The sequence below is a fragment of the Heteronotia binoei genome, chromosome 11 (genome assembly GCF_032191835.1).
Source record: "Heteronotia binoei isolate CCM8104 ecotype False Entrance Well chromosome 11, APGP_CSIRO_Hbin_v1, whole genome shotgun sequence".
In the NCBI taxonomy this organism is placed as follows: Eukaryota; Metazoa; Chordata; class Lepidosauria; order Squamata; family Gekkonidae; genus Heteronotia; species Heteronotia binoei.
In genome coordinates, this window is record NC_083233.1 from 74,537,673 (window position 1) to 74,679,738 (window position 142,066).

The following is a 142,066-nucleotide window of genomic DNA, read 5'->3' on the forward strand; positions in this document are numbered from 1 at the left end:
CACCTGAACAGCCTACTCAGGACTGCTACAGCACAGACATTGTCTCCAGATTTTGATGCAATAATTCAGAGCAAGAAGTGTCAGTTATCAGAGACTGTTAAAAAAACCCCAAAATATCGCAAGAGTGCTAATTGTTTAAGCATGTTTTAAGGGGTCTTAAAAAAAAAAAAACTTTGTGTTTATCTGTGTCCTTTATAAAGTTTATATCTCCGCTACCTGACATTACATTTTTCAACACACATTGCCTGGCCCGACATGGTCTCATTTATGTCTGATCCAGCCCTCATAACAAATGAGTTTGACACGGATGGCAGAGAAACAAGTCAACTCCCGATTGTGCCGGATCCAACCTATGATCCACCAGATTCTGCCCAGCGTTCTGCCACTGATCCTTCAGGAGCCGGGAGCAGTATTTTGGAATCCAAAGTCATAAGCCTAGGCATACGAAGCAAAACATCCAACACAGGATTTCTAGGTTAAGCTCAAACCTTACCACATACCTTCTGCCATCCGTAGCATTCGAGCTATGGCTTGCACAGCCTCAATTTGTATTTGGGTCATGGAAGGCTGGCCCTAGTCTATCCGGCATCCTAGGCAAGGCTAATTTCTGGCACACACACACACCCTGCACTGATAACATCAATGAGCCACATGGTGGACACCCAATTTGGCAACCCCAGATGGCCAGCGCCCCAGGCAATTGCCTAGTGGGAGGGCCGGCCTTGGGGTCATGCAAGGAAGGGAGAGGGTGCTTAACCCCTTCAGCTTCCTTTGGGTTTCACAACTGGGGGTCAGGAAGCAAATTTTCTCCAGGCCAGTTGGGCCAGGGATCCTGGAACTGTTGCTGTTTTTTGCCGTCTTTTGGGCATGCAACAGGGGTCACTGGGAACAGGTATTTGTGAATGCCTTGCATTGTGCAGGGGGTTGGACTAGATGACCCCGAATATCCCTTCCAATTCTATTATTCAAAACCGACCCTCTCGCTCTGGGATTAGTATCTTAGAGTGAGAAAAGCGTGTTTCCCTTCCTTTCTACCTTCGGGACCACCTTTCCCCATATGTGCCCCAGAGAGCACTACATTCAGAGTCCCAAAATCTTCTTCAGATTCCTGGACTGAAAGAAGTTCGATTGTCCACCGCTAGAGCCAGCGCGTTTTCGACAATAGCCCCCGCTCTGTGGAATGCCCTCTCCGAAAACATCAGGGCCCCGCGGGACCTGCCACAGTTCTGCCGGGCCTACAAGACCGAACTATTTAAGCTTGCCTTCAGCGGTTAAGGGGAGGTAGCAAATGCCCCACAGCACTGACAATCCCACTGGACAAATAGAGATATTCGGAAACATCGACGTGCATCTTGGATTTTATGGTTGAAATGTGTGGATTCATTTTATTGTCTATTGTTTTTAATATTCGATGTGGTTTTTAACTGTTGTTAGCTGCCCTGAGTCCGTTAGGGGAGGGCGGGATATAAATTTGATAGAATGAAATAAATAAATGTTCATAAAGAATGTGTGGTTTTTTCCCCCCCATTTAAGATACTAAAAACAAAGCAGGAAGATTTGTTTTGAATAGCAAAGCCCCTTGGTGGTTGGCTGAACGCCCTGAGTCTTCCCTGGATAGCCCCCAGGTAAACCGAGGTTCCTTGAGTTGCAATTTGCATTTTATGGATGTAATGAGATGCACCGTCTCCAACTCATCTGGCTGAGGGCCAAACAAAAAGGCTGGTTTTTAACGAGATTGCATTGGGATATTTGGTTTATAATAACAGTAGAGTTTTGTCCAGTCATAGAAGCGCGATACTGAGGGCAGGGAATAAATCTCCCAAGAAGGATATGGCAAGAAAAAAAGGGCAAACTTACATTTATTCAAGTAGATCCAGTTCACATTCAGGTTGCGACTGAAAGGAGAGAAAGAAGCCTAATCTAAAAACTGCTTTCCCCATCACAAATGGCCAGCTTACCTGGTATCAGGTGTGTGGGAGTATGAGGGCATTCTTTCTACAGGAGACACCTGCAGAGATGTGTGTCTCCGTGAAAGTTCATGTGAAGAGACTTAGAGGACAAAGTGAGACAGAGGAGGGGGTTAGAGCAAGGGTGTCAAACTCATTTGTTAAGAGGGCCAAATCTGACATAAATGAGACCTTGTGGGGCCAGGCCACATGTGTCACAAAATGTAATGCCAGGTGGCAGAGATATAAATTTTGTAAACTTTGCTTTCTTTGCATATCTCCTGTGCGATCCAGGGAACTGGGCAAAGGAAGCTCAGGCTCTTTCCTTCCTTCCCCAGGAGAAGAAGACAATGATGACATTGGATTTATATCCTGCCCTCCGCTCTGAATCTCAGAGTGGCTCACAGAATCCTTTGTCTTCCTCTCCCACAGCAGACACCGTGTGAGGTGAGTGGGGCTGAAAGGGCTCTCACAGCAGCTGCCCTTTCAAGGACAACCTCTGCCAGAGCTATGGCTGACCCAAGGCCATACCAGCAGGTGCAAGCGGAGGAGGGGGCAATCAAACCCAGTTCTCCCAGGTAAGAGTCCGCACACTTCACCACTACACCAAACTGGAGGGGGAGGATCCTCACCCAATAGAAGTAAGAGAGGCTTGGCTCAGTAGCTCTGCTGTGCGATTGAGCAAGCCTGGCAAAGCAAGCTGTGATGCAGAAGGAAGCAAGAGAGAGGAAGAAGGAAGCTGATGACAGCCAGTTGCTCGGGAGCCTGATAGGAGCCCTATCTCATGTCCCCCAGATCTCACGTTTGACACCCCTGGGTTAGAGGGCAGCTCCCAGGTTAAGACAAAGAGGGGCATCCCATTCAAGGAGATAACACCTTAGAATGATGTAATGCCCCCCAATGTCCAGGCAGATGATCCTGAGTTGCTCTGCCCCAGGGGGCACAAACTGTTTTTCTGCACAGAAACAGCACTTGGGGGGGGGGGCTTTCTCTGTCTGGGGCATTGTACCCCACTGAGGTCCCTGTCTTCCCCGGGCTCCACCCCCAAAATCTCCAGGGGTTTCACAATCTGGATCTTGTAAACCTACCCCCCATCCCTCAATGGTGGTCACAGGGGATCTGGCAACCCTAGAGAGGACTGTGGCATCACATCACTGTACGGTTGCCAAGTCCAATTCAAGAAATATCTAAAGATATTGGGGGTGGAGTCAAGAGACATTGGGGGTGGAGCCAGGAGACTTTGGGGCTGGAACCAGGAGACACTGGGGGTGGAACCAGGAGACACTGGGAGTGGAGCCAGGAGCAAGGGTGTGACAAGCATCATTGAACTCCAAAGGGAGTTCCGGCCATCACATTTAAAGGGACAGCACACCTTTTCAATGCCTTCCTTCCACTGGAAATAATGAAGGATAGGGGCACCTTTTTTGGGGGCTCATAGAATTGGACCCCCTGATCCAATCCTTTTGAAACTTGGAGAGTCTTTTGAGAGGAAGCATCGTATACTATGCTGCAAATTTGGTGCCCCTTGGGGGCCCAGATACCCGTGGATCAATTCTTCATTATACCCTATGGCAGGGGTGGCCAAACTGTGGCTCGGGAGCCACATGTGGCTCTTTCATACATATTATGTGGCTCTCAAAGCCCCCACCACCCTGTCAGCCATCTTGGAGAAAGCATTTGTCTCTTTAAATCTAAGCCAAGCCAGCTTGGAGAATACATTCAAAGTTAAAGTTGCTTTCTTCTCACCTCTCTCTCCCCCTAATTTCCCCCATCTATTTGCTTCCTTTCCACCTTTCTTTCGATTTTCCCTCCCTCCCTCCTTGCCTTGTGGCTCTCAAACATCTGACATTTGTTCTGTGTGACTCTCATGTTAAGCAAGTTTTGGAATTGGTTCCCACAGGGAATAATGGAGTGCCCTGCAGACATTTCCTCCTTCTCCCCCCCCCCCCGACACTCTGATGACCCTGAAGTGAGGGAGGGCCTCCAAACTGGGGGACCCCTTCCCCCACCTGGGGATTGGCACCCCCACACCACTGACTGAGGTCCCTCCACCCCCAAATCTCCAGGAATTTCCCAATCTGGAGTTGGCAACCCTATGTAACATCCTCAACAAAACCAGGTAAGGTAGAGCAGGAATCCAGAGGGGCCTCTCTGTTTCCCCCCTACACTCCCCAGCCTTCTCTATTGCCACAGTTATTCTTAAAAGGGCCGAATCCTCCAGTCATATCGGAAACTGCTGCCTTAAGGGTTTATAAATAATACTTCCCTGGAAATTCAATCAGGCTCCAGCCCTGGAAAGCCACGCTCTCACGACGAAGCCTTTTAATATTTTGATGGCATGGGAATCGACTGGTCTCCCCCTGAATCTAATTACAGGTTTCGCCAGGCAGAGCTGAGAATGCGGCAGCCATCAATACAGATTTGAAACTGTACGTGGCAATCAATACATTTCATCATCTAGCAGACTGCGGGATTTGATTTGTCTTCCCCCCCCCACTCCCCTCGATTTTAAATCAATCTGTCGTTTTGAAGTTGCGAAAGGTAGAAGCAGAGAGGCAGGTTCCCCCCTCCCCCACCCCCCCACCCCCCACCTCGGTGTCTTGTGAATAAGCACCGGTTTAGGCCACCGTTCACTTAGGTTTGAACATATAAGAACATATGAAGCTGCCTTCTACTGAATCCGACCCTTTTTAGTTGGAGATGCCAGGGATTGAACCTGGGACCTTCTGCTTACCCTGCAGATGCTCTACCACTGAGCCACCGTCCCTCCCCTTAGGCCTATGAACATATGACGCTGCCTTCTACTGAATCAGACCCTCATTCCATCAAAGTCAGTCTTGTCTACTCAGACTGGCAGCGGCTCTCCAGGGTCTCAAGCTGAGGTTTTTCATACCTGCTTGCCTGGACCCTTTTTAGTTGGAGATGCCGGGGATTGAACCTGGGACCTTCTGGCTTACCAAGCAGATGCTCTACCACTGAGCCACCATCCCTCCCCTTAGGCCTATGAACATATATGAACATATGACGCTGCCTTCTACTGAATCAGACCCTCGGTCCATCAAAGTCAGTCTTGTCTACTCAGACTGGCAGCAGCTCTCCAGGGTCTGAAGCTGAGGTTTTTCACACCTACATGCCTGGACCCTTTTTAGTTGGAGATGCCGGGGATTGAAATTGGGACCTTCTGGCTTACCCAGCAGATGCTCTACCACTGAGCCACCGTCCCTCCCCAGACTGGTTGGGAAATTCCTGGAGATTTGGAGACAGACGCTAGGGAAGGTAGAATCCAAGAAGGGACCTCGGTGGGGTAGAACGCCCAACTGCCCACCTTCCAAAGCTGCCGTTTTCTTGAAGGGGACTGAAATCTGCAGTCTGGAGATCAGCTGTAATTCCAGACCTCCAGGCCCCACCTGGAGGTTGGAAACCCCAGGCTCAACTTCAGAAGAACCTTGGCTGGAAAAGAGGTAATGTGGATTCTCCAAAGGGCTTTGTTTATTAAGCATTTTGTCACACAGCAGGAGCCTAGGAGGGCCCACTACCGGCTGCCACCACTCTGGTCAGAGTCTGCATGGGAGGACTCAGAGCACCCAACCACCCCTGTATCTTCCTTATTAGTAAATACCTCTTAACTGTGACCAAGGAGACGTGAAGACCCAGGCAGTACAACATGTCCGGGCTTCCGTTTATTTGCACCCACCTTTACTGGATAAACAACAACAGTTTATTTACAGTGCTTAAATAAGAAATGGGGGTAAAAACAGTGACATATATATCCAATAAAGGTGGGTGCAAATAGAAGCCCTGACAAGTTTAGCTGTACAGTCCCTCTCTAATAACAGAACTCACCCCCTTGGGCAAGGGATCTCTCCTGTTGCCTTCTCTCCTGCAGCCTTTCCCGGAGAGAACCCACCCTGTCTGTGCTTAGCCCTTTTATGCTCTCCTCCCAGGTCCCACCTCTCTCTGAGGTAGTTTTCCCTCCAAAACCTTGCCACCTAATCAGAAGGGCAGAAAGGATCCTGGAAAATGTAGAAGATCAACAAGAAGAAGAATATGATGATATTGGATTTATATCCCACCCTCCACTCCGAATTTCAGAGTCTCAGAGCGGCTCACAATCTCCTTTACCTTCCTCCCCCACAACAGACACCCTGTGAGGTGGGTGGGGCTGGAGAGGGCTCTCACAGCAGCTGCCCTTTCAAGGACAACCTCTGCCAGAGCTGTGGCGGACCCAAGGCCATGCTAGCAGGTGCAAGTGGAGGAGTGGGGAATCAAACCCGGTTCTCCCAGATAAGAGTCTGCACACTTAACCACTACACCAAACCGGCTCTCCGGAAGATATTGGATTTATATCCCACCCTTTACTCCGAAGAGTCTCAGAGCGGCTCACAATCTCCTTTATCTTCCTCCCCCACAACAGACACCCTGTGAGGTGGGTGGGGCTGGAGACGACTCTCACAGCAGCTGCCCTTTCAAGGACAACCTCTGCCAGACCTATGGCTGACCCAAGGCCATTCCAGCAGGTGCAAGTGGAGGAGTGGGGAATCAAACCCGGTTCTCCCAGATAGGAGTCCGCACACTTAACCACTACACCAAGCTGCCTTGAGTTCCACAAACTAACCCCCCTTCGCCTGGGCAGTCACAGCAGCTGTGCTCCCCCCACCCTTTTCTTATGTGTCCATCTATCAGAGAAACCTCTGGATTCTCCCCCATCTTTGCTCTGCAGGGTGTGTTAGGGAAGGGAAGAAGGGGAAAAAGCAAAAAGACCAGCAGCAATGCTACGACCTGTTCAAAGTGGCGGTGAGCAAAGGGGACAAACTGGGTGTCCTCCAATGGAGGGGCCATACAGCTGGAAGGGAGGAGGAGTTTGAAAGGATGGGCCCGGCCTCTCCAAGGTCTCCCTGTAGCTACGGGCCTGTTGGGAGGTTTGGTTCTTATAGCAGATTTTTGCCCAGCCACAGATGCGTGCTACTGAGTGCAGGAAATAAATCTCCCAAGAAGTTGTTGTTCGTTCGCGCGGTCGAGTCCGACTCTTTGCGACCCCCTGGACCAAGTCACGCCAGGCCCTCCTGTCTTCCACCATCCTCCGAAGTCTGCTCATATTCGTGTTTGTTACATCAGTGACGCTGTCCGGCCATCTCATCTTTTGCCTTCCTCTTCTTCTTTTGCCTTCTGTCTTTCCCAGCATCAGGGTCTTCTCCAGGGAGTGCTCCCTTCTTATTGGGTGGCCAAAGGATTTGAGCTTCAGCTTCAGCATCTGACCTTCCAGTGAACAGTCTGGGTTGACTTCCCTTAGTACTGGTGGATTGGATTTCCTTGCAGTATATTGCAAAGAAAAAAAAGGTACACTTTCATTTATTCAAGTAGATCCTGTTCACATTCTGGTTGCAGTCAAGAGAAGGGAGATCCTTTGTAATTCCAGGAGATCTCCAGGCCCTACCTGGAGGCTGGCAACCCTAACTGTTCTCTTGATATATCAGTAATCAAGGCCGCCTCACTAGTATACAACTTTTCAACCAAGTTATTACTTTAGGCATGTTGTAAATTTTCAGCCTTCAGCCTCCCAATGTTTCTTTTTGGCAGGAACACAGTTCTGGCTGTCTTGGCATCAGGAGGTGTGGCCTAACATGCAAATGAGTTCCTGCCAGCCTTTTTTCTACAAAAAGCCCTGTGTGAAACAATGGTGATGTCAGGGTGTGGCCTAACATGCAAATGAGTTCTGGCTGGGCTTTTTTCTGTAGAAGAATAATGATCAAATTAGGTCAGAAGAATAATGATCAAATTAGGTCACCTGCCGTCTTCTCAAACAGACCTTTCCCCAGGCCTCATTAAGTCATGGGCGGGCTAGTGGCCCAGATATTCACTTGCAAAATAAAAGCCTCTCTCTCTGCGTGCTTGCCTTTAACAGGAGCTGGGCATGCACAGAGATGTGCTATTGAGTTTCTCCCCTCTACACACACACCCCCCTCCACAAGTCTCGCAACCCAGTTCTCACCAGTGGAGTTAAATAATGCCTTTCACCGACACATTTCTAGAAGACAGCGGACAGCAATCTAACACGTTGATGCCTCTCCAAGCTACTTTCCAAGAACCCCAGCGCTAGGTAATTATTTCCCCCCAAGTTCCCAGATGTATTCAAAGTTTGATGTATTCACACACACACACACACACATCTCATCCCTCTTTATGCCCCAACAGGGCAGGAAAATGGTTCCCACACAAAGGCAAAAGCTCTGAAGCGAACGAAGCATGAAATAGATTTGGAGCTCTCCCCGACTCAGGTCACTTCAAAACCTGGTGCGTCTGCGGTGGAAAAAATTAACCTTGTGCGATGAGTTCACTTTGCACTTGCTCGGCCTCCCATTAATCCCTGAACCGTCAAGTATGGAGGATACACAACGAGAAAGGAGGCAGATGCAAATTCCTGGCGGCGCGTCGTTTTGCGGAGGGCCAGATGGCAGCGCGCTCGGCCTCGTTGGTGATCCGGATTGAGAGAAGGTTGGGATGGCCCAGAGGCCGCGCAGATCTGTTTGCATCAGACTGAGAGGTGAAACATAAAGATTTGCTGTTGTGACCTGGTATTGTGGAATTAGGGCTGGACTGAGCCTCAGTTGTCTGCCCATGCTAACCCACCAGGGCTTTTCTTTTGTAGCAGGAACTCCTTTGCATATTAGGCCACACACCCCTGATGTAGCCAATCCTTCTGGAGCTTACAGAAGGCCCTGTAAGAAGAAGAGCCCTGTTAAGCTGTTGGAGGATTGGCTATACCAGAGGGGTGTGGCCTAATATGGAAATGAATCTCTGCTACAAAAAAAAGCCTGACAGTTTCTATATTATTTAGACTCTAGAATTGAACGTTTGGTTCTGTTTCCCAGGAGACTTTAGAACACTTTGAGTGATGTGACCTTCCTGGTACCCAAAACGCTGTCTTTTAGCCTGACATGACTGTTGCATTTTGGAATGTTTATATAATATCAACATTCTAAACAGGTAGAGCAGGGGTGTCAAACATGCAGTTCAGGGGCCGAATCAGGCCCCCGGAGGGCTCCTATCAGGCCCCCGAGCAACTGGCTGTCATCTGTTTCCTTCTCCCTCTCTCTTGCTTCCTTCTGCGCAACAGCTCGCTTTGCAAGCTTTGCTCAATCGCACAGGAGCTACAGAACAATGTTTTCTCCCTTAACTGAGGCTTCCTTGGGGAAGGAAGGAAAGAGCCAGAGCTTCCTTTGCCCAGTTCCCTGGATCCCATGGGAGAAATACAGAAGAAAGCACCTTTAAGACCAATGAGTGCTAACGTTTTAAGCACGTTTTAAGCTTTTTAAATTTGTGTTCTTTATAAAATTTATATCTCTGCTACCTAATCTTAAATAGATACACACATGGTCTGGTCTGACATGGCTCGACCCAACCAGACATGGCCCAGCCCAACAAGGTCTCTTTTATGTCAGATCCGGCCCTCATGAGTTCAACACCCCTGAGGTAGAGTATCAAAACCTAGCTTTCTGGACTATCTGAGTCACTCTCTCTCTTCCTGGATTTCCTTGGCCTTTTTGATCCAGAGGGATAGGGAGAAAGGGTTGAGCTCTGTTGTGTATGTCACCAGGGCTTTTTTTAAAAAGAAAAAGCCCAGCAGGAACTCATTTGTGTACAAGGCCACACACCCCTGACATCACCATTTTGTCACACAGGGCTTTTTGGTAGGAAAAACCCAGCAGGGGTTCATTTGCATATTAAGCCACACCCCCTGACACCAAGCCAGCCTGTGTTCCTGCTCAGAAAAAGCCCCGGACGTCACTATATGTCACTCACTAGAGTAGATTGGCAGTCACATTGGCTCCTGTAGATGTAGTCCAGCTCTCTAACCACTACACCATACTGGGTCTTAAGAACATCAGAAGAGCACTGCTGGATCAGAGCATTGGTCCATCTAGACCAGCATCCTGTGTCACACATCAGCCAACCGATTTCTCTGGAAGGCAACAACAGGGCAGAGAGACCAAGGCTTTCATAAGAACATCAGAAGAGCCCTGCTGGATCAGACCAGCTGGATCCAGTCAAGCATCCTATCTCGCATAGTGGCCAGCCAGTTCCTCTGGAGAGCCAACAACAGGGTAGAGAGGTTAAGGCCTTCCCCTGATATTGCCTCCTGACTCTGGTATTCAGAGGATGAGAAGAGCCCTACTGGATCAGACCAGTGAAGGTCCATCCAGTTCAGCATCCCATCTCACACAGTGGCCAGCCAGTTCCTCTGGAGAGCCAACAGCAGGGTAAAGAGGCCAAGGCCTTCCCCTAATCTTGCCTCCTGACCCGTATTCAAAGGATAAGAAGAGCCCTGCTGGATCAGACCAGTGAGGGTCCATCCAGTCCAGGATCTCATCTCACGCAATGGCCAACCAGTTCCCCTGATAAAAACAGAAGAGTCATAGAATTATAGAATCATAGAGTTGGAAGGGACCTCCAAGGTCATCTAGTCCAACTCCCTGCACCATGCAGGAAACTCACAAACCCCTCCCCCTAAATTCACAGGATCCTCATTGCTGTCAGATGGCCATCTAGCCTCTGTTTAAAAACTTCCAAGGAAGGAGAGCCCACCACCTCCCGAGGAAGCCTGTTCCACTGAGGTCCTACTGGATCACAGAAGTGGTCCATCTAGTCCTACATCCTGTCTCACACAGTGGCCTCAACCAGTTCCTCTGGAGGGCCAACAACAGGGCAGAGAGGCTGAGGCCTTCCCCTCAGAAGAGCCCTCCTGGGTCAGACCAGTGAGGGTCCATCTAGTCCTACATCCTGTCTCACACAGTGGCCAACCAGTTCCACCGGAGGCCAACAACAGGGCATAGAGGCCAAGGCCTTCCCCTGATGTCGCCTTCTGTCCTGGCTTTGGGATTCAGAGGCTTAGTGTCTCTGAACATGGAGGTTCCCCTCAGTCACCGTGGCTACTTGCCACTGATAGACCTCTCCTCCGTGAATCGATATAATCCCCTTTTTAAAGCTATTTCCATGGCCATCACCACATCTTCTGGCAGCAAACCCCGCTTTTTAATCGCTCTCTGTCTAAAGAAGCCCTTCACCCCGTCTGTCCTGAATCCACTGCCTTCTTACCTTCTCTACCTCTACGAAGTGTATCTGACGGCTGGTAAGGTGGGGCAAAAAAAATACCCTTTGAGCATCAGAACCAATGAGGAGAAACGGCATGAGCAGCTGTTGCTTACAGAATTCATATTTCGGGGAGTGCTCAAGTGTGCATCGGCCAAAGAACGTTTAATCGGCGGCTCACCCTCGGGTTAGATGACTGATTTCTGGAGCCTCTTTTGCATTGCAGACTTCTTCCCATTTGCACACAGATCATGTCGAGCAAGATGCTCCGACGGCTGTTGATTATCTCATGATTAGAATCTAAACGAGGCCTCCAAATCCCAAGAAGGCAAAAATCAGTGCGCTCTCTAAAGCCCAGCGGCTGCCATATTGTTCCAATGCACAATTCCAGCACCGGTCGGATTTGCGTATTATTCAGTTTTTTCTTCTAAAAAAAAAAATAAAAAGCAATAAACGCATTTTCATAGTGTTCTAATTTTTGGATTTTAAACAATAGAGATGTCCCTCGTGGGGGGGGGGAGAAATGGCTCCTTTTCCACAGATTAAATCCCGTCCTCTTAAAAGAGAGATAAAGCACTGAAGTCCCTTCCCCAGAGATGTTGAAACTGTTATTAGAATGGCCAGAGTTTCTTTTATTTTTAAGCAATGAAAAGGAGCAAGCAAGTTGGCAAGGCATCTTTGCTGCAGGTAGCAACAGCTGCTCAGTCCGCCCCAACGGATGCTGTAAACCACCAAGAGCCACCCCGTTGACACAACAAAATTTATCGTGCTATTTTGTTTTTTAAGAAGAGCTGCATATTTGTTGTGACTCCATGATTCTCTGGGAGTGTGGGAGAAGGGCCCACAGAAAAGATACTGGAAATCCATGGGTATCTGGGGCTTGGGGTGGGGGGTTGGTGTTTTGAGGTAGAGGCGCCAAATTTGCAGCATAGCGTCTGATGCCTCTCCACAAAACACTCCCCCCAAGTTTCAAACAGATTGGAAAAGGGGTTCCAATTCTACGAGCCCCCCCAAAAGGTGCCCCTATCCATTATTTCCAAATGGAGGGAAAGCATTTAAACGTTGTGCGGTCCCTTTCAGTTAGGGTTGCCAATCCCCAGGTGGGCGCAGGGGATCCCCCGGTTTGGAGACCCTCCCCCCGGTTCAGGGTCATCAGAAAGCGGGGGGAGGGGAGGGAAATGTCTGCTGGGAACTCTATTATTCCCTATGGAGATTTATTTCCATAGAAAATCATGGAGAATTGATCCGTGGGTATCTGGGGCTCTGGGGAGGCTGTTTTTTGGGGTAGATGCACCAAATTTTCAGTAAAGCATCTAGTGCCTCTCCCCAAAATACCCCCCAAGTTTCAAAAAGATTGGACCAGGGGGTCCAATTCTATGATCCCCAAAAGAAGGTGCCCCTATCCTTCATTATTTCCTATGGAAGGAAGGAATTGAAAAGGTGTGCCGCCCCTTTAAATGTGATGGCCTGTACTCCCTTGGAGTTCATTTATGCTTGTCACACCTTTGCTCCTGGCTCCACCCCTAATGTCTCCTGGTTCTACCCCCAAAGTCTCCTGGCTCCACCCCCAAAGTCCCCAGATATTTCTTGAATTGGACTTGGCAACCCGACTTTCAGTGTGATGGCCAGAACCTACTTTGGAGTTCAGTCATTCTTGTCACACCCTTGCTGCTGACTTCACCCCCAAACTCTCCAGATTTTTTCTTGTGTCGGACTTGGCAACCCTGTCATGATTTGAGGCCTAGTGTGGCCTAGGGGGCAGGGAGAAGCCTGCCTAAGAGTAGATAAAGGGGCCTGCGTCTCCCAGGTTCCCTGCTGTCCCTCTGATTGGGTGAAGAAGTTTTGGAGGGAAAACTAGCCCAGAGAGAAGAAGATATTGGATTTATATCCCGCACTCCACTCCGAAGAGTCTCAGAGCGGCTCACAATCTCCTATATCTTCTCCCCCCACAACAGACACCCTGTGAGGTAGATGAACATATTGGATTTATATCCCGCCCTCCTCTCTGAAGAGTCTCAGAGCGGCTCACAATCTCCTTTCCCTTCCTCCCCCACAACAGACACCCTGTGAGGTAGATGAAGATATTGGATTTATATCCCGCACTCCACTCCGAAGAGTCTCAGAGCGGCTCACAATCTCCTTTACCTTCCTCCCCCACAACAGACACCCTGTGAGGTAGATGAAGATATTGGATTTATATCCTGCCCTCCACTCCGAAGAGTCTCAGAGAGGCTCACAATCTCCTTTCCCTTCCTCCCCCCCCCCACAACAGACACCCTGTGAGGTAGATGAAGATATTGGATTTATATCCCGCCCTCCACTCCGAAGAGTCTCAGAGCGGCTCACAATCTCCTTTACCTTCCTCCCCCACAACAGACACCCTGTGAGGTAGATGAAGATATTGGATTTATATCCTGCCCTCCACTCCGAAGAGTCTCAGAGAGGCTCACAATCTCCTTTCCCTTCCTCCCCCCCCCACAACAGACACCCTGTGAGGTAGATGAAGATATTGGATTTATATCCCGCCCTCCACTCCGAAGAGTCTCAGAGCGGCTCACAATCTCCTTTACCTTCCTCCCCCACAACAGACACCCTGTGAGGTAGATGAAGATATTGGATTTATATCCTGCCCTCCACTCCGAAGAGTCTCAGAGAGGCTCACAATCTCCTTTCCCTTCCCCCCCCCCACAACAGACACCCTGTGAGGTAGATGAAGATATTGGATTTATATCCCGCCCTCCACTCCGAAGAGTCTCAGAGCGGCTCACAATCTCCTTTACCTTCCTCCCCCACAACAGACACCCTGTGAGGTGGGTGGGGCTGGAGAGGACTCTCACAGCAGCTGCCCTTTCAAGGACAACCTTTGCCAGAGCTCTGGCTGACCCAAGGCCACTCCAGGAGGTGCAAGTGGAGGAGTGGGGAATCAAACCCGGTTCTCCCATATAAGAGTCCACACACTTAACCGCTACACCAAACTGGCTCTCAGGAGACAAACACCCTGTGAGGTGGGTGGGGCTGGAGAGGGCTCTCACAGTAGCTGCCCTTTCAAGGACAACCTCTGCCAGAGCTCTGGCTGACCCAAGGCCACTCCAGGAGGTGCAAGTGGAGGAGTGGGGAATCAAACCCGGTTCTCCCGGATAAGAATCCACACACTTAACCACTACACCATACTGGCTCTCCAGAGTGGAGAGGGGTGGGATCTGGGAAGAAAGCATGAAAGGCCAAGGCACAGGCAGGGTGGGTTCTCTCTAGAAAAGGCAGCAGGAGAGATCCCTTACCCAAGAGGGTGAGTTTTTGGTTTTAGGGAAGGGAACGTTTAGCAAGTTGCGTTAGGGCTTTTCGTTTTGTTTTGCACCAGCCTTTGCTGTTTATAAATGTCACTGTTGCAGTAAAAGTTTTTATTACCCACTTTTTGTAAATAAACTGTAGTTATTGTTACACTGCCTGAGTCCTCACGCCTTTTTGGTCAAGATTCAAAGGTTTTGCTAAAAAGGAAGATACAGGGATGGTCAAGTGCTCTGGGCCCCCCCAGGCACGCCCTTCTCAGAGTGGTCGCAACCAGCTCAAGGCCCTTCTTGATTAGGGTTGTCAGGTCCAATGCAAGTAGGGTTGCCAATCCCCAGGTGGGGGCAGGGGATCCCCCGGTTTGGAGGCCCTCCCCCCGCTTCAGGGTCATCAGAAAGCGGGGGGAGGGGAGGGAAATGTCTGCTGGGAACTCTATTATTCCCTATGGAGATTTATTCCCATAGAAAATCATGGAGAATTGATCTGCAGGTATCCAGGGCTTGGCGGGGGGGGGCTGGTTTTTGGGGTAGAGGCACCAAATTTTCAGTATAGCATCTAGTGCCTGTCCCCAAAATACCCCCCAAGTTTCAAAAAGATTGGACCAGGGGATCCAATTCTATGAGCCCCAAAAGAAGGTGCCCCTATCCTTCATTATTTCCTATGGAAGGAAGGCATTGAAAAGGTGTGCCGTCCCTTTAAATGTAATGGCCAGAACTCCCTTTGGAGTTCAATTATGCTTGTCACAGCCTTGATCTTGGCTCCACCCCCCAGATATTTCTTGAATTGGACTTGGCAACCCTAAATGCAAGAAATATCTGGAGACTTTGGGGATGGAGCTGGAAGATGTCGGGGGGGGGGTGCAGCCAGGAGCAAGGCTGCGACAAGCACAATAGAATTCCAAAGGGAGTTCTGGCCATCGCATTTAAAGGGACCGCACATCTTTTCAATGCCTTCCCTCCATTAGAAATAACGAAGGATAGGGGCACCTTCTTTTGGGGCTCATAGAATTGGACCCCCTGGTCCAATCTTTTGAAACTTGGAGGGTGTTTTGAGAAGAGGTATCAGATCAGGTGGCAGATTTGGTGCCTCTACCTCAAAAAACACCCTCCCGAGCCTCAGATACCCACGGATCAATTCTCCATTAAACTTCATGGAAATCGTTCTCCATAGGGAATAATGGAGTGCCCAGCAGACATTTCCCTCCCCCGCTTTCTGATGACCCTGAAGTGGGGGGGAGGGCTTCCAAACTAAGGGATCCCCTGCCCCCACCTGGGGATTTGCAATCCTTCCTGGTCCCCTCCCGGTGTGACAATTGCAAATAAAGAATGTTCGTGTTCCAGGTTAATAAGCCAACTTCATGCCGTGGCTTGAGATCTTGGCACAACAGACCCCAGCCATGATTAGCGGAGTCAGCTGTGCTTGACGGATCGCGACTAGTGCATTTCAGTAAATTCAGCCATGGTTTCCACTTGATGAGAGAAATTAAGCTTACAGCAATGACTTCCCCGGTTGCCTTTCTCCAATATCCTGGAGACATCAGTAGAATGCTCTGAACGTGAACTTTCCTGGATGTCTTTGGAGGCCTTTTTCTGAAGTCAAAGCCCTAACCTGGATAGCCCAGGCTAGCCCTACCTTGTCAGATCTCAGAAGCTAAGCAGGGTCGACCCTGGCTAGTATTTGGATGGGAGACCTCCAAGGAATATCGGGGGGGGGGGGGTGACACAGAGGCAGGCAATGGCAAACCACCTCTGAAACATCTCTTGTCTTCAAAACCAAGTCTAGCTTGTCACCTAGTGATGCATAATACTAAAAGAGCTTGAAGTTCTGGCTGCTAGACATTCTTAGGATCTCCTGGCTATACTACACAGACTGCCATATGATCATTATTGCTATGGACTCAAACAGGGCTTTTTTGTAGCAAGGACTTCTTTGCATATTAGGCCACACCTCTCTGATGTAGCCAGTCCTCCTGGAGCTTACAGGGCTCCTAGTACAGGGCCTACTGTAAGCTCCAGAAAGATTGGCTATGGGAGAAACGCCATCTTAGTTAATGGTGGTGCTTGGTTGGGAGGGAACGTGAAACTGCTAAGGCAGGCTTTGTGGCCTAGCCTTCCCTTCACTCCCTCCCCCCTTCCGGAGTTAAACCATCAACTCTAGGGGGAAAGCCTCCTAGAGGGCCAGGAAGTTCTTTTGTTTTATTGGAGTGAGGCAGGAAAAGGTCAGTTCTCGGCTGGCCCTCAAGGAGAGAGGTTGTCAGTCTGTGGGCTCCTGACTGTGGGAGAGGCCTTCTTGAGAGGGAGAGGACTCCAGGCAGTCAGACCGAGTAAGTCATCCACAAGGCAGGGCAAGTTTAGACCAGGGACGGGAGGATGCGTTTAAATCCACCGTTTATTTGTCATTCTGGTTGCTGTTCAGGTGCTGTGCTAAATTTTTACATGCAACTGCTTTTGTTTTTTTTCTTTTCTTTTTCTCTTCTAATTAAATATTTTTACTGTTTTGAATGCTGGCAGTCAAACTTTGTACCACATAGATCCCCAAGCGCTTTAGACCATGCTTTATGAAGGGGGCCCCGGGGAAAGGGGGAAGGCCTGTGGTTGGATAAGGTGCCAATCCTCCAGGGGTTCCCCGAAAAAGTGCTGTGGTCTCTGTGATACCCAAGTACAGGGTGGCAGAGGACCTTGAGGCCTGGCCTCAGAGCTGGAGAGGGGGATTGGGAGTCCTGTTCCTCTCAATCCAAAACCCTAGACTGAGCAGGTGGTGGCAGCGAGCCCAAGTGGCCGGAGGAGAAATAGCTCCCTCCAAAAAGGGGAACGGGGTCTGGTAGGCAAACCAGGGCCGTTCCGTCACAGGCTGCATTGGGGTATGTGGCCTAATATGCAAAGGAGTTGCTGCTACAAAAAAGCCCTTGACTCAAATATACAATATTTGTGGAGTACAGGTGTATCAATGGCTATAGGGAACTTCCATGTTCAGAGGCAATCAGTCTCGGAATCCTAGAGCCAGGAGGCAACATCAGGGGAAGGCTTCGGCCTCTATGCCCTGTTGTTGGTCCTCCCGAGGAACTGGTTGGCCACTTTGTGAGACAGGATGCTGGACTAGGTTGACCACTGCTCTCATCCAGCAGGGCTCTTCTCCACTTCTTATGAAGGCCTTGGCCTCCGTATCCAGTTGTTGGCCCTCCAGAGGAACTGGTTGGCCACTGTGTTGGACAGGATGCTGGACTAGATGGACCACTGCTCTGATCCAACAGGGCTGTTATTATGTTAATACTTCTGACCTGTTGGATCAGAGATGCACAACCAGACTCCCAGTCAGAAGTGGACTCAGGGAAACACACCTTTAAAACTGCTCATTTGTTTAGTGCTGAAAGGGAGCTCTCCAGGGGAACAGGACCTTCCAGTTTCCCTCCCAGACCCTTTTGGTGTAGTAGGGTCTGAGAACTCTTTTCTGGGAGAACCGGGTTTGATTCCCCACTCCTTCACATGCAGCTGCTGGAATGGCCTTGGGTCAGTCATTGCTCTCATAGTTGTTGTCCTTGAAAGGACAGCTTCTGGGAGAGCCCTCTCAGCCCCACCACCTCACAGAGTGTCTGTTGTGGGGAAAAGAGATAAAGGAGATTGTAAGCCGCTCTGAGACTCTGATTCAGAGAGAAGGGTGAGGTATACATTTGCAGTCGTCGTCTTTGCCAGCAGAAACAGCAATGGACCAGATTTTTGCCAGTCCTTGACCGATGAATGGTCTGATTCAGTATAAGGCAACGTCATGCCTCAGAGTGACTCCGGAAAAAGTTTTTCCACCATGCTTCTGTGACGACTAGACACAGGAAACCTATCTGTCCTCTGTGGGTGGATGCGTTCAAAAGCGGCTTCCAAACTATACAGGGAAACAGGAGCAAAAGATTAAATCCCATCTGCTGCCAATACCGAGACTCATTGGTTATAAGCCAGTGCACAAAAAAGAAACCCATTTTGGCTCTTTGCATTCTTCCCTGCTTTATCGGCGCCTCTCTGAACCATCTGCCATTGATTAATGAACTAGTCCAGATTTACTTATTAATAATGATGGGAACTGCTTGTAAACTCCAGAATATTTTTCATTAAAGAACGGGAAATGAACTTTTCATGAATACATGGATGAGAGTTAAAATAGCATTTACAGGTGGGAAGCCGAAGAGGGATCTGGAACCACCAGTCTCTAAAGCAACTTTTAATTAGAGACAACCGGCTTCTAGAGGGCTCCCAACCCCCAGGTAGCACCTGGAGATCTCCTGCTATTACATTTGATCTCCAGGACCCATACAGCCTTAGCACTGGAACCTGATGTTTTTTTCACTTCATAATTGGCAAGACCAACAGTTACGCTCCAGTACATCAGAATTAATTCATATTTTAATAGCCACAGCAAGGCTAGTCATAGCCTCACACTGGGTATATAAACACACACCCACATTACAAGCCTGGTGTCAAAGGCTGTGGGAAACGTTCGTATTATGCAAAATCAGGGTTTGGTACCCCTTGCTTACTTTTCTTTCTGAAAACGACATCATTCCACAGAATCGGTATTATAGAAAGCTAATTTATTTTTGATAGTCCTGTTGCTTATGTATATTATGCAACCGACTGTTAAGCATCTGTTAGTTTTACATAACACTCAATGAAGGCCAGACGTTGAAGGATTGTATTAGATTAGATACAGCAATGTATCTCTGTTTCCATTGGTTTTCTGTTTGATTTTCAAACGTAATACTGTTGGAATAAAAAGTTATTAAAAATTTAAAAAAAACCCCAAACATTTGATTTCCAGGAGACCAGAATCAGTTCCCCGGGAGAAAAATGGTTGCTCTGGAGAGTGGCGATAGCATTCTACCCCACCAAAGACCTTCCCCAGGCTGCACTCCCAAAATCTTCCGATATTTCTAAACCCAGAGCCGGTGACCCTACTTATGTCTTGGGGAAAGAATCTCTTCAAACTTGGATTTTACGTATCTGTTTTTCAAGCCACTCTTCTTCCACATGCAGACCTCCATCCCCAGTGCCTGAGCGTTTCTACTACCCACAAAGCACTATGTTGGGCTCCCAAACCTTTTGGAGCCTGTGGACAAATGAAATGGTCGCTCAATAAAAATGCTGAGCAGTCGGGTTAGAATGGATCAAAGGAAGTCCTTCTTCACCCAAAGGGTGATGAACACACAGAATTCACTGCCACAGGAGGTGGTGGCAGCTATAAGCATAGCCAGCTTCAAGAGGTGATTGGATAAGCATATGGAGCAGAGGACCATCAGCGGCTATTAGCCACAGGGTATAGATGGAACTTTCTGTCTGGGGCAAGTGATGCTCTGTATTCTTGGTGCTTAGAAGGGGCAAGAGTGGGAGGGCTTCTAGGGTTCTGGCCCTACTGATGGACCTCCTGATGGCACCTGGTTTTTTTTGGCCACTGTGTGACACAGAGTGTTGGACTGGATGGGCCATTGGCCTGATCCAACATGGCTTCTCTTATGTTCTTATGGCCCCTTTGGAATTCTGACATAGTGATGATTGGTGCGGCCCCAAAATCAGTTTTCCACAAAACAGCTGCCGTGGGAGGCGGAGCCAGCCACAAAACGGCTGCAGGAGGTTGCGCTCACCAAGTGTTTTTAGAAAGGGGGCAAGACAAGGCGGGGCTTTTGCCCTACAAGCTTCTGATTGGCTCTGCAGATTTTTTTTAAAAGCTCATTGCTTTGCAGCAGCTGCCATCCTAGCCCTGGGATCTTCACTGTGTGCTCGAAGGTGAGCTGTGGCAGCCACTCTTGTGCCCAGCTCCACCTCCTGTGGCAGCCACTTCGTGTCCATGTGCTGTATATGCTCTGCCGGAATTCCAAAGGTATCCCTAGGTTCAACAAGATTGGGGACTCATGCCTTAAAAGGACAAGCAGGGTTCTGGTTTTGTCCCACAGCAAATGCACAAACCGACCAATGAACACGGGAAGGGCTGCAAGAAAGGCAGGATATGCTACCGGTGGGGTCAACAGGTCGTTTGGAGAGCCAGTTTGGCGTAGTGGTTAAGTGTGCAGACTCCTATCTGGGAGAACCGGATTTGATTCCCCACTCCTCCTCCACTTGCAGCTGCTGGAATTGCCTCGGGTCAGCCATAGGTAACACAGGAGTTGTCCATGAAAGGGCAGCTTCTGTCAGAGCTCTCTCAGCTCCACCCACCTCACAGGGTGTCTGTTGTGGGGGGGGAAGGTAAAGGGGATTGTGAGCCGCTCTGAGATTCAGAGTATAGGGTGGGATATAAATCCAGTATTTCCCAACATCTTCTTCATATCATGGAAAGTACCGTCCCATTCACATTCTGAGACTCTTCGGAGTGGAGGGCGGGATATAAGTCCAATATCTTCATCTACCTCTCAGGGTGTCTATTGTGAGGGGGGGGAAGGTAAAGGAGATTGTGAGTTGCTCTGAGACTCTTCGGAGTGGAGGGCGGGATATAAGTCCAATATCCATCTACCTCACAGGGTGTCTGTTGTGGGGGAGGAAGGGAAAGGAGATTGTGAGCCGCTCTGAGACTCTTCGGAGTGCAGGGCGGGATATAAATCCAGTATCTTCATCTACCTCTCAGGGTGTCTGTTGTGGGAGAGGAAGGGAAAGGAGATTGTGAGCTGCTCTGAGACTCTTCGGAGTGGAGGGCAGGATATAAATCCAATATCTTCATCTACCTCACAGGGTGTCTGTTGGGGGGGGGAGGGAAAGGAGATTGTGAGCCGCTCTGAGACTCTTCAGAGTGGAGGGCGGGTATAAATCCAATATCTTCATCTACCTCACAGGGTGTCTATTGTGAGGGGGGGGAAGGTAAAGGAGATTGTGAGTTGCTCTGAGACTCTTCGGAGTGGAGGGCGGGATATAAGTCCAATATCCATCTACCTCACAGGGTGTCTGTTGTGGGGGAGGAAGGGAAAGGAGATTGTGAGCCGCTCTGAGACTCTTCGGAGTGGAGGGCGGGATATAAATCCAATATCTTCATCTACCTCACAGGGTGTCTGTTGTGGGGGAGGAAGGGAAAGGAGATTGTGAGCCGCTCTGAGACTCTTCGGAATGGAGGGCGGGATATAAATCCAATCTCTTCATCTACCTCACAGGGTGTCTATTGTGGGGGAGGAAGGGAAAGGAGATTGTGAGTTGCTCTGAGACTCTTCGGAGTGGAGGGCGGGATATAAGTCCAATATCCATCTACCTCACAGGGTGTCTGTTGTGGGGGAAGGAGATAAAGGAGATTGTGAGCCGCTCTGAGACTCTTCAGAGTGGAGTGCAGGATATAAATCCAATATCTTCATCTACCTCACAGGGTGTCTATTGTGAGGGGGGGAAGGTAAAGGAGATTGTGAGTTGCTCTGAGACTCTTCGGAGTGGAGGGCGGGATATAAGTCCAATATCCATCTACCTCACAGGGTGTCTGTTGTGGGGGAGGAAGGGAAAGGAGATTGTGAGCCGCTCTGAGACTCTTCGGAGTGGAGGGCGGGATATAAATCCAATATCTTCATCTACCTCACAGGGTGTCTGTTGTGGGGGAGGAAGGGAAAGGAGATTGTGAGCCGCTCTGAGACTCTTCGGAATGGAGGGCGGGATATAAATCCAATCTCTTCATCTACCTCACAGGGTGTCTATTGTGGGGGAGGAAGGGAAAGGAGATTGTGAGTTGCTCTGAGACTCTTCGGAGTGGAGGGCGGGATATAAGTCCAATATCCATCTACCTCACAGGGTGTCTGTTGTGGGGGAAGGAGATAAAGGAGATTGTGAGCCGCTCTGAGACTCTTCAGAGTGGAGTGCAGGATATAAATCCAATATCTTCATCTACCTCAAAGGGTGTCTGTTGTGGGGGAAGGAGATAAAGGAGATTGTGAGCCGCTCTGAGACTCTTCGGAGTGGAGGGCGGGATATAAATCCAGTATCATCATCTTCACTTGGAAGCAGACGCACTGGCTCAGGGCTGGCTGTGGACTATATGGCACCTTAGGCAAGTAACTTCCAGCACACACACAGACACCCCGCACTGATAACCAATTTTCAAAAACAGATGAATTGTGGGGAAAATCTGCATCCAATCATCTGCATCCAATCCAGCGACTCCTGAAGGCTGGCGCCCTGGGCCATTGCCTGTTATGCCTAGAGGCAGGCCGGCCCTGCCCTGGCTCCAACATCTTTGCAGGACAGCCTGGCTGACAGCTTTCCAGGACGGAGGCTGGTACTTTCCGGGCAATAACGTTCCCTCCTGTGCCCCCTCCTCCCTTGATGACAAGCTACATTAGGAAATCCCAGTACATTCTGACCCCAAGGGGTGGAATTCTAGCCGGAGCTCCTTTGCATAGTAGACCACACACCCCTGATGTAGCCAATCCTCCAAGAGCTTACAAGGCTCTCTTTTGTAAGCTTCTGGAGGATTGGCTACATCTCCGAGCAGGAGGGGGGGTGGCCTAATATGCAAAGGAGCTCCTGCTAAAATTCCACCCCTCCTGACAGCCCTCGGGAAGGAAGTCGCCACCCAAATACAGGGAGAGGGAAGGCAGCCAGTAGAACCCCCTCCCCTGCCAAAGGCACAAAGGGGTGATGAATCCAACGAGCGGCTTCGTTTTTCTAGGGCCAGTCTGGCTTCTGTGACTGCCCCAACCCGCAAAGTCGGGATTACCAGGCCCCTTTTGCAAATCCGTGCTCGATGCAAGGCATTCAGTCCATTCCAAACAGCCACTCGTTCTGCAGTTTTATTGTTGAAATCTCTTAAAACAGCATTGAAGCTCACTCGACAGCATGATTACCTTTGAAGTTCCAAAATACAGAATCTACCTGCAACGTATTCAGAGCAGTCCGGGAATTGCCCCGTTTGCCACGTATTTTCCCTTACGGCACCTGCAACCCCTTTTGCGAAAACAGACTGCAGCTGCTGCCGCTGACCAGTTTTTCACAGTTGTAACAGCGGGTTTTGTTTCATTTGGTTTAAAAAAAAAAAAAAAGATCCCTTTGCAAACCAAAAAAAGATCCAAGCACCAAGAAACCACTGTAGGTCATTTTTCAGGGTCTGCACCGTTTCTTTTTAAATAAGTTACATATATTGGTCACAAACGTCCAGCTCCGTGGGGCTCTGGTGTAGAGGGATAAACTAGCAGCCCACAGGGTTCAATCCCCCCCCCCCCAAAAAAGGGGCTTTTCCCTGTTGGCCCCAGCCTAGCTCTTAACTCCCATGCATTCTGCCCTCCATTATTCCCACCTGATTTCTCCCTGTGCCAGCCAGGATCCCAGGCTCTTAAGCAGGCTCCCAAAAATATACACAACAGCAGCAGGAAGAGAAGTTGAAATTTTCTGTTCATACGTCTCGGTTGCCAATTCCTGTGTGGAAGCCAAAGCGCAAGCCAACAGGATTACGTAGCTGAGACATTCCAGGTGTACTCTGCCAAAGCCTCTGGAGAAGACGGAGTTAATGAGGCCCAGGGCTTTTTTTTTTTGTAGCAGGAACTCCTTTGCATATTAGGCCACACACCCCTGATGTAGCCAATCCTCCTGGAGCTTACAGTAGGCCCTGTACGAAGAGCCCTGTAAGTTCATGGAGGATTGGCTACATCGGGGGGGTGTGGCCGAATATGCAAAGGAGGTCCTGCTACAAAAAAAGCCCCAATGAGGCCTTTGCTTACTGCAAGCCAATGGACGCAGCCCACTGTTAAATGAAAACAAGCATCCATTACAGGTGTTCAAGCAGAGAGTCCTGCAATAGCAGAAGCTGACTTTTCACGTTCCGGGGCTTTGCACTGTCTTTGTATACACGCGAAGGCTTCCCTCGCGTTTCTGAAGTGCTGATATTCTAAGCGAGGTTTTTAAGTGGTCCGCATGGAGCGTGCTTCAATACCAAAATCTTTGCGGGGGGGGGTGGAGAGTGGGGAGAACAGAGCCAGTGCAAGGGAAGTTAACTGCACTGAGGCCCTGTCAACAACGGTCAGCTTCGAGAGTCGCTACTCTCTCAAAAATTGTCTCGGTGGCTACAATGAAGCTGACGGTCCCCCGTCAAGGGCCAAACTCTTCACGTTGGAGCAGCAAACTGTTCTTCAGGATAGCTGCAAAAGACCGTTCTAAAAGGTTTAATTTAAAACTTTATTATTAAAAAAAAAGGTCAGGACTATCTAAAAGTGTCTGTCAAAAAAAAAATACGAGTAAACACTGCAGAAGAATAGAGACCACCTTCTCCTCCCCCCCGCCCCATCCCCGGTCCAGTTTCTTTCCCTGGGACTCAATCCCTACAAGCTGCCAACAGATGGTGTGCTAAGTGCGCTGAAAAGCATTCTGGGAGACAGTCTACAATGTGCCTTCAGGACAGGGGTCTCCGGCAGCCCTCCTGGGACTCACCCTGTTCCATGAGAACCAAGAACGCTTTCTTACGCGAGCAGTGCTACGCGTGGCTATGCTCCATAGCACAAGTGCCGTAGTGATGCTCTGGAGGGGAAAGGTGTGCGGCATCAGCTCCCCTTCGAACCAAGACAGGAGAGGCTTCCCCAGAAGCCTGATGGTTTGCCAGAACATGCCTCAAAAAACACTTTCCTCAAATTGGAATGTGACTACCTGTGAGCTGAACCTGGTTAGTTGCTCTTTAAAAAACCCCAAAAAGTACGTGTGTGGGGGGGGAGAGAAAAGGTCTTAAGCATCTTATAAAAGGCCCCACACTTGATCTCCGAGCTGAGGCAAACGAACTTTTCCAGTCTGGCTGAAGAGCACTGAAAATAATGGAAAAATCTGCAACTTCCGCCCCAAGCCACGTTCTGCCGCGTCCAAGAGATGGCATTTCTCCTCCCAATGAGGAAATGCCGTTGCTTAAATAAGAGGCTCCCCTTCAGACACAGGTATTCGCATACATATATACATCGTACAAAAACCCCCACGCACGCGCACGCACACAAACACAGGGAGGCGGGAAGGCCAGTGGCTTCAGAAGCCGCGGAGCTCAGGGATGTCCCGGTAGAGGTCCAGCGTCTCCGGGTTGGAGAAGGTGCCCCGCTGATCCACTTCCTTCCCAGCGATGATCTGTTTGACAGCCACTTCGACTTTCTTCCCATTTATCGTGTACTGTGGGGTGAAATAACAAAAGTCATGGTGACGGGCAAGCAGACACCGGGGTCATGCCCTGTATGGCTGCAAGGTGTACGACATTCACCGTGAAATCCTTCCTTTTCCTGTAATCTTGCCTACCACTCTTAGTCCAAAAAATGCCACAATTGAAGGATCTTCTGAATGACAGGAACCCTAGGGCTATTATACTCAAATTAGCTAAATCTGGCTGGCTTGCCACCAGAACTAGAAAGTCACTCGCAGCTCTGAAGGGTAATAGCTAGGCATTTTATTTATTTAACATTTTATTTTATCAAATTTATATCCCGCCCTCCCCTGGCAGGCTCAGGGCGGCTAACAGCAGCAAATTAACCATATAAAACATTAAAAACAGATTACACAATAAAATTAACCAATACAGTTTACACTCATTTAAGACCAAGATGTGTGTTTCTAATTGCTCTGCATGATCTTGCTTCACTTATGGTGGTTCAGTGGGATTATCGGTGCCGTGGGGTAATAGCTACCTCCCTTCAGTCTATAAAGGCAAGTTTAAATAACTCAGTTTTACAGACCCTGCGGAACTTTCTCTGTCTCTTAGTTGGTAGAGAGCCAGTTTGGTGTAGTGGTTAAGTGTGCGGACTCTTATCTGGGAGAACTGGGTTTGATTCCCCACTCCTCCACTTGCAGCTGCTGGAATGGCCTTGGGTCAGCCATAGCTCTCTTATCTGGGAGAACCGGGTTTGATTCCCCACTCCTCTACTTGCACCTCCTGGAATGGCCTTGGGTCAGCCATAGCTCTCTTATCTGGGAGAACCGGGTGTGATCCCCCACTCCTCCACTTGCACCTGCTGGAATGGCCTTGGGTCAACCATAGCTCTGGCAGAGGATGTCCTTGAAAGGGCAGCTTCTGGCAGAGCTCTCTCAGTCCCACCCACCTCACAGGGTGTATGTTGTGGGGGAGGAAGATAAAGGAGACTGTAAGCCGCTCTGAGTCTCTGATTCAAAGAGAAGGGCAGGGTATAAATCTGCAATTCTTCTTCTTTCTCTCTTAGCTTGTAGTTTTTAAAATGTTTAATCCCATTATAAACTGTATGTATGTTTTATAATTGATTGTAGCACTTTTACCTCTGTTCTCTCAGCACAATTTAGATGGGTTACTGTAACCGGAATTGGTTTTATCTGTACTGTTTTTGCTCGCTTCTGCTGTGGATAAACTTCGTCGTCACCGGGGCCAGCGGCTGCCACCCAGCATCCAGTGACAGGAGCCGGTGTGGGGAAGTGTCGACAAGCGTCTGGGTTTCAAATCCCCACTTGTCCCATGGAAGCTCGCCAGGGGACCTGGGGCCAGTCACACTCTCCCTCAGCCTAATCCACCCTTGCAAGGTTGTCGTGAGGAGAAAATGGAGAATACCATAAGCAGCTTTGAGTCCCCAGGAGGGAGAAAGGTGGGGTAAGAATGAAGTAAATAACATAACCTAGGAGAGGAGAAAAGCATGCATCTGCTGAGCTGTACATTGGTCTAGACCAGGGGTGGCCAAACTGTGGCTCTTTCACACCTATTGTGTGGCTTTTGAAGTTCCCACCGCCCTGTCGGCTGGCTGGGAGAAGGCATTTCTCCAAGAGCCAGTTTGGTGTAGTGGTTAAGTGTGCGGACTCTTCTTTGGGAGAACCAGGTTTGATTCCCCACTCCTCCACTTGTACCTGCTGGAATGGCCTTGGGTCAGCCATAGCTCTGGCAGAGGTTGTCCTTGAAAGGGCAGCTGCTGTGAGAGCCCTCTCAGCCCCACCCACCTCACAGGGTGTCTGTTGTGGGGGAGGAAGGTAAAGAAGATTGTGAGCCGCTCTGAGACTCTGATTCTAAGAGAAGGGAGAGGTATAAATCTGCAGTCTTCTTCTTCCAGCCAGTTTGGTGAAGTGGAGAGAGGCAGTTTGGTGTAGTGGTTAAGTGCACGGACTCTTATCTGGGAGAACCAGGTTTGATTCCCCACTCCTCCATATGCAGCTGCTGGAATGGCCTTGGGTCAGCCATAGCTCTGGCAGAGGTTGTCCTTGAAAGGGCAGCTGCTGGGAGAGTCCTCTCAGCCCCATCCACCTCACGGGGTGTCTGTTGTTGGGGAGGAAGATAAAGGAGATTGTGAGTTGCTCTGAGACTCTGAAATTCGGAGTGGAGGGTGGGATATAAATCCAGTATCATCATCATCTCTCTCTTTAAATCACTTCCTTCAAGCCAGCCAGCAGCTTGGAGAATGCATTTAAAGTTGCTTTCTTTCCACCTTCCTCATCTTCCTTCCTACCTTCCTTCCTTCTCGCAAACATCTGATGTTCTTGTCTTGCAGCTCCCAAACGTCTGACATTTATTCTTTGTGACTCTTTTCTCAACCAAGGTTGGCCAACCCTGACCTAGACAGCCGCACAAAGATGAGCTGCACAGCAACAAGAACAGTAATAAAAAAAAAATGCTCAAAAGCAGTTTTTTCCACGCGATCCACGTCAGAAAACTATGTCTCAGTTGAAATTATAACAGCGTGCCTGCCTGGAACAAAATATAATCAGACCTGTTCCTTGAGAAAGCATTTGGGAAAGGTGTTTGGAATAAGCTAGCATTTTGCATGAAAGAAAGAAGGAAGATCTAGAAGTCGAAGAAAGCAAAAAAAAAATTTGCAAACTAAAACTGAACACATTGAACATTTAATGAGTTGTTACTGACAGCGTGACTTGGAAATACCACACTCCTTCCTTACATCCTTTGAAGAAGACAACTTGTATGCTATCTGTATGGCACAGTCTTTTTGAACATACAGAATTGTAGTGTGCATTAATTTGTCTGTACATATGAACATATGAAGCTGCCTTATACTGAATCAGACCCTCGGTCCATCCAAGTCAGTATTGTCTTCTCAGACTGGCAGCGGCTCTCCAGGGTCTCAAGCTGAGGTTTTTCACACCTATATGCCTGGACCCTTTTTTGGAGATGCCAGGGATTGAACCTGGGACCTTCTGCTTCCCAAGCAGATGCTCTGCCACTGAGCCACCATCCCTCCCCTGTAATCATATAATAGTTTGGATTTTGTGTACAGTGTTGCTACATGGGTTTTTGTGGGTTATTACTGAGTTGTACAATGGTAACAGATGAAAATGCCATTTCAGCTATGTTTCACAGCAGCTGGTGTTCACGGAGGCAGTTTGGCATAGTTGTTAAGTGTGCCGACTCTTATATGAGAGAACCGGGTTTGATTCCCCACTCCTCCACTTGCACCTGCTGGAATGGCCTTGGGTCAGCCATAGCTCTCATAGTTGTCCTTGAAAGGGCAGCTGCTGTGAGAGCCCTCTCAGCCCCACCCACCTCACAGGGTGTCTGTTGTGGGGGAGAAGATGTAGGAGACTGAAAGTCGCTCTGAGTCTCTGATTCAGAGAGAAGGGCAGGATATAAACCTGCAGTCTTCTTCACTGCTCCTGTGGCCGGAAGGTCCACGGAGTACCTCCAGCTAACAGTGAACAGGCCTACCTGCCTCAAGTCTCCCCCTCCTGAAAGCAACTTGAGCCATCCACAAAATGGCTGCCGCTCCTCACCTTCAGTCATGTCATGGAGAGCCTTGTGTCAGTGGGCACCATGTAGCTCATCGACACTACGCTGCAGGACCCCTGATGGATGGGATTGGCTGTTGCCAGAGGAGGCGGCAGACACAGCCAGATATCCCTCAGGCCAGGAACCACCACTCTCAGGGGGAGGGACGGTGGCTCAGTGGTAGAGCATCTGCTTGGTAAGCAGAAGGTCCCAGGTTCAATCCCCAGAATCTCCAACTAAAAAGGGTCCAGGCAAGTACGTGTGAAAAACCTCAGCTTGAGACCCTGGAGAGCCACTGCCAGTTAGGGGAGGGACGGTGGCTCAGTGTTAGAGCATCTGCTTGGTAAGCAAAAGGTCCCAGGTTCAATCCCCAGCATCTCCAACTAAAAAGGGTCCAGGCAAAATAGGCGTGAAAAACCTCAGCTTGAGACCCTGGAGAGCCACTGCCAGTCTGAGTAGACAGTACTGACTTCGATGGACCGAGCATCTGATTCAGTAGAAGGCAGCTTCGTATGTTCATATGTTCACCAGTAAGTTCTGATCTACTGAGCGCTTTGCTCTTCTGGGGGGTATACCAGGAGGGATTTGACAAGATCCAGGGCTAAAAGGACAGGTTTCAAAACCTGAAGGCTCGGAGCCTCAACTCTCAGGAAGTCTTGGTTGGGTTTTGCATGTCCTTGCCCCTGGCAGGGGCACCTGCCTCAGCCAACAAAAGAAGCGAGCACCTCGCTTAACAGAAGGGATCCATAAGTGATTATTTCAGTTTGCAGCTGGATCTTTGCGACTGGCTTCCATCCTCACCTTGATAGCCCGATGTTGGAAGCGAAGCAGAGGCGGTGGGACACTTATAGAAGCAGGAACCGAATTCTAATCCCAGCCGGTCACTCCCTTCCTTCCATCCTGGGGCTGATGGGCATGGAGAGAGCATGGGAGGCAACCATGGAGGTCGCTTCCAACTCTATGATTCTATCAGACCCTCGGCCACGCGATGCTGCAGGGGATGTTTTTCTCCAGGCGCTCTCTGTGAGCAGAACGTACGGAGGCTCTGAGGTTGTTCACGACAGCTGGTTAACTTCAGGAATCCTCGTTTGGATCATTAATTAGTTCACACGCTCGGAGGGGAATTTAGAACTGAATTCTAATCACGCTGGCATACCAGCTGAAGCATTCTGAGCCGTATGCTTGCCTTTGGGGGGGGGGGGGTGTGCCTGTTTGCCCCCTTGAACTAAACCTTTGTCAAGGAACAGAAGAAGAAACAGAATATTTCAGTTCCTCTAAAAAGCCCGTTCCAGGCACACAGTTATGCTGAGTCTGCAGGTAGAACCAGCAAGATCTGAGATCAACAGGAGATGTCGGGTATAAGGGAATTGAGCTAGATGACCCTGGGGGTCCTTTCCAACTCTATGATTCTAAGCCCTGGGACAGACACGCCTCCAGATAGAACGTGGAAGTTATGAAGTCTCTTACACAAAATTTCAAAAGCAGGATTTTTTTTTCTCCATGAGCGATTTGATTTCGCCCCAATTAAAATCCAAGCAGGTCCATAAGCGGCTAGGATCTCTCCCAAAGGCCTTCCACAGATTTTTCCTAGAGCTTTTAAACAAGTCTCCCTTCTCACAGACATCTTGCAGAAGAACTTTTCCCTCTGGTTTCCAAGAACAGAGCGCTTGGATGAAGATGGCTTTCTTGGCGTACCGAACCACCAAAATTAATCATCCCGTTTATATTTAATTGAAAACACCCAAGAATACTTGATATACCAACAGAGCAAATGTATATTTATAAACCAGAGAGAGAGAGAGAGAGAGATTTTGTTAGGGAACGGGTTTTTTAAAAAAACCGAGAAAGCCTTATTCAAGAAGAAAGGCAGACACATGCAAGTTGCTAAGCAACCCAGCCAAACTATTTATAAAACTCCAATCCACTTTTTTTCAAAAATGGAGAGGCTAAAATTTCCAAGCGCGTGGGGGCTTTGAAGAGAGATGACAAGTGCTCCCTAATTACTATTCCAAGGTGACAATGGGGAGAAAAAGACAGAGAAAGGAAAAAAGAAATAAGAAAGCGTCGCCTTGATACATACCGGAATGCCTTCTGTTTCCAAAATAAGGCTGGGGACGTGCCTGGCGGAGAGGGCCACGCGGATCGCGTCCTTGATCCGCCGCACGAGCTCCAGGCTGAACGCCTGGTTGGTGGCCATCTTGAGGAAGAGGATGACCCGCTCTTCCCCGTCCTTGCTGTACTGAGGGACGCAGAGGCTGTCTGAGACCTCTTCGAAAGCTTCCACTGGGGAAACAAAAACATCCGCTTAGATTTACCGGTCCTCAGGGGTCGTTTTGTAGAAAAATAGGTGGCGGAGCACATTAGCGTAACTCATTCGCATATGCCACTCCCCCCCCACCAGCCAAAAGCAACCTGACGCAAGAAAGGAGAGCCCCGGGCGAGTGAGGTCTGCTTGGGCTGGCTAGAGATCCAGTGAGCCCAAGCAGGCCTCACTCGTCTGGGGCTCTCCTGGGCCACCCCCCCAACAGTCAAAAGGCCAGCAAGCCACCCAAAATCACCTAAGTGGAGAAAGGATGGCGTGGGCTTCTCAAGGGGTTAATGCGGGCTGCTGGGGGCACAGCAGAGCCCCTGGTGGCTGGCTGCCCGCTCTCCTAATCCAGGGATTGTTATGCAGCTGCACCTACTATTCAGTGGACAAGGTAGGTGGGGAGGAAGAGGGGGAGCCATCAGAAAGGTTCAGGAGCGGCACTCCTCTGAGCTCCTGCTGAATCTGAGGCCTGCCATTCCTTCAAAGCATACATTGACAGGGACTGGGGTAATGCCCTCCAATACAGTTAAAAGTCCCTCCTTGCCAACGGTGACGGATGGGGGACGGGGTTGCCAGATCAAGGAACTTCTGGGGGCGGAGCCTGGGGAGGACAGAGACCTCAGCCAGATGCAATCCCGGAGAGTCCCCCATCCAAAGCATCCCATTTCCTCCAGGGGGGACTGATCTTTGTAGTCCGGAGATGAGCTGTAATTCTGGGGTGTCCCCAGGTCTCACTGGGAGGCTGACATCTTTGCCTCTTGGTCCAAACCAGGGGTGACTGGGTCTCAGGGCCTGTGGGCCTAACCCAACCATGAAAACAGGGTTGTCAACCTCCAGGTGACAGCTGGAGATCTCCTGGGATTACAACCAGTGTTCCCTCTAAGCTAGCTCCGTTTTTTAGCCTACAGCTCGCGCATTATGGTCTTAGGAAGGATGACCCCAGAGCACAATAATTTTATGCGGTAGGCATAGCTCAAAACTTTAATACCAGTAGCTCACAAGACTCTGCAGCTTAGAGGGAACACTGATTACAACTGATCTCCAGACTACAGAGATCAGTTCTCCTGAAGAAAATGGCTGCTTTGGAGGGTGGATTCTGTGGCATTCTACCATCCTGAGGCCCCTCCCCTCCCCCAAGTCCCACCCTCCCCAGGCTCCACCCCCAAAACCTTACGGTAATTCTCAACCAGGGGTTGGAAACCCTTCTCAGGAATGACCATCCACCCCCACCCCCGCCACAAAGGGCCTACTGCATTTTAGTCAGCACATCAGAATTTGACTTGTAAGGAGCATAAAAATGTCTCCATGAAAGGGCAGCTGCTGTGGGAGCCCTCTCCGGCCCCACCCACCTCACAGGATGTCTATTGTGGGGGGGGGGAGATAAAGGAGATTGTGACTGCTCTGAGATTCAGAGTATAGGGCAGGATATAAATCCAATATCATCATCATCTTCTAATATATTGTAACAAGAAACAGTACAACGAACAATGAAGAGAAACAGTAATCAATATTACGATTTTCAGACAAAACTCATAGGTTATTGCAATCACTGTAGAACAGGGGTCCTCAAACTTTTTAAATAGGGGGCCAGTTCACTGTCCCTCAGACTGTTGGAGGGCCGGACTGCCGTTACTGTACAAGGCCGTGGGCTGTCAGTTCTCCGTCTTCTGCATCTCTCTTCCTTCCCCACACCACACACCCCAGCCTGGGAACTCACCTCACCTCGGTATCACCTCACACTCTGTCTCCGCCGCCTCAGCCCAGTGCCGGAAGTGCGCATTGCTAACGCGAGTTTAGGTCGAACGTCACTTCCGGTCTGATTTTGCCATAACCCGGCGGGCCGCATAAACGTCCTCAGCGGGCCGCATCTGGCCCACGGGCCATAGTTTGGGGACCCCTGCTGTAGAATATCCCTCATTGACGACGGCTACATCTTTGAAACAGGTGTAGCAGGAGGCGACGATCTGTCCAGGGAATTCCGAGGAGTGCTTTATTCTACGCATGTGAATTGAACGTTTGCATCAAGTGGAAGATACCTGCCTGGTGTCCCTTTCGGGAACAAGAAACCGACACTATCTACGTGGGCTTTATTAGGGTCTTGTTTCTCTTTATTGTTTATTGTACTGTCTCTTGTTACAATATATTATATCGTCACTACGGGTTGTGTCTATGTATGGGGGCGGGAGAAAAGCAGGGTCAGAGCTTCAAATAAAAACGTAAGCGCCTGTGAAGGCAAAGTGTTCGTGGAAGGCACCCACGGACAAGATCTTGCTCACTTCTCCCTTTCCCGGCAGCTCTGGAAAAAAACTGGTGAGTGGGATTGTGGGCGTTTGGGGGACAAAATGCAAATGGATCTGCAGCGGGGAGGGTCAGTCTTCGCTCAGACCCACCTGGAAATGGTGGGGACAGGAATGCAGTGGTGGGAGGGGTTTGTCCAGGTTTGATTCCCCACTCCTCCACTTGCACCTGCTGGCATGGCCTTGGGTCCGCCATAGCTCTGGCAGAGGTTGTCCTTGAAAGGGCAGCTGCTGTGAGAGCCCTCTCCAGCCCCACCCACCTCACAGGGTGTCTGTTGTGGGGGGAGAAGATCAAGGAGATTGTAAGCCGCTCTGAGTCTCTGATTCAGAGAGAAGGGCGGGGTATAAATCTGCAATTCTTCTTCTTGTCCAACTTTCTCAACGCGGCCCCTCCAACGCTCTTGGAATTTTTCAAATGAATCTCAACCTAGCTTGTCTTTCTGGAAGATTTTGCTGAAAGGTCCTTTCCTAGGTTGTTGTTGTTTTTTGTGGGGGGGAGGGAGGGCGGGGACTGCGATGTGTAACTTAAGGAAAAGGAAAGGTCCGCTCTGCAAGCACCAGTCCTTCCCAACTCTGGGGTGACGTTGCTTTCATGTTTTCACGGCAGACTTTTTACGGGGTGGTTTGCCACTGCCTTCCTCAGTCATCTACACTTGACCCCCAGCAAGCTGGGTCCTCATTTTACCAACCTCGGAAGGATGGAAGGCAGAGTCAACCTGGAGCTGGCTACCTGAACCCAGCTTCCACCGGGGATCGAACTCGGGTCGTGAGCAGAGCTTAGGACTGCAGCGCCGCAGCTTTAACGCTCTGCACCAAGGGATGGCTTTATTGTTAAGCTCTGATTTACGAACATGCAGGCGTGCGAATGGCAGAAGCGGTGGGCTAGACATCCAGCAAATTTAAACCAACCCTATCCGGGCTCTCCGCAGTATTGCCAGACATGCAGAAATCTGGATTCTAAAAGAAACTGACACCAATTCTGTATTTTTTTTACCCTCCGTTTGCCCTACACCCCTGAGGGAGGGGAACAGGCTGTAAACAATAAGACCATTTCAAGAAATTTTTGAAGAACAGGAGGGTGAAAAGCCAGGACCATTAGAGTTGAACCGCTGTCCACGCAGGGGCCGGAACTGCGGCTGAGACAGTGGCCAATTCACTGGGCCGCCGCTTTTATGCCACTGTCGCGCCACACCCCCTCAGTTGCTGCAGCTTCTCCGCTGCCTGAATGGGCTTTGCTGACAATGTCTTTATGCGTGTGCAAGAGTTATGGCAGCAGAGAGCTTGGGGGGAGGTGGGGGGAAGGAATCCATGAACAATGTTCCCCTCAAGACAACCAGACCCCTGTGCGCGTCTCTCTCAGGAAAGAGCAGAGCCCCAAAAGCCAGGGGGGGATCGTTCACACCAGATGGTTCAACACAATCCTCACAGTGTAACTGTGTTGCTGATGGATTTTTTTCCCTGTCATTTCAAGCAGACCCATTTTAGTAACCCGGTGGAATTACTTACCTGTTGATAACAACATTAGGAAGAACTTCCTGACTGTTAAAGGGAGGTTCCTCAGTGGAACAGGCTTCCTCGGGAGGCGGTGGGCTCTCCTTCCTTAGAGGTTTTTAAACAGAGGCTAGAGGGCCATCTGACAGCAATATGGATCCTGTGAATTCAGGGGGAGGTCTTTGTGAAGTTCCTGCATTGTGCAGGGGGTTGGACTGGATGGCCCTGGGGGTCCCTTCCAACTCTATGTTTCTATGATTCAGTGCAGGCCTCATTACACAAATGCTGCGTTGGTGGAAGACTCCTGCCACACCGCATCGTGTAAGGATTTTGTTCCGTGGCCTCTTCTTTTTTAAAAAGTTACTCTCCCTCCACCCCACAAAAATCCAGAAGCGAAACAACGCGGTTGCCCTCAAGAGGCTCAACCACGCTTTGCTAGCAATGTTCCCTCTAAACTGCAGAAGAAGAAGAAGATATTGGATTATATCCCACCCTCCACTCCAAAGAGTCTCAGAGCGGCTCACAATCTCCTTTACCGTCCTCCCCCACAACAGACACCCTGTGAGGTAGATAAAGATATTGGATTTATATCCCACCCTCCACTCCGAAGAGTCTCAGAGCGGCTCACAATCTCCTTTCCCTTCCTCCCCCACAGCAGACACCCTGTGAGGTAGATGAAGATATTGGATTTATATCCCGCCCTCCACTCCGAAGAGTCTCAGAGCGGCTCACAATCTCCTTTACCTTCCTCCCCCACAGCAGACACCCTGTGAGGTAGATGAAGATATTGGATTTATATTCCACCCTCCACCCTGAATCTCAGAGTCTCAGAGCGGCTCACAATCTCCTTTACCGTCCTCCCCCACAACAGACACCCTGTGAGGTGGGTGGGGCTGAGAGGGCTCTCACAGCAGCTGCCCTTTCAAGGACAACTTCTGCCAGAGCTATGGCTGACCCAAGGCCATTCCAGCAGGTGCAAGTGGAGGAATGGGGAATCAAACCCGGTTCTCCCAGATAAGAGTCCGCACACTTAACCATTACACCAAACTGCAGAGTCTTATGAGCAAAAATTCTACTTAGTGAGCTACCGGTTTTAAAGTTTTGAGCTACCGGCCTTCAAGTTGTGAACTCTGGGGGTCCTCCTTCCTGAGCGAAGACAAAAATGTGTGAGCGGGAGGCTAAAAATCTCCGAACTAGCTCACACTAACTCAGCTTAGAGGGAACACTGCTAACCCTATGCAAGTGGGTTTGTGATCAACGGGTAAATAATTCCACCGGGTTACTAAAATGGGTCTGCCTGAAACGACAGGGGGAAAAAAATCCATCAGCAACCAGCCGCTAACACGGAATACAAAGGCAGTTTGCAAAGGGTCGTTATGTGCACGTGGGGGGAGGACCGGTGCCCCACACCTCTGGCAAGTTAAGGAAGCCCAGAGCAGACAGGCCTTGCTCGAGGGCCCCACACTGCGTTGGCACATCTACTCGCAGGAAGAACGAGCCACTGTGCTAGAAACTCTTACTCAAAATATCAAATTAGAAACAAGTTCATAAATATAAATAACAACAACAATTCATATATGTATGTCAGTTGCAATAATCAGCACAGCGCCAAAGAAAAGTACGCTATATGGCTCCAAAATTCTCCTTATGAAGCCATTATTTTGGAGAAAGAACTCTTAAGAGACAGGTGAGTCGAAGTGAATTTTTGAGAGAGAAAAAGGATATCAGCTTTTGGAAGAAGCTACTATACAGCGAAACGTGAGACCTTCAGCTAGCGATCGCATAAAGGACTACTATACCCTTCAAAGCCGACCTTGATTACATGGACTTCTATTACTCCACTGAAGAATGGACTTATGCCTTACAATTGAATGAATAAGGAGAATTTTGGGGCCATATATTGTACTTTTCTGTGCTGTGCTGATTATTAGAAGAAGATAGAAGATATTGGATTTATATCCCACCCACCACTCCGAGTCTCGGAGCGAATCACAGTCTCCTTTATCTTCCTCCCCCACAAAAGACACCCTGTGAAGTCGGTGGGGCTGAGAGAGAAGAAGAAGATGATATTGGATTTATATCCCGCCCTCCACTCCGAAGAGTCTCAGAGCGGCTCACAATCTCCTTTACCTTCCTCCCCCACAACAGACACCCTGTGAGGTGGGTGGGGCTGGAGAGGGCTCTCACAGCAGCTGCCCTTTCAAGGACAACCTCTGCCAGAGCTATGGCTGACCCAAGGCCATGCTAGCAGGTGCAAGTGGAGGAGTGGGGAATCAAACCCAGTTCTCCCAGATAAGAGTCCACACACTTAACCACTACACCAAACTTGCTCTCCCAGAAGCTGCCCTTTCAAGGACAACCCCTGCGAGAGCTATGGCTGACCCAAGGCCATTCCAGCAGCTGCAAGTGGAGGAGCGGGGAATCAAACCCGGTTCTCCCAGATAAGAGTCCGCACACTTCACCACTACACCAGACTGGCTCTCAGGAGATAGACACCCTGTGAGGTGGGTGGGGCTGAGAGGGCTCTCCCAGAAGCTGCCCTTTCAAGGACAACCTCTGCCAGAGCTCTGGCTGACCCAAGGCCATTCCAGCAGCTGCAAGTGGAGGAGTGGGGAATCAAACCCAGTTCTCCCAGATAAGAGTCTGTGCACTCACTACACCGAACTGGCTCTCACTACACCCAAACCTATATACATGTATGCATTGTTATTGTCATTTATACCTATGAACTTGTTTACGATTTGATATTTTTGAGCAAGAGTTTCATTTTCTAGCACGGCGGCTTGTTCTTCCTGTCTCTTTACTGTGCTACCACTCTGGTTTCATCACCTCCTCGCAGGGCTACTCGGCAGATGAAAACTGGGGAAACCTCGCCTACCCAAGCCTCAAACTCCTTGGAGACTCTCCCCTTCTACATAAAGTTAAGCAGGAACAAGAAGAAGAGCTCAAGAGCACGACGCTTCCATACCTATGTTATAGATCTCCGAACTCCCAAACCTCACCCCGCTCGGATTCAACGTGCCGTCGCTGGAAACAACCCGAAGAGCAGAGATAAAAAATCATTAAAATATAATCAAGGCTTGATGAAAAAGCAGCGGGCTGATGCCATCTATCTCGGCTCTCGATCAGCCACCTTGAGGTAAAATATGCAAGGAAGCAAAGCAATTCCTGGGACAGGGCCCGAGTTAAAAGACGTCGTTCGCATTCCTTCAAGACGCCGTTCTGTTAGAAAACATTATACATATTTAAACAAGAGAGGAGGAAGCACAGCATGTCATATGCTGCAGTCGTAAGTAGGCTGGCTTGGTACAGTTTGCCACCTGGATTGCAGGAAAAGAAATCCCATGGAAAGACCAAGGGTTGGAGCCTGAGGATCTCTTCCTCTAATGCAAGGGTGTCAAACACACAGCTCAGGGGCCGAATCGGGCCCCCGGAGGGCTTCTATCAGGCCCCCCAAGCAACTGGCTCTTGTCTGCTTCCTTCTCCCTCTCTCTGCTTCCTTCTGCGTAACAGCATGCAGAAGGCCCCAGGTTCGATACCCGGCACCTCTGGTTAAAAGGTTCAAATTGTAGGCGATGTGAAGGTCCTCTGTTTGAGACCCTGGGAAGCCACCACCAGTCGGAGCAGGTGATACTGACCTAGATGGACCAACGGTCTGGTTCACGTTCAGGGGTTCAAGCCCCAGAACCCAGCATGAGAAACCAAGGAATGTCTTTTTGTGATGGTTTGCTACTCTTGAAGACCCAAGCACTACACGCGCAAGCTCCACGCCCAATCTCAGAACTACGTTTCAGGGCAGGGGTGGCCAAAGTGTGGCTTGGGAGCCACATGTGGTTCTTTCACAGATATTGTTGGCTCTTGAAGTACCCCCCCCCTAATGCCCTGGTGGCCAGCTTGGAGAAGACAGGCCCTCGGAGGGCTCCAATCAGGCTCCTGAGAATCTGGCTGTCATCTGCTTCCTTCTCCCTCTCCCTTGCTTCCTTCTGCATCACAGCTTACTTTGCAAGGCTTGCTCAATAGCACAGGAGCTACAGAGCAAAGTCTCTATTTTCTCCATTGGCTGAGGCTGCTCCCTTGAGGAGGAAGGGGGGAGGGAGAGCTTGCTTTGCCAGGCTCTCTCAATCGCACAGCAGAGCTACTGAGCCAAGCCTCTCTTCCTTCTATTGGCTGAGGCTCCCAACAAGGTCTCATTTATGTTAGATCTGGCCCTCATAACAAATGAGTTTGACATCCCTGTTCCTTGCATATGGGCTGTGCCAAAGCGAGAGCTTACCTGCGCCCAAGCATGACGATGCCGCCCGTCTTGGGGTTGATTTTGCAGTAGTCTCCGTGGGACCAAACGCCTGTTCCCGGCCCCCAAAAAAAGAAGAGAGGTGCAAGAGGTCAGCAGCAGTGTTCCCTCTCAGCTGAGTTTGTATGAGCTAGCTCACAATCTTTTAGCCTCCAGCTCATACGTTTTTTGTCTCGGCTCAGGAAAAATGGCCCCAGCGCAAACTAATTTATGCAGTCGGCTCACCATTTGAATGCCAATAAGCTCACGAAATAGAATTTTTGCTCACAAGGCTCTGAAGCTTAGAGGGAACACTGGTCATCAGCCAGGTCATTCCCCAACAGGCCAAACCCGGCTCACATGCACTCTCAAAGAGTTGCGAATTCTCCCTCTACTAAAAGCACCCGAAGCAAATTTCACAAAACGTATGAAACACGGCGCGTTTCAGCAACGATGCAGGAATTGGCAGTGCAGTGAAATCCCAGAGGGGTAGCTGTGTTCCAGCAGCCACATATATAAAAACAGAAGCTTGGCACCTTAAAGACTGACAGAGTTATGGTGCCATTAGCCTCCACAGACTGAAGCATCTTTGGCCTGATGAAGCAGGGTCCAGCACTGACATTTTATGCTACAATAAAGCTTCTGGCCTTTACTGTGCCGGGAGCCTCCCTCGGGTTACAGCCGTCAAACGATCAAAGGGCCTCCTTGTATCATCTGTATCTGAACCCTTTCGGTTCAAGTCACATCACCCGAGCCTTAAAACCCGTGGCTGTGACTATACAAAAGGGACGAGACATTTGTTGGCTCATATTAATACAGCAGCTAGAATTCCGCTTGCACAGAAATGGAAACTTCAAGAAGTGCCTACGAAATCAGATCTGACTGAAAAGATAATGGAAGCTGCAGAGATGGGCTATTTATCCCAATTGCTAGTGAGGAAACTAGACGAAACAACAAAGAAATATTGGGAAAAGTTATGTGTGTGGTTACATACTTAAAAATGTATGGGGTGAATTTTGATCTCTGCATCCTAGAGATGCTGGGGATTGAACCTGGAACCCTCTGCTTACCAAGCAGATGCTCCACCACTGAGCCACCATCCCTCCCCTTTAGTGGCTCTCCAGGGTCTCCAGCTGAGGTTTTGCACACCTATTTGCCTGGACCCTTTTTAGATGGAGATGCCGGGGATTGAACCTGGGACCTTTTGCTTACCAAGCAGATGCTCTACCACTGAGCCACCGTCCCTCCCCTTTAGTGGCTCTCCAGGGTCTTCAGCTGAGGTTTTTCACACCTATTTGCCTGGACCCTTTTTAGATGGAGATGCCGGGGATTGAACCTGGGACCTTTTGCTTACCAAGCAGATGCTCCACCACTGAGCCACCATCCCTCCCCTTCAGTGGCTCTCCAGCTGAGGTTTTCACACCTATTTGCCTGGACCCTATTTAGATGGAGATGCCAGGGATTGAACCTGGGACCTTCTGCTTACTAAACAGATGTTCCACCACTGAGCCACCGTCCCTCCCGTCTCTTCTTCTCTGCTCTTTGCATGCAGAAGGTCCTAAGTTCAGCCCCCAGCACTGACAGGGAAAGAGACCCAGGTGGCAGGTAGGTGATGCAGCTGATACCTAGGAGAGCAGCTGCCGTCCAGAGGAGATGATGCTAACGGTGAGAGGTAGGACCAAGCAGGATCACATTTACGTGGGGAAGAAACACCTTCCAGCAAAAAAAAAAGGCAGCTTGGATGGAGTCCAAGTTGGCTCCTGACGTAGTGCTTCAGAGCTAAGAAGGAACACCAAAAGGAGAGCCCGTTGGGTTTAGTGACTAAGTGCGTGGACTCTTATCTGGGAGAATGGGGTGTGATCCCCCACTCCTCCATTCGCAGCTGCTGGAATGGCCTTGGGTCAGCCATAGCTCTTGTAGGAGTTGTCCTTAAAAGGGCAGCTCTCTCAGCCCCACCCACTTCACAGCTTGTCTGTTGGGGGGGGGAGAGGTAAAGGAGACTGTGACCGCTCTAAGATTATGGCCCATCCTTGTTAGTATAGTGGTAAGTATCCCTGCCTGTCACACGGGAGACCGGGGTACGATTCCCCGACGGGGAGGCGGCAATCTTTTAGGGGAGGGACAGTGGCTCAGTGTTAGAGCATCTGCTTGGTAAGGAGAAGGTCCCAGGTTCAATCTCCGGCATCTCCAACTAAAAAGGGTCCAGGCAAATAACTGTGAAAGACCTCAGCTTGAGACCCTGGAGAGCCGCTGCCAGTCTGAGTAGACAGTACTGACTTTGATGGACCGAGGGTCTGATTCAGTAGAAGGCAGCTTCATATATTCATAGGCCTAAGGGGAGGGACGGTGGCTCAGTGGTGGAGCATCTGCTTGGTAAGGAGAAGGTCCCAGGTTCAATCCCCGGCATCTCCAACTAAAAAGGCAAATAAGTGTAAAAGACCTCAGCTTGAGACCCTGGAGAGCCGCTGCCAGTCTGAGTAGACAAACTGACTTTGATGGACCGAGGGTCTGATTCAGCAGAAGGCGGCTTCATATGTTCATATAGAAATCCAATCTCTTCCAATTTCGTCTTCAAAAAGCAAGGAGGCTGCTCCGGCCTCCGACAGCTTCGCTTCTGAGCAGCAGACAACCGTCAGCCTCTCGTCAGGCAAGCAGGTATTGCCAGACGGTCACGTCATCAGGCTCGTAACTTCACAAGCCGGCGTCAGCTCAGAGTGGGGCATGTTCGGATCAGTCTGGCTGCCCGGATCGGCACAAGTTGAGCAAAGGGCGCCCCCCCAGCAAAGCCCCTCCCGAACCAAAGGCCGGCTCTTCCCCCATCCCCACGTTACCTGGGAATCTTGAAAAATATGCCTTCCTGTACTTGATGCCGTTTTCATCGTTCCAGAAATGCGTCGGCTGGCAGGGCATGGGCTTGGTGCACACCAGCTCCCCGCTTTCCCCCCAGACTGGCGTCCCTGGTTGAAGATAAACAAAGAATAATTTAGTTGAGGCTATTTATAGTCTGCCTTTTGCGCTGAGAACCGAAGCCGATTGTGCAGTGCGAGGCAATGGAATGCCGCAGGACGGCAAGTAACCCATGTACTTGGACTAGGATTATAGAAATCTGCGGGGCTTTTTTTGTAGAAGGAACTCCTTTGCATATTAGGCCACACCTCCCTGATGTAGCCAGTCCTCCAGGAGCTTACAGAGCCCTGCAAGCTCTTGGAGAATTGGCTACATCAGGGAGGTGTTGGCCTAATATGCAAAGGAGTTCCTGCTACAAAAAAAAAGCCCTGGAAAGCTGAATGGTGAGGCATGTCAGGGAACGGAAGGGCCATGCTGACGGCCCCTGAGCTACTTGGCGAAAGAATGGGATAAAGATGGATACACACAAGTAAACACCTTTCCATCCTTCCCCTTCTGAAGCTAAAAGCAGCCCAACTTAAGGACCATTTCAATAACCAGTGCAGTGTTTTGGGAAACACTTATCCAGCACCATGGCCCCAATCCTAATCACCCTTCTCCATGCCTGCTTTAAGGCCAAACTAAAGACTTAAACAGATATTACAAAGATCTTGCTCTCAGTCAGTTCACACAGCACAAACAGCAGTTTGCCTCAGGTATGTGCAGAGAAAGGAGAGTGTGTGTGTGTGTGTGTGTGTGCGCGCGCGCGCCCCGGCAGGGGTTAATCCTTCCATCTCTCCAGGGTTTTGCTGTTTGACACCAACTCCCCTGCTTACAATATTAGCATTTTAAAGGGAAAGAATACAGGTCCTTATTTCTTTAAAAGGCTCACAGAGCAAGGGAACCAGTTTCAAATCAAAGCTGTGAAAGGTTAAACACCCTCTTTCCCTTCCGCACACAACCTCGAGGCAAATCGAGGCTGGAAGAACCCGCAATTTGCATTTGATGGAGGGAGCAAGGTGCAGCGTATTTCCCTTTCAGCCCTGAGAGAGTCAAATCACAAATTCACCCAACTCTCTAATGTTCAGCTTGACATCAATACAATTGCTCCTGCAAAAAAATCTCATTAGATTCCATGGAGACGGGCTGAATCTCGTTGCCGATATTATCAAAGATACCCTGGATTCTACAAAGATGAGGTCAGAGAGCTCTCCCATCCCGCCCTCCCCACTTTCATCCTACTTCTGTTTCACTTAAAGAATGCTACAAAAGCTTATTTAATGTTACTTATGTGCTCCTGGACTCATCTGTGCTCCTGGTTGAACACACAGCAACAGAAGATGCCCAACCCAAGCTGGCATGGTCACAGAAGTGGGGGGGGGGGGGTGTTTAGGCCAGGGGAAGTCAATATGCGTCGTGATCCTGGGCCTAGTGAGGCCCATAGGCTTCAGAGAAGCCTGCCTAGGAGTCACTACAGAAAGCCTACATCTCCCAGGATCCCGTCTGTCCCTCTGATTAGATGGCAAGGTTTTGGAGGGAAACTGGCCCAGAGAGGGGTGGGACCTGGGAGGAAAGCATAAAAAGGGCCAAGAACAGACAGGGTGGGTTTTCTCTGGGAAAGGCTGCAGGAGAGAAGGTAACAGGAGAGATCCCTTACCCAAGGGGGTGAGAGTTCTGGTATTAGAGGAAGCTACTGTCTAGCTAAATGAGTCAAGGCTTCTGTTTTATTTGCACCAACCTCTACTGTATATATATTCCACTGTTTTTACCTACTTGTCATTTGAGCACTGTAAATAAACTGTTGTTATCCTGCCTAGGTTCTCACGTCTCCTTGGTCACAGTTAAGAGGTATTTACTAATAAGGAAGGCGGGGTGGTTGGGTGCTCCGGGCCCGCCCATGCAGACCCAGACTAGAGTAGTGGCAGGCTCTCCTAGGGCCCCTGCTGTGTGACAATACGAAAGCAAGGAAAGCAAATTACAGATCTGTCAGAATTAGCAGCGGAATTTCAGAAGGTTCACTGCAGGAGTGGCAAAGGAAGGGGCCTGGTTTTAAAAGACAAAAGGAACCCGAGTTCATTCCGCGGCTGAGAGGTTTTCTGTCTGCCCCAGGGGTGGAATTCTAGCAGGCGCTGCTTTGCATATTAGGCCACACACCCCTGATGCAGCCAATCCTCCTGGAGCTTACAAAAAAAGAGCCTCGTAAGCTCTTGGAGGATTGGTTACATCAGGGAGTGTGGCCTAATACGCAAAGGAGCTCCTGCTAGAATTCCACCCCTGGCTCCCATCACGGTCTCAGGCAAGAGCTCCTGGCCAAGCGTAGGGGGATGGAATCTTTTACCTTCGTCGTCCCAGGTCTCGACAGCCATCCCGAGATTCCGCGCCTGGATTTCGCCTTTGTGAACGGGAATGGTGACGTTCTGGCCCATGAAGCAGGAAACTATATCGGTACCCCCTGCAACAAAAGAGCTGGTTTCAAATTCCACAGCGGCTTGCCAGCGGTTCAGTATCGCTCAGGACCACAGCGAGAGACATCCAGCCATCTAGAATGAAACAGCTGCAATCGCAGACTCCCATTCCCTGCTCCAAATTTTTGATCTGAGGTCTGTGGATGCCAGAAACAGCACCTCAGAGTTACTTCCTTCCACCCAGGGCAGAGCTCCCTGCCCTGCAAGAGCTTCTGAGGCCCAGTCTGTGGTGACGCTTCGTTTGGAGTGTTGAGTGCAGTTCTGGTCACTGTCACCTCAAAAGGGATACTGCAGAAATAGGGTAAGTGTGGAACATGACAACCGTGATCATGAAGGAATTGAAGCAGCTTTTCTATGAGGAACAGATAAAGAGTTGGGAACTTTTCTGTCTAGGAAGAAGACGACTAAAGGGAAATGCAAAGGGGCACTTCTAGGTCAGCCGGCCCCAGCCCTTTCCAGCCGGCAGGTGCTGTTGGAATTCTGACACAAAATGGCTGCCGCAGGAGGTAGAGCTGGCCACAAAATGGCTGCCACAGATTACCTTCTGTCAGACAGAGACTACCCTCGTACTGCGGTGGCAATTTTTTTAAAAAAAAAAATCTGCAAAGCCAATCAAATCTCCAGAGCCCAATCAGAAGCCTTGCTGGGCACCACATTGCTCTAGGCTTACAAAATGTATTGAGGAGGGGGGAAGCAGATAAGAAGAAGAAGAATTGCAGATTTATACCCCGCCCTTCTCTCTGAATCAGAGACTCAGAGCGGCCTACAATCTCCTATATCTTCTCCCCCTCCACAGCAGGCACCCTGTGAACTGGGTGGGGCTGAGAGGGCTCTCCCAGCAGCAGCCCTTTCAAGGACAACTCCTGCAAGAGCTATGGCTGACTCAAGGCCATTCCAGCAGCTGCAAGTGGAGGAGTGGGGAATCAAACCCAGTTCTCCCAGATAAGAGAGCTATGGCTGACCCAAGGCCATTCCAGCAGCTGCAAGTGGAGGAGTGGGGAATCAAACCCGGTTCTCCCAGATAAGAGTCCGCACACTTAACCACTACACCAAACTGGCTCTCTTCCTCCTCTTCCATAATGTTAGAAATACAGGGGCACCCAAAGGTACTGAAAAGGAGTTGGCATAGGGGCAGGAAAAGATTTACTTCTTGGGAATTCACTGCCTGAAGACGTGGTGCTGGCTGTGAGAACAGTCAGCTTTAAAATGGGGCTAGACAGATTCATGGAGGGTAGAGTCCACCAACGGTCAATAGCCCTGGTGACTAAAGGAAGCCTCCATATTCAGGGGCAGTAAACCTCTGAATCCCAGTACCAGGAGGGGTTTTTCTGTAGAAAAAGCCCAGCAGGAACTCATTTGCATATTAGGCCACACCGCCTGACGCCACCATTGTTTTTCACTGGGCTTTTTTGCAGGAAAAAAAGCCCAGAAGGAACTCATTTGCAAATTAGACCACACCTTCTGGCACCTAGCCGGCTGGAACTGTATTCCTGTGCGTTCCGGTTCCCCCCACCCCCCCTACCCCCCAAAAAAGCCCTGCCAGGAGGCAACATAAAGAAGGAGGCCTTGACTTCCATGACCCTTCCAAGGTAATTGCTTGACCACCATGTGAAAACGAGATGGTAGAGTAGGTGGACCCCTTATCTGGTCCTGCAAGGCTCTACTGCTGTTCTCATGACGGATTAAGGTCACTACCTTCACAGGGAAGGCTTAAAGGGAAGATCCACCTGCAGCAGGGGTCTCTAAACCCCGGGCTGTGGACAGGTATTGGTCCGTGGCTTGTTAGCAACTGGGCCCTGAGTTGTGTAATGACTTCATTATATATTGCAATGTAATAAGAAGATGACGACAATGGTGGATTTATATCCTGCCCTCCGCTCCAAATCATTTCCCAAGGCCCTTTTTCTTGTCCGTACCCTTGTTGATATGGAAAATTTAAAAATTATTTTTAAAAAGCTCGCACCCAAAAAACCTCACTGGTCTCTGGAGCGCTAACTGGACTCCAAACCACAGAAAAACCCTCATTTTTGCAGGAAAATGACTGGATTAGATCCCTCAGTTCTGTTCCACAAACAGAAGAAGTTGTCTGCAGATTTATACCCCGCCCTTCTCTCTGAATCAGAGACTCAGAGCGGCTTACAATCTCCTTTATCTTCCTCCCCCACAACAGACACCCTGTGAGGTGGGGGTGGGGCTGAGAGAGCTCTCCCAGAAGCTGCCCTTTCAAGGACAACTCTTACGAGAGCTACGGCTGACCCAAGGCCATGTCCAGCAGCTGCCAATGAAGGAATGGGGAAGCAAACTCTGGGGGGGCTCACTCTGATGCTGGCTCCCCTGGGGAAACAGAGGGAGCCCAAACCCCTTATTTCTCCCAGATAAGAGTCTGCGCACTTCACCACTACACAGAACCAACAGAACTAAAGGGCACAATTGTATCATCCTGAAACCATCGCTCCGCCCCCGCTCCCACAAAACCAGTCCCTGGTGCCAGAAAGGTTGGGGACCGCTGACATGCATGAACCACTTGCCCTCGGAGGCAGGGAACGGGACAGCTTTTCCCTCACCAGCCCCAGCACAAACACCCTCGCAGCTGAGATTAAAGACATTTCTGCTGCTTAACATGCATTAACAGGGAAGGCGGCCCCCAAACTGTGCCAACTGCGGTGTTAACCTCGCACACATCTCCCGCACGCCTGCCGTCTTGTCCGATTAAAGCGAAAGGATGCAGATCTCCCGGAACACGCTTTGCAGGTAGAAGACACCCAGGTTCCGTCCTTACATCTCCAATTTTAAAAGAAGCAGTCAGAGGATTTCAGACGGCAGGGCTGAGGAAGATGGGTATGAGGCTAGATGGGCCAATGATCCAACTCAACGTTGAGACAGTCGTGGTGGCCATAGAGGTGCGGCCCTGCTGTTGCCTAGTGACCGCAGCATCCGTATCCCTCTGCCGGTACCCTCTAGAACAGAGGTCCCCAACCACCAAGCCAGGGACCGGTTCACAGCCTGATAGCAACTGGGCTGCACTGCTCCTTTCACCCTCCCGGGACCTTGGCGGACTAAAGAGGCAGCACAGCCTCACTCCGAAGCTGCCTCCCCTTGCAGGGCAGCCAGCATCAGAGTGAGCCCACACCACCTCTTTCATCTATCCGTTCCAGGGCTGGCAGAAGGGGTAGCATTGGCAACGACCTTCCCCTGCCCCTCATTTAAAGACCCCTGCCTGATCGGTGGGGGTCTTTAAATGGGAGGGGGAGGCAGATCGGCTGCTTCTGCCCCTCGCCACCTAGTGGGGAGCTGGCAGAAGCAGCACCTGGCTCCCCCCCCCCCCGTTTACAGATCCTCATGGGAGGGGGCAGGGACAGGGGCATGGGTGGGGGAGTGGCAAAAACTCCTGCACTGCCCCCCACCCCCCCAGAAAAATTGTTTCCCAGGAAACCAGTCCTTGGTACCAAAAAGGTTGGGAACCACTGCTGTAAAACGCCCAAGCTGAGCTGCGGCCTTCGCAAAATCACCTACCCGAAATGGATCCCAGCAGGACACTGCTCTTTATGCACCTGTAGACATACTCGTAACTCTGCGGCTTGAGAGGCGAGCCGGTCGACAGGATGGTGTGGAGCGTCTGGAGGTTATGAGTTTCACCTTGTGGGGAAAAGGGGGGGGGTGGACATCAAGCGTGAAGCAACGTTTACAATGCTACTATATTTCTGTTTTTCGTTTGGCACTTTAAAAACCTAGAGGCTTTGAGCACAGTCTGCTCTTTGCTTCCTGTTAACCTCAAACACCTGAGCAGGTAGAGATCTCTCCCGCCAGAAAGCAGCTTTCTTTTATTTACCTGATTCCTTTATTTAAAATGCTGTAATGCTGCGTTTCCACCCCACCAGGGTCCACGAGGTGGTGAACAAAAAAAAACATTAACACATTTCAGCAATTTAAAAAATGCTATTTAAATGATAAAATGAGTCAACTGTAAACATGTTGAGCGCCAAAAGGAGGGCCGGTAACCATTATTGGGAGTATGCCAGACAAAACAAAACAAAACTTGCTGGTAAAAGATACTGGAGACAGACACCTTCTGGGGGAGGGAGAACCCCAAAGTTTTGGTGCCACAAACCCTTCCTCGGGTTGCCACTCCTCTGAGCTTCAGATAGAAGAAACTAAAAGAAGGCCTCTGAAGGCAACCAAAGTAGGTAGGGTTTATATGGAAGGAGCCAATCCTTACTGCCTCCCAGGCAGTATTAGTATTAGTCCCAGGCTGTATGTTTGGAAATCATCTATTTTATTAATATAGATATTGGACTTTTCATGTTATTAATTTTAATCTACCAAAAGCTTTTACATATACGGTGTATAGTTGGAAAAGATTTAAAGTGTCTCTTTTTTTAAGTAACTTTTTTGCCTCATTTTTTGCTTTACTGTGTACAATTCTGGTCACTGCACCTCCAAAAAGATATTATAGCACTGGAAAAAGTCCAGAAAAAGGCAACTAGGATAAAGGGTTGGAACACTTTCCCTATGAAGAAAGGTTAAAATGCTTGGGGCTCTTTAGCTTGGAGAAACGTCGACTCAGGGGTGACATGATAGATGTTTACAAGATTATGCATGGGATGGAGAAAGTAAGAAAGAAGTCCTTTTCTCCCTTTCTCACAATACAAGAACACATGGGCACTCAACAAAAATGCTGAGCAGACGAGTTAGAATGGATAAAAGGAAGTACTTCTTCACTCAAAGGGTGATTAACACATGGAATTCACTGCCACAGGAAGTGGAGGCGGTTACAAGCATAGACAGCATCAAGAGGGGAATGGATAAACATATGGAACAGAGGTCCATCAGTGGCTATTAGCCACAGTGTATTGCTGGAACTCTCTGTCTGGGGCAGGTGATGCTCTATATTCTTGGTGCTTGGGAGGGGCAACAGTGTGAGGGCTTCTCGTGTCCTGGCCCCACTGATGGACCTCCTGATGGCACCTGGGCTTTTTGGCCACTGTGTGACACAGAGTATTGGACTGGATGGGCGACTGGCCTGACCCAACATGGCTTCTCTTATGTTCTTATATGTTTTTAATATTCCTTCATCGAAGGTATTCGAATTTTAATTGTTGCGCTAAAATTGCAAAAAGGAAGTTGAGAAAAGAAGTATTTTGAAATACATTATATATTAGGAGAATGCACTACATAAAATATAAATGTCCTCGGCCAATACAAATATTCTTACAGAATTATTTCCATGTTCATTTCCCAATGCCCTTTTTCTTTTCTGTACCCTTGTTGATATGTAAAATTTAAAAATTATTTTTAAAAAGCTTGCACCCAAAAAAACCTCACTGGTCTCTGGAGTGCTAACTGGTCTCCAAACTACCTGTTCACAGAAAAACCCTCATTTCTGCAGGAAAATGACTGGATTAGATCCCTCGGTTCCGTTCCACGAACAGAAGAAGTCGTCTGCAGATTTATACCCCACCCTTCTCTCTGAATCAGGGACACAGAGCAGCTTACAATCTCCTTTATCTTCTCCCCTCCACAACAAACACCCTGTGAGGTGGGTGGGGCTGAGAGAGGTCTCCCAGAAGCTGCCCTTTCGAGGACAGCTCTGTGAGAGCTATGGCTGACTCAAGCAAGTGCATCAATTCATTCCAGCAGCTTCAAGCGGAGGAGTGGGGAATCAAACCCAGTTCTCCCAGATAAGTGTCCATGCACTTCACCACTACACCAAACTGGCTCTCAGGAGACAGACACCCTGTGAGGTGGGTTGGGCTGAGAGGGCTCTCTTAGCAGCTGCCCTTTCAAGGACAACCTCTGCCAGAGCTATGGCTGACCCATTCCAGCAGCTGCAAGCGGAGGAGTGGGGAATCAAACCCGGTTCTCCCAGATAAGTGTCCATGCACTTCACCACTACACCAAACTGGCTCTCAGGAGACAGACACCCTGTGAGGTGGGTTGGGCTGAGAGGGCTCTCTTAGCAGCTGCCCTTTCAAGGACAACCTCTGCCAGAGCTATGGCTGACCCATTCCAGCAGCTGCAAGCGGAGGAGTGGGGAATCAAACCCGGTTCTCCCAGATAAGTGTCCATGCACTTCACCACTACACCAAACTGGCTCTCAGGAGACAGACACCCTGTGAGGTGGGTTGGGCTGAGAGGGCTCTCTTAGCAGCTGCCCTTTCAAGCCAGAGCTATGGCTGACCCATTCCAGCAGCTGCAAGTGAAGGAGTGGGGAATCAAACCCGGTTCTCCCAGATAAGAGAGCTATGGCTGACCCAAGGCCATTCCAGCAGCTGCAAGCGGAGGAGTGGGGAATCAAACCCGGTTCTCCCAGATAAGAGAGCTATGGCTGACCCAAGGCCATTGCAGCAGCTGCAGGTGGAGGAGCGGGGAATCAAACCCGGTTCTCCCAGATAAGAGAGCTCTGGCTGACCTAAGGCCATTCCAGCAGCTGCAAGCGGAGGAGCGGGGAATCAAACCCGGTTCTCCCAGATAAGAGAGCTATGGCTGACCCAAGGCCATTCCAGCAGCTGCAAGTGGAGGAGTGGGGAATCAAACCCGGTTCTCCCAGATAAGAGAGCTCTGGCTGACCCAAGGCCATTCCAGCAGCTGCAAGTGGAGGAGCGGGGAATCAAACCCGGTTCTCCCAGATAAGAGAGCTCTGGCTGACCCAAGGCCATTCCAGCAGCTGCAAGTGGAGGAGCGGGGAATCAAACCCGGTTCTCCCAGATAAGAGAGCTATGGCTGACCCAAGGCCATTCCAGCAGCTGCAAGTGGAGGAGCGGGGAATCAAACCCGGTTCTCCCAGATAAGAGAGCTATGGCTGACCCAAGGCCATTCCAGCAGCTGCAAGTGGAGGAGTGGGGAATCAAACCCGGTTCTCCCAGATAAGAGCCCGCACACTTCACCACTACACCAAACTGGCTCTACAGTAGCATTTCCCCCTGCTGCCTGACACAAGGTTCCTTCTGCAAGGGGAAACATCTCCAGTCTTCGCGTGGATTTATGAGACCCAGCCCACCTGCCCAAGCTAATACCGAATGAGACAAGACAGTGAGAGAGAGAGACTGTGGAGCCCAGGAGCCCAGAGGGAGGGATTCCAAGGATACCCGGCACTTACAGGGCTTCAGGTTCTTCTCTTCGAGCACCGCCAGCCACTTGGCCCCTGTGCCGAGGATGGTGATTCTGCAACCAGACGGAACAAACGAGCCATCTCAATACAAACCCTTCCCGGGCCTCTCCCTCCCTCCGCAACCAAGCGTCGCCTTTCAGCTTCGGAGGGAACAACGTTATGAGGCTTTGAACGTATTTCGAATCGAGGTTGCTGGGTAAAGAGTAACTCTGCAATTCTTAACAACAACTCTGCGAGAAGGGCCGGCCTTATTTCAGCCCCGTAGATCAGGGGTCCCCAACGCTTGGGTCCGTGGACTGGTCCCGGACCCAACAGCAACAGGCCGTGAGCTGGATAATTATTTCATTATATATTACAATGTAGTAGTAGTACTAATAGTAACGACAACAGTAACACAACATTGAGTTTAATGGCGGGGAGGGTGGGATATAAATTTGAAAAATAAAATAAAATAAATAAATCCTGCCCTCCACCCTGAATTTCAGAGTCTCAGAGCAGCTCACAATCTCCTTTACCTTCCTCCCCCACAACAGACACCCTGTGAAGTGGGTGGGGCTGAGAGAGCTCTGACAGAAGCTGCCCTTTCAAGGACAACTCCTACGAGAGCTATGGCTGACCCGAGGCCATTCCAGCAGCTGCAAGTGGAGGAGTGAGGAATCAAACCCTGTGAGGTGGGTGGGGCTGAGAGAGCTCTGACAGAAGCTGCCCTTTCAAGGACAACTCCTACGAGAGCTATGGCTGACCCAAGGCCATTCCAGCAGCTGCAAGTGGAGGAGTGAGGGAATCAAACCTTGTGAGGTAGGTGGGGCTGAGAGAGCTCTGACAGAAGCTGCCCTTTCAAGGACAACTCCTAAGAGAGCTGTGGCTGAACCGAGGCCATTCCAGCAGCTGCAAGTGGAGGAGTGGGGGAATCACACCCAGTTCTCCCAGAGTCCGCACATAACCACCACATCAAAATAATAGAAATAAAATGTACAATTGTATCATTCTGAAACCATCACCCACCCCACCAACCCCCTGCCTGAATACCCTACCATTCGCTTCAGAGCAGTGGAAGGGGCCACAGGGTTTTTCAGACAATTTGCAGAACCCAAACTGGATGGGTGAACGTCCCTACGCAGCCACTCAGAGGCTGCAACGATTTCTCCTTCCCTGCTCTTGCTGGAAACGATTTATCTGGATTCAAGGCTACTCCCCCCCCCCCTATTCCCTGGAGTTTGCTCTGTGTAAGCAGCGGTTAAGTGTGTAATAAGTGTTTCCGGCACAATGGGAGAAAGCAGCTTTGTTTGGTACGAGGAGCAGACGCAGCCGTCACCTCCAAGCGTGGGAGTACTTTAAGAGCACCCACCTCGGGGCCAGCTTTGTAAACTGCGAAAGCAAGACTGGGGAGTCCTGCGTTCAAATCCCTCCCCGGCCACCAAGTTCACGAGCTCCTGACCTAACCTACCTCGCCAGGCGGTTGGAAGGATGAAACCGGGAGAGCCACCATCTTAGGAGTCCCCTTCCCAAGCAAACCAGTTTCAAGACAACGAAAACGTGTAGGCTGCCGGGGCCTCCAAAATCATCCCACGTGCTGCATAAGCAATTGATACTCCTTTTAATGCTCCCCCACCCACCCACGGGCTCCTGGCTTGTTTTTATGATTTGTTTTAATGTTGAAGCGGCCCTGTGGCGCAGAGTGGTAAAGCAGCAGTACTGTAGTACTGTGGTCTGAACTCTCTGCTCACAACCTGAGTTCAATTCCGGCGGAAGCTGGATTCAGGTAGCCGGCTTGAGGTTGACTCAGCCTTCCATCCTTCCGAAGTCGGTCAAAGGAGTCCCCGGTTTGCTGGGGGGAAAGTGTAGATGACTGGGGAAGGCAATGGCAAACCACCCCGTAAAAAGTCTGCCGTGAAAATGTTGTGAAAGCAACGTCACCCCAGAGTCGGAAACGACTGGTGCTTGCAGAGGGGGCCTTTCCTTTTCCTTAATGTTGAGTTTATGGACATTTTGAGGATTTTATTGTACGCTTTTGGCTTTCAACACAAGCTCCAGCAAGTCTCTGGGACAGTGGCGAGGGAGGTGGCATATACATTTTTTTACATACTAACCAGGGCTTTTTTTGTTGCGGGAACACCTCTGCACATTAGGCCACGCTCCCCTGATGTAGCCAATCCTCCAGGAGCTTACAATAGGCCCTGGACGAAGAGCAAAGGAGTCCCTGCTACAAAAAAAAGCCCCGATACTAACCAAGAGGTCAAGGGATAGTATAAATGCAGAAGGCAGCCTAGTTCTATCCCGAATGTGTGTCGCACATTTAAGAACTGACAGATCCCTCCACACCCACAAACACCCACACACCCCTACCTAAGTCTACTTGCTATTCAGTCACCTTACCTAAGCCCAGAATACTGCTGCTGTTAGAAAGTCAGTCACAGGGGAGAGACAGTGGCTCAGAGGTAGAGCATCTGCTTCGTAAGCAGAAGGTCCCAGGTTCAATCCCCGGCATCTCCAACTAAAAAGGGTCCAGGCAAGTAGGGGTGAAAAACCTCAGCTTGAGACCCTGGAGAGCCACTAAAGGGGAGGGAGGGTGGCTCAGTGGTAGAGCATCTGCTTGGCAAGCAGAAGGTCCCAGGTTCAATCCCCAGCATCTCCAACCAAAAAGGGTCCAGGTAAAAATAGGCGTGAAAAACCCCAGCTTGAGACCCTGGAGAGCCACTTGCCAGTCTGAATAGACAAGACTGACTTTGATGGACCAAGGGTCTGAGTCAGAAGAAGGCAGCTTCATATGTTCATGTGTGAACCACGGGGAGGCAAGAGGCACCGATGAACACACAGGAATCTGCCTTCGACTGAATCAGGCCATCAAGGGCAGTATCCTCTAGTAAGACTAGCAGTGGCTGTCCAGGGTCTCAGGCAGAGGTCTTTCGCATCACCTGCTGCCTGGTTCTTTCAACTGGAGATGCCGGGGCTTGAACCTGGGACCTTCTGCGTGCCGAGCACAGGCTCATCCACTGAGCCATGGCCCCTCCCCTCCATTAAGAGCTTCTGAAGTCTCCATGAAATCACAGCCCCATTAAGAGCTGATCACCCAGAGGCTCTCGTTTCTACTACACCTTGAACACCTCAAACTTGTTAGAGAGCCAGTGCGTCACAAGGGGTCCAAATGTTGGGCCTGGGAAGAAAGGAAGAGGAGACTGGATACTCCACCCCTGGCTACCCGAAGGAGTCTCCGAGCGGTTTACAATCTCCTTTCCCTTTCTACAACAGACAACCTGTGAGGCAGGTGGGGCTGAGAGTGCTCTGTTGAGAACTGCTCTTTCCAGAACAGCCTCTGCGAGAGTTATGACTGACCCAAGGTCCCTCCAGCAGTTGCATGTGGAGGAGCAGAGAATCAAACCTGGTTCTCCCAGATAAAGAGTCCGTGCACTTAATCACTACACCAAACTGGGAGCAGGGAGATTCGGGTCCACTCTCCATCATAGAATGTCAACAGGTGACTGAACTGGTCATTCTCACGAGGTTGTCGTGAGGAGAAGGTGGAGAAAGAGTCACGTTCAATACCCTGAGATCCTTAAAGAAACGGCTGGATAAAAATGTGCTTGATAAGAAAGCCAAATGGACTGTACTACTTTGGTGGATGGATGCAGGATATTGCTTTTTGAATATGCCATGTGTTTTAAGAAGGATTCAACCGTGCACATACAAAAAACGAGCCATCTGGAAGGGTCCCGGTCCAACCTTTTTCTTGCAGTGTTTTCTATTTGAAGTACCTGAACTCAGTCTACTGCTGCGTGGCGAAAAACCCCTGCTACTAAAAAAACGAGTTATCCAAAAGTGTAACTCCAGGTGACGCTTATTCTGGGGCTCCTGTTTCTGTAGCATCGTGAACGCTGATCAGCCCCTTGAGCTCGTAAAGCATTCAGATATCACAGAGTACGAACAGGTGAACACACGGAGCGGCCTTATACTGAATTCAGGCCCTTGGTCCATCCAAGTCAGTATTGGTGTAGTGGTTAAGTGCGCGGACTCTTATGTGGGAGAACTGGGTTTGATTCCCCACTCCTCCACTTGCAGCTGCTGGAATGGCCTTGGGTCAGCCATAGCTCTGGCAGAGGTTGTCCTTGAAAGGGCAGCTGCCGTGAGAGCCCTCTCAGCCCCACCCACCTCACAGGGTGTCTGTTGTGGGGGACGGGGAGAAGATATAGGAGATTGTAAGCCACTCTGAGTCTCTGATTCAGAGAGAAGGGCGGGGTATAAATCTGCAATCTTCTTCTTCTACTGTCTACTCAGACTGGCAGCAGTTCTCCAGAGTCTCAGACTGAGGTCTTTCCCATCACCTCCTGCCAGATCCTTTTAACTGGAGATGCCAGGGACTGAACCTGGGACCTTCTGCAGGCCGAGTCAATGAGCCACAGCCCCTCCCTGGTTGCATCAGGCCTGATCCAGTTTCCACAAGGCACCTTTACCTACCCTAGCCGGTCCACCAGGTCCCAGAGGACATTTGGAGACGGCACCAGCGGCGACCCGTCGTACAGGACGACAGAAGCACCCGTAGCCAGAGCAGACACCAACCAATTCCACATCATCCAGCCGGTCTAGAGAAGGAAAGAAAAGATAGCATGAGTTAATTATTATTCTTTTTCTTTTCCTTTTTGCCAACTGGCCAACTCCGTCCTCACCTATTGCAAGACCTGCGAAGCAATTTCCCACTTCCTCTGAAGGCTAGCACAAAGGTTTATTGAGCGCTATCGCACGACCACAGCCTGCAGACTATCTCAGACGCTGGGCAAGCCCCAGTTAGCTTTCAGAGCACTGGAAGAAGGTTCAAGACCGACTCTTGGCTTTGAAAAAAAACATTTTTTCTTTGGAGAGGTAACTGAATCATTCAATTATTAATAGTAACTTAAGACTTATTTCCCAGTAGCCCTATTCTGGTCTCAAGCGCCTCTTCCGTCGGATTCCACCGTTTGCCCCGGGGCTGCAGCTCGTTCTGCCTTTTTCGGGCAGCAAACAGAAAATGGTTTTTAGAGGATCTTGTTTGCTGCACGAAAGAGGCGGAGAGACTGCAGCCCCGGGGCAGATAGTGCGAAATGCAACAGAAGCCCCGCGGAGAAGAGGAGAGTGAGTGGCAGGGGTGGAATCCTATCAGGAGCTCCTTTGCATATTAGGGACCGTCTCTTCCCATATGTTCCCCAGAGAGTACTAGCTTGCAAAATCTGCTGACCATCCCTGGGCCGAAGAAGGCCAAATTGAAAGCTACGAGGGAGAGGGCCTTCTCGATTACAGCTCCCCACTGGTGGAATCAGCTACCGGAAGAGGTACGGGCCTTGCAGAGCCTCAACCAGTTCCACCCGGCCTGCACGACCATCCTCTTCCAGTTGGCTTTTTAATGTGGAATTATTGTACCATCGCCGTATAAACTATGTTTTATATCAAGATCGTAGCACCAAATCAAATTGTGGTTTTCAACTGACATTTTAATTGCTGTTTTAAATTGTAATTACTGCAACGTTGTATTTTATGCTATGTAAGCCGCCCTGAGCCTGCTTCGGCGGGGAGGGCGGGATATAAATTTAAAAAATTATTAATTATTATTATTATTAGACCACACACCCCTGATGTAGCCAATCCTCCAAGAGCTTACAAAAAAAGAGCCTTGTGAGCTTTTGGAGGATTGGCTAAATCAGGGGTGTGTGGCCTAAAATGCAAAGGAGCTCCTGCTAGAATTCCACCCCTGGAGAGCGGCAGAAGGCTTGTGGGAAATCAGTCTTCGTGCCTTCAGCGTGAGGAAGACTTGTTGCAACTCTGTACGGTTTCCAGGGCAAAAGACTAACAGAGGCAGCTTGCCCATTGCCTGCCTCTGCGTAATGACCCTGGGCTTCCTTGGGGGGCTCCCATCCCAGTACTAACCAGCACCATCCCTGCTTAGCGTTCAAGATCTGATGAGATCAGGCTAGCCCAGGTCAGCTATGTCAAGGTAAGGGACAAACAGATGTGCTTTGCCGTAGCTTGGCTCTGCGCAGTGACCCTGGGCTCCCTTGGCGTTTCCCCATCTAAGCGCTCACCACGGCTGACCCTGCAATCTTCAGTCCTCCTTCGCTTAGCTTCTGAGGCCTGACGAGATCTGGCTAACGCATTCGATCCACTTTCAGAGCGCTTTGCAAGCGGATTTTACGGTGCGAAATGGCAAAATCCACTCGCAGACGGTCACTGAAGTGGGTTGAGACGGCGCTGTCCTTAGCATGTGCGAAAGCGCTCATGAACAGCGTTGGAAAGCGCTGCCAAGTCACAGCTGATTTATGGCGACTCCGTAGGGCTCTCCGGGCAAGAGGGGTTCAGGGATGATTTGCCATTGCTTGCCTCTGCGCCCCGACCCTGGTGCTTCTTCGTGGTCTCCCATCCAAGCACTAACCTGAGTCGGCCCCACTTAGCTTCTAAGCTCGGATGAGACTGAACTTGCTTGGGCTATTCAAGCTGAGGCGGGAAACATGCAGTAGAGGGTATGCCATTGCCTGCCTCTGCAGAGCAATGTGGGAGGGATGGTGGCTCAGTGGTAGAGCATCTGCTTGGGAAGCAGAAGGTCCCAGGTTCAATCCCTGGCATCTCCAAAAAAGGGTCCAGGCAAATAGGTGTGAAAATCCTCAGCTTGAGACCCTGGAGAGCCGCTGCCAGTCTGAGAAGACAATACTGACTTTGATGGACCAAGGGTCTGATTCAGTAGAAGGCAGCTTCATATGTTCATGGGGAGGGACAGTGGCTCACTGGTAGAGCATCTGCCTGGTAAGCAGAAGGTCCCAGGTTCAATCCCCGGCATCTCCAACTAAAAAAGGTCCAGGCAAATAGGTGTGAAAAACCTCAGCTTGAGACCCCGGAGAGCCGCTGCCAGTCTGAGTAGACAATACTGAATTTGATGGACCAAGGGTCTGATTCAGTATAAGGCAGCTTCATATGCTTCAACCCTGGACTTCCCTGGTGGTCTCCCATCCAAGTACTAACCAGGGCTGACCCTACTGAGGGGCCAAGCTCTGATGAGATCAGGCTAGCCTGGGCCATCTAGGTCAAAGCAGTGGCCAACACAGAGGGTTTCACGTTGCCTGCCTCTGCAAAGCAACCCTGGACTTCCTTGGTGGTCTCCCATCCAAGTACTAACCAGGGCTGACCCTGCTTAGCTCCCAAAGTCTGATGAGATCAGGCTAACCTGGGCCCTCCAGGTCAAAGCAGTGACCAACACAGGTGGCTTCACGTTGCCTGCCTCTGCAAGACCAACCCTGGACTTCCTTGGTGGTCTCCCATCCAAGTAGTAACCTGAGCTGACCCTGCTTACCTTCCGAAGTCTGACGAGATTGGGCTAGCCTGCCCCCCCCCCGCCCCGGTCAGGGCTGATACGTTTTTCATAGTGTTCAAACTAGCTTACGACAACCCAGTAAGGTTTTCAAGGCACGAGATAACCAGAGGTGGTTTGCCCTGTCGTGCCGCCCCTGATATTTCTTGGAGGTCTCCCATCCAAGTGCTAACCTGAGCCAGCCCTGCTTAGCTTCTGAGTTCTTATGAGGCTGGGCTGCCCTGGGCTATTCAGGCTGCTGAATCGTTACATCACGGTCTTTATTTCAAGGGATGGAGGACAGGGGTAGAGTCAGCCTTCCGTCCCCCGTCGCCCCCCACCACCGCCGCCGACAGACAAACCGGTTCCAAAGTTGCGGAAACCAAGGGCAGCCCAGGATCAGGACCCAGATTTGTTTCAAACAAAGGACTTCTCCAGACCAAAAGCACACTTGCCGTTGTGTAGTACATGATGACGTCACTACTCGACATGTTGCCGTGAAGAATGTGTTCCTTCAAGTGCTGGATTAAAGTGCCCTGCGGAGGGGGAAATGCAAAAACCAATATGGGTGAGGGAGTCATGAAAGCCATAGACGTTTGATGCAAAAATCCATCTGCCTTTCTAAACTTTATTCTTTCCACACACAGCCTGTGCGGCGTAGTGGTTAAGAGTGACAGATTTTAATCCGGGAGAACCGGGTTTGATTCCCCGCTCCACCCCCGCATGAAGCCAGCTGAGTTACCTTGGGTCAGTCACAGCTCTTTCAGAGCTCTCTCAGCCCCAAAAAATAAGTCGCCACCTAGTGGTCCATAACACTAAGGGGGAGGAAGGTAAAGGAGATTGTGAGACGCTCTGAGACTCTTCGGAGTGGAGGGCGGGATATAAATCCAATATCTTCTTCTTCTAAAAGAGTTAGAACTATAGGCTATCAGACAATCTTAGGATCTCCTGGCTATACTACAACACCATACAAAAATTACTGTTTATACACACAGAGAGAAATTATTAGGTCACCAGACTGAGATCCTAGGTCACACAAACGGTCACATCATCCAGCGCTGTTTGCTCCCTTCCCTTGGGATTTGTAACTTTCAGCAGAAAAATTTTAGCAGAAAAATTTTAGCAGAAAAACTTCTGGGCAACTGAATGCATGGGGCTGCCTTATATCAGATCAGACGACCCCTGGTCCATCAAAGGTTGTCTACTCAGAGCAGCAGCAGCTCCCCCTGGTCTCAGGCTGAGGTCTTTCACGTGCATGCAAGCAGCCCCTCGTGTCAGTACGGCTGTTGCACTGTTCCTGGCTGCCTTTGACTGGTGTGGTTTAAATCTGGTCGTCTGCCAACCCACTTTTCTCAGATTGGCAGCGGCTTTCTAGCAGTGGGTCTTGCGTACAGAATAATAGAGTTGGAAGAGGCCAAACAGGCCATCTAGTCAATGCCCAGTGCAGGATCAGCCTAGAGCAGGGGTCCCCAACCACCGGTCCGTGGACCGGTACCGATTCGTGGCCCGTTAACCACCAGGCCTTGAGTTGTGTAATTATTTCACTATATATTGCAATGTAAAAATAAAAATAAAAATACATTGGATTTATATCCTGCCCTCCGCTCCAGATTTCAGAGTCCCAGAGAGGCTCCCAATCTCCTTGACCTTCCTCCCCCACAGCAGACACCCTGTGAGGTGGGTGGGGCTGAGAGGGCTCTCCCAGAAGCTGCCCTTTCAAGGACAGAGGGGCTTACAATCGCCTATATCTTCCTCCCCCCACAACAGACATCCTGTGAGGTGGGTGGGACTGAGAGGGCTCTCCCAGAAGCTGCCCTTTCAAGGACAACTCCTACAAGAGCTATGGCTGACCCAAGACCATCCCAGCAGCTGCAAGTGGAGGAGCGGGGAATCAAACCCGGTTCTCCCAGATAAGAGTCCGTGCACTTAATCACCAAACTGGCTCTCTCCCCGCCCCCATCAACCTTCTCTTCTCCAGACCGAATGTTCCTCAGGGAGAGCCATATAATAACAATATTTGGTGTAGTGGTTAAGTGCGTAGACTCTTATCTGGGAGAACCAGGTTTGATTCCCCACTCCTCCGCTTGCACCTGTGTAATGGCCTTGGGTCAGCCATAGCTCTCGCAGAGCTGTCCTTGAAAGGGCAGCTGCTGTGAGAGCCCTCTCTGCCTCACCCAGCTCACAGGGTGTCTGTTGTGGGGGGAGAAGATACAGGAGATTGTGAGCCACTCTGAGTCTCTGATTCAGAGAGAAGGGCAGGGTATAAATCTGCAATTCTTCTTCTTCTCCTCTTCTTCTTCTTCTCTTCTTCTTCTCCTTCTTCTCTTCTTCTCCTTCTTCTCCTTCTTCTCCTTCTTCTCCTTCTTCTCCTCCTTCTCCTTCTTCTCCTCCTTCTCCTCTTCTTCTTCTCTTCTTCTTCTTCTTCTTCTTCTTCTTCTCTTCTTCTTCTCTTCTTCTTCTTCCCTTCTCCTTCTTCCCTCGTAGGGCTCGGTCTCCAGGCCCATGGTGGTCCTCCTCTCTCTCCTCTGCACCTGCTCCATTCCATCCACATCCTTCTTGAAGGACAGCCTCCAGAACCACACACAAGACTCCAGGCGCGGCCTGACCAATGCAGCATACAGTGAGGCTATGACATCTTGTTAAGCAAGTTTGGCTTCCTTTGGGTTAAGTTTCCCCCCCAGGCACACTATACCTAAACTAAATGCCCCCAAGACTAAACTGTAGCCCTGATAAAGAAGGGGGGAGGGGGAGACAGACACAAAATAACAGTATCTGCATTTCACTGTCAAGGTCAGAAGTATCCTGTGTAAATCACTTTTAATGGGAAGGGTTGTATTGTGTGTGTGTGTGTGTGTGGATGCACGTGTGTGTGCACCTGGAAGTCATGGCGACCTCTGGTGACTGATCCCCAATGGGGACAAGGACGCCAGTTTGGTGTAGTCGTGGCGAAGTGTGCCGACTCTCATCACGGAGAACCGGGTTTGATTCCCCACTCTTCACTTGCACCTGCTGGAACGGCCTTGGGTCAGCCAGAGCTCTCATGGGAATTGTCCTTGAAAGGGCAGCTTCCGGGGAAGCTCAGCCCCACCCACTTCACAGGGTGTCTGTTGTGGGGGGAGAAGGTATAGGAGATTGTAAGCCGCTCTGAGTCTTTGATTCAGAGAGAGGGGCGGGGTATAAATCTGCAGTCTTCTTCTTTTTCTATCCAGAGAAATGGCTGAATAAAACCTGTCCCTGCCACCCGACTGCTGGTATTCCAAGGAAATCTCCCATCCACGTACAGAGTCGACTCTGTGGGAATCACTTTCAACCGGTGAAATAGTACAGGGGTAGAAAAGATGCAGGGATCTTCAGCACCATAGCTCAAACCCTTATTGGGCTGCCCAAAAGCAATTTTTCAGAGTCTCCCCCCCCTCCCCGCATACATGGTGAGGTCTGATCACAGAACCAGCATCATGTGTAGAATGACCATTTTCAGGAGTGTCCAAAGATTCATCCATGGGGGGGGGGGGATACAATCACTCTGCAAAACCCCACAGCCGAAGCAACAGCTAGACCTCCACCCCCCCCCCGCCCCCCGCCACAAACACAGACCAAAGAGATATTTATGCTTTCCAAACCAGTATCTGCTTTAGACCAACATAAGCATCATGGCTTCCCCAATGGAATTATGGGGAAGAATTTGGAAACTTCTGTATTGAAAACCCCCTGCCCCTCCTGAAAGAATCAGTCCCCGAGTTCTCCCAGAAGAGAGGATGGCTGTTAAAAGACAGTTTAAGATGGCAGCGTAGATACCAGCTCCTGAAAGTTAGTCTAGGGGCTCGTGCCGCTCCAAACACAATTCAAAGGGCTTCACTCTGGAGACGGAACCAGTGGATTGTAGCCGAGCTCTGCATTTGTTTTTCCTAACAGCCTCTGATGGAAGCGATGAGGGATCTGATGCAAATCCAAATAAATGTAGTAAGAAAAAAATCCTGTACAGATAAGAAAGCATTTTGGGGTTTGGGGTTTTTTTTTGGTTTTTTAAAACAAAAAAATAAATGCTAATTTTGCCCCACTGGGGAATTTTTTTTAATAAAAAACTGCTTTGCTGTTTTTAGGCATTTTGGAAATTCACTCCGCCATCTAGGGTTCTTCGGTGTCACAGTGCTGCCATCTAGTGGAAAATGTTTTTTTCCTCTCTCCTAACAAAGTAACCGTGCAAGCACCAGTCGTTTCCGACTCTGGGGTGACGTTGCTTTCACGACGTTTTCACGGCAGACTTTTTTACGGGGTGGTCTACCATTGCCTTCCCCAGTCCTCTACGCTTTCCCCCCAGCAAGCTGGGGACTCATTTTAGCTTGGAGAAATGTTGACTGCGGTGGTAACATGATAGAGGTTTACAAGATTATGCGTGGGATGGAGAAAGTAGAGAAAGAAGTCCTTTTCTCCCTTTCTCACAATACAAGAACTCGTGGACACTCAATGGAATTGCTGAGCAGTCGGGTTAAAACGGATAAAAGGAAGTCCTTCTTCACCCAAAGGGTGATTAACATGTAGAACTCACTGCCACAGGAGGTGGTGGCGGCTACAAGCATAGCCAGCTTCAAGAGAGGATTGGATAAAAATATGGAGCAGAGGTCCATCAGTTGCTATTAGCCACACTGTATATATATTTTGGCTACTGTGTGACCGAGTGTTGGACTGGATGGGCCATTGGCCTCATCCAGCACGGCTTCTCTTATGTTCTTACTGACCTCAGAATGATGCAAACCTAACTCAACCTTAAGCCAGTTACCTGAACCCCGCCAGGATCAGACTCAGGTCGTGAGCAGAAAGCTACGACTGCAATACTGCAGCTTTACCACGGGGCTCTTCTACCCAACCAAGTACATTTACTCAAAAGCTTTAGAGAACTGGAGTCCCTTCCCTATGAGGAACGGCTGAAGAGACTGGGACTTCTCAGTTCAGAAAAGAGGAAGCTAAGGAAGGGGCAGCTTTAAAAGGGTGGCCAAAATTGCTTAAGAGCCACATAGAATAAACATCAGAAGGGAGGGAGGGAAATAGATGGGGGAGGAGAGAGGTGAAGTGAAAGCAACTTTAAATGCTTTCTCCAAGCTGCTGGCTGGCTTGGAGAAGTGATTTCAAGAGAGAAATGCCTTCTGCAAGCCAACCAACGGGATGGTGGGGGCTTCAAGAGCCAGTTTGGTGTAGTGGTTAAGTGTGTGGACTCTTATCTGGGAGAACCGGGTTTGATTCCCCACTCTTCCACTTGCACCTGCTGGAATGGCCTTGGGTTAGCCATAGCCCTGGCAGAGGTTGTCCTTGAAAGGGCAGCTGCTGTAAGAGCTCTCTTAGCCCCACCCACCTCACAGGGTGTCTGTTGTGGGGGAGGAAGGTAAAGGAGATTGTGAGCCGCTCTGAGACTCTTCGGAGTGAAGGGCGGGATATAAATCCAATATCTTCTTCTTCTTCTTCTTCATGTGGCTCCCGAGCTGTAGTTTGGCCACCCCTGGGTTAGAGGTTTATAAAATTTGGCATGGGGTGGAGACAGAGCTACTAAGGATAAGAACATAGGAGAAGCCATGTTGGATCAGCCCAATGGCCCATCCAGTCCAACACTCTGTGTCACACAGTGGCCAAAAAACCCAGGTGCCATCAGGAGGTCCATCAGTAGGGCCAGGACACCAGAAGTCCTCACCCTGTTGCCCCTCTTAAGCACCAAGAATACAGAAACTCACTGCCCCAGCGATTGGATTTATACCCTGCCCTTCACTACCCGAAGGAGTCTCAGAGCAGCTTACAATCTCCTTTTCCTTCCCCTCCCCACAACAGACACCCTGTGAGGTAGGTGGGGCCGAGAGAGCTCTTTTGAGAACTGCCATTGAGAGAACGGCTCTGAGAGAACTTGTGACTGACCCAAGATCACTCCAGCAGCTGCATATGGGGAAGTGGGGCATCAAACCTGGTTCTCCCAGACAAGAGTCCGCGCACTAAACCGCTACACCAAACTGGGGCCCGACCATGAGACTCTGGTAGTCCAGGTTGAAAAGACTTGAGAAAAAAAGCTAAATGGACATCAACAGGATGTCAGAAACAAAACCCCTAGCCAGCCTGGGCAGAAGCACTGCAGCTCCCTGGTCATCCCGTAAGAGACCTCTTCAAACCCCTGCAAAGGGTGGAGCGGGAATTTGTTCAGAGACTGGCCTGTGTCAATTAAAACCAGAGAGAGGGAGGCAGGGTGTTGGAAGGGAACAGATTTCTGAGCCCTCCACTTCCTCATGCTGGCCTCCACAGAAACAAAAAGATCCACGCTATGAGTCCAGCTGCACAACGATTTGATACTGCTGTAAAATACCAAGGAAATCCTGAACTGAACACACACACACAAATGCCCCCCCCCCCAAAAAAAACCACCTGGAAGGTGGTGGTTGTGGTGGTAAAGCTCGCCAAAATTTGAAGAGCTTTTTGCACACACAGAGACACTGCAAAAAAAACAAAAAAGCCTCAAGTTCAGGCAGTACACTGTGTTCCCATAGCAACCTGAAATGGCACCTAACAGCGTGTCAGCAGGTGGAACAAGTAGGAGGAGGAGAAATAGGTAACGGGAAAGACACAGAGCTGGAACAGGAGACTGGTGAAAAAGTGGCGTGTGGTGGGGAAAGCAGGGGCTGGAGGGAGGGAAGCCATTTCCCTACCCCAAAGAGTCCTTGTGGGTCACCCCCCCCTTCAACCCTTGAACATATAGACATATGAAGCTGCCTTCTACTGAACCAGACCCTCCGTCTATCAAAGTCAGTATTGTCTACTCAAGACTGGCAGCGGCTCTCCAGGGTCTCAAGCTGAGGTTTTTCACGCCTACTTCCCTGGACCCTTTTTAGTTGGAGATGCCAGGGATTGAACCTGGGACCTTCTGCTTACCAAGCAGATGCTCTGCCACTGAACCACCATCCCTCCCCTTTAGTGGCTCTCCAGGGTCTCAAGCTGAGGTTTTTCACGCCTACTTGCCTGGGCCCTTTTTAGTTGGAGATGCCAGGGATTGAACCTGGGACCTTCTGCTTACCAAGCTGATGCTCTACCACTGAGCCACAGCCCCATTCATGGCTCTCCAGGGTCTCAAGCTGAGGTTTTTCACGCCTACTTCCCTGGACCCTTTTTAGTTGGAGATGCCAGGGATTGAACCTGGGACCTTCTGCTTACCAAGCAGATGCTCTGCCACTGAACCACCATCCCTCCCCTTTAGTGTCTTTCCAGGTTCTCAAGCTGAGGTTTTTCACACCTATTTGCCTGGGCCCTTTTTAGTTGGAGATGCCAGGGATTGAACCTGGGACCTTCTGCTTACCAAGCAGATGCTCTGCCACTGAACCACCATCCCTCCCCTTTAGTGTCTCTCCAGGTTCTCAAGCTGAGGTTTTTCACACCTATTTGCCTGGGCCCTTTTTAGTTGGAGATGCCAGGGATTGAACCTGGGACCTTCTGCTTACCAAGCTGATGCTCTACCACTGAGCCACAGCCCCATTCATGGCTCTCCAGGGTCTCAAGCTGAGGTTTTTCACACCTATTTGCCTGGGCCCTTTTTAGTTGGAGATGCTGGGGATTGAACCTGGGACCTTCTTGCTTACCAAGCAGATGCTCTACCACTGAGCCACCGTCCCTCCCTTATTTGTGAAAATCTATTCTTGCACTGACTTCCCACCAACCAATTCCCAAGTCCCACTGGAGTCTGAATAAAGTAGCTTGGGGCTGCTAAAAATTATCCCATAGAAGACGGGTGGTCCATATTTGCTTAGCATCCATCAAGACTAGAGCAGCTTCAACTGCACTGCTATTCATAGAGGAGAATACAAGCCAGTGCAGCTTCGGGGGTGAGAGCTGCAGAACTGGCAGAGTCCAGTTCAAAAGTTGCTGGGGGGGGGGGCAAGATGAGCTCCCCACAGTCAGCCTCTAACCCGCGATACAGCTCAAACTAGTTTCCCTTGCAGGGCCGTCGTAACAACTGCCACAATCATGTACACAAACTGCACGCAAGGCCTAACATGCCACGCAATTGCTATAACCAACTTCTGGCTATGAAAAGAAGATGACGATATTGGATTTATATCCTGCCCTCCGCTCTGAATCTCAGAACGGCTCACAATCTCCTTTACTTTCCTCCCCCACAACAGACGCCCTGTGAGGTGGGTGGGGCTGGAGAAGGCTCTCACAGCAGCTGCCCTTTCAAGGACAACCTCTGCCAGAGCTATGGCTGACCCAAGGCCGTTCCAGCAGGTGCAAGTGGAGGAGTGGGGAATCAAACCCGGTTCTCCCAGATAAGAGTCCGCGCACTTCACCACTGCACCAAACTGGCTCTCATGCCACACGCTTGGCTTTTAGCTCAGCACACAGTGTGGCAACACTGCGATGAAGTTTCACATGCAGAAACAACTCCTATTAAAGCTTTTTAATTGAAGGCTTTAACATTCTAAACGGTGCTATCAGGGAAGGGGCGTTCAGCGCACGCAGGTGGGCAACGCGTCAGCCGGAGACGGTTCAAATTATGTTAGAAAGCGAAGGTTTTAGAAGTGGGGAAAGCATCCAGGTATGGCGTCTGCAAACATCAATAGAATAATCAAGCGACATCAAGCCTCCCACCGCAATCAACGGTAATTTAATACTACTCCCTCCCTCCAATTCGTCTCATGTGCCGTTGCCGTTTTTCAATCACGCTATTGGAGCAGCAGAAATTTTCATCTTATAACTGACTCAATCCAAAGCAAAAAAAATAAATGAAGCGCTATTTCCCCTCCGCCATACTTATTTCATTTGAATTATCAATGCTATACTCTCGACCAGCCGCTCAAGGGAGCTTATGGAACAACTCGGGACTTATTCCCCAAAACACTGTCTTGCCTGAGAAAGGAGATACTCATGAATGAACTCAGCAGCAGCAGCTTGTTCAGAACGTGAGAGGCTCCCCTTGACCGGGCCAAGGGTTCACCTGGCCTTCTTGCTCCCAACGACGGGCAACCACATGCTTTGGGGGAATGCTGGGCCTACAATCAACGGGCCTGGCCCAACACAGCCGGTGCGGTGTGGTGTGGTGGTCAGAAGCGGCAGACTCTAATCTGGGAGAGCCAGGTTTGATTCCCCGGTCCTCCTCCGCATGCAGCTGCTGGGTGACCTTGGGCCAGCCACAGTTCTCTCAGAGCTGTTCCCTCAAGAGCAGTTCTCCGAGAGCTCTCTCAGCCCCATCTACCTCACAGGGTGTCTGTTGCGGGGAGGGGAAGGGAAAGGAGGGGGTAAGCTGCTCTGCGACTCCGAGTGAAGAGCGGGATAGAAATCCAATCCCTTCTTCTACTTCCCTCGCAATGCCTGTTCCAGCAGCAGCTGGTATTCAGAGGCCCCGGCTCCGTGGCGCCATTTATCAGGGCTTTTTTTGGTAGCAGGAACTCCTTTGTCTATTAGGCCACACACCCCTGAGGGAGCCAATCCTCCAAGAGCTTACAGTAGGCCCTGTAAGAAGAGCTCTTGGGGGATTGGCTACATCGAGATGTGGCCTAATATGCAAAGGAGTTCCTGCTACAAAAAAGAAAATCTGTGGCCATTTTCCTCCTGTCCTCCCCAGCTCTGGCATGAGGACGCCTGTTCAGGCCCGCCTGGCAGGTCCCGCGCCAGGAACTCAGCTCCCAGGCAGGCGAGGCAACTGACACTGTGACCAAAGAGGAACTGGGGGCAGGGGCCCTAGCTGGGCATCTCTCTTCGGCTTCTCCAGCTGCCGGCAGTAGTGGTGGAGGTGTGGTCGCTGACACCATTTCCGGCATTTGCGAGAGGTATTCTAGATGCGCCCGCTCCCTCTTCCCGCCCCCAGTGTGTAAGATGGCCCGTTAGGCGTGCTGACTCAGAAGCCACTCCAGCCGCGTTCGGCGCAGCGCCTTCACCGGTCGATGAGTTTGTGACGGATACTCCAATTGCAAGAACGTCAGCGTTAGCATTCGTTCCCATTATGCTCAGGCAAAACATCGCCTCTGTCTGCCGTGTCAGAATGCAGACAGAGGGAAGATGCCACTTTAAATGCTCCTGCTCGTTAACCCCATTACAAACCTTATGTATGTTGTCGGGGTGGCCAAACTTGCTTAACCTGAGAGCCACACAGAATAAACGTCAGCTGTTTGAGAGTCACAAGACGTGAATGTCAGATGTTTGAGAGCCGGGAGGGAGGGAGGGAGATAGATGGGGGAGGAAAGGAGAGGTGGAAAGAAACAACTTTAACGTTAAAGGCATTCTCCCAGCCGCCAGCCGGCTTGGGATGAAGAACTGATTTAAAGGGACAAATGCCTTCCTCTAGCTGGCTGATGGGGGCAGTGCGGGTTTCAAGAGCCACAAAATATGTGCGGAAGAGCCGTATGTGGCCACTTCAATCTAAAAAAAAAACCCACTTCCCTTAAGGCAGAAATCTAGCCTGTGAGGATGAAGAGCCCGCTCTCTCCTTGCTGTCCTAGCATTCTATTTGCAGAGGACACATGCTTTGCAGCCTGAGAAGATTCTCCCCCCGCAGTGGCACAGCCGACTCTACCACTTGGCTTCCTCTTGACATGCAGGCCTGGCCAAACCAACTCAATCAGAAGAAGAAGAGTTGGCTTTATATCCTGCCCTTCGCTACCCAAAGGGGCGTACGTTTTGCAAAAAAGTTACCAAGTGCACTGTGGGCTTCCCATTCCCAAACGGGCATTCCCAGAATCACTGAGTGAAAAAGGGCCCGTCCCTTCCTGTCCCCACAACAGACACCTTTCCCTGTGAAGCAGGCGGGGCTGAGAGAGTTCTGACAGGACTGTGACTGACCCACGGGGGAGGGGAAGAATGGAGACTCAAACCCTCCAAGCTCACAGATCGCCCTCAAAGGAGACCGGAAACCCCGTGGCAGGGCAGACCTACCCCTGCAGAGTGGACCATGCATTTGGGCGCGCCGGTCGTGCCGGAGGAGTACATGATGAAGAGGGGGTGGCAGAAGGGAAGCTGCTCAAACTCCAGCTGCGGGGCTTGCTCTCCTTTCCCCGCGGCCAGGAAGTCTTCCAAGAAGACGCTGGACAGAAGACAGACAAGATGAGAAGAGAAGAGCAATTATTCCCGGTCCGCCACAGTTGGCAAAAAAACTTGCGCAAGTGCATTTTAATTTAATTCAATTTTGCAAATTTATACCCCGACCTATCCCACACCACAAGCTGGCTCAGGGCGGTTTGTAACACTAAAACGACGTGAAAATAAACCCCGTCAGAACTGAACTGCAAATACGTCAAAGCAGATCAGGAAACAGTCATCCATACGGTTGGCACCAAACCACACAACAGCATGTAGGCTGGAAGTTTTCGACACGACTTCAGCACTTCAAGAGTGGGGTTCTGGTGTAGGGTTGCCAATCCCCAGGCAGGGGCAGGGGATCCCCCGGTTTGGAGACCCTCCCCCCGCTTCAGGGTCGTCAGAAAGCGGGGGGGAGGGGAGGGAAATGTCTGCTGGGCACTCTGTTATTCCCTATGGAGATTTATTCCCAAAGAAAATCATGGAGAATTGATCCGTGGGTATCTGGGGCTCTGGGGGGAATGTTTTTTGAGGTAGAGGCACCAAATTTTCAGTATAGCATCTAGTGCCTCTCCCCCACAATACCCTCAAGTTTCAAAAAGTTTGGACCAGGGGGTCCAATTCTATGAGCCCCAAAAGAAGGAGCCCCTATCCTTCACTATTTCCTACGGAAGGAAGGCATTGAAAAGGTGTGCTGTCCCTTTAAATGTGATGGCCAGAACTCCCGTTGTTCAATTATGCTTGCAACAGCCTTGATCTTGGCTCCACCCCTAATGTCTCCTGGCTCCACCCCCAAAGTCCCAAGATATTTCTTGAATTGGACTTGGCAACCCTATTCTGGGGAAGTGGTGACTTCCAAGGACACCCACTGGATCAATTAAAAGCCTGGCGGAAGAGCTCCGTCTTGCAGGCCCTATGAAACTTGGGTAAGTCCCACAGGGCCCGGATCTCCAACGGGAGCTCATTCCACCAGGTGGGGGCCCAGACCAAAAAGGCCCTGGCCCTTGTTGAAGCCAGTCGGGGGTCCTTAGGACCAGGGATCACAAAAAGATGTCGCTGGCCTCAAAGCCCAGGGTGGGGGTGGGGGCTCGTATAGGCAGAGGCAGTCTCAAAGATAGGCTTCCCATTCCCAAGCAGGTCTTCCCAGAATCACTAAGTGGAAAAGGGGCTTTATAAGGCAATGCAGAGCAACCCGGGCAGCTTCTGTTTGGAGACTCTCCTAGGCAGGAACACCCGCCCCGACCATCCAGCTTGGATCATGGACACTTCAGCCCTGTTCGTCTCTTACCACTGCACATCCTGCACGGGGAGCCCAAAGTGGTTTATATCCTTCTCCTTTCTTCCATTTTATCCTCACAACGACCCTGGGAGGTAGGTTAGGCTGACAAAATGCAAGACTGGCCCGAGGTCACTCAGCAAGCTTCTGCAGCACGGGTGGGATTTGAACCTTTGCTCTGCTCTGGTAAGACCTCCCCCTGGAGCATTGTGTTCAGTTTTGGGCACCACATTTTAAGAAGGATATAGACAAGCTGGAACGGATCCAGAGGAGGGCAACGAAGATGGTGAGGGGTCTGGAGACCAAGTCCTATGAGGAAAGGTTGAAGGAGCTGGGCATGTTTAGCCTGGAGAGGAGGAGGCTGTCCTTGAAGGGCTGTCATCTAGAGGATGGTGTGGAATTGTTTTCTGTGGCCCCAGAAGGTAGGCCCACAACCAATGGGTTGAAATTAAATCAGAAGAGTTTCCGGCTCAACATTAGGAAGAACTTCCTGACCGTCAGAGCGGTTCCTCAATGGAACAGGTTTCCTCAGGAGGCGGTGGGCTCTCCTTCCTTGGAGGCTTTTAAACAGAGGCTAGAGGGCCACCTGACAGCAATGCGGATCCTGCTTATTTAGGGGGATGTCTTTGCAAATTTCCTGCATTGTGCAGGGGGTTGGACTAGATGACCCTGGAGATCCCTTCCAACTTTATTGCTCTATGAACGCTGTCTGGGACAGTGATGTTGTATATTCCTGGTGTGTGGGGGGGGGCACCGTGAGATACAGACCGTTGGATGAGATGGGCCATTGGCCTGATCCAACATGGCTTCTCTTAGATTCTTATGTGACACAGAGTGTTGGACTGGATGGGCCATTGGCCTGATCCAACATGGCTTCTCTTATGTGACACAGAGTGCTGGACTGGAGGGGCCATTGGCCTGATCCAACATGGCTTCTCTTAAGTTTTTCTGCACACAAAGCAGGTGCTCCGCCCCTGGGCTGCAGAGCCCCCTCCTCTAAACCATAGCTGATGCCACCGGGGTACTGAGAGAGGAAGGTTGGTGTGTTCTAAAAGGGACCGCGACCGAGTCACAAACACGGCCTTGATTTGCAAGCAACGGCTGCGCTCCCGAGCTCAAGGGAGCCGTTGGCGGCACAAGCAGAGCGCTTGACCCGCTAAATGCGTTTCTTTGGAACCCTCGCGGGTTGCAGAGCCCTATTAAGTGCTGCAGGCCCAAAGAGTAAATAAGCCAAAACAAGGCTGGGGCGGCTCAAAATAGCACTTCTAAATTATTCATTGTGAAAATTGCAAAGAAACAAACAGAGAAAACAAACTGGCCTCCTTCCTCGCAAACGGCGCTCTCTGCAGAGCTGGATTTATGCGGGAGATAAGGCAGCTACAGCTTAGGGGCCTCGAGTTATGAATGCAACAAATAAAAGAAAAATGAACTACTACGGGAGGAGGTCACGTTCCGGGGCCTCTTGAAACTCAGGTGAGAACGGATAGAAGGAAATCCTTCACCCAAAGGGTGACTAATACATGGAATTCACTGCCACAGGAGGTGGTGGCAGCTAAATGAATGGACAGCTTCAAGAAGGAATTGGATAAACATATGGAGCAGAGGTCCATCAGTGGCTGTTAGCCACAGCGTATTGTTGGAACTCTGTCTGGGGCAAGTGATGCTCTGTATTCTTCATGTTTGGAAGGGGTAACAGTGGGAGGGCTTCTAGTGTCCTGGCCTCACTGTGGACCTCCTGATGGCACCTGAGAGGTTTTTTGGCCACTGTGTGATGGAATGTTGGACTGGTTGGGCCATTGGTTTGATCCAACATGGCTTCTCGTATGTCTTACGACGTCACTTAGGGCCTCAACATGTTTTAATTCCACCCCAGCTCTCCAGTGTCTCAATTTTTACAGCAATGAGGAAGGGGGCTGTGGCTCAGTGACAGAGCCTCTGCTTAGCATGCAGAAGGTCCCAGGTTCGATCCTCGCCATCTCCAGCGAAAAGGTTCAGGTAGGTGATGAAAGGGGAAAGTGGAGGCAGGGAGAGGGACACGGCAAACCCCCCCATTCCTTAGCCGTGGCTACTTGCAGGCTCATCGATTACAGGCAAAGAAAATATTGTATTCACCTGCATGGCTGGGCAATGCCCGGAACTCATCATAAAAAGCAGAGGTGGAATTCTAGCAGGAGCCCGTATGCATATTAAGCCACACCTCCTGATGTAGCCAATCCTCCAAGAGCTTACAAACAAGAGCCTTGTAAGCTCTTGGAGTATTGGCGGCATCAGGGGTGTGTGGCCTCATGTGCAAAGGAGCTCCTGCTAGAATCCCACCCCTGATAGAAAGAAGGAATTTAGTGCTGAAAAGAGAAACCCAGCATCAGAGGACTCCACTGTGAAATCATTCTTTAGACGTCTGGCAGCTAGCACTGATAGTTTTGTAGGTCGTAGAATCACAGTTGGAACGGACATCCAAGATCATCTAGTCCAATGCCCTGCATAATGCAAGGACTTCACAAAGACCTTACCCCCACACACACACACACACAGAGTGATCCCTGCTCCAAGCCCGGAAGATGGCAAAACCTCCAGGATCTCTGGCCAAACTGGCCTGGAGAAAAATTTGCTGCCTGACCCCAAAGTGGCAATCAGCATTTCCCTGGGCATGTAAGAAAGGGCCATGAGAACTTAGCACCCTTCCATGGCCTCCCTATCATGATTTGCCTAAGTTCAAAGAATCAGCGTTGCTGTCAGATGGCCATCGAGGTCAGCTTGGAAAGGTATAACCGTGGCTCAGAAGGAAGAAGGGTGATTCAGCAAGACACTGAATAACAGATGCTACAGTATTCTTTACGTATCCCAGGAGAGGGGCCCGTGGCTCAGTGGTAAAGCATCTGGTTGGCACGCAGAAGGTCCCAGGTTTGATCCTTGGGAGCTCCAGTTAAAAAGGTAAGGGGGTGGCAGGGCTTTTTTTTTTTTGTAGAAAAAGCTCAGCAGGAACTCATTTGAATACTATGTCACACCCACTGGTGTCAAGCCAGCCGGAACTGCATTTCTGGGTATTCCTGATCAAAAAGAAGTTCTGGGAATGGTTATTATCAGGGCTTTTTTTTTGCATATTAGGCTACACCCCCTGATGTCACCATTGTTTCCCAGGGGGCTTTTTTAAAGGAAAAGGCCCGGCAGGAACTTATTTGCCTATTAGGCCACACCCCCTGATGACACCATTGTTTCCCATGGGGCTTTTTTGCAGAAAAGCCCTGACAGGGACTCATTTGCATATTAAGCCACACCCCCTGACACCAAGCCAGCCAGAACTGCGTTCCTGTGCATTCCTGTTCAAAAAAGCTCTGGGGGGTGGGGATGTGAAGGATTCTGTACTGTGAATTCCAGAGAGCCGCTGCCAGTCTGAATAGACAATTCTGACCTTGATAGTGTCCTGACTCAGTATAAGGCAACTTCATGCGCATCCCTTCCTCTGGCCAGCAGAAGGAAGATGATGCATCTTGGGTAATGCTGTGTCATTTCTGCAACCAAAAGAATTTTCTTCCTGGAGGCAGAACACAGACCACAAGGATACAGAAACTGGATTATTTTGAGTGCATCCCCACTCAAAGGGCAATAAAGAGCCAACATTCAGGACTGATACACCATCCTAGGTTTGAAAAGGTGAAAAACAGCAGTTTGGTCAGCTACTCTCACCTGTTTGGAATTTTGGAAATGTCTATGGACTCTTTTGAGGAAACATACGGCACCACCACGACTTTCTGTAGGTCGGGTAGACCTGGAAGGAAGAGGGGGAAAAAAAAGACAAATAAAACCAGCATGAAACAGGACAGAACACACAAGAAACAACTGCCTTCCCCTCTAGATCCAGATGCAACACCCCTGCCACAGCAGTCTGGAACCACATGAATGAGCCCCCAAAATTCAGGCATGCTGTCTTCCTCCCCAAGTGAACATACGAAGCTGCCTTCTACTGAATCAGACCCTCGGTCCATCAAAGTCAGTCTTGTCTACTCAGACTGGCAGCGGCTCTCCAGGGTCTCAAGCTGAGGGTTTTCATGCCTACTTGCCTGGACCCTTTTTAGTTGGAGATGCCGGGGATTGAACCTGGGACCTTCTGCTTATCAAGCAGATGCTCTACCACTGAGCCACCGCCCCTCTTGAAAGAACACCTCTGTAAGAACTGTGACTGACCCAAGGTCCTCCAGCTGGCTTTACGTCGAAGACTGGGGAGTTAAGCCTGGCTCTCCAGATTAGAGTCTGCTGCACTTAGCCTTATGAACTTATGAAGCTGCCTCATACTGAATCAGAACCTCGGTCCATCGAAGTCAGTATTGTCTACTCAGACCGGCAGCGGGCTCTCCAGGGTCTCAGGCTGAGGTTTTTCACACCTACTTGCCTGGACCCTTTTTAGTTGGAGATGCCGGGGATTGAACCTGGGACCTTCTGCTTACTGAGCAGATGCTCGACCACTGAGCCACCATCCCTCCCCTTAGGCCTATGAACATATATGAACATATGAAGCTGCCTTCTACTGAATCAGACGCTCGGTCCATCAAAGTCAGTATTGTCTACTCAGACTGGCAGTGGCTCTCCAGAGTCTCAAGCTGAGGTTTTTCACGCCTACTTGCCTGGACCATTTTTAGTTGGAGATGCCGGGGATTGAACCTGGGACCTTCTGCTTCCCAAGCGGACGCTCTACCACTGAGCCACCATCCCTCCCCTGTGCAGAGGATGAGCCGGTTAGCTGATCTGGCACAGTCTGTGGTTCCCTGCTTCTTCATGTCAGCAAACTACGGTTCGCACTTATTCTCCAAGCCAGGATTTCGCAAGACACTGCCAAAACCGGGCTTGGCACACTCCTGGCTCTAAATAAGCCTTGACTCATTGGGACGCTACTGCAAACCAAGGCTAGCGCCAAACCTGAGACAGCTAGCAGACTGGGAAGAAGGCGTGTGCGAGATCTGATACACTATTTCCAAAAGCACCTGGCTTTCGCTGGCACCGGAGACAAGGCTGCGTGGTGCGTGGTATGCATCAAACCAGGCCAGCTGGAGCCTATTTTAGTACAAACCCAGGTTGCACATTCGGGGGTGTAACTTGTCCATCCACACCTCTCACTCAGCACAGTATGCTACACGCCAAATGCCCACGTGCTTTGTGCCTCCAGCGTCAACCATGCCAGTCGAAAGCAATCCTGCCCAGGTTGGTAGACAGACTGCTCTCTTCCCCCCCACCCACCCCCTACCCCAGCACAGTTTCCTCCGCAACACGAAGGGACTCAAGATTCACAGACAGTCCAAGGCAAGTGTGGCAACCTGCTTAATGAAAGAGCCATATAAAATAAATGTAAGAGGGAGGGAAGGAGGAAGAAGATATTGGATTTATATCCCACCCTCCACTCCAAATCTTAGAGTCTCAGACCAGCTAACAATCCTTTATCTTTCTCCCCCACAACAGATACCCTGTGAGGTGGGTGGGACTGAGAGGACTCTCACAGCAGCTGCCCTTTCAAGGACAACTCCTGCGAGAGCTATGGCTGACCCAAGGCCATTCCAGCAGGTGCAAGTGGAGGAGTGGGGAATCAAACCCAGTTCTCCCAGATAAGAGTCCGCACACTTAACCACTACACCAAAACTGGTTCTCAGAGGGAGGGAGGGAGGAAACTTTAATTTTAAATGATTTTTAAAATCATTGCCCAGTCAGCCAGCTTGGAAAAGGCATTTGTCTCTATATAATTTCTCCAAGCTAAGCCCACCATGCGGTTTGGAGAATGCTCCAAAGAGCCAGTTTGGTGTAGTGGTTAAGTGTGCGGACTCTTATCTGGGAGAACCGGGTTTGATTCCCCGCTCTTCCACTTGCAGCTGCTGGAATGGCCTTGGGTCAGCCATAGCTCTCGCAGGAGTTGTCCTTGAAAGTGCAGCTTCTGGGAGAATTCTCTCAGCCCACCTACCTCACAGGGTGCCTGTTGTGGGGTGGGGAGGTAAAGGAGATTGTGACCACTCTGAGACTCAGAGTATAGGACGGGATATAAATCCAATATCATCTTCTTCTCCAAGCTGGCTGACGGGGCAGTGAGGGCTTCAAGCGCCACACAACATGTGTGAAAGAGCCACATGTGGCTCCCGAGCCACAGTGTAGCCACTCCTGGTCCAAGGGATGCCAGCGGAACAGCAGTGCCACGACAAGAGCTGCAGACTGCTGGACAGCTGGCGTTGATTGGGATTAAAGGGAGCACTGAGTCTCTGCTTAATTGCATGGGGGGGGGGGGGAAGCCAGGGAGCCGATACCCTTGACGACGCTCTGCAGCTTCTCCAAGTGATTGTGCTTCTTCCCGTTGTAGATGACAGCTTCGACGGAAAAGATCAGCTTGGGCTGAATCTGAGAAAACCGGTCCAGAACACCCTGAAAGAAAGCGACAAACACTTCTTGACTTCTCAATCATTAACCTCTAAGGAAGAAGTGGGGGGAGAGAAGCAATGACTTTTCGAACTCTGGGGACTTCTACGGCTTAGCTCTGCAAGGCCCTTTGTTGGGAGCAACGCCAACACACAAAGCCGCCCTATACTGAATCAGATCCTATGTAGGCACCAAGGTTAACGGTGTCTACATAGACTGGCAGTGCCTCTCCAGGGTCTAAAGTGGATGATGATGATACTGGATTTAAACCCGGCCCTTCACTCTGGATCTCAGAGTGACTTACAAACTTCTCTACCTTCCTCCTCTACCTTTCTATTGGATAAACACATGCAGCAGAGGACCGTCAGTGGCTATTAGCCACAGGGTATTGATGGAACTCTGTTTGGGGCAAGTGATGCTCTGTATTCTTGGTGGTTGGGGAGCAACAGGGGGAGGGCTTCTAGTGTCCTGGCCCCACTGATGGACCTCCTGATGGTGCCTGGCTTTTTTGGCCACTGTATGACACAGAATGTTGGACTGGATGGGCCATTGGCCTGATCCAACATGGCTTCTCTTAGGATCTTATGTGACACAGAGTGGTGGACTGGATGGGCCATTGGCCTGATCCTACATGGCTTCTCATGTTCTTATGTGACACAGAGTGTTGGACGGGATGGGACATTGGCCTGATCCAACATGGCTTCTCTTAGGTTCTTATGTTACACAGTGTTGGACTGGATGGGCCATTGGCCTGATCCAACATGGCTTCTCTTAGGTTCTTATGTGACACAGAGTGTTGGACTGGATGGGCCACTGGCCTGATCCAACATGGCTTCTCTTAGGATCTTATGTGACTCAGAGTGTTGGACTGGATGGGCCACTGGCCTGATCCAACATGGCTTCTCTTAGGTTCTCATGTGACACAGAGTGTTGGACTGGATGGGCCACTGGCCTGATCCAACATGGCTTCTCTTAGGTTCTTATGTGACACAGTGTTGGACTGGATGGGCCACTGGCCTGATCCAACATGGCTTCTCTTATGTTCTTATGTGACACAGAGAGTTGGACTGGATGGGCCACTGGCCTGATCCAACATGGCTTCTCTTATGTTCTTATGTGACACAGAGAGTTGGACTGGATGGGCCACTGGCATGATCCAACATGGCTTCTCTTATGTTCTCCCCCAGAACAGACACCCTGTGAGGTAGGTGAGGCTAAGACCTCTGCCTGAGATCCCGGAGAGCAGCTGCCAGCCTGAGTAGACGATACTGGCCTTAATGGACCGAGGGTCTGAGATTGGGTATGAGGCAGCTTCATGTGCTGGGAGGTGCCAGGGATTGAACCTGGGGAGTTGTGCATGACTAGCAGACGCTCTGCCACTGATCCACGGCCCCTCCCACAGCTTGGATCAAGTAGAAACTGCCAGCAACATGGGCAGGGGATGATTTTGAAGTTAGTTCAACTGGACTGTCATCCGTGGAGTTGGGATCTTCTCAGGTACACAGGAGGTGGTCATAAGAGATCAGCTGAAGCACACTTCACTTGACATATAAAATATCTACCCTCCCCAAAGAAAGAACTAATGTGCAGGCAGGCAGTGTTCCCCCTAAGCTGAGTTAGTGTAAGCTAGCTCACAGGGTTTTTTAGCCTCCTGTCATGATCCCGGCCCTAGCGAGGCCTGCAGGCCCCAGGGAAGCCTGCTTAGGAGTACTGGGAAGAGCCTACATTTCCCAGGATCCCCTCTATCCCTCTGATTGGGTAGCAGGGGTTTTGGAGGGAAACAGGCCCAGAGGGGGGCCGGGCCTGGGAGGAGAATATAAAAGGGCCAAATCCAGGAAGTGGGTGTTCTTTCCATGAAAGGCTGAGCCAGAGGCAGGCTGTCGTCTGGAGAGCTGGAAGCAAGGGAAAGGCCCTTACCCAAGGGGGTAAGTGTTGGTATTAGTTAGGGACTATATAGATAGATGCGTTAGGGCATTTGTTTATTTTCCCTTCGCCCCCCCCCCCCCTTTTACTGTTTTATGCACCTTGTTGTTATCTTGCCCTGACCTTTTAAATAAACCTTTTTGTTGTTGTTGTTCACTCTGCCTGGTCCTCACACCCGTTAATTGGCCTAAGCTAAGGGAGGCCTGGAAGGGCTTGGGAGGATACTCGGGGCCTTCTCAATGGGAACCCTTAACCCAGAGTGGTGGCAGCAATTGGTAAGCAATTTGGGGAGGGACGGTGGCTCAGTGGTAGAGCATCTGCTTGGGAAGCAGAAGGTCCCAGGTTCAATCCCCGGCATCTCCAAAAAAGGGTCCAGGCAAATAGGTGTGAAAAACCTCAGCTTGAGACCCTGGAGAGCCGCTGCCAGTCTGAGAAGGCAATACTGACTTTGATGGACCGAGGGTCTGATTCAGTATAAGGCAGCTTCATATGTTCATAAGACCCCCCTGAGTCGTGACACCTCCCGTTGACACATTTTTGTCTTAGCTTAGGAAAAAACAGCCCCAGAGCAAACTAACTTACGCAGTGGCCAACCCACTCACAACTTTAATACCGGTAGCTCATGAAGCAGAATTTCTGCTCACCGGACCCCACAGCTTAGAGGGAGCACTGCATGCAGGCTGTACCTCCATTCACTGTAGCATGTGAATAGGACTTTCTGTCCTCGTATCTGAAGCAAAGCTTGAAGGTCAAAGAGGAAAGCTACCTTTCTCAGACTTCTTGAACTCACCCAGGCAGAGCAGGTGTGAACCAAAGAATATTCAGTTCCACAAATACAGCTGTGTTTCTCTTGGGGGGGGGGGGAGGGAATAAAATGACATGCAAGGCAGAAGGGGAGAGTGGGTTTAACTCCTTGGTGACTGTTGCCTGAAAAATCGACATCGTGCTGATCAAAGTGGAGCTATGCTGCCCTCTGCTGGTCATATGGGGAATGACAGAAACAGATGTGAAGAGGAAAGCTGGAATGGATACAGTGTTGACTCAGCCTTCCATCTTTCTTAGGATCTTTCTTAGAATCTTTGGGGGGGGGGATTCGAGGGATTAATGGGAAAGACTGGAATAATAATGAAGCCTCCATATGCGAAGGGTGTGAATGTCAGAATGCCACTTGCTTGGGGTTAAGGGCCTTCCACCCTTCCGAGAAGTGATTTAAAGAGACAAATGCTTTCTCCCCGCCAGCCAATGGGGAAGTGGGGGCTTTGAGAGCCACAGTTTGCCCCCCCCCCCTAGGCCTTCACGGCCATTGGCAAGGGTCAGTTTTTTGGCCAAAGATGAACTGTCTACAAACGAGTTCTGCCTACTTCACACATCATTTCAAAGCAGCTTGTGGTACTCAGCTTGTGGGGGGGGGGGGAGTGTAGATGACCGGGGAAGGCAATGGCGGACAACCCCATAAAAACAACAGTTTTATTCAGAATGTAAGCTTCCGTACGCATGCATACTTCAGCGGTCTGAAGAAGTCTGCATGCATGCGTAAACCTTACATTCTGAATCAAACTTCGTTGGTCTTCAAGGCGAAACTTGACTCCTTACTTTGTTCTACTGCTTCAGACCAACACGGCTGCCCGCTTGGATCCACCCCATAAAAAGTCTGCCAAGAAAACTTCATGATGCGATGCCACCCCGTGGATCTGTAATGACTCGGTGCTTGCGCAGGGGACTACCTTTTACCTTATACAGCGTGTTGGCTCTAAGGTAGTGTTTCTCAACCCGTGGGCTAGGATTCAAACGTGGGTTGTGTGCCGTCTGGAAGTGGGCTGTGGGCCAGCCTGCCCTAATGGCCGCTCCTACCCTCTCGACTGCTCTCTTTTGTATTTTGGAAACCAAGATCTGACCCTGGAAACAGCAGTTGCCGTGTCACATGTAAGTTGGCATTTCTTCTTCGTTGCATTATACCTGTCGATCAAGTAAAATGTGTAATGATGGTCTCCGCGCTGAGTTTCTTAGAATCTTTGGGAGTGGATTTGAGGGATTAATGGAAAAGACTGGAATAATGAAGCCTCCATATGGCAAAGGGTGTGAATGTCAGAATGCCACTTGCTTGGGGTTAAGAGAATAAGAAGAGCCCTGCTGAATCTACTGGTGGCCCCACTGGTGGACCTCCTGATGGCACTTGGGTTTTTGACCACTGTGTGACACAGTGTTGGACTGGATGGGCTACTGGCCTGATCCAACATGGCTTCTCTTATGTTCAGAGAATAAGAAGAGCCCTGCTGGATCACAGAATCAGAGTTGGAAGCGGCCTCTAGGGTCATCTAGTCCAACCCCCTGCACATTGGAGAAAACTCACAAACCCCTCCCCCTAAATTCACAGGATCTTCATTGCTGTCAGATGGCCATCTAGCCTCTGTTTAAAAACCTCCAAGGAAGGAGAGCCCACCACCTCCCGAGGAAGCCTGTTCCACTGAGGAATCGCTTTAAACGGTCAGGACGTTCTTCTGTGTGAGACGAGATCCAGAATCTCGTCTCACACAGTGGCCAACCCGTTCTTCTGGATGGCCAACAACAGAGCAGAGAGGCTGAGGCCTTCTCTTGATGCTGCTTCCTGGCTCTGGGATTCAGAGAATTAGTGCCTCTGAAGGTGGAGGTTCCCCTCGGTCACCATGGCCTCCCCGCCATAAGTCTATGAATCCCCTTTTTTGGATTTATATCCCGCCCTATACTCTGAATCTCAGTCTCAGTGCGGTCACAATCTCCTCTACCTTTCCCCCACCCCACAACAAACACCCTGTGAGGTGGGTGGGGCTGAGAGTGCTTTTACAGCAGCTGCCCTTTCAAGGACAACGTCTGCCAGAGCTATGGCTGGCCCAAGGCCATTCCAGCAGCTGCAAGTGGAGGAGTGGGGAATCACACCCGGTTCTCCCAGATAAGAGAGCTCTGGCTGACCCAAGGCCATTCCAGCAGCTGCAAGTGGAGGAGTGGGGAATCAAACCCGGTTCCCCCAGATAAGAGAGCTATGACTGACCCAAGGCCATTCCAGCAGGTGCAAGTGGAGGAGGGGGGAATCAAACCCGGTTCTCCCAGATAAGAGAGCTATGGCTGACCCAAGGCCATTCCAGCAGGTGCAAGTGGAGGAGGGGGGAATCAAACCCAGTTCTCCCAGATAAGAGAGCTATGGCTGACCCAAGGCCTTTCCAGCAGGTGCAAGTGGAGGAGTGGGGAATCAAACCTGGTTCTCCCAGATAAGAGAGCTATGGCTGACCCAAGACCATTCCAGCAGGTGCAAGTGGAGGAGTGGGGAATCAAACCCGGTTCTCCCAGAAAGAGAGCTATGGCTGACCCAAGGCCGTTCCAGCAGCTGCAAGTGGAGGAGTGGGGAATCAAACCCGCAAATTAAGATATCAAATTAGCCGCAAATTAAGATATCAAAATGGGCATTTGAGAAAGAACTTGGCTGAAGTTTTCAGTTGACTTACGAGGAAGCTGCAGGAGCAGCGGAACGCAATCAAATCCGGGGTTTGCGTGAAGGCTAGAATTTGTCCTTCAGAAGTCAACAAACAACGGAGGGACTCCTGAGGAACATTATTTTTGAGTCTGTGTACTCATTTTGGAAAACTCAGTGACTGTGTGGGGTCCTCCTTGGTATATTGTTTTGAGACTGTTGTTTTCTATTTATACTGTATGAATGTATGCCCACTGTTGTAGGCTGTTCATTTCATTATAATAGAACTTTATATACACCAGTTAAGAGTGTTTGTTTGTGCACAATAGTTTGTATTGCTGTATTTTTGGATTTCATATATTGTGCTGCCACTGTTCTTTTGCATTGCTTTCAAGGACAACGTCTGCCAGAGCTATGGCTGACCCAAGGCCATTCCAGCAGGTGCAAGTGGAGGAGTGGGGAATCAAACCCAGTTCTCCCAGATAAGAGAGCTATGGCTGACCCAAGGCCATTCCAGCAGGTGCAAGTGGAGGAGTGGGGAATCAAACCCGGTTCTCCCAGATAAGAGCTATGGCTGACCCAAGGCCATTCCAGCAGGTGCAAGTGGAGGAGTGGGGAATCAAACCCGGTTCTCCCAGAAAGAGAGCTATGGCTGACCCAAGGCCTTTCCAGCAGGTGCAAGTGGAGGAGTGGGGAATCAAACCCGGTTCTCCCAGATAAGAGCGCTCTGGCTGACCCAAGACCATTCCAGCAGGTGCAAGTGGAGGAGTGGGGAATCAAACCCGGTTCTCCCAGATAAGAGAGCTATGGCTGACCCAAGGCCATTCCAGCAGGTGCAAGTGAAGGAGTGGGGAATCAAACCCTGTTCTCCCAGATAAGAGAGCTATGGCTGACCCAAGGCCATTCCAGCAAGTAGAGGAGCTGGAGGAGCGGAGAATCAAACCTGGTTCTCCCAGATAAGAGTCCGTGCACTTCACCACTACACCAAACTGGCTCTCCGACAGGTTTTGAAAGCTGTTTAATTCCTGCGGCCATCGCTACATCCTCTGGTAGCAAATTCCACATTCTAATTGTTCTGTGTGTAAAGTCGCATTTCCTTTTATCCATCCTGAACCTACTAGCTTTCAAGATAGAGTCCACCTATCTTGATGGGCACGCACACAGAAGTTTATGCTTTGAATAAAACTTGGTTGGTCTTACAGGTGCCACTGGACTCAAACATCGATCTACAGGAGAAACGGTTTGTGGTTCACCAAGTGCTAATGGAGCACCGCAAGCAGATCAGATCCCTACTTGCAAAGCGCAAACCCCCCTAGAGCAGGGGTGGCCTAACTTGCTTAACGTAAGAGCCACACAGAATAAATGTCAGATGGAGGGAGGGAGGGAGGGAGGGAAGAAAGGGAGGAGAGAGGGAGGAAGGGGAGAGGGAGCAAGAGGTGGAAAAAAAGCAACTTTAAATGCATTCTCCAAGCTGCCATCTGGCTTGGCTTGGGGAAGTGATTTAAAGAGACAAATGCTTTCTCCCCGCTAGCCAACGGGGCAGTGGGGGCTTTGAGAGCCACACAATATGTCTGAAAGAGCCAGATGTAGCTCCTGAGCCACAGTTTGGCCACTCCTCTCCTAGACCTTCACGGCCATTGGCAAGGGTCAGTTTTTTGTCCAGAGATGAACTGTCTACAGCCGAGTTCTGCCTACTTCCCCACACATCATTTCAAAGCCAGTTTGGTGTAGTGGTTAAGTGTGTGGACTCTTATCTGGGAGAACCGGGTTTGATTCCCCACTCCTCCACTTGCACCTGCTGGAATGACCTTGGGTCAGCCATAGCTCTGGCAGAGGTTGTCCTTGAAAGGGCAGCTGCTGGGAGAGCCCTCTCCAGCCCAGCCCACCTCACAGGGTATCTGTTGTGGGGGAGGAAGGTAAAGGAGATTGTGAGCCGCTCTGAGACTCTTCGGAGTGGAGGGCGGGATATAAATCCAATATCTTCATCTACCTCACAGGGTGTCTGTTGTGGGGGGGAGGAAGGGAAAGGAGATTGTGAGCCGCTCTGAGACTCTTCAGAGTGGAGGGAGGGATATAAATCCAATATCATCATCATCAAAGCAGACATCTGGGTCTGGAGTAGCCCCAAAAACTCTGGGGACAGAGTTCTTCTGAAAAACAAGCGAAAGCATCCAAACTAGCAAGATTATGAGCCAAAAAACTATCAACTGCGTCCTCCCCAAAAGAGGAAATGAAGTTTGCAAAGACATTTTCTTGAAGCAGAAAGCCCTCTAGGTGGCTGTGGCGGATTGGGGGGTGGGGATGGAGGGATAAATTTACGCTCACTTCTGACTAAAATCAACAGGGAATCACAAGGAATCACATAAATTACAAGGAAGTCGGAAATTTAAAATGCTGCCAATATAAGAGTTGCATATATTTGCATCTGAACGGATCAACATGCCTTCCGCTCTCAGGGAGAAAACTTCCCGGTACGCAATAAGTGAGCATTGCTAAGAACAAGCCCAAACACGACCCTTAATTCCTACAGCTAAGCCTTATAATAGCAGGTTTTGCTATATGTCAATATCCTTGTTAAATAACTTACAAGAAAGAAGTCAAGGGTTTTCTTTGGCTCTGTTTCTAAACAAAGATTGGGTTCCAGTGATAAATAAGCCTCCAAACTGAAGACGGATGAAACGTCTTTTTTCTATCTAGAACAGACGTCTTTGGAAGGGCTTCCTTTAGTTCTATGGACTAAATACTGGAATATTGTCACTCCTTTGTGATTGGAAAGACTGCTTTTGAACTGTCTTCTGTGAATGTCTTTTTGCTACATGCTCGTCTATTTGAAGTTCTATATGCAAACTTGGTCAGAACACCACTGACCTCAACATTACACTGTCTTGTTTAAAATTTATGGTGTCTCTTAGCGGTTTTTTTACTTTACACTTTTTTACTTTATGCTAAGATCCTATAATTTCGCTGACCTTCCTTTGCAGCTGTTACTTACATTGACTCCAAAGTCAGGAGACGTCGCACTCCAAATGGCACCGATGCTCGCAGCTGCCAGCATGGCTTCCACTGCATGGATCCCGTTCGGCAAATAACCTGAAACAATCAGAAGAAAGGAAAGACAGAAAGAGAGAGAGAGAGAGAGAGAGAGAGGGAGGAAGGAAGGAAGGAAGGAAGGAAGGAAGGAAGGAAGGAAGGAAGGAAGGAAGGAAGGAAGGAAGGAAGGAAGGAAGGAAGGAGGGAAGGAGGGAAGGAGGGAAGGAGGGAAGGAGGGAAGGAAGGAAGGAAGGAAGGAAGGAAGGAAGGAAGAGAGAGGAAGAGAGAGGAAGGAAGGAAGAGAGAGGAAGAGAGAGGAAGGAAGGAAGGCAACTTTAAATGCCTTCTCCAAGCTGCCAGATGCCTTCTCCATGCCAGCAAACATGGTGGTGGGGGCTTCAAGAGCCACACAATATGTGTGAAAGAGCCACAGTTTGGCCACCCTGGAACAAGGGGAAAGATCTCCACCTGGGTGCTCCAAAAGGCAGTGAGAACACTCAGTGACTGTCAGGTTTGCCTCCTTGTCTGATTTCCCCGCTCACTGAATTGGATCCTCTGTACACAATTGGCTGGGAAAGAGGAGGCACTCCAGCCGAAAGAGGCACAAACTAGAGCCACGTTCCGCTGGACTCTGTGCATTGTGATCATGCTCAGAGGGAGAGGCAGGCCCTTGGACACAGAAGGGCGGCTGTCCAGCTGCCCCCAACCCTCACCATCTTGGTAATGCCCAGCCCAGGGGTCCCCAACTTTTTTTGAGCTTCCTGGCACGTTTGGAATTCTGGCATGGTGGGAATGGGAACAAGATGGTCACTGCAGGAGGCGGAACCAGTCACAAAATGGCTGCCACAGCCTAACTTCCATTCACAGTGCAGAGCCTTGTGCTGTGCCGGCAGCCGTTGCCAAAGCAACATTTGAAAAAATCTGCACTGTCAATCAAAACTCCAGGGAGTGACCAATCAGAAGCTTTCCTGGGCACAAGGGTGCCACGTTAGGGACCCCTGGCCTAGCAGAAGAACAACTCAGGATGGGACGCCGCTGCGCTCAGCCAAGTGGGGAAACTGAGCAAGATCACGTGTGATGCAACACTGCGTTCTGCTGGACATTTTGGGGGGGTGGGGGGAGATGCCAGTCAGCTGCAGAGACACAGCCTTTTAAATGCCTCCTCTGGGTTCCAAGTCTCCTTTGCTAACTTCAGACCCTTTGCAATAGTTTGAAACGAGGGTAACTGGGGCAACTCTGTTTCAAACAATTTTATTAATAACATATGGTAATGAATTTCAATTTCTAACTTCATTAATAATTACTTTTTTTTTAATCTATCCCATTTATTATTTTCTACTCACCCCTCCCCCCGTTACTTGACCCCCACCGGTGTTATATACTTAAAATCTTAATATTAAAGATACCCTTAATTAATAAGAACCAAAATTAATATCTTCCTCCCTCTTGTACTTAGTCATTATCAAAAATTGTCCAATGTCCTTTTATTTTCCACTCTTTTTCTACGTATCTTCTGAACTTTTCCCACTCCATCTTAAATACTTCTAGATCATAGTCTCTTAAGGTTCTTGTTAACTTGTCCATTTCACTCCATGTCATAACTTTTACAATCCAATCCCATTTCTCTGGTATTTTTTCTTGCTTCCACAACTGCGCATACAATGTCCTAGCAGCTGAGAGCAAGCACCAAATTAGTTCTATCTTCTTTTGGAAATTTTTCCCATTTGTAATCCGGTAACTGGGGCAACTCTGAAACTTGGTTAGCACAGAACCCAAGGGTCTGCATCGTGAAGCGTGAAGTTCCCCGGTTCAAATCTCGTCTCCGTCACAGGCTTCCGAAGCAGCATTGGAGAAGCCTCAAAAAGGATGTGTGGAGAGTGGAGAAGAGGAGAGCGACGAGGATGATCAGGGGCCTGGAGACCAAGCCCTAGGAGGAAAGGTTGAAAGTCTGGGGAAGAGGAGGTTGGGGGGGGGGGGCATGATTGCTCTCGATAAGTCTTTGAAGGGCTGTCCCTTAGAGGAGGGCAAGGAGCTGTACCTGTTGGTAGCAGAGGAGAGGACTCGCAAGAATGGGTTTAAATTAAGGGTGGGAAGGTACCAGCTGGGTATTAGGGGGGAAAACTATAGTAAGAGTTGTTCAACAGTGGAATCAGCTACTGAGGGAGACGTGAGCACCTCTTCACTAGCAAATGGCAATCTTTAAGCAGCGGCTGAACGAACACTAGTCAGGGCTCCCCTCGGCTGACCCTGCCTTGAACAAGGCTTGCGAGCAAGCCACTCCAACCTCCCAAACTCAAGCTTGGATCCGGACCACGAGAAGGACAAAGTTCCGACACCCTTCGGTGCCATCGCAAGAGCTCTCTGCAGAAGAGCCCTCTGTACAGCGACGCATCGCTGAAGACACAAGGAAAACGGGTTTTATGTCAAGGAACTGGCAGGCCTAATTACGCAACACAGCTAATGACATCGAAGCCCTAAAGGTTTTGGCAACCGGCGGGCCAATTTTTTTTTTTTTTTTTTAGAGAAATGGGATTTTGGGCACAATGAATTCTGGGACCAGCTGGGTTCTGAACAATGTTCCCTCTACGCTGTGGAGTCTTTTGAGCAAAAATTCTACTTTGGGAGCGACTGCATAAATTCGTTTGCTCTGGAGCAGTGTTCCCTCTAAGCTGAGTTAGTGTGAGCTCGCTCGCAGTCTTTTAGCCTCCAGCTCACACATTTTTGTCTTAGCTCAAGAAGGACGGCCCCAGAGCACAATAATTGATGCAGGAGCTCACCACTTTAATGCCAGTAGCTCACAAAGTGGAATTGTTGCTCACAACACACCACAGCTTAGAGGGAGTATTGCTCTGGGGCCATTTTTTCCTGAGCGAAGACAAAAAACGTGCGAGCCGGAGGCTGAAAACCTGTGAGCTAGCTCACACTAACTCAGCTCAGAGGGAACGCTGGTTCTGAAGTATCTGTGCCCCTGGAGCAAAGAAGAGAAGGAAAACACAACTGTGCAATAAAAATGATATTCAAAAAACCTTCGTTTTTATATATCCAAATCTATTAACAATCAGATACACCACGTAACACAGTAAAATACAATTCCGTACATTAAGGAGAGTCCCACCGGACATCAGCTAGAGTTTCCGGTCTGAAAAGCAGAACCGCCAACGTAGTAATGGTACAGCGCTGTGAAATAGTTTTTAAATTTTAATTGTATTCATGTTTTATAGATTTTATTGAGTTATTCTTTTAAATCGTGTAAACGAATGTTGTGAGCCGCCCTGAGTCCGCTTGCGGAGAAGGCGGGATATAAGTTTAATGTAAATAAAATAAAATAATGCAAGGGTGGACAACGGTAGTTCTCCAGAAGTTTTTTGCCTACAATTCCCATCAGCCCCAGCTGTTGGCCATGCTGGCTGGGGCTGATGGGAGTTGTAGGCAAAAAAACATCTGGAGAGCTACCGTTGGCCACCCCCGCCCTAATGCAAGGAATTGTATTTTCCTGTGTTATGTGGGATCTCTGATGTTAACAGATTTGGATATATAAGAACCAAGGTTTATTGAATATCGTTTTTATTGCAGGTTTTTTTTGCCTTCTGTTCTGTACTGTGCTGCCCTTACTGGAAAGTGGATTCAAGATACCGAATGCCCCTTTTGCTTTTGCACAGCATTCACCAGCTGGGGATCAGCTTGCTAGAATTCCACAGATCGGCAGCCCTACTTTGAACCTGGGAAGCAGAAAGCCAGTTTGCACCACCCCGAACCTGGGCAGTAGCACTAAGACACAGGGAGCAAGCGTCTCCGGTGAAAGCTGTAACTGCAGGGTTCTTTCCCCCGCCTCTCGAAATGGAAATATGGCACGGCAGTCCGCTCCATGCCAAGGCAAACCAATAAAAGCATAAAGGCTACTTCATCCAAAAGCCGGCGTGAAACAAGGACACCTCTGTGGACCGTTCCGCAAGATGAGAGGCAGGCAAATCACAGCCCGGATTTTCACCTGGCCTGAAAACAGCTTGAGGGCAGAGCTAGAACGGGGGCTCCCTAGGGGTCTCTCCCCTAGGCTTGGAGGGATCCCTACTGACGCCTGTGGTGGTGACTCAGTGGAAGAGCCTTTGTGTAGTGGTAAAGAGCGCAGACTCTAATCTGGAGAATCCGGTTCGATTCCCCACTCCTCCTCCACATGCAGTTGCTGGTGTGACCTTGGGCCAGTAACAGTTCTCTCAGAAGAAAAAGATGATGATGATATTGGATTTAAATCTCGCCCTATACTCTGAATCTCAGAGCGGTCACAATCTCCTTTACCTTCCCCCCCACCCCCAACGGACACCCTGTGAGGTAGGTTGGGCTGAGAGAGCTTTTCAGCAGCTGCCCTTTCTAGGACAACTCCTACTAGAGCTATGGCTGACCCAAGGCCATTCCAGCAGCTGCAAGTGGAGGAGTGGGGAACCAAACCCGGTTCTCCCAGATAAGAGTCCGCACACTTAACCACTACACCAGACTGGCTCTCAACTGGCAGTTCTCGCAGAGCTCTCTCAGCCCCACCTACCTCGCAGGATGTCTGTTGTGGGGAAGGGGAGGGGAGTGTAAGCCACTTTGAGACCCCAAGTAAAGGGTGGGGTACAAATCAAATCAAAAGATGACGAAGATAAAGATGCAGAAGGTCCCAGCTCAATCCCTGGCATCTTCAGTTAAAAGGGACCAGGTAGCAGGTGATGGGAAAGACCTTACCCTGTGGGGATCATTTTGTAGAAAAAGAGGTGCCAGAACTCATTAGTACAACTCATTTGCATAACTCACTTGCCTCTGCAACACACCGGAAGGGGTACTAAATGATATCAGCCCAGCATCTACCTTCAAATGCTTCTGGAATTCTAACTGTCCTAAGAAAACCTGACTCCCATCAGACTTTTAAAATGACTTTCTCCTATGTGGCCACAGTGGCATGAGGAAGATTTCCATCTGTTCCAACTTTATAAGTCTTGGTTCTTTTCCCTTTTTTTTTTTTTTGGGGGGGGGGGGAGTTATTAGAAAGTTTCTCAAATCTTAAGAGTTCAGCAAAATTCTCACAGGGGGTTTGAATAATGTACCTCAGAAGCAAGTATTTGGGGGGGGGGGTTTAAGAAAAATTTAGAAGTTCCACCAAAATGAGGCCTGCCTGAGACCCTGGAGAGCCGCAGCCAGTCTGAATAGATCATACTGACTTTGATGGGCCAGGAGTCCAATTCAGTATAAGGCAGCTTCATGCGTTCACACGATGTCAGCTCTTACTGCTTCCAGGGCCAGCAAATGCACTGGAGTTGAACTCGGAACGCTCTGAGGCGGTCACAGTCCCGGATGCGACCCTCAAGCCCAAAGGTTTAGCCCCTCCCTCCCCAGCTTGTGGGCCCCCCAGAGAAAGAGAACCCGCTCACCGACGACTCTGTCTCCCGTCTGCACTCCCATCTTCCTCATGGCGGCGGCGTAGAGAGCGACGTGCTGCCTCAGGTCCCCAAAAGTCACTTTCAGGATCTCCTCTTTGCCTTCCTCTGTGAGGAAAAAAGAAAGGAGACAAGCCTTGTTGTTAGCAGGGGCCTGGGAAAGGAGACAAGGAGCCAAGCCCCACAAGAAAAGGCTGAGGGGCTTGGGAATGTTCCGCCTGGAGAAGAGGGGGCTGAGAAGGGTCAGGATTGCTCTCCGGAAGTCTCTGAGCGGCTGTCCCTCAGAGGAGGGCAGGGAGCTGTTCCTGCCGGCACCGGAGGAGAGGACTCACAATACTGGGTTTAAATTAAGGGTGGAATGTACCGGCTGGACATTAGGAAAAACTTGTTGACGGGAATCTAAAACTTCAAAACTATTAACTCTTCTCAAGGTGGTATCTAACACCCGTAAAGCTCTTTCTGTCTCACATAAAACCCACTCCTGAGTGCTGGAAACGATGTAAACAGGAAGATTCATTTTTACGCTGTTGGTGGCTGTAAATAATTTCTGGAAAGAAATTATACAAACTGTAAACAGCATTGCAGAGGGTAATATTCCTTTTACCCCAGAATCAATCCTTTTGAATTACTGGCCAAATTTAAAACTTTCCTCAGTAAAAAAAAGGATTGGCAACCCTATTACTCATGGCGGCTAAACTTCTGACAGCTCGACAATGGAAACGAGATCTTGTCTCCTACAAAGCAACAATGGATGTCTAAGGTGTGGGAAATAGCGGTGTTAGATAAGTTAGCCACACAGATACGGGTAAATGATTTACCACAGAAAGAAAACAATTTTATCGAAAAATGGCTGCCCTATTTTAATTACATCAACTTAGAAGAATTTGAAAAGTGTATTCCAAAAAAGTACATAAATGTCTCTTATTATTGAAGCTGTTCTATATAATATTGTATAGTAACGGATAATATATTTGACCACTTAATTGTAAATGCAATATTATGAATCAACAGAAGACTGTAAGAGTGCTCTTATTAATATTGTTTTACTGATATTACTTGTATTTTTTGTTTAATGTTCGTTGACATTTTCAGAAAAATTAATAAAAATTTAAGTATTACAATGGAATCAGCTACCAAGAGAGGTAGTGAGCTCCCCTGCACTGGCAGTTTTTAAGAAGCCGCTTAAAGAACTCTACAGAGGAAGACCATGGCCAACCACCTCTGCTTCTCCCTTGCCTTGAAAGCCCCTTGCTGGGTTGCTGTAAGCAGGGTTGGTTCTTGGATGGGAGACCACCAAGGAAGGCTCTGCAGAGGGAAGCAATGGCCAACCACCTCCGCTTCTCCCTTGCTCTGGAAGCCCCTTGCTGGGGTTGCTGTAAGCAGGTTGTTTCTTGGATGGGAGACCACCAAGGAAGGTTCTGCAGAGGAAGGCCATGGCCAACCACCTCCGCTTCTCCCTTGCTCTGGAAGCCCCTTGCTGGGGTTGCTGTAAGCAGGTTGTTTCTTGGATGGGAGACCACCAAGGAAGGTTCTGCAGAGGAAGGCCATGGCCAACCACCTCCGCTTCTCCCTTGCTCTGGAAGCCCCTTGCTGGGGTTGCTGTAAGCAGGTTGTTTCTTGGATGGGAGACCACCAAGGAAGGTTCTGCAGAGGAAGGCCATGGCAACCCACCTCTGCTTCTCCCTTGCCCTGAAAGCCCCTTGCTGGGGTTGCTGTAAGCAGGTTGTTTCCTGGATGGGAGACCACCAAGGAAGGCTCTGCAGAGGAAGGCCATGGCAAACCACCTCTGCTTCTCCCTTGCCTTGGAAGCCCCTTGCTGGGGTTGCTGTAAGCAGGGCTGGTTCTTGGAAGGGAGACCACCAAGGAAGACTCTATAGAGGAAGGCCATGGCCAACCACCTCTGCTTCTCCCTTGCCTTGGAAGCCCCTTTCTGGGGTTGTTGTAGGCAGGGCTGGTTCTTGGAAGGGAGACCACCAAGGAAGACTCTATAGAGGAAGGCCATGGCAACCCACCTCTGCTTCTCCCTTGCCTTGGAAGCCCCTTGCTGGGGTTGCTGTAAGCAGGGCTGGTTCTTGGATGGGAGACCACCAAGGAAGACTCTGAGGAAGAAGACCATGGCAAACCACCTCTGCTTCTCACTTGCCCTGAAAGCCCCTTGCTGAGATTGCTGTAAGCAGGGCTGGTTCTTGGATGGGAGACCACCAAGGAAGGCTCTGCAGAGGAAGGCCAAGGCAAACCACCTCTGCTTCTCCCTTGCCTTGGAAGCCCCTTGCTGGGGTTGCTGTAAGCAGGGCTGGTTCTTGGATGGGAGACCACCAAGGAAGACTCTGAGGAAGAAGACCATGGCAAACCACCTCTGCTTCTCACTTGCCTTGAAAGCCCCCTGCTGGAATTGCTGCCATCGTTCAGCCACAATTTGACAGCACTTCACACATACGCACAAGTCTCTATTAAAAGAACAGGGTTTCCTTCCCCCCTCCAGGTTGTTGCCAACTCTACCCACAGCAGCTCAGGACACGAGGATTATCCATTCTGGCTCCCACCTTGTGGAACAACCCCATCCGAGGTCAGGAGGGCTCCCTTCTCTCGTTCTGCAAGCTCGGTAAAGCAGCTTTTGCTCAGGAGGCCGTTTTTAGAAAAGGAACAGAGCCGTAGTGAAATCAGAGGATGGCTTCTACAAAGGGAGGAGGATCGTTGCTTGTGGCACTGTTCACTGCATGGTGTTTCTTGTATTTACTGCATTGTTTTCTATCTCCTGTAATCCTGTTCTGGCCGTATACTGGTTTTACGGCAGTGCCGTATACTGGTTTTACGGCAACGTTTTCTAACCCTGCGATCCAATCTTACTGCGTAGGTTAAATGCCATCAAGTCGTTTCTGACGTATACCCACCCCAGGGCTTTTTTTTGCAGCAGGAATTCCTTTGCATATTAGGTCACACACCCCTGATGTAGCCAATCGTCCAAGAGCTTACGAGGCTCTTAGCTAGAGCCAGTTTGGTGTAGTGGTTAAGTGTGCGGACTCTTATCTGGGAGAACCAGGTTTGATTCTCCACTCCTCCAATTGCACCTGCTGGAATGATCTTGGGTCAGCCATAGCTCTCATAGGAGTTGTCCTTGAAAGGGCAGCTTCTGGGAGAGCCCTCTCAGCCCCACCCACCTCACAGGATGTCTGTTGTGGGGGGAGGAAGATATAGGAGATTGTAAGCCCCTCTGTCCTTGAAAGGGCAGCTTCTGGGAGAGCCCCCTCAGCCCCACCAACCTCACAGGGTGTCTGTTGTGGGGGGGAAGAAGATATAGGAGATTGTAAGCCGCTCTGAGCCTGATTCAAAGAGAAGGGCGAGGTATAAATCTGCAGGGCCTGATGAAAGCTCCAGGAGGCTTGGCTACATCAAGGAGGTGTGGCCTAATATGCAAAGGAGTCACTGCTAAAAAAAAACCCTGATTAGGCCACACCTCCCTGATGTAGCCAATCCTCCAAGAGCTTACAGGGCTCTTTGTACAGGGCCTACTGGAAGCTCCAGGGGGATTGGCTACATCAGGGGTGTGTGGCCTTATATGCAAAGGAGGTCCTGCTAGAATTCCTTACAGGGCTCTTTGTACAGGGCCTACTGTAAGCTCCAGGGGGATTGGCTACATCAGGGGCCTAACATGCCAAGGAGCTCCTGAAACAAAAGAGAAGTCCTGGGCCACCCTATGAAGGGATGTCCTCCAAAAAGTCCATCTTGTTAACAGCCTTGCTCAGGACTTGCAAGCTGAGGCAAAGCCCTTGAGGCTTCCTTGGAGGAGTCAATCCTTCAACTGGCGTTGAACCCATTTGTTGCAAGGGCTGGACCTGACATAAAAGTCACTGTTCAGCCGGCCCACCTGTGCCATGAAACGTTCTGCCAGATACCAGAGATATAAACTTTATAAAGGACACAGGCAAACCCAATTAACAATATCATTTTTTTTATTCAAAATACAAACAGAAGCCATTGATTCCTGAAAGCAATTGATTTACTGGGGAGCCCATAAAGGCCCCAATAAATATATTTAGTCACATGCAAGATTAGTTCCCCCCCTCCCCCCAAGGGATACCATAAAAGGTGGGATTTAGCAGAAAATTTCCTGTTTGATCGCTCTGCATTATTGAAGAAACTTTATGCTAGCCCGTTTTAATGCGCTACCTAGACCCCGTGGCGCAGAGTGGTAAAGCGGCAATACTGTGGTCTGAACTCTCTGCTCACGACCTGAGTTCGATTCCAGAGGAAACTGGATTCAGGTAACCGGCCAAAGTTGACTCAGCCTTCCATCCTTCCGAGGTCGGTAAAATGAGGACCCAGCTTGCTGGGGGGAAAGTGTAAAAGAGTGGGGAAGGCAATGGCAAACCACCCCGTAAAAACAAGTCTGCCGTGAAAACGTCGTGAAAGCAACGTCACCCCAGAGTCGGAAACGACTGGTGCTTGCACAGGGGACCTTTTCTTTCCTTTCCTTCGGCTGTATTGTTTGGAAGGTTTTGTAAAATCCCATAAGCTGATAGACGATGCGCTTGTGATGCTAATGGAACAGAAAGCCTGAATCATATTCTTTTGCATTGAACCCAGGGGTCGTTTTATAGAAAAATAGGTGGTGGAGCTCATCCAGGGATTGTTATGCAGCTGCACCTACTATTCAATGGAGAAGGAGGTGGAACTCTCAGGAGGAGGAGGAGGAACGCTCAGAAAGGTTCAGGAGCTGTGCTCCTGTGAGCTCCCACTGAATCCTTTGGATATTAGGCCACACAACCCTGATGAAGACAATCCTCCACGAGATTACAAGGCTCTTTTTTGTAAGCTCTTGGAGGACTGGCTACATCAGAGGAGCTCCTGCTAGAATTGTACCCCTGACTGTGATCTCCGAGCCTTGTTTTTGGAGCCGTTACCGTGAGACCAAGAACACCAACCTGATGAGAGGAAGACACTTTTTCTACTCTCTTACTGTTGTGTACTATGGATATCGTAGCCAAATTTTTCTATCTGGCCTCCAAGAGGAAAGACAGTATCGGTAAGTTTCAATGATTTATTACTGCTATTTCTTTGCCTGCTGTCCTATGCCATTAAAGGTGGTGGTTGTTAAAAGGTGGTATACCAAGGGCCTTTTTTGTAGCAGGTACTCCTTAGCGTATTAGGCCATACACCACTGATGTAGCAAATCCTCCAAGAGTTTACAGGGCTCTTAGCACAGGGCCTACTGTAAGCTCCAGGGGGGTCGGCTACATCGAGGGAGTGTGGCCTAATATGCAAAGGAGTTCCTGCTATAAAAAAAAGCCCTAGGTATACCTTACATTTCCATACATTCCAGTTGCTTGTGGGTCTGTTAAGAGCCCTGGACAGGCTGTTTTCGTCTCCCAGACCTTACGTTTGACCCCCACACTGTTCCTATTGCAGAATCACATAATCCACCTTGAGGATCAGTGGGTCAGGCATGTTATAAATACCACCCTATCATTTGTGGTCCTGCAGTGGTTCACCTCTTGCAATCTCGCCTACGCAAGAAAAATCCAGTTCTCAAAACACTGCCGTTCCACAACGGTGGCTTAATCCCCAATCACCTGTGGGATGGCACCCAGGTGACTTGGAGCCACTCCCTCCCCCTGAGCCCTAGCCCACCTCATAGGGCTGTTGTGAGGTTAAAAGCAGAGGAAGGGAGCACTACGTATGCTGCCCTGAGCTCCCAGAAGGAATGGCAGGATTAAAACTGCGACGGGTACCGGGTAACGGAGGCGCTACGATAGCCTCTAAGCGTCCGACGGGCTTTCAGATGCTCGACAAAATGCAAGACCTCTGACCGGTGACTCTTCACACCCGGTTCTTTAAGCTCTTGCTCCAGCGTTGAATCAGGAGCTTACGAAGCCTGGCACTGACTCAATTCTTAATCTTGTTAAGTTCCATAAAGAACAGAGAGGGGGGGAGGGGTGGAAAGCAGTGACCCAAGTTAGAGATGCGCTCCTGCCCCCGCCTATCCCTTGGCCTCTTTCCATCTTACAGGAGGGGGGGATGATTTGGCAACGGACTCCGAAGCCAGGAAACCCAACATTCCACGCCCTGCGGTGATGCAATCGTATCACCTCCGGTTCCCTTAGCCTTCTCACTCTGGCCCACGCCAACTCCCACCTTCTCTCTGGAGTCTTTGTACTGAGCTCCTAGCAGGGCAACCTGCCAAGTCAACTCCTGGAGGGTGAGCAGGGGTGGGGAGAGAGACAATCCTGGTGCATCCAGGAGTGAACGCTCCTGGCTGCTACTAATGGCCAAAAACAGGAATATAGAACTTTCCACCACGGAGGTGCGGGGACACAGTGGTACCCTTTTCCCCATCCACATAGAACGTGATTGGTAAAAAGGTAAAGGCAGTCCTCTGTGCAAGCACCAGCCGTTTCCAACTCTGGGGTGACGTCGCATCACAATGTTTTCACGGCAGACTTTTTTTTTAATGGGGTGGTTTGCCATTGCCTTCCCCAGTCAGCTACACTTTCCGCCCCCAGCAAGCTGGGTACTCTTTTTACCAACCTTGGAAGGACGGAAGGCTGAGTTAACCTTAAGCCAGCTACTTGCGCCCAGCTTCTTCTGGGATCGAACTCAGGTCGTGAGCAGCGTTCCCTCTAAGCTGAGTTAGCGTGAGTTAGCTCACAGATTTTTAGCCTTCAGCTCACACATTTTTGTCTTGGCTCAGGAAGGGTGACCCCCGAGCACAATAATTTTATACAGCAGCTCACAGCTTTAATGCCGGTAGCTCGCAAAATAGAATTTTTGCTCACAAGACTCTGCAGCTTAGAGGGAACGTTGGTCGTGAGCAGAGAGCTCAGACTGCAGTACTGCAGCTTTACCGCTCTGTGCCACGGGGCTGCTTCAATGTGACTGGTAGGCACCTTGACCTGGATCGCCCGGGCTAGCCCGGTCTTGTTAGATCTTGGGAGCTAAGCACAGTCAGCCCTGGCTAGTATTCGGATAGGAGACCACCAATGTTCCCTCTAAGCTGAGTTAGCGTGAGCTAGTTCAGTTTTTTAGCCTCCGGCTCCCAGGTCTTTGTCTTAGCTCAGGAAAAATGGCCCCAGAGCAATCTCATTGATGCAACAGCTCATCATTTTAATGCCAGTAGCTCACAAAGTAGCATTTTTGCTCACAAGGCTCCACAGCTTAGCGAGAGTATTGGAGACACTAAGGAATACCATGAACACGTGAACATATGAAGCTGCCTTATACTGAATCAGACCCTTGGTCCATCAAAGTCAGTATTGTCTTCTCAGACTGGCAGCGGCTCCCCAGGGTCTCAAGCTGAGGTTTTGCACACCTATTTGCCTGGACCCTTTCAGTTGGAGATGCCAGGGATTGAACCTGGGACCTTCTGCTTCCCAAGCAGATGCTCTACCACTGAGCCACCGTCCCTCCCCTGTTGTGAGGTTGGGGCATGACACCTATGGCAGATCACCTCCGAACATCTCTTGCCTCAAAAACCCCACCAGGAGTCACCATATGGCGCGTTCCTCCAGCGCCACTGGACACTCCAACTATGTTACTCTCACCTTATCTCTAGAGCAGGGGTGCCCAAACATGCGACCCAGCAACCAAATCAGGACCCCGGAGGGCTCCTATCAGGCCACTAAGCAACTGGCTGTCATCTGCTTCCTTCTCCCTCTTGCTTCCTTCTGCATCACACCTCGCTTTGCAAGGCTTGCTCAACTGCACAGGCTCCTATCAAGCCACTAAGCAACTGGCTGTCATCTGCTTCCTTCTGCATCACACCTCGCTTTGCAAGGCTTGCTCAACTGCACAGAAGCTTCAGAGCAAAGCCTCTGTTTTCTCCATCGACTGAGGCTTCTCCCTTGGGAAGGAAGGGGGAGAGGGAGAGCTTGCTTTGCCAGGCTCTCTCAATTGTACAGCAGAGATACTGAGCTAAGCCTCACTTCCTTCTATTGGCTAAGGCTCCTCCCCCTCCTGGTCCCCTGGGGAAGGAAGGAAAGAGTCAGAGCTTCCTTTGCCTAGCTCCCTGGATCCCATGGGAGAGATACAAAGAAAGCATCTTTAAAGACCAACAAGAGCTAATGTTTTATTTTAAACTTTTTAAAAAATCATTGCATTTGTCTGTGTCCTTTATAAACTTCATATCTCTGCTACCCGGCATTACACTTTATAACACACACAGCCCGGCCTAACAAGGTCTCTTTTCTGTCTCTACAGCAGGCGTGTCAAACTCGTTTGTTATGAGGGCTGGATCTGACATAAATGAGGCCCTGTCAGGCCGAGCCTTGTGTGTTCCTATTAAGATTAGGTAGCAGAGACAGAAACTTTATGAAGGGCGTTGTCAAACACAATTAAAAACTTTAAACATGCTTAAAACATTAACACTCATTGGTCTTAAAGGTGCTTTTTTTGTATTTCTCCTATCAGATCCAGGGAACTGGGCAAAGGAAGCTCTGGCTCTTTCCCTCCTTTCCCCAGGGGACCAGGAGGGAGGGGAGCCTCAGCCAATAGAAGGAAGAGAAGCTTGGCTCAGTAGCTCTGCTCTGCCTCCCCCGCCTCCTCAAGGGAGGACCCTCAGCCAATGGAGAAAACAGAGGCTTTGCTCTGTAGCTCCTGAGCAATTGAGCAAGCCTGGCAAAGCAATCTGTGATGCAGAAGGAAGCAAGAGAGCAGGGGAAAGAAGCAGAGGACAGCCAGTTGCTCGGGGCCTGATAGGAGCCCTCCAGGGGCCTGATTCGGCCCCTGGGACACATGTTTGACACCCCTGCTCTAGATCTCCTGTTTCCTCCCACCTCCCTCTCTTGGCATTTGACATTTAAGAAATACCTTCCAAATCACTAGTATAATTTTTTTTTTAAAGGTAAAGTTAGTCCCCTGAGCAAGCACCAGTCGTTTCCGACTCTGGGCTGACGTCGCATCACAACGTTTTCACAGCAGACTCTCTACGAGGTGGTTTGCCATTGCCTTCCCCAGTCATCTACACTTCCCCCGCCCCCAGCAAACTGGGGAAGAAGGAGGAAGGAAGGAAGAGGAAGGAGGAAGGAAGGAAGAGGAAGGAGGAGGAGGGGGAGGAGAAGAATGATGATATTGGATTTATATCCCGCCCTCCACTCCGAAGAGTCTCAGAGCGGCTCACAATCTCCTTTCACCTTCCTCCCCCACAACAGTCACCCTGTGAGGTGGGTGGGGCTGGAGAGGGCTCTCACAACAGCTGCCCTTTCAAGGACAACCTCTGCCAGAGCTATGGCTGACCCAAGGCCATTCCAGCAGGTGCAAGTGGAGGAGTGGGGAATCAAACCCGGTTCTCCCAGATAAAAGTCCACACACTTAACCACTACACCAAACCGGCTGGATGGAAGGCTGAGTTGACCTTGAGCCGGCTACCTGAACCAGTATATTAGCCTTACGTCATTTCTTTAAATCTATTAACTATAACCCGTGTGCAGTAACAGTCATAATAATATTGCAATATTCCCCTTAACAATCTCCCTGCTATGCTGTTACGCGTCCTTTCAAGATGCTTACATTTGATGTAATTTTTTAGGTTTAAACACTTTAATTTTGTTGTTAGGAATAGTTCAGTCGTTGCCCGCGAGTAAAATCAGGCAATAAATAAACAATTTTAAAAGTGAAAAAAAGAAAATGGGTTCTTCAGCCTTACAAAATCCAGAGACAGACAACAGCCACCCAGAGGCAGGCAGGGGAGTGACTTCCGTGGCCTTATTTGAACACTTGCATTGAGAAACGAGGCTTGTTGGGAGATCTGTCATCTGGCAGACAACTGACTAATTAGGGGAAGGGAAAAGGAGGTGCGGCTGCAGGAGGGACAGAACGGGGAGTTCCGCAGGTGGACTGGGGATGCAAGAACCGCCTCCAGAAGGCCAAAGGGAATCCTGAAGCAGAACAGCAGGATGAAGGGACGACAGGGAGAGGCGTGAAAAGACGTCCAACTGGTTTGGGAAGACAATGACAATCCCAGCCTTGCTAAGGCTAAAAGAAGCATGGAAAGTTTGGCGCTAAGGAAGGGGGGAGCAGACAAGGAGCCGCTCCCGAGCTTCGTAAACCCTGGCTAGGCTGACCTGCAACCCAGGTAAAGGAATGCTCAAAAAGGACAGAAGGGATGCAAGCGGAGCATACACATGCTCCTAGGAGAAGCTCCCCCCTCCCCCGAAGCCAAAGCAGTTGTGTGTGGCAGCTCAATAGGTAACGGTCCCAAAGGACTACCTGGTCCCTTATGAACCCATATGGCCACTGTGGTCAACTCTGGATGCACTGAACTCGTGAGCACTCAATGAAATTGCTGAGCAGTCAGGTTAGAACAGATAAAAGGAAGTCCTTCACCCAAGAGGTGATCAACACGTGGAATTCACTGCCACAGGAGGTGGTGGCTGCTACAAGCATTGACAGCTTCAAGAGGGGATTGGATAAGCATATGGAGCAGAGGTCCATCAGTGGCTATTAGAAACAGGGTATTGATGGAACTCTGTCTAGGGCAGCGATGATCTGTACTCTTGGTGCTGGGGGGGGGGCAACAGTGGGAGGGTTTCTGGCCCCACTGGTGGACCTCCTGATGGCGCCTGGGGTTTTTTGGCCACTGTGTGACACAGTGTTGGACCGGATGGGCCATTGGCCTGATCCAACATGGCTTCTCTTATGTTCTTATGTTCACAGCTTCAGGGGCCTCTGCTTTCTGAAATTAGGTGGGTATAATGGAGAATCGATCAGTGGGTATCTGAGGCTCGGGGAGAGGGCCTGTTTTTTGAGGTAAAGGCACCAAATTTTCAGCAGAGCTGCTGGTGCCTCTGAAAAGTGAAAGTCACTAACGAAATGCGGAAGGACCCCCTGTTTCCATGTCATCCTGCTTTCATCTGAATGGAGACCTGAGGAACAATCTTCCCCAAGCAATCTTCACCATTGTTCCAAACCAGGTGAAAATGTTTGAAATGAAAACATTTCAAGTTGTTTTGCTTTTACGCTTGAGTCTGTAGGTTGCGGCTCCTTGTTATTATGCTTAAATTATGGTATTTAATAACGATCGTTTATTATAATTAACATTAATTATTACATTAAATTATTGCTACTATGATTAAATTGTATTGAACGGGGGTTACAGCATGTTATGATTCAACTAGCTCTGCGATTTGTTTAGGATTCTTTCACCGCTGTTTATTAGCGATTATATTTTACTTAAATGCTAATATTATGCACTAACATGATTCTTACTGCATCTAGTTTAGGGTTTTTGTAATGGGAATCGATTTTATTTTTCTACATTGTATTTTATTGCCGTCTGCCTCATGGATTTTATCAGAAAGGCAGGCAGAAATCTTAAATAAAGAGTCACTCAGCTACTCACGTGCGGCGTAGAGAGCGATTTTATCGTTTTCTTTGTGCTTCAGGAGGTTCTCAGCATAGTTCAGCCGGCTGCCTCTAAACCACTCAGGAACGTCCGCAATGCCTTTCGAAGAGTCAATCACCTGTTAGAACAGTCACAGAAATACTGACTTCATTACTTATACTCCACTTTCTCCACAGTGGGCCCAAAGCAGCTTACAACGCCCTTCTCTGCTCCTCCCATTCCTCACCACCACCACCCTACGAGGTAGGACAAAATCTGAATCCAGTGGCACCTTCAAGATCATCAAAGACCAACATGGCAACACAGTGGCGCCTTTAACACCAACATAGCTACCCACCTGGTCCTATGAGGTAGTTAGTCTGAGAGCACACGACTGGCCCAAAGTCACCCAGCGATTTTTCCATGGTAGAGCAGAGATCTGAACCTGGTTCACTCAGATCTAGGGATGCCAATCCCCAGCTGGGTGCGGGGGATCCCCTGGTTTTTAGGCCCTCCCCTTGCTTCAGGGTTATCAGAAAGCAGGGGTGGGGGGGTGAGAGGGAAATGTCTGCAGGGGCTCCATTATACTCTATAGAGACTGATTCCCATAGGGTATAAAGAGAATTGGTCCATAGATATCCGGGGGGGGGGCTGTTTTTTGAGATAGAGGCACCAAATTTCCACTTAAATAGTAACAGGCAATAAAATTAGAACTAAATAAACAATTAAAATAATAGATGTGTTTTGTTCTTGTGTTGTACATCACACAGAACCCGGCACTGGCCAGAATGGGGTGATTCATTAGACTGTAGATTTATACCCCGCCCTTCTCTCTGAATCAGAGACTCAGAGTGGCTCATAATCTCCATTACATTCCCCGCCCCACAACAGACACCCTGCGATGTGATTGGGGCTGAGAGGACTCTCACAGAAGCTGCCTTTTCAAGGACACCTCTGTGAGAGCTATGGCTGACCCAAGGCCACTCCAGCAGCTGCAAGTGGAAGAATGAAGAATCAAACCCGGTTCTCCCAGGTAAGAGTCTGCACACTTAACCACTACACCAAACTGGCTTCAGCTGAAAATAACAACAACAACACCAGTAATAATAATACAAAAGACGGGAAATGTGATAAAAAGGGTATTAGCGACACAGACTACTACTAAGGTTTAGGAGTCAAATGCTCTTTAAAAAACAAAACTTTTAAAAGGTGGGTTAAACACAAACCATGATATCCTAAATTAATATTTCCTGGATATGACACAGATACACAATACAGAGAATTAATTTCACACTCATGAGTTGATTTGTTCAGAATCTAGCCAACAACTTCGCCAGAGTTCCATACACAAAATACCGGCAAAAAGTATAAGGAAAGAGGGGCACAAATGGTTTTAATGTGGCAGGAACAGTGATATATCATGTCTATAGGGTGGGGGGGGGGAGAGAGAAGCCAGATAGGACAAATGTTAGATCTACAATTTACAAGTTCCCCAAACATGGATTCTACGCTGCCCAGTTCAAAATAAAATACACTTCAGCTTGGGAGGAACAATAGCATTGTGTATATTTCAATTTTGCCCCAACAATTCTGGGATTGGGAGAGGAGAAAAGGCACATAGCTATTTCCTACAGGGTTCAAATTTTCCAGAAATGTCACATTCTGGGCCTGAGATCTCCCAGCAGAAATCCTCTTAGGATGAGTCTGAACCTGGAACACACAAAGCGTTTGCCTCGCTAGTGAGCCGTGGCTCACAGATCCACAACCTTGCCATTCTACTGTTGGACAGCTCAGGCGAACATGTACTCTAACCCCATCCGTATCAGAAATGGAAGTCCGTTTAAAGAACCCAACCCAAGCCCAACTATAGAAATGCCAACTGTGAGAAAGGAAAAGAAAAGGTCCCCTGTGCAAGCACCAGTCGTTTCCGACTCTGGGGTGACGTTCCTTTCACACGTTTTCACGGCAGACGTTTTTACGGGGTGGTTTGCCATTGCCTTCCCCAGTCATCTACGCTTTCCCCCAGCAAGCTGGGGACTCATTTTACCGACCTCGGAAGGATGGAAGGCCGAGTCAACCTTGACCCGGCTACCTGAAATGTGAGAAACAGTTCACAAATTCATCATTTGGTGTTAAAAGGTTCAGAAGTTCAACATGGGGAAAACTGCACTCCACAGCCAGTCCTCACTTTGGTGGCAGTCCCACATCTGTGAAGAATCCTAGAGTTGCCAGCTTTGGGTTGGGGAATCCCTGGAGATTTTAGAGGTGGAGCCCAAGAGGAGTGAGGTTTGGGGAGGGACCTCAACGGGGTATAATGCCATAAAGTCCACCCTCCAAAGCAGCCATTTCCTCCAGGGGAACTGATCAGGGGTCATTTGGAGATCAACTTTAATAGTGGGAGATCTCCAGGTGCCACCTTGAGGGTGGCAACCCAATTGCTAGAACAGACTTCTCCCACTCCAATATGAGATTATGTGGCACATTCATTTTACAAAAGAAGAAGACCGCAGATTTATACTCCGCCGTTCTCACTGAATCAGAGTCCCAAAGCAGCTTAGTCTCCTTAATCTCCTTCCCCCACAACAGACACCCTGTGAGGTGGGTGCGGGTGAGAGAGCTCTCACAGAAGCTGACCTTTCAAGGACAGCTCCTACGAGAGCTATGGCTGACCCAAGGCCATTCCAGCAAGAGCAAGCGGAGGAGTGGGGAATCAAACCCGGTTTTCCCAGATAAGAGTCCGGGCACTTAACCACTTAACGGGCTCCCAAAGAAGAAGAAGAAGATATTGGATTTATATCCCGCCCTCCACTCCGAAGAGTCTCAGAGCGGCTCACAATCTCCTTTACCTTCCTCCCCCTCATGGATTAGAGTCGCCAGCCTCCAGGCGGGGCCTGGAGATCTCCTGCTTTGACAACTGATCTCCAACTGAAGAGATCAGCTCCCCTGGAGAAAAAAATGGTGGACTCTATGTCATTCTGAGGCTGCTCCCCAAACCCCACCCTCTCCCAGCTCCACCCCCAAAGTCTCCAGGTATTTTCCAACACAGACTTGGCAACCCAGAACACGGTGCTTCCCGAAACAGACACTGAAACAGAGCTGAGTCATCAGGTTGACAATAGCTTACCTCCGTATACAGTCGGGAGAAGGTCAGACCGCTGAACTTCCAGAATTCTGCCCAGAAATCTGGATAGTGTTCTACGGACCACTGATACAGTTCATTGTAGTTAGCTGCAAGTTAAGCACACGTCGCATTGTTTAATTCTTATACGTTGCTGAGTCGTGCACTGCACTGGTTATACTTCAATTGCTATACTTTGTCATGCACTGTACATAAGGACTGTTTGCACTGTATATATGAACAACTCGGTTTTACACGGATCCAGGCGAGTCACCATGCTGCTCTGAAGCAACAGAACAAAACAGGGGTGGCCAAACTTGCTTAACGAAAGAGCCACATAGAATAAACATCAGACGTTTGAGAGCCGGAAGGAAGGAAGGCAAATAGATGGGGAAGGGAGAGATGGAAAGAAAGCAACTTTAACTTTAAATGCATTCTCCAAGTCACCGGCGGTGGGCACCATGGCAACCTTTTCCAGTGCCCGTTAAGTTTAAAAAAAAAAAAACTGGGCACGGCCAGGTGGGCTTCTGCCCAGCAGCACTTCCGATTGGTGGTGCAGATTGTTAAAAATTGCTTCAGCAGCAGGTAACACCACAACACAAGAGACCTCGCTGTGAGACTGACGGTAGGCTGTGGCAGCCGTTTTGCGGTGGCTCTGTCTCCTGCAGCAGCTATCTGTGGCAACCATTTTGCGGCTGCGCCCCTCTACTGTGTCAGAATTCCAAAGGTGCCCACAAGCTTTAAAAAGTTGGAGATCCCTAATCTAGAAGGAACGGTGCAAGTTTACCTGGCTAGGGAATGCTCCTCCCACACCGCTGCCATTTTTCTTTTCCACAGCCTAATGGAAGTGCTATAGAAGGGGTAGCCAAACTGGCTCAGGAGTCACACATGGCTCTTTCACACATGTTGTGCGGCTCTTAAAGCCCCCACTGCCCCCGTTGGCTGGCTTAGAGAAGGCATTTCTCTACGTTCCCCAGAGAGTACTAAGATCCGGATCTCAACATCTACTAGTGATCCCTGGCGGCTGAAAGAGGCGAGACTGTCAACCACCAGGAATCGGGCCTTTTCAGTGGCAGCCCCCTCCTGGTGGCATCAATTGCCAGAAGAGGTTAGGAGAATTCTGGAACAGCTGTAGTCCTGAGAATATGAGTAACATCTGATTTGTTAGCACCAACTGTAGATTGTTTTAACTTGCACTATTTAATGGTTTTATTGATTTTATGATTGCAATCATAGTATACTATGATTTGATGTAAGCTGCCCTGAGCCCGCCTTGGCGGAGAGGGCAGGGTATAAACCAAATTAAACAAACATTTCTCTCTTTAAGTCACTTCTCCGTGTCGAGCCAGCAGTCAGCTTGGGGGATGCATTTAAAGTTAAATTTGCCTTCTTTCCCCCCCCCCTCTCTCCCCCATCTATTTTCTTCCTTCCTCTCAGACTTCTGATGTTCTTGTCTTGTGGTCTCCAGCATCTGACGTTTATTCTATGTGGCTTTTATGTTAAGCAAGTTTGGCCATCCCTGTACTATAGGTTTTAAAGTACACACAAAAGGACAAGCAACCCCAAAAACGGGTGAGGGGTTTTTTGAACAATGAAGCACCAATCGTGCTGCAAGGACACTCCAGGAACAGCTCCGCTAGGTCTTACAGCCAATAAGAGCACTACTGCATTTTAGCCCCATAGCGCATGCACACCACATGGCCCAAAGCAGGCTCACTGCACACCCACAACTAAGAAGCCAGAATGACACCCAGATTTATGGCACTCCACACCTATGACACGTCTGCTTTTTATCACCCTCCACTGCTGTCACAGCCCAGTTAACAATACCAAACAAACAAACACAGACCCCCAACTTGTGATTCTTTTAATCTGCTAAAAACACTCCCATGGCTCTACGTACCAACTCACTGCCCGCTTTCTCTGTATTTAAAGATGGCTTGCCATTCCAGCTTCGTCTGATGACGTCTGCTTAAGAGCATACAAAAGCTGACATTCTGAATAAAACTTAGTTGGTCTTAAAGGTGCACTTGTCTACTGCTTTGTTCTACGGCTTCAAACCAACACGGCTGCCCGCTTGGATCTACCCAATAACTGGGCCAGAAATTTCTCCATGCAGCAGAGCCGCACTCGAGGTGGAGGGATGCATGGGGGGGGGGAGGAGTAGGCCGTAACCACAGCAGTTGTGGCAGCCACACACCCCAAAGGCTGATGCTGAGTCGCTGCGAAGAGCATGTGGAAGGGAAGGACTGGGGGAAACTCCCACCCGCTGAAGCTCTGCAGTGACCAAAGCAGAATACAGAACATCTGCCACACGGAAGCAGCCCTCATCTCCACCCATGAACTACCCGGTCAACTGCCCTCCGCAACCCGTGTTCCCTGGAATATGCTCAGTCCAGTTTTGGGGAGGAGCTGTAGCCAGCCTGGTGTAGTGGTTAAGTGTGCGGACTCTTATCTGGGAGGACCGGGTTTGATTCCCCACTCCTCCACTTGCAGCTGCTGGAATGGCCTTGGGTCCGCCATAGCTCTCGTAGGAGTTGTCCTTGAAAGGGCAGCTTCTGGGAGAGCTCTCTCAGCCCCACGCACCTCACAGGGTGTCTGTTGTGAGGGAGGAAGGTAAAGGAGATTGTGAGCTGCTCTGAGACTTTGAGAGGAGGGTGGAATATAAATCCACCATCACCATCGTCTTCTCAGCGGTGGAGCATCTGCTTTGCATGCAGAAGGCCCTGGGTTCAATCCCCAGCACCTCCAGTTAAAGGATCGGGCAGCAGGTGATGTGAAAGACGTCAGCTTGAGAGGAGAACCCCCTGCCAGTCTGAGAAGACAACCCTGAACTCCTGTTGATCTCTCTAAGAGGCTACTGGACGGAAATCTGTTTGATGGACCAAGAGTTTGATTTAGGATAAGTCTCTGTCATTTGCTGACATGAAGTTGTGGAGAGGGCCTCTTTCCTTTTCCTGCCCAGGTGTACCAAGCCACCTGCCTAGTCTAGGGGCCGAGGCCATTTTGCTGTCTTACTGATGGAAAGGTGCTCACTCACAAAGGTTGGCGACTGGGAACGGTGAAGGGATCATGACTGAAGGAGAAGAGGTGCTACCGCTGAGCGAGTCCAAGCAAATGAGCTGGATTCCAGCTGAGCAACGCTTGCATCCATTTGCACCTTTAAGACTTGGTCGGTCTTCGGGGGGCCGCCAGACTCAAACTTTTGTTCTGTTGCTTCAGACTAACACGGCCACCCACCAGAATCTGGATTCCCACCGAAGGGGATAAGCAGAACAGTCTCTAGAGAGAACAAATCGCTGTGCTGATCTTACCAACTTGTAACCTAGTTAAGAGTTCGAATGAACGTGGTGACCCGTCCTCCAGATCAGAACAGCAGTTGGAATCCAGCTGGGAGGGACGGTGGCTCAGTGGTAGAACATCTGCTTGGTAAGCAGAAGGTCCCAGGTTCAATCTCCAACTAAGAAGGGTCCAGGCAAATAGACGTCAAAAACCTCAGCTTGAGACTCTGGAGAGCCGCTGCCAGTCTGAGTAGACAAGACTAACTTTGATGGACTGAGGGTCTGATTCTGTGTTCATATGTTGAGCCGGCCGTTCTAACAATTGCATTTTGGGAGGGACGGTGGCTCAGTGGTCGAGCATCCGCGTGGTTAGTAGCAGGGCTTCTTTTTGTAGCAGGGACTCCTTTGCATATTAGGCCACACCCCCTTAATGTAGCCAATCCTCCATGGGCTCTTAGTACAGAGCCTACTGGAAGCTCCAGGAGGATTGGCTACCTCAGGGGTGTGTGGCCTAATATGCAAAGGAGTTCCCACTACAAAAAAAGCCCTGGTTAGTATGTAAAAAAGGTATATACCACCGCCTGGGAGGGACAGTGGCTCAGTGGCAGAGCGTCTGCTGGGTAAGCCGAAGGTCCCAGGTTCAATCCCCAGCATCTCCAACTAAAAAGGGTCCAGGCAAGTAGGCATGAAAAACCTCAGCTTGAGACCCTGGAGAGCCACTAAAGGGGAGGGACGTTGGCTCAGTGGTAGAGCATCTGCTTGGTAAGCAGAAGGTCCCAGGTTCAATCCCCGGCATCTCCAACTAAAAAGGTCCCAGGCAAATAGGCATGAAAAACCTCAGCTTGAGACCCTGGAGAGCCGCTGCCAGTTTGAGTAGACAAGACTGACTTTGATGGACCGAGGGTTTGAGTCAGTAGAAGGCAGCTTTGTATGTTCATATAAACCTAACAATTTGCACCTGTCAAAAAAGCCACCTGTTCCTATTTGCCCCGTTAAGTCATTACCTCTCCAATTTGTTTGCTGAGAAGCAATTAGCGCCTTCCTCCCCCATTAAGGAGCACATGGATCTTCCCAAAGAGAAGCAGAACCAAATGTCCTCCTGGCTGGCAGGGGCTGCTCCGAAGGCTGAGGGTCAGGCAAACAACCCTTCTCGCTCTGCACCCCCATCCCCAAGCAGTGACAAACTCCATCAATCTTGGGCTCTGATGGGACGGAAGAGGAGCACAAGATCCATTATGGTACCTGCCCTACAGGTGCCGGAGATACAGAAGCTGCTAAATTACCAACAGCAAATACAATGGCCTAATTTCCTCCATGAAATGGAGGGGAAAAACGCGTCCCTGAAAGGCAGACGTGGTTCAAAACCATCTTGACTTACGGCCAAAGGCACACCATGTGCCAAAAGACCGCCGCTTTCACATCACCTCCTAACTCCTTCGCATATTTGGCTACCCTGTAAGAAGAGCCCTGTAAGCTCTTGGAGGATTGGCTACATCAGTGGTGTGTGGCCTAATATGCAAAGGAGGTCCTGCTACAAAAAAAAACCCCTGCGAGTCCTACCCGATCCCTTTAAGTGGAGATGCCGGGGATTGAACCTGTGACCCTTTGTATGCCAAGCATATCCTCTACCCCGAAGAAGATGAAGAAGAAGATATTGGATTTATATCCTGCCCTCCACTCCGAAGAGTCTCAGAGTGGCTCAGAATCTCCTTTACCTTCCTCCCCCACAACAGACACCCTGTGAGGTGGGTGGGGCTGGAGAGGGCTCTCACAGCAGCTGCCCTTCCAAGGAAAACCTCTGCCAGAGCTCTGGCTGACCCAAGGCCATGCTAGCAGGTGCAAGTGAAGGAGTGTGGAATCAAACCCGGTTCTCCCAGATAAGAGTCCGCACACTTAACCACTACACCAAACCCGAGCCATGGTCCCTACTCTTGCTAGGGTTTGCTCCAACCAGCAGTTTCTCCCCAATGTCTCAGACACTGGTCTCTTCCAGCCAAGTTACCCAAGATCCCTTTGAAGAGAAAGCAAAGCTAGAAGACTGCAAAACACGCACTGAACCGTCAAGCCAGGGGTGGCCAAACTTGCTTAATGTAAGAGCCACACGGAACAAGCATCAGACGTTTGAGAGCCACAAGATGTGAATGTAAGAAGTTTGAAAGTCGGAAGCCATGAATGCCATATGTTTGAGAAAAGGGAGGAAGGAAGATAGATGGGGAGGGAGAGGTGGAAAGAAAGCAACTTTAAGTGTAAATCCATTCTCCAAGCTGCTGGCTGCCTTGGCTTGAAGACGTGATGCAAACAGACAAATACTTTCTCCAAGCCAGCCACGGGGGCAGTGGGGTCACTATTTGGCCACCCCTGCGTCAAGCTGTGGTCTGTAGGAGGTTCTTTCACCCTAGAGAGCCTTGGTGTAGTGGTTAAGTGTGCAGACTCTTATCTGGGAGAACCGGGTTTGATTCCCCACTCCTCCACTTGCAGCTGCTGGAATGGCCTTGGGTCAGCTCTCTCAGCCCCACCCACCTCACAGGGTTTGATTCCCCACTCCTCCACTTGCAGCTGCTGGAATGGCCTTGGGTCAGCCAGAGCTCTGGCAGAGGTTGTCCTTGAAAGGGCAGCTGCTGTGAGAGCCCTCTCCAGCCCCACCCACCTCACAGGGTGTCTGTTGTGGGGGGAGAAGATATAGGAGATTGTAAGCCACTCTGAGTCTCTGATTCAGGGAGAAGGGCGGGGTATAAATCTGCAATTCTTTTTCTTCTTCTTCTTCTAGAGTTAATGGCTAGCCATCAACAGCTGTTTTTCCACTGTTCACTGTCTCAATATTGTTATAGAGATTACCGCTATCGCTGTGGCACCCTACTTCCCGGTTCCTCCGGACATCGTGTGCCTGAAACCACCTCTTTACAGTGCATTCCCCCCCTCCCCCATGGCACATCTGCAACACCAAATCTGTTACCGAGTCGCTCTTTCCCAGCCCAGCCTGTTCATTCATGCCTCATAACCCTCCTGTAAGAAGATCCCTGAAACAGAGTCAATCACTAAAAGAGCAGAGCAGTAGTCCAGCATCGTCGAGTTGAGCATCCTGTTTCACACAGAGGACAGCCAGTTCTCCCAGGGACGGACAAGAACAAGGGTGCAGAGGCCAAGACCCTGCCCTGATGCCACCTCGTAGCACTGGCATTCAGAGGTTTGCTGCCTCTCCATACAAAAGTTAATAACAGAAAAGCAGCCATTTTGGATCAGGCCAGCGGCCCATCCGTCCAAAACTCTGTCACATAAGAACATAAGAGCGGCCATTTTGGATCAGGCCAGCGGCCCATCCGTCCAAAACTCTGTCACATAAGAACATAAGAGCGGCCATTTTGGATCAGGCCAGACGCCCATCCGTCCAAAACTCTGTCACATAAGAACAGCCATTTTGGATCAGGCCAGCGGCCCATCCGTCCAAAACTCTGTCACATAAGAACATAAGAGCAGCCATGTTGGATCAGGCCAGCGGCCCATCCGTCCAAAACTCTGTCACACAGTGGCCAAAACTTAGATGCCATCGGGAGGCCCACCAGCGGGACCAGAACTCCAGAAGCCCTCCCACGGTTGCCCCCCAAGCGCCAAGGAGACAGAACGCAACTGCCCCAGATGTAACAACGTAATTGCTATGAGCAAGGAAGCAAAATTGCACTTTCTCCACCTCGTCATTCATTCCTCCCCTCAGTTGCTTCCGTGTCCTGCCCTGGATGGCTCAGGCTTGGTTGATCTTCTCAGATCTCAGAAGGTAAGGAGGGGCAACCTTGATTAGCACTTGAGGGAGAGACCACCAAGGACATCCAGGGGTGCTATGCAGAGGCAGGCAACGGCAAGCCACATCTGCTCATCTGCCCTGATCCAGAGGGCACAGAATAGCAAATCCCATCCGATCTCAGGAGCTAAGCAGGGTCGGCTCCGGACGGTACCTGGGTGGGGGTCCACCAAAGAAGTCCAGGATCACTACTCAGAGGGAGGCAATGGCAAACCCACATACAGTCATCTCTTGCCTTGAAAACCCTACAGTGTCTCCGTAAGGCAGCTGTGACTTCCCAGCACTTTCCGCCAACCCCAGTCATTGCCATAAACTTTTTCAAAAAACCTTAGATTAAGAAAAGTGCACCAACGCTTTAATTGGCTCAGTTGTCCTCTTCTGCACTTCTTCCAGCTCCACGGCTATCTTCTTTTGAGCACTGATGAGCTTATATGCTACCATTCTTTAATTTAGAGCAGGGGTGTCAAACTTGCAATTCAGGGGCTGAATCAGGCCCCCGGAGGGCTCCTATCAGGCCCCCCCCCCCCAGCAACTGGCTGTCATCTGCTTCCTCCTCCCTCTCTCTCACTTCCTTCTGCATCACAGCTTGCTTTGCAAGGCTTGCTCAATCGCACAGGAGATACAGAGCAAAACCTCTGTTTTCTCCATTGGCTGAGGCTGCTCCCTTGGGGAGGAAGGGGGGAGGGAGAGCTTGCTTTGCCAGGCTCTCTCAATCGCACAGCAGAGCTACTGAGCCAAGCCTCTCTTCCTTCTATTGGCTGAGGTTCCCACCCCTTCTGGCCCCCCTGGGGAAGGAAGGAAAGAGCCAGAGCTTCCTTTATCCAGTTTCCTGAATCTCACGGGAGAGAGCACCTTTAAGACCAACAAGTGCCAATGTTTTAAGTATGTTTTATTTTAAGTTTTTGTTTTTTAAAAAAAAATCTTTAGTCGTGTTTATCTGTGTCCTGTAAAAAGTTTATATCTCCGCTACCTAATCTTAAATAGGTACACACACGGCCTAGCCCAACAAGGTCTCATTAATGTCACTGGAGGACTTCCAGTAAACCATCTTTGACATGGGATGCTCTAGTTCTCTGTGTTTTCTCATTCCCTGCTATCATCTGCGCTCCATCTATTTCACACAGCACCTCCCTTTCTCTGTGCCGCACTCCTGGATTCTTGCGCAACGCCCCATCGTTTCCAAAAAGCCACAAAACCTCTCACCGTGAAATCCACTCTCTCATTAAACGTACCCCCAACTCCCCTGATATTTACAATCCAAGAAGCCTGGCTGTGCACCCCTCTAGAGAGCCAAAACAAAATTCTCTTTAAGAAACCGAGATGGGCACAACTCAGGCATGAAAGTCAAGCGGGCGGCCTTAAAACAAGACGCATAATCTGATGCTCAGCATTCAGCCGCTGGGTCAGCACAGCGAGACTGGCCTACCTTACAGGGTCCTCAAAATGGCTACAGAGAAGAAACATGCCCCAAAGCCCTCGGGCACCTGAAATTCATTCCGGTGTATATTAACAGCTTTGTAGTAGCTCCATTTCCCAGTCTGCCAGTACCACACCCAGTAATGAACTTGATACACACCGACGGCAGACATTTCATCACTTGCAGGTTTTACGATTCAGAATATAATTAAAAAAAAACGGCAGAAGAACCGAGACTATCAAAATGTGAACCAAAGATGCAGGTCCAGAATCTTCATTTTACAAAGAGGGCTCTGCCCTGGGGGGGTGGGGGGGGACCTTGTTCCTTACTTCACACGCTCAGCGCAAGACGTAGAACAGACGGAGCGACGAGGGCCAGGCCTAGACTGTCTGGCAGCCTAGGGAAGGAAAACTTCCAGCACACCCTTGCGCTGATAACGCCACCGAGTCACATGGCAGGGTGCCCAATTTGGCACTCCCAGAAGGCCGACACTCTAGGCCAGGGGTGCCAAACGCATGAGGGTCGGTTCTGACATGAGACCTTGTCGGGCCGGGCCATGTATGTACCGATTTACGATTAAGTAACAGAGATATAAACTTTGTAAAGGACACAGACACAATTAAAAGATATTAAAAAAAAACCCAACAACTTAAAACATGCTTAAAATATTAGCACTTATTGGTCTTAAAAATGCTTTCTTTGTATTTCTCCCATGAGATCCAGGGAACTGGCCAAAGGAAGCTCTGGCTCTTTCCTTCCTTCATTCTTTCTTCCTCTGGGGAAGGAAGGAAAGAGCCAAAGGAAGCTCTGGCTCTTTCCTTCCTTCCCCAGAGGACCAGGAGGGGGAGGAGCCTCAGCCAGTAGAAGAAAGAGAGGCTTGGTTCACTATTGCATGATTGAGAGAGCCTTCCACTATAGTGCAGCTGAGCAAGCCTTGCAAAGCAAGCTGTGATGGAGAAGGAAGCAACAGAGAGGGAGAAGGAAGCAGATGGCAGCCAGTTGCTTGGGGGCCTGAAAGGAGCCTTCCAGGGACCTGATTCGGCCCCCTGGCTGTATGTTTGACACCCTGGCCCTAGGCTATCGCCTAGTGGCAGAGTCAGGCCTGGGAACGACACACTTTGTACATGCTCAGAGATGTATGCTTATCTATTCAACAACTAGTCAGTGTTTTTTAAAAAAAAATAACAGCAGAGGCATTTAACAAAAATAAAACACCATCCAACCAGGAACAGAGGGGCCCATAAAATGAACGGTACCCAAGAATGCAAGAAGAGGCCCACTGGATTAGACAGAAAGTCCAAAGCCTAGCATCCAGCAGTGGCCAACAAAAGGCCCACTCGCAGGAGAGGAAAACAACAGCCCAAGGCCCAGGCTCTCACAGATATACTGCCACTGAAAAGAGAGGCTTTACTGACGTGCCCCTATAAATCCCAACCCGCAACGAATTAATCTACAGCAGGGGTGCCCAAACTGTGGCTCGGGAGCCACATGTGGCTCATTTACACATAGGGTGGGGCTCTTGAAGCCCACCTTGGAGAAGGCATCTGTCTCTTTAAGCCACTTCTCCCCTGCCAAGCCAGCTGGCAGCTTGGGGGATGCTTTTTCAAGTTGCTTTCTTCCCTCTCTCCTTCCCTCCCCTTATCTGTTTATCTATTTGCCTCCCATCTTTCCAGCACCTGATGTTCACGTCTTGCAGCTCTCAAACATCTGACATTTATTCTATGCGGCTCTTAGGCTAAGCGAGTTCTAGGGCCGAGCTAGGGCGCCACCCGAGCTAGGGCGCCTCCATCTAATTCCAGCACCCGTCGCCACTCCTGCAGGGCAGGGAACCGGAGCTCTCCCAGCAGCTGCCTCGCCCCGCCCCACCCAACCTGACACCTCCAGCGGCCAAGCCCGTCGGCTGCCAGAGCTGCATCCTCTCCCCGCCCCACGCAGTGGACCGCTGCATCTTTCCAAGCCTGCCGCCCCGCAGTGAACCGGAGCAGCGCCCAGCCAGCCGCGCCGAGAGAGATGCTCGTCAGCAGAAAGGTGCTTTTATTCAGCAGGCTGCCTCCACCCCACCCCACCCCAGGGGCTCCTATCTCCTGCAGCATCCCTCCTTTCCCCCGGCTTCGACTCACCCAGCTGGATGCCGTAAGCCGCGGCCACGGCTGTCCGGAATTGATCCATGTGGGTGTTGCGCTTGGAGTCCGGTTCCCACATCACCTGCGCCTCCATGATCTCCAGCTCCCGGGACATGGCGAGGTTAGCACCTGAGATACACCCTACAGCACGAACGGCTCAGACTAGACTGCAGGGCTCCGCCTCCTGCGAGCGGCTTTTAAAGGACGCTTCGCGCCGCCGGGTTCTCGCGGTAAGCCTCCGCGGGGGGAAAGGACAAAGAGTGCGCGGGGCCCGCCCCCTTTTATGCAAATACAGGTGGGCGTCCGAAGACATTTTTATTCGGCCAGAAATGAGCGGCGAGGGAAGATCGCAGGACACGCGGAATAGTATTTGAACTGTCTTTAGGGGAAATCATTCATGTATTCATTCATTCAATAACGGAAAAGGTATCAAAGTAGGCAGGGCATTTCAGCACTTTTTTTTTTTAAGCATGGCTCCCCCAGAGGTTTCTGGGAGTTGTAGTTAAAATTGCTCAGTGGGCGTTTCCCCCAGCCTCTGTGCCCCCCGCCCCTCCAGGCTGACCTAAAGCGCCCATGATTTTCTTGGGGAGAATGACTGCTCAGCCAAGGTTAGAATCAAAACCAAAGAGGCTGAAAGATCCATGAACTGGGGTTGCCAACTCTGAGCTGGAAAATCCCTCGAGGTTTTAGAGGTGGAGACCGGGGGGGGGGGGGAGTGGGGAGGGAGCCCAGAACCGGAAAATGCAAAGGTGGCCACATTTGCTTAACGTAAGAGCCACATAGAATAAACACCAGATGTTTGAGAGCTGCATGACATGAACATCAGATGTTGGAAGGAAGGAAGGAAAATAGATGAGGTAGGAGAGAGGGAGAGGTGGAAAGAAAGCAACTTTAACTTTAAATGCATTCTCCAAGATACCAGCTAGCTTGGAGAAGTTATATAGAGAGAAATGCCTTCTCCAAGCTGGCGGGGGGGGGCTTCAAGAGCCATGCAATAAGTGTGAAAGAGCCATACGTGGCTCCCGAGCCACAGTTTGGCCACCCCGATCTAGCTATTCTGAGATCGCATTCAGACTCCACAATACTGCTTTCTTGCAATGGGCATGAACAGAGCTGGCTGGCCGGATGCTTGCTCCCCTTCCTCTCACATGGAAAGTGACTTGAAAGCTTTTTTCCCCGAAATCCATTTCTCATGATGTCTGAATGCAGAAGTCCAGGCAAACTGGAGTCGGTTTCCTTCCCACAAACCAGGATGCTAAACTGTTCTCTATTTATTCACTTCATTTCTACCCCACCTTTCTCCTCAGTGGAGACCCAAAGCACCTTACTTTGTCCTGCTCTCCTCCATTTTATCCTCCCAACAACCCTGCGAGGTAGTCTAGGCCAGGGGTGGCCAAACAGTGCCTCCGGAGCCACATGCGGCTCTTTCGCACATATTGTGTGGCTCTTGAAGCCCCCACTGCCCCATCAACCAGCTTGGAGAAGGCATTTCTCTCTTTAAATCACTTCTCCAAGCCAAGCCAGCCAGTTAAAAGTTAAATTTGCTGTATTTCCACCTCTCTTTCCCTCCTTTCCCATCTATTTCCTTCCATCCTTTCTGCCTGCCTGCCTTCCTTGTGGCTCTCAAACATCTGACATCCATGTCTTATTCTATATAGCTCTTACTTCAAGCAAGTTTGGCCACCCCTGGTCTAGGCTTGGGTCCTCCAAGTCCGCGTCTGACACGAACTGCTCCACCACGCTGTTATGCCACGAGCTGTTATTTGAACGGTTTCATTGCTGCTAGATGTTTTACTGAAATGCTCAGTGCTGCTCTCAGCACTGACCACTTTTGATTAGTCAATTATGATCGTATTGTTTCTAATTATTTGGACGCTGTCTTGACAGCATAATGGCCAGAAGGTGAACTATGAACATTTTAAATAAACGGTCCTCTACAGGATGTAGGTCTTAAGGGGCAAACCTTGGATTTAAGTCCCAGCTAAAGTGATCGGGACTGTGCCATAGAATCTTGAGCAAAAGGGAGGCCAAAAAAATGTGGGGAGCAAACTCCAGAGCTACCAGCCTTATTTGGGTTTGCTTCGGACCAACACAGCGACCAGTGTTCCCTCTAAGCTGAGTTCGTGTGAGCTAGCTCAAGTTTTTTATCCTCTGGCTCAGACATTCTTGTCTTCGCTCAGGAAGGACGGCCCCAGAGCAAGCTAATTTCTGCAGTAGCTCACAGCATTAATGTCAGTAGTTAGCAAAGTAGAACTTTTGCTCCTAAGGCTCCACAGCTTAGAGGGAGCATTGATCTGCATATGCCAATCTTAGCTCTTTGAAGGAAGCCTGCTGGAGAGACAGGTGGTATGTATCTCTCCTGGTCAGGGCAAGAATTCTAGAATTCTGTCTCTAGTCTTGGCAACTGCCTATCAGAGTACATTTCTGATTCCCACCCTCCCCACCCCCCACAAAAAAAATGGCAAAAAAATAGCAACTTCATCACTCTTAGGAAACCTGACTGCTTCTTGCACATCGTCTGCTCATCGGATGATTAAAGCGGTAGCCTTGTTCTGCAATCGCTGCTGGCTCTTGAAAAAGCCCTAACAAAAAGCTCCCTTCTTCTGGGCAAGCAGCGGAGGAATCTCTTGCGCCAGCACTCACCATGGTTCGGTGGCTCAGCGATTGGCTGTCGCTCCGCTGGTCCCACATCAGCCCAGCCAGCTCCTGTAGTATGCAACAGCCGACGCGCGTCCTGGCCAATTGCCCGAGACGCGCTCAAGGAGCTCACCCAGAGAAGGCCAATGAGCTGGAGAGTTGAAGAGGGGTGCGACCAATCAGAGCAGGCCGCTCGGGGTTCACGCGGATGTGAAGGAGAACGTTTGTTTGCTTTCCTGTCTGCACAGCCTGGTGCAAGAGGGGTCTCTCGACCCAGCAAGGTGTTTGCATTGCAATCCGCCTCCTGTTGCAGACGCGGCTCACAAGGATGGGGCTTGGGTTTCCACACAGTCATGCGAGGTGCCAGTGGGGCAGCCGCACCCCAGGAGCAGCGGCCGATTGCAAAACGGAGCAAAAATGCACCACCAGGAAGCGTGAACAGTTTTTCCTTAGGAGCCAACAGAGGCTGTGGTTCCAAACAGGTCAACAGCAGACAGAAAGACATCCAACTTGGCCTCTGGAGCAATTTTAGATTAAAACAAGAATGATTCCCCTCCCTCATGTTGTGCATTGCACTGTACTCAATGATTCACAAAGTTACGTAGATAACCTATTTAGGGTTGCCAAGTCCAATTCAAAAAATATCTGGGGACTTTGAGGGTGGAGCCAGGAGACTTTGGGGGTGGAGCCAGGAGACATTAGGGGTGGAGCCAAGATCAAGGCTGTGACAAGTATAATTGAACTCCAAAGGGAGTTCTGGCCATCACATTTAAAGGGACGGCACACCTTTTCAATTCCTTCCTTCCATAGGAAATAATGGATAGGGGCACCTTCTTTTGGGGATCATAGAATTGGACCCCCTGGTCCAATCTTTTTGAAACATGGAGAATATTTTGGGGAGAGGCACTAGATGCTGTACTGAAAATTTGGTGCCTCTACCCCAAAAAACAGCCTTGCCCAGAGCCCCAGATACCCGCGGATCAATTCTCCATGATTTTCTATGGGAATAAATCTCCATAGGGAATAACAGAGTTCCCAGCAGACATTTCCCTCCCCTCCCCCCCCCCGCTTTCTGACCCTGAAGCGGGGGGAGGGCCTCCAAACCGGGGAATCCCCTGCCCCCACCTGGGGATTGGCAACCCTAAACCTATTCAATAAATTAGTAGTAGGGTGGGAAAGAAGGAGAGTGAGTGGCCAAACTTGCTTAACATAAGAGCCACATAGAATAAATGTCAGATGTTTGAGAGCTGCAAGACATGAATGTCAGATGTTTGAGAGAAGGAAGGAAAACAGATGGGGCAGGAAAGGAGAGGCAGCAGGAAAGCAACTTTAAATGCATTCTCCAAGCTGCCATCTGACTTGTCTTGAAAAAGTGTTTTAAAAGTGAGAAATGCTTTCTCCTTTCCAACCTGACCAGGCACTAGGGGCAGCCAACTCCCAACTACATTGGTCACCTCCAAAAGGCCTGCGGGGCTGAAAGAGAAGGCAGCTACAGTCCTCAAATAGCTCATATCAGGGGTGGGCAAACTTGCTTAATGTAAGAACCACATAGAATAAATGGCAGATATTTGAGAACTGCAACGAGGGAGGGAGGGTAGAAAGAAATATGGAAAAGCAAATACATGGAAGAAGGGAGGTAGAAGTGGAAAGAAAGCAACTTTAACTTTAAATGCATTCTTCAGGCCACCAGCTGGCTTGGCTTGGAGAAGCTATTCCTTCCTTCCTTCCTACTCTCAAACATCTGACAGACATGTCTTGTGGCTCTCAAACATCTGAAGTTTATTCTACGTGGCTCTCATGTTAAGCAAGTTTGGCCATCCTTGTCCTAGATTATCAAATGAACTTCATAGCTGAGTGGAGATTTGAACTCAGGTCTTTCTCTGCTCAGGGAGGGGTTGCAAACACAGTAGAAGGCAGAAACTGAATCTTGCTGATGTTTCATGGTTAAAAATAAACCCTGTCTCTGGGGAACAGACAGCCAATTGAAATGTATATATGTGAAACGTGAATTTTGCCAACTGAAGACGAAAGCCTGGTTTCGCTGACGTTCCCCAGTTTGTTCCTTTTTGAGGACTGGCACTGGAAGACTGGCATTTGGCAAACTCAAAAAGTTGGACTTCGCTCTTCATCAAGCAAGAACCAGTTACTCTGGAATGAGTCCACTGGAAATTTCTGTTCTTTGTCACACCTCTTGTATTTTAGTCATGCAAATCCTGTTGCATTGTCTGAATATTGGCGAGTTTTGACTTAAAAGAAATCTACAAACTTCACTGTTCCTAGTTTACCCCCAGAGGCTCTTGGGTTACCAACCTCAAGGTGGGGTCTGGATTTCTTCCAGAATTACAAATGACCTCCAGGCTACCGAGTTCCCTTGGAGGAAATGGCAGCTTTCAGGGAAAGGCTCTGGCATTAGCCCCCCCACCCCGACCCCGAGCTCCTTCCCCAAACTTCACCCTTCCCATGCATCAACCTCAAATCTCCACGAATTAGGGTTGCCAAGTCCAATTAAAGAAATATCTGGGGATTTTGAGGGTGGAGCCAGGAGACTTTGGGGGTGGAGCCAGGAGGAAGGGTGTGACAAGCACGACTGAACTCCAGAGGGAGTTCTGGCCATCGCATTTAAAGTGACCGCACACCTTTCAAATGCCTTCCCTCCATTGGAAATAACGAGGGATAGGGGCACCTTCTTTTGGGGCTCACAGAATTGGATCCCCTGGCCCAACCTTTTTGAAACTGGGAAGGTCTTTTGAGGAGAGGCATCAGATTCTAAGCTGCACATTTGGTGCCTCTACCTCAAAAAACAGCCCCCAAGAGCCCCAGATGCCTGTGGATCAATTCCCCATTATACCCTATGGGAATCGGTCTCCATAGGGAATAATGGAGTGCCGGCAGACATTTCCCTCCCCTCCCCGGCTTTCTGATGACTCTGAAGCAGGGGGAGGGCCTCTAAACCAGGAGATCCCTGCCCCCGCCTGGGGACTGGCAACCCTACCAGGAATTTTCCCAGTAGAACTGGCAACCCTAATAAGTAGTCATGCACATGAAAGCTTATACCCAGAATTAAATTTGGTTGGTCTTAAAGGTGCCACTTAAAGGTGACCATTAATCTGATTCCTGCAGGGCTCTCCTTATGTTCTTACAGATAGATTTGTGGAGGATAAGTCTGTCAATGGCTACTAGCCATGGTGACTGAAGGGAATCTCCACATTCAGAGGTGTGAATCCTCTGAATCCCAGACCAGGAGCCAATATCAGGGGAAGGGAAGGCCTCAGCCTCTATGCCCTGTTGTTGGACCTCCAGAGAAGGAACTGGTTGGCCACTGAGTGAGACAGGATGCTGGACTAGTTTGACCACTGGTCTCATCCAGCAGGGCTCTTCTTACGTTCTTATGAAGGCCTCGGCCTCTGTGCCCTGCTGTTGACCCTCAAGAGGAACTGGCTGACCACTGTTTAAGACAGGATGCTGGATTAGCTGGAGCACTGCTCTGATCCAGGAGGGCTCTTCTTATGAAGGCCTCTCTTCCCTGTTTTTGGCCCTCTAGAGGAACTGGCTGTCCACTGTGAGACAGGATGCTGGACTAGATGGACCCTCACTGGTCTGATCCAGCAGGGCTCTTCTTACGTTCTCACAAAGGACTCAGCCTCTATGCCCTGTTTTTGGCCCTCCAGAGGAACTGGTTGTCCACTGTGTGAGCCAAGATGCTGCACTAGATGGACCACCGCTCTGACCCTGCAGGGCTCTTCTCATGTTCTTAACATCAAACAGTCGGTCCTGGAACATTTAGAAAGAATGATTGTGATTACTAAGAGCCAACATGGGTTTCTCAAGAACAAGTCATGTCAGACTAACCTGATCTTGCTGGATCAGGGGAATGCTGTAGACATCGTTTATCTTGATCTCAGTAAGGCTTTTGATAAGGTTCCACATACTATCCTTGTTGACAAGTTGGTAAAATGTGGTTTGGATTCTGTTCCCGTTAGGTGGATCTGTAACTGGTTGACAGATCGCACCCAAAGTGTTTGTGAATGGTTCCTCATCCTCTTGGAGAGGAGTGACAAGTGGAGTGCCTCAAGGATCTGTCCTGGGACCTGTTTTGTTCAACATCTTTATAAATGATTTGGATGAAGGAATAGAGGGAATGCTTATTAAATTTGCCGATGATACTAAATTGGGAGGGGCTGAAAATACAGTAGAAGACAGAAACGGATACAGGATGACTTTGACTGGTTGGAAAACTGGGCTAAAATCAATAAAATGAATTTTAACAGGGATAAATGTAAAGTTCTGCATTTAAGTAGGAAAAATCCAATGCATGGTTATAGGATGGGGGAGACTTGCCTTAGCAGTAGTATGTGCAAAAAGGATCTAGGGGTCTTAGTGGATAATACACTGAACATGAGTCAACAGTGTGATGCAGTGGCTAAAAAGGCAAATGCAATTTTGGACTGTATCAACAGAAGTATAGTGTCTAGATCACGTGATGTGTTGGTATCGCTTTGCTCTGCTCTGGTAAGACCTCACCTGGAGTAGTGTTCAGTTTTGGACACCACAATTTAAGAAGGATATAGACAAGCTGGAATGGGTCCAGAGGAGGGTGACGAAGATGGTGAGGGGTCTGGAGGAAAGGTTGAAGGAGCTGGGCATATTTAGCCTAGAGAGGATGTGGCTGAGAGGTGATAGGATCACCATAGTCCTATGAGGAAAGGTTGAAGGAGCTGGGAGGTGGCTGAGAGGTGATAGGATCACCATCTTCAAGTACTTGAAGGGCTGTCTTATAGAGGATGGTGTGGAATTGTTTTTTTGTGGCCCCAGAAAGGAGGACCAGAACCAATGGGTTGGAATTAAATCAAAAGAGTTTCCAGCTCAAAATTAGGAAGAACATCCTGACAGAGCGATTCCTCAGTGGAACAGGCTTCCTCGGGAGGTGGTGGGCTTTCCTTCCTTTAAACAGAGACTAGATGGCCATCTGACCGCAATGAGGATCCTGTGAATTTAGGGGGAGGTGTTTGTGAGTTTCCTGCACTGTGCAGGGGGTTGGACTAGATGACCCTGGAGGACCCTTCCAACTATATGATTCTATAACAACAAGAGATCTCCAGGTCCCACGTGGCGATTGGCAACCCTTGCGTGTTGGTGTGGGTGTGAATGCAGCTGCATGCATGCAGGGCTCCTAAGCGCTGGCTACACACGCATCCCTCCAGCGTTCCCTCTAAGCTGAGTTAGCGTGAGCCAGCTCACAGATTTTTAGCCTCCAGCTCACCCATTTTTGCGTTCGCTCAGGAAGGAGGACCGCAGAGCACGCTCACTGATGCAGCAGCTCGCCACTCTAATGCCAGGAGCTCACAAAGTGGGGTTTTTGCTCGCATCCCTCCTCCGCGACGCCGTGCCCACGACCGAGGCGCTGAAGGGAGAAGAGCCGCGGCCGGGATGGCGGGAAGAGGCCGGCGGCCGCGAGGGGGCGCTGCGCGGCCGGCAGAGCGAGGCCGCGGGGGCGCTCTAGGGCGGGGAGAGAGAGGCGGGCAGCGTCCCCGGCGCCACCGCTGCGAGGGCTCGCCCGGGAGGAGAAGGCCGCAGCAGCCGCCGCCGGGTTGCCCTAGCAACGGCCTGGCGAGCCATGGCGGCGGCGGACTCTGGCGACGGGCCGCGGCTCCCGCCCTTGGGCCTGCTGCTGCTGGGCCTGCTGCTCCTCGCCGGGCCCGGCGCGTGGTCGGCGCGGAGCCGCGGTGGCGGCGGCGCCGACAAGCAGAACAGCCTCCGGCGGGCGGCCAGCGGCGTCTACCAGGGCGTCAGCGGCCTCTTCGGCGAGGAGAACGTGCGCGCCCTGCAGAAGGTGAGGCCGGAGAGGAAGGGAGGGAGGGAGGGCGCCCTGGAGGGCACGGCGCGGCGCGGAATCCGGACCCTGCTTGCTGCCTTCCCGGCCCAGGAGGCAGACCCGGGCGGGGGGACGGGGACAGGCTGGCTGGACGGAAGAGCCGCAGAGAATAAATGTCGGATGTGGGAGAGCCGCAAGACGCGAAGGTCGGATGTGGGAGAGCTTCAAGGCGGGAAGGCAGGGAAGGAAGGAAGGAAACAAGGACGGAAAGCAAAGGAAGGAAAGGGAAGGACAGAAAGAAGGAAAGGGAAGGAAGGAAGGAAGGAAGGAAAGAGAGAAGGAGGGAAGGACAAAAAGAAGGAAAGGAAGGAAGGGAAGGACAGAAGGAGAGAAGGAGGGAAGGACAGAAAGAGAAGGAAGGGAAGGACAGAAAGAGAAGGAAAGGGAAGAAAGGAAGGAAGAAAAGAGAGAAGGAAAGGAAAGAGGGAAGGCGAGAGGAAAGAGAGAAAGAAGGAAAGGAAGGAAAGAGGGAAGGAAGGAAAGGGAAGGACAGAAAGAGGAAAGAAAGGAAGGAAAGAGAGAAGGAGGGAAGGGTGGAAAGAGAAGGAAGGGAAGGACAGAAAGAGAGAAGGAAAGGGAAGGAAGGGAAGAGAGAAGGAGGGAAGGACAGAAAGAGAAGGAAGGGAAGGACAGAAAGAGAAGGAAAGGGAAGAAAGGAAGAAAAGAGAGAAGGAAAGGAAAGAGGGAAGAAGAGAGGGAAGAGAGAAAGAAGGAAAGAGAAGGAAGGAAAGAGGGAAGGAAGGAAAGAGAGAAGGAAAGGAAAGAGGGAAGGACAGAAAGGGAGAAGGAAAGAGGAAACGAAGGAAGGGAAGGATGGAAGGAAGGAAGGAAAGAGGGAAGGAAGGAAAGAGAAAGAAAGAGGGAAGGACGGAAAGGGAGGAGGGAAGGAAGGAAGATGGGGCAGGGAGAGATGGAAAGAAAGCAACTTTAAATGCATTCTCCAAGCTGCTGGATGGCTTGGCTTGGATAAGTCATTTAATGAGACAAATGCCTTCTCCAAGCCGGCCGATGGGGCATTTAGGGCTTCGAGAGCCGCACAATATGTGCAAAAGAGCCACATGTGGCTCCTGAGCCTCAGTTTGGCCACCCCTGATGCAGACCTTCTTATTAGGTGGGCTCTCCTTCCTTGGAGGTTTTTCAACGGAGGCTAGAGGGCCATCTGACAGCAATGAAGATCCTGTGGATTTAGGGGGAGGTGTTTGTTGGGTTTGCTGCATTGTGCAGGGGGTTGGACTAGATGACCCTGGAAGTCCCTTCCAGCTCTATGATAATAGGACCTAGCCCATTGGCACCGAACATGAATGTAGATTTATATCAGCAAAGAGCAGGAGTCCAGGAGCCCCTTCAAGACTGACAAGATTTGTGGCAGGGGAAGAGATTCCATAATTCATCACTCATTTCTTCCGATGCAAAGAGATTTCGTTCTCATTTTTAGCCAGAGAAGTGAGCATAGATTCGTGAATACTTAAACCCTGGTCAAGAGATAGAAAAGAGCAGGAGTCCAGTGCAAAATCTGTACCCTGCTGCCTTCCAAGCGGATTATTCAGACCTTATTAGGGCCAAGCCCATTGGCACTGAACATGAATGTCGATTTATATTAGTAGGAGAGAGCTGGAGTCCAGGAGCACTTTCAAGACTGACCACCAGAGTTCCCTCTAAGCTGAGTTAGCGTGAGCTAGCTCACAGCTTTTTAACCTCCAGCTCACACATTTTTGTCTTAGCTCAGGAAGGGTGGCCCCAGAGCACAATAATTTCTGCAGCAGCTCACAGCTTGGATGCCAGGAGCTCACGAAGTTGAATTGTTGGCTCACAAGACTCCACGGTTTAGAGGGAGTGTTGGTGACCACGTTTGTGGCAAGGGCAGCAATTTTGGGGTGTCACCCTGGTCAAGGCGGATCACTGTGTTAGTCTGTCTGCAGGAGTAGAAAAGAGCAGGAGTCCAGTGCAAAATCTGTACTTTGCTGCCTTCCGAGCAGATTATTCAGACCTTCTTTATTAAAAACGTAAAGGTAGAAGAAGATGAAGAAGATATTGAATTTATATCCCGCCCTCCACTCCGAAGAGTCTCAGAGCGGCTCACAATCTCCTTTACCTTCCTCCCCCACAACAGTCACCCTGTGAGGTGGGTGGGGCTGGAGAGGGCTCTCCCAGCAGCTGCCCTTTCAAGGACAACCTCTGCCAGAGCTCCTATTGACCCAAGGCCATGCTAGCAGGTGCAAGTGGAGGAGTGGGGAATCAAACCCGGTTCTCCCAGATAAGAGTCCGCACACTTAACCACTACACCAAACCGGCTCTCTGGTAGTCCCCTGTGAAGGTAACAGTCGTTTCCGACTCTGGGGTGATGTTGCATCACGATGTTTTCTCAGCAGTCTTTTTACAGGGTGGTTTGCCATTGCCTTCCCCAGCCATCTACACTTCCCCCCCAGAAAGCTGGGGACTCCTTTGACCGACCTCGGAAGGATGGAAGGCTGTGTCAACCTGGAGCAGGCTACCTGAAAACCCAGCTTCCGCCGGGATCGAAATCAGGTTGTGAGCAGAGCTTAGGACTGCAGTAGTGCAGCTTTCTTTATTAGGAATAATAAGGTTACTTAACGTAAAAGCCACATGAAATAAATAAATCCCAGTAGGCAGCCGTGTTGGTCTGAAGCAATAGAACAAAGCAGTAGACAAGTGCACCTTTAAGACCAACTAAGTTTTATTCAGAATGTAAGCATACGAAAGCTTACATTCTAAATAAAACTTAGTTGGTCTTAAAGGTGCACTTTACTGCTTTGCTCTACATCAAATAAATGTTTGAGAGCCGCGAATCTCAGGTGTTCAAGAGCCGGAAGGAAGGCAAATAGATGGGAAGGAGGGAGGGAGAGGTGGGAAGAAAGCAACTTTAACTTTAAAGAAAGAAGTGCCTTCTCCAGGCCAGCGGACTTGAGACTTCGAGAGCCACACAATATGTGACTCCCAAGTGACAGTTTGGCCACCCGTGTTAAATACTAACAAAGCTTGTGGCAGGAGAGGAGTTTCAGGAATCCCTACTCACTTCTTCATATGCAGAGAGATTTCATTTTCATTTGTATCCAGCGACGTGAGCTTTGATTCATTAAGGCTTAAACCCTGGCAAAGAGGTGAAGATGCGTCACCATGTTAGTCCGTCTGTAGCGGCGCAAAAGAGCAAAAGTGCAGAAGCACCTTAAAGGCTGACAAGATTTGTGGCTGAGAAGGCACTTTTGTGAGTCACGGCTCACTTCTTCAGGTGCATCGATATTGGGGGCTTTTATGGTGGGGGGAAGTTTCCAAAAAACGCTGTGTGGGACTTTCTGAAAATCGTGCTCCTCTGATATCCTGGTGCTGATTGCAGTTTGAAAGAAAAAGGAGTAGGCGCTCCAAGGGGACGTTTAACAGTGCGAACGTTACACCTTTAGAAGGAGTTTTTATTAATTTGTGGCATTTCTCTGCTGCCTCTCCAGGGAAACTACTGGAGCCATCAGCAGAGGCTGTAGAAAACTGAAATCGAGTAGGCGTTATTCTGGAATGGAGGGTGGTTGTCATTCAAAGTGTGCACAGCATTACGTGAACTTTGCCTTCCTACTTTCCAGAAGTCTTGTACACCTCCGCTTGAATTTCCTGCTATGCACACTTCCTTTTTAAAGCGTACCAAGGCTGTTTGTGTAATAAGATCTTATAGCAAGCTTAGGTGTGAAACGCTTGCAATGGGTGGGTTCGTTATTTTCTAGATTGAGATGGGTAGCCGTGTTCGTCTGTTTACAGCAGTAGAAAAGTAGAAATGGCCCAAGAGCACCTTAAAGACTGACAAAATTTGTGGCATGATAGGAGCTTTACATGTACATGAAAGCTTATTCCCAGAATTAAATCCAAATGGGCAGGCGTGTTGGTCTGAAGCAGCACAGCAAAGTAGGAGTCAAGTTGCACCTTTAAGTCCAACAAAGTTTTATTCAGAATGGAAGCTTTCGTGTGCATGCAGACTTCTGTACCCTATCCCCTCGCGTGCATACGAAAGCTTACATTCTGAATAAAACTTCGTTGGTCTTAAAGGTGCCACTTGATTTCCAGAATTAAACTTTATCGGTCTTAAAGGTGCCACTGAACTCAAACTTCGTTGTTTTGTGAAGCCTTTTATACAGCGCTACCCTATTGCCTGTGTAGAAGAGCCATCTTGAATAATTTATTTTTGCATAGTTTGTAAAAAGTCAGGGGAATGGGAGCTTTTGCATCCCCCTTCAGGCAAGCCAATCCACAGACTGGGGGCCACAGTGGAGAAGGCCCATACAAAATTTTGAAACCACGCAACACTACTTACAGTCTTCTGCTTTTCCCCATGTTTCATTTAGCTTTAGCAAGCAACGTAAAATGTAACCAGCATAAGGCAGTTTGCAGCCTAGTAAACTAATGCATATGTACTTACGAGGTTGCAGTGTTTAAAAGAGCCAGTTTGGTGTAGTGGTTAAGTGTGTGGACTCTTATCTGGGAGAACTGGGTTTGATTCCCCACTCCTCCACTTGTACCTGCTGGAATGGCCTTGGGTCAGCCATAGCTCTTGCAGAGCTGTCCTTGAAAGGGCAGCTTCTGTCAGAGTTCTCTCAGCCCCACCTTCCTCACAGGGGAAGGAGATTGTGAGCCGCTCTGAAACTCTGAGATTCGGAGTGGAGGGTGGGATATAAATCCAAAATCACCATCGTAAGCGGGGTGGGAGTCAGAGGAAGAAGAAGTTCATCTGTCTGTGTCAGACATGACCAGACGTAGTAGAGCGGAGGAGGATAGAAAGCAGGCCTCGGTCCAGGAGTGGACTGCCAGCAGGCTGCCTCTTGGCTGCAGAGACTTTAGCAAAAGAATGCTGGATTAAGCGGACTTTGATTGCAGCTAGCAATTCCTCCAGGAGAAATTGCTAGCTGAGATCAAAGTCCGCTTTGATGCTGATGCTGGGAAAGACAGAAAGCAGAAGAAGAAGGGGACGGCAAAAGATGAGATGACTGGACAGCGTTACTGATGTAACAAACATGGATTTGAGCAGACTTCGGAGGATGGTGGAAGACAGGAGGGCCTGGCGTGACTTTGTCCATGGGATCGCAAAGAGTCGGACTCGACTGTGCGACTGAACAACAAAGCAATTCCTCCACCCCAGGAGGCTTGGCAGGTGTAGTTCTCCTTCACCCCAGCATGACCGTTGCACCTGCCAGAATTTGTCCATTGAGTCGTTTATCTGATCCTTGTGCAAACTTTCCTCACCTCTGCGTAACACCCTGCTTCCTTCAAAAGGTCTGTGGGATTTGAGGGCTCTCTGAGATGAGAGGATACTGGAAAGATAAATCCCGAACAATTTTGTTCGTTTATTTAATTCAATTATACCCCCACTTTTCTTGGGGACCAAAAGTGACTTATATCATTGGTGTAGTGGTTAAAGTGTGCAGTCTCTTATCTAGGAGAACCGGGTTTGATTCCCCACTCCTCCACTTGCAGCTGCTGGAATGGCCTTGGGCCAGCCATAGCTATCGCAGGAGTTGTCCTTGAAAGGGCAGCTTCTGGGAGAGCCCTCTCAGCCCCACCCACCTCACAGGGTGTCTGTTGTGGGGGAAGAAGATATAGGAGATTGTAAGCTGCTCTGAGTCTTTGATTCAGAGAGAAGGGCAGAGTATAAATCTGCAGTCTTCTTCTCCTCTCTTCCCTTTTATCCTCACAACAACCCTGCTAGGTTAGGCTGAGAAAGAGCAACTGGCCCAAGGTCACCCAGAGAGCTTCCGTGGCATGAGTGAGGATTTGAACCTGGATCTCCCACATGCTAGTCCGATGCTCTTGAGCCCTACACCAGGGGTGGCCAAACTTGCTTAATGTAAGAGCCACATTGAATAAATGTCAGATGTCTGAGAGCCACAAGACATGAATTTCAGATGTTTGAGAATTGGGAGGGAGGGAAATAGATTGAGGAAGAAAGGAGAGGCAGAAAGAAAGCATCTTTAACTGCAGATGCATTCTCCAAGCTGGTGGCTAGCTTGACTTAGAGCAGCGATTTAAAGAGCAAATGCCTTCTCCCCGCAATGGTGGGGGCTTCAAGAGCCGCACAGTATGTGTGAAAGAGCTGCAGGTGGCTCCTTGGCCAACCCTGCCCTATATCGTACTGGGTCTCAGCGACCTGACCTCAACCCTCACGACATCTCTCACTCTGACAGATCGTTTTGCTGCTTGTCCTTTGGCTTGTCTTATCCTGCCGACAGAGTACTGAAATGTATGCTTTTGCGGGCACCGTCTTGCGCGGAAAACATTATTTGACTGCACAGCTCGGCCCAGGAATTACCGCAACCTACTCACTCCTTTTCTTGTCCCCTGAAAGCACAGCCGAAAGGTCATATTTCCAAAAATAAAGCTACGTTGTACAGAAGGGAGGCAGGAGGAGGGAAGAGGGTAGGCCGCTTGGCAATTCGATGACAGTGAGTTGATAAACGATGCATTTGAATGAAGTCGTGCTTATCGTTAATGGGGGGGGGCATGCATTTTTTCCATCTTTGGCTAGAAGGGAAATGTACCCCTCTTCTTCCCTTCCATCACGAGCAGCTCCCTGGGCATCTTCTCAACACGCAGGTTTTGGAAACCAGGTGCAGGAAGGAGCACCTCCAGGGGAGACCTCATCAGAGTGGTTAGGTGGGATGAAGGTGCCCTCGGATCCCGTTCCATGACTAGGATGTCAGGGGCAAGGCGAAGCCACTGAACGCCTCTGGGCTGCCCCCTTTGGCTGGTCCGTCCCAAGCGGCAAGTTCTCAAGGGTGTAAGTTGAGCCTGGCATTGAGTTTGCTTTGCATGAAGGTCTCTCTGATGGATCTTGTGCATTTTGAAGTGTGTGTTGCAGAGGGTTTTTTAGTTTTTGTAGCAGGAACTCCTTTGCATATTAGGCCACACACCCCTGCTGCAACCAGTCCTGGAGCTTACAGTAGGCCCTGTACAAAGAGCCCTGTAAACTCTTAGAGCAGGGGCGGCCAATGGTAGCTCTCCCGATGGTTTTTGCCTACAGCTCCCATCAGCCCCAGCCAGCATGGCCAATGGCTGGGGCTGATGGGAGTTGTAGGCAAAAAGCATCTGGAGAGCTACCATTGGCCACCCCTGCTCTAAGAGGATTGGCTACATTGGGGGTGTGGCCTAATATGCAAAGGAGTTCCCTGCTCTAAAAAAAGCCCTGAGCTGTGATGAATGGTAGCATGATCCCAACCTGGGGTTTCCCCCCTTCCTCCTCATCTGTCGCTAGTTTCCAAACAGCGAGCGGCTAAGAGAGCTGAGTTGTTTTGTGAGACATATGCAGTGTGAAGGGATCTTACACCTCGTGAGAGATTCATCCCTGTTATGTTCTTGTTTAAAAGAGAGGGATCAGGAGTTTAAAAGAGAGGAATCTGAGAGTCAGTTTGGTGTAGTTGTTAAGTGCACGGACTCTTCTATCTGGGAGAACTGGGTTTGATTCCCCACTCCTCCACATGCGGCTGCTGGAATGGCCTTGGGTCAGCCATAGCTCTCATAGGAGTTGTCCTTGAAAGGGCAGCTGCTGTAAGAGCTCTCTCAGCCCTACCTACCTCACAGGTTGTTTGTTGTAGGGGAGGTAGGCTAGTTCAAAGTAGATTCATCTGCATACTAGTTCAAAGTAGATTCTCTTTTAAATGACAAAAAAGACTTTATTAAAAAATAAAAACTCCGAAACCCAGCAGTAGCTCAAGACCGAAGGAAAACCATCCATTATCTGTTCCATATCAAAATAACTGCTAATAAAAATCATGACGTAAAATAAACAGAACAGCTGAAGAACATCAGCCGGTGAGGTGCCATCTTGTGCTGAGATCTCGATTCCTCCCTGCTCTCCCCCAAGACTCTTTCTGAGACGTTGGTGGGTGTCACAATGGAGAATCCGCCTCCAATTCAAGATTAAATGGCTCTTCCTGAGACATTCCTAGGCTTTGGGTTCACCGAGAAGGGAGATGTGCGTCACTTAACTGTGCAGCTGGGCAAACAAGTAGAGATAAAACGCTGTCTGTCGCATGCCTTTTAGACAGATTTAACGAACATGCATTTCATTCAGAATACATCAAGATGGATGAGCTTAGAAAACATTAGCTTGCGTGAATACATGAGGCTGCCTTCTACTGAATCAGAGCCTTGGTCCTTCAGAGTCATTGTTGTCTACTCAAACTGGCAGCAGCTCTCCAGGGTCTCCAGGAGGGGTCCATCATATCACCTACTGCCTGGTCCGTTTAAGAGGAGATGCCAAGGATTGAACCTGGGACCTTCTACATGCCAATCAGATGTTCTACTTCTGAGCCCTGGGACCTCCCTTGCAAAGGATACCATTTCTAGAAAATAAAACAAGAAAAAGGAAAATACTAGCTGTCTTGAAAACCTCGTGATTTCAGCATCCCCCATTCAGTGGGCTTGGAACGATGCAATGGGACGGAGCTTTCCCACCATGGGTCAGAAGACAAGGAGACTGACGCAGGTTTGATTCAGGAAAGGGAGGGGATTTCCTTGGAATTCCCAACAGACCATCAGAGGAGTGAGGGGCCTGGTACAGTACTCATGGAGGCCAAGCCAGAATTGCACTGCCAGAAGAAGATCTTGAAGCTCACCCAGCAGGCAGAAGGTCCAAGGCACTTAGAAGCCAGAGGGACAAGGTGGGAGCAAGCCAGACCACTAGCTAGGCAGGGCTGTCCTAGAAGGGACCTGGCCAAATTGGCTACCTGACTTCAGACTCACAACCTCCTTACACCTGGTAAAGCTTTGGGTATGGGTGAGTTGCTGAGCCACGGCTACCAGCCTTAGTGTGTGGCTTTGGGGGGAACAGGAAATGACATAGGACAAGGGGACAGGAAAAGCAGGGGCGGGGCCATCTGAGGAACAGAAGGAAGAGCTTGCAGAATAAAAAGAGAGTGGAAGAACTTGGAGGCAGTAAGGAGGATGAGGAAGGGCGGGCAAGAGTTTTGCCTTGGGAAGAAAGTAACGGAGAGTTGATCAGTCCCCATGTAGGTTTCAGTGGGCGACATTAACTGTGATGGAACCTACAGATCTGCGGATAAATCTGGCATGCCTTTAAAGTTCCGGAGCCGCTTGTTGTATGTCGGGTCCTCCGTTTGCTATTTCCCAGCCTCCAGCGTGCATCATAGAAGCATGTCATGATTTAACTTTTCCCTACCTCTTTGCTTTGCAGTGCGGCGTGGCTTGCCGTGGTTTGCATACTGTAGGAGTGTAATTGGCACATCGTTAACCGATTGGCGTGTAATTAGCCATTCTCGCAAATCTTACCAAGCTGATTGTGGGAACGTCAGGCTTATCTGCGGACGTGAAAGAATTACAGCGAGAGCTCATTTCTCATGGGCCCAAAAATTTTTTTGCAGTAAACAAAACGCCCCATAAATTAAATTTTGGCTCTGGGTTTGGAAACATGCAATTATTGAAATGTGTTTTGTAGCTAATATACTACTCGCACCTGCCAAAGGCCACTGGTTTCAGGGAGTTTGGGCACGTCTAACTTCCCATAGCGTTTTTAATTTTCTTTTGCAGCTGACCCTCTGACATTCAAGGCTTGTCTTTAAAGTTTATTTGGACCCCAGTTAAATTTTGCTACGGTGGATTCACGTGGCTGCACCTCTTGCATTTTAAATTGTGGCAGTTTCCATCAGAGCCCTGTGAGGTACCTCTCTGCTGTGCTGGTTGCTCAGTGGTAAATTTTTGCCTGTGGCAGAGGTCATGGTTCAGTACCTGTACTTTAAGTTGAAAAGTTTTAGGCAGCAGAACCGGGAAAAAGCCCTGGCTGAGACCTGTGGAGCAACTTGGACCAGGGAGGGACCAGCAAGCTATGAGATCCCATCATCTATCAACAAAGCCCGTCTAGGTGATTTTATACCCCTTTTATGTCCCCTCAGCTATATATGCTGTGCAGTGCATCAATTTCTCAGATGATGAATTCCATTCTACTAAAGAGCAGCAGCCATGGCACAGAGTGGTAAAGCTGCAGTACTGCAGTCCGAGCTCTCTGCTCACGACCTGAGTTTGATCCCGATGGAAGTTGGGTTCAGGTAGCCGGCTCAAGGTTGATTCAGCCTTCCATCCTTCTGTGGTCGGTAAAATGAGTACCCAGCTTGCTGTAGAGAAGGTGTAGATGACTGGTAAGGCAGTGGCAAACCACCCCATAAAAAGTCTGCTGTGAAAACATTGTGATGCTACATCACCCCAGAGTCAGAAACGACTGGTGCTTGCACAGGGGACAAACTTTACCTTTTAATGAGCAGCAACCACCTATCTCATCAGCGAACCACATTTTGGCCTAGTTATCACTGACCATCGCTCACAGGAAGTGCTGGAGAAACCCTTGGTTTTGGTGTCGGTGATCTTGAACAGTCCAAGAGAATTAGCCTGAGCAGACAAAATTATGCAGTGTAACAAGACATGTTAGCTCCTAGGTTGCACAGAGAGCAATTAGAAAAGAAATACCAACCAACTACAATGTTGGCTGTGGTCACAGTGCACTGTAATACCTTCTTTTAACATTATGGTTACTCTCTGCAAAAACAGAGAGTGCAAAGTGAAACGGTTCTGTAAGAGGTATTGATAACGCTGGGCCTGGTTGGAAGGTGTGTTCACAGTATTGCCCTTTCTTAGGCAACCACAAACCAGCTGCCACTCTCAGGTGCCTGTGCTGGGGCATCCTGAGAAGGTTTTCCGGGTAGCCTTCCAGAGTGAGGCTGCGACTCAGGGGTAGAGCATCGTCTCGGTGTGCAGAAGGTCCCAGGTTCATCAGCCTAGAGAGCCAATGCCAGTCTTAAGTAGGCAATGCTGATCTCAGTGGACTAAGGATGTGATTCAGTTTAAAGTTCCCATGAGGCAGGGGTTCCTATGAGGCAGTCAGCTGGTGGCTTGGAGAATGCATTTAGTTAAACTTGCTTTCTTTCCACCTCCTTCCATCCTTCTCCCTCCTTGCATCCATCTATCATCATCTATCAATCATCCATCTATCCATCCATCCATCCATCCTCTATCTATCATCCGCCCTGAGCCTGCCTTTAGCGGGGGAGGGCGGGATATAAAAATAAATTTATTATTATTATTATTATCCATCCATCCATCCATCCATCCTCTATCTATCATCCTTCTATCCATCATCCATCCATCCTCTATCATCCATCCTCTATCATCCATCCATCCATCCTCTATCTATCATCCATCTACCCATCATCCATCCATCCATCCATCCTCTATCTATCTATCATCCATCCATCCATCATCATCTATCTCCTTCCTACCTTCCCCCAAACATCTGACGTCCATGCCTTGCACCTCTCAAACATCTGGCGTTTATCCTATGTGGTTATTTCTTTAACCAAGTTTGGCCACCCCTGATACGAAGCTGCCTTTTCTTTCAGCCCTGCAGCTCTTACTGAGCCCCGCAGGTCTTTTGGAGAGCTCTAGTATAGTTGGGAGTCAGCTGCACCATGTCACTTTTGGCCCAGTTGTATTTACTTCTGGCTGGACTGATCTTGCTGTGGGGAAACTATCTTCTTTCTCCCCTCCCCCCATTTTATTTAAAAATAACACAGTGCTGGAAAAAAAAACCCAGCTGTTTAGGAGGTTTATCACTGTATTACTTAGCTGAGGAAATAGGTGAATTTCAAAACAGGAAACCTGATTTACGTGAAGGTCGCATGAACGAACAGGCCGAGAATGAGCCAACCCCTCCCAAGTTGGATAAGCATATGGAGCAGAGGTCCCTCAGTGGCTCTTAGCCACAGCTTATTGTTAGAACTCTGTGTCTTGAGCAGTGATGCTCTGTATTCTTGGTGCTTGAGGGGGGCACAATGGAAGGGCTTCTAGTGTCCTGGCCCCACTGGTGGACTTTCTGATGGTGCCTGGGTTTTTTGGCCACCGTGTGACACAGAGTGTTGGACTGGATGGGCCATTGGCCTGATCCAACATGGCTTCTCTTATGCTGTGTGTTGTAGAGGAGGGCCAGTAGCGGCTGGCAAATTGTCTTCCATGCAGGTTTTTCTTGTTACTGAGCAGTATACGGAGGAGCCCCGATCCCAGGTTTCTCTCTGTCTGTTTTGCTTAAGAGCTCAGGGTCATCTGCACAGTTCCTCCTTCCTTCATTTTGCCTTCACAACAGTCCTGGAGACTGGTTAAGTTAGGCTGAGGCTAAATAACCTGCCCCAGGTCACCCCGTGAGCTTCATGGCTGGGTGGGGTTTTCAACCCTGCCCTCTTAAGTCCTAGTCGGACTTCCTAACAGCTTCACAACACTGGCTGACGGTCTGAAGTCCCACTGCTGAAACCAGTCATTGGATGATGAGGCTCTCAGCGATGGAGATGTGTCCGTTCCTTCCTAACACGCTGCATCTCCTTCTGGTTTGAGATTTAACAAGAATGGTAACCTTGCCTGATTTTGTCAGATCTCGGCAGCTAAGCAGGGTAGTATTTGGATGGGAGACCTTTGTGGAATACAAGGGTGATGACACAGAGGCAGGCACTGGCAAACTGTATCTGAACATCTCTTGCCTTGAAAACCCTATGGGGTCACCCTAAGTGAGTCATGACTTGATAGCATTTTCCGCTACTGCAAGAACAGTATATAACAGTGGTGGCAAACCTATGGCACGGGTGCCAGAGTGAGCTCTCACTTTTCTGTGGGCATGCGTGCCATCGCCCGTTTTCGCCTCTCCTGCTCTCCCCGCCACCCATTTTCACTTCCCCTGCTCTCCCAGTCACCCGTTTTCACCTCTCCCGCTCTCCCCGCCACCCGTTTTAGCTTCCCCTGCTCTCCCAGTCACCCGTTTTCAACTCTCCCCGCCACCCGTTTTAGCTTCCCCTGCTCTCCCAGTCACCTGTTTTCTCCTCTCCCACTCTCCCCGCCACCCGTTTTCGCTTCCCCTGCTCTCCCAGTCACCCGTTTTCACCTCTCCCACTCTCCCCGCCACCCGTTTTAGCTTCCCCTGCTCTCCCAGTCACCCGTTTTCACCTCTCCCGTTCTCCCCGCCACCCGTTTTCGTTTCCCCTGCTCTCCCAGTCACCCTTTTTCACCTCTCCCGTTCTCCCCGCCACCCATTTAACTTCCCCTGCTCTCCCAGTCACCTGTTTTCACCTCTCCTGCTCTCCCCGCCACCCGTTTTTGCTTCCCCTGCTCCCCCAGTCACCTGTTTTCACCTCTCCCGCTCTCCCTGCCACCCGTTTTCGCTTCCCCTGCTCTCCCAGTCACCTGTTTTCTCCTCTCCCACTCTCCCCGCCACCCGTTTTCGCTTCCCCTGCTCTCCCAGTCACCCGTTTTCACCTCTCCCACTCTCCCCGCCACCCGTTTTAGCTTCCCCTGCTCTCCCAGTCACCCGTTTTCACCTCTCCCACTCTCCCCGCCACCCGTTTTAGCTTCCCCTGCTCTCCCAGTCACCCGTTTTCACCTCTCCCACTCTCCCCGCCACCCGTTTTAGCTTCCCCTGCTCTCCCAGTCACCCGTTTTCACCTCTCCCACTCTCCCCGCCACCCGTTTTAGCTTCCCCTGCTCTCCCAGTCACCCGTTTTCACCTCTCCCACTCTCCCCGCCACCCGTTTTAGCTTCCCCTGCTCTCCCAGTCACCCGTTTTCACCTCTCCCGTTCTCCCCGCCACCCGTTTTCGTTTCCCCTGCTCTCCCAGTCACCCTTTTTCACCTCTCCTGTTCTCCCCGCCACCCATTTAACTTCCCCTGCTCTCCCAGTCACCTGTTTTCACCTCTCCTGCTCTCCCCGCCACCCGTTTTTGCTTCCCCTGCTCCCCCAGTCACCTGTTTTCACCTCTCCCGTTCTCCCCGCCACCCGTTTTCACTTCCCCTGTTCTCCCAGTCACCTGTTTTCACCTCTCCCGCTCTCCCTGCCACCCGTTATCGCTTTCCCTGCTCTCCCCGCTGCCCGTTTTCTAAACTAAAACTTCAGTGTTCAGGTTAAATTGCCATGTTGGCACTTTGCAATAAATAAATGGGTTTTGGGTTGCAATTTGGACACTCGGTCTCTAAAGGGTTCGCCATCACCGGTATATAAGATCCGGTACTATACTTTTTAAAGATACCAGCCAGAAATAAAGCTGTTCAGCTCTTTGCCTCTGCTTTTGCAGTTCTTCTCCAGGCTGACGGAGCGATTCGTGTACGGTGTGGATGTTCTGGTGGATACCTTCTGGAGGATATGGACAGACCTGCTGGACGTTCTTGGGATTGATGGTAGGTGTGAAGGATGGAGCCAATGGTTATTTAGTAGCTGCGGCCAACACAGGGGGCTTATTTAAAAAAAAAAAAAAAAAGCTTGGCTATTGTGAAATGAGCATTTACTGTTGATAGATCCAAGCGGGCAGCCGTGTTGGCCTGAAGCAGTAGAACAAAGTAGGAGTCAAGTGGCACCTTGAAGACCAACCAAGTTTTATTCAGAATGTAAGCTTTCTTGTGCATGTATACTTCTTCAGACGAGGGGATAGGGTACAGTGGGCTGAAATACATGTAAGAACATAAGAGAAGCCATGTTGGATCAGGCCAACGGCCCATCAAGTCCAACCCTCTGTGTCACACAGTGGCAAAAAATGTTATATACACACATACACTGTGGCTAATAGCCACTGATGGACCTGTGCTCCATATTTTTATCTAAACCCCTCTTGAAGGTGGCTATACTTGTGGCCGCCACCACCTCCTGTGGCAGTGAATTCCACACGTTAATCACCCTTTGGGTGAAGAAGGACTTCCTTTTATCCGTTTTAACCTGTCTGCTCAGCAATTTCATCGAATGCCCACGAGTTCTTGTATTGTGAGAAAGGGAGAAAAGTACTTCTTTCTCTGCCTTCTCCATCCCATGCATTAACTTGTAAACCTCTATCGTGTCACCCCGCAGTCGACGTTTCTCCAAGCTAAAGAGCCCCAAGCGTTTCAACCTTTCTTCAAGCGTTTCAACCTAGTTGGTAGGTTAAGCGTGTAAACTGATACAAAGGATCAAATGGTGAAATAGTGTAATAAATTGGAGGACCATTCGGTCCGGATAGCGATAAAAGGTAATAAAAAGTTGTCCGTGAATTGCCGTTGCTGCAAGTCTAGGTAAAACAAAAGGACGTGTATTTCCTAGTCATGTTCTTGTCCACCTAAATTTTTCAACCCGGAGCTGGCAACCTTACCCAGCTCTGATCCAGCAGAGCTCTTCATGCGTCTTTACATATTGCGGCGATCTCTCGCTTCTCCCAGTGTGTAAATTGCATATTTACCCATCTTGAAGCGCCGGGTGTTGTTGACCGTTATCTGACACATCATCTCTCCCATTAATTTTTTGCAGCCTCGAACTTGACCCACTACTTCAGCCCCGGAGCCGTCGCCAACAACCCCACGCGCGCCCTCCTGCTGGTCGGGGCCACCTTGCTGGCCTACTGGTTCGTTTCGCTCTTCCTCGGGTTCTTCTTCTACCTGCTGCACTTACTGTGTGGCCGGTTCTTCTGGCTCATGAGGGTCGCGCTCTTCGCCCTCTCCTGCGTCTACATCCTCCAGAAGTACGAAGGGGAGCCGGAGCACGCCGTCCTCCCCCTGTGCTTCGTGGTGGCGGTCTACTTCATGACGGGCCCGGTGGGCTTCTACTGGAGGCGGAGCAGCCACAGCACCCTCGAGGAGAAGATCGACCACCTGGACAGTCAGATCCGGCTCCTCAACATCCGGCTCTCGAGGGTGATCGAGAACATGGACCGAGGCGGCGAGCAGTGAAGCGGAAGGGCCGGCTCAACTTTCACACCAGCTCTTTAGGAAGTTGCTGAGCACCGTCTGTCTCTCTCATTCACGACGACGTTACGAAGCAAAGGACTTATACCGGGGTAAAACCACGTGCAAACATTAAGACGTTAGATGTTAGGAGTAGTCGATGCACTGGAAGAAATACGACAAAAAGAAATTATACTTGTAAGATAAGAGTCTTTAGCTGTATATTTAGAGATTTCCCCCCCCCCTTCCATGAGTAGGATTTTATCTGCTTCCTTTTTCTCTGAGCATTGAAGACATCTTTTGTAAAAAGAAATGTTTTTTATATAAAGGCCTATTGAGTAGTCTATTTAAAATGACTAGAGATACCACCGAGCTTGATACAGATTTAACGCTTTAAAAAGAGGAGGAGAGCTTAGAACAATTCTGCCCAAAGCTTCTATTAGGAAATGCTGGGGTGGGGTGAGATGGGGGGAGTTGTCAGAGTTTCATTGCATATGTCTTTGCTTTTCCTTTCATGAAATTGTGGCCATTTTTCTTTTGCCTGTGACTTAACTCGCATTGCCTCAAGTTGCCTTTTACAGTTGCAGAGGAACATGTTTCTTCTGGTCAAGCTTGGTGGGGGGGGAGGTGGGAAGAGTCACATAGCGTGGCTTGTAAAGCTGGGGAGCGGGGGAGCAACCTCTGGACACCAAACCTTTAAAGCCAAAAAAGAAGAACTTGAATTTCTTGCGTCCTCTCTAAACCCCCAGCGCTAATTACAATAGAGATTAGCGCTGACTTAAGTGCAAATATGGACATTCCAGTTCACACACCGGGGTTTGTCCAGCTCTCTTCTGTAACCAACACAACCCCAAAAGACACACAGCCATTGATGCTGCAAATAACGTGTACACTCAAACGCTATACAAAATGCTTAGTATATTCATAAATACATAACTCACACGTGCTGATTTGTTGAAAACACTCGACACATTGCATATAAAGATTTCATCTCACGCATACCCTTAAAGATACATGAACAATGTTCTGGAGATAATTATCAGGGGCTCCGTGAGTGCCAGTGACTAATTCAGAGTCCAAGAAGAATCCAGAGTCCCGTTTGGTGGAGGTCTTGCACGACAGGACACCGGTAAGACCCCGTTTCCCGGAATTGCTTCCTCAGGCGCATTCGTGCTCCAAACTACCTATTCCAAGGGACTGATATTGCCATTAATTTTAGCGCATCGCTCC

The 142,066-nt window shown here is 49.8% G+C and overlaps 2 protein-coding genes and 2 non-coding genes across 4 annotated transcripts in view; 2 read left to right on the forward strand and 2 right to left on the reverse strand.

The window, feature by feature from the left end:
* Window positions 1-23,036: 23,036 nt before the first annotated feature.
* Window positions 23,037-116,785, reverse strand: AACS (acetoacetyl-CoA synthetase). The gene is made up of 18 exons (XM_060250388.1): window positions 116,612-116,785; window positions 106,007-106,110; window positions 102,901-103,021; window positions 91,563-91,676; window positions 86,123-86,220; window positions 77,657-77,771; window positions 75,063-75,144; window positions 69,962-70,109; window positions 59,527-59,607; window positions 56,221-56,345; window positions 51,757-51,821; window positions 48,174-48,296; window positions 44,534-44,647; window positions 42,141-42,266; window positions 39,313-39,382; window positions 38,008-38,066; window positions 31,024-31,226; window positions 23,037-25,393 (listed from the first exon to the last, which is right to left on the reverse strand). Exons 1-18 carry the CDS (start codon window positions 116,727-116,729, stop codon window positions 25,256-25,258), a joined length of 2,004 nt encoding a protein of 667 aa, XP_060106371.1. The 5' UTR covers window positions 116,730-116,785; the 3' UTR covers window positions 23,037-25,255.
* On the forward strand, window positions 54,187-54,261 carry TRNAT-CGU (transfer RNA threonine (anticodon CGU)). The gene has a single exon. It is a non-coding gene; the product is annotated as a tRNA-Thr (tRNA).
* TRNAI-GAU (transfer RNA isoleucine (anticodon GAU)) lies at window positions 75,453-75,521 on the reverse strand. The gene has a single exon. It is a non-coding gene; the product is annotated as a tRNA-Ile (tRNA).
* Window positions 116,786-124,865: 8,080 nt separating the features above from the next.
* BRI3BP (BRI3 binding protein) overlaps window positions 124,866-142,066 on the forward strand; it is a 17,995-nt gene continuing 794 nt past the window's right edge. The window contains exons 1-3 of the mRNA XM_060249160.1: window positions 124,866-125,081; window positions 139,228-139,330; window positions 140,424-142,066. The exon at window positions 140,424-142,066 is cut by the window's right edge and continues 794 nt beyond it. Coding sequence (XP_060105143.1) covers window positions 124,866-125,081; window positions 139,228-139,330; window positions 140,424-140,842 — 738 coding nt within the window. The 3' untranslated portion in view covers window positions 140,843-142,066. The remainder of the gene's footprint in view (window positions 125,082-139,227; window positions 139,331-140,423) is intronic.

Coding starts and splice junctions, on each gene's coding strand:
- AACS (XM_060250388.1), bottom strand. CDS start 116,729: ATGTCCCGGGAGCTGGAGATCATGGAGGCGCAGGTGATGTGGGAACCG. Junction 91,677..102,900: donor AATCGCTCTCTACGCCGCAC/GTGAGTAGCTGA, acceptor TTTTCCTCACAG/AGGAAGGCAAAGAGGAGATC. Junction 70,110..75,062: donor ATTTCCAAAATTCCAAACAG/GTGAGAGTAGCT, acceptor TCTTCTGTCCAG/CGTCTTCTTGGAAGACTTCC.